Here is a 144,179-nt window from a genome sequence, read left to right as displayed (position 1 = left end):
CCTTTTCATTTCATTTCCCTCTTCTTCTTCCTGTTGCTCTCTCTCTCTATAACGGCTTGCCGTTACTCTCACAAGAGCAAGCATAGATCCCGCAAAATCATACGATTTTGCCTATGCTTGCAAGAGCAAAAGGAAAAAAAAAGGAGTACCGCAAAATCATACGATTCTGCCTGTACTTGCAAAAGCAAGCAAGGGTACCGCAAGATCATACGATCTTGACTGTACTTGCAAAAGCAAGCAATGGTACCGCAAAATCATACGATTTTGACTGTACTTGCAAAAGCAAGCAATGGTACCGCAAAATCATACGATTTTGACTGTACTTGCGAATAAGGAGATCAGACAAGAAAAAGAAAATAAAATAATAAACACATATACCGCAAGATCATGCGATTTACTAGCGGTACCACAAAATCGCATGATTTTGTCTAACGGCACGCCGTTATTGCTCCGCTTGCGGTTGACACAGACCGACAGACACCCTACCCAAGGTTTGTTCGCGGCCGTTACAATATGTATATTATCTTTAAGTAAAAATACGCGGTTGATTACTTTTAATATATGTTTATCCGCATAGATGTTCATAACCATGCTGGCGATCGTCAAAGGATTGAACTGGCTCGCAGGTCGGGTATGTTAATCTATAAAAAATTTAGTGCTATCGGTATATTAACTCATTAATTTAATAAATTGTTTTTATTCACAAAGACAATTTTTTGTAGAGTATTATGTATATATTAAAACCATTTGGAATGTATTGGCCTCAAACTTGGGAAAGGTATTGAAAATAAAAAAATTCTTTGCCGAAGAAGAATAAGATGGAAAGAAACCAATGAGATAAAATGCTACACCCTACAAAATAATAGACAAAGAATTAAATTATTTGTAATATCTGATTGAATAGTAAGGATGGTAAGGTTCTCTTGTCATGTTGCAATGAACTTGGAAAAACTGAACTATTTATCACAAAGACCCTACCGTATCGTTAACGATTTTATAAATGGTCAAATGGGAGATAGCCGCAGTTGGAACACAGTGAGACATCTAACAACTTTGTATCGGTTTTCCATCGCATTGGCTTTTCAATTATTAAATCACTTTTGTCGTGTGAGAAAGAAGCAAGGGGAGAGAGTACAAGTCTACCTAAGAAGCATTTTTTGTTTTGTTCATCGGATTCTTAAATATATTTTCGTTTAAGCGTGAGAGCGTTTGTGAAAACCCCTTTGCAATTATCGTCTAGTAGAATGCATCCATTCTTAAAACTTTGATGTTTAAATCTAATATTCTTTTTCCACATATATATGATATCTTTTCCCATAAAGACGATGCGTAGAGAAGATTATATCTATGGGTAAAACAATTGGCTTATCATGGTTAATAAGAAATGTCAATTATTTACTACACAATATACAAAGGATTAAAGGATTTTAATATTACGAATAATATTAAAATTTGCATTCTCATTTGTGTATAGAGGAAGGATACCAGTCAAATATGTGAAGAAGTCGCAAAATCAAGAACACAAACATTTAAAACGTTTCTTTCGTTTTATTTTATATTTTTTTATTACAAATCAAAATTAAATTATTTCAATTTACTTACATAAAATTTTACAGCAATATGCTTATCTGGCTTTGTACAATTAATTACCTTAACGAATTAAGTTTTTTTTTAATAAATAATATTTTGCAGCGCACATAATGTATACCTGATGTTCGTTGTAACAAACTCCTTCGCAGGGAAGTGTGTGACTGAGAGTTATTTAATATTAATTTCCTCTTTGGCAATTAATGCCAAGAGCAAATCGGTAACTATCGCTTATTTCAATTGAAATTCGTTATGGATAAACGAAACTAAGTTAACTAAGGAATTTTTGACAATAATAAGTCTCGTTTTTGCGCTCTGATAAATGATTTTATGATGAGGTTTCCTCTTGTGGATACACCGAACAAAAATTTCAAATAATGTTAAAAGTCTCTTTATAATTTTTGAAACTTAATTATATTCGTTTCCAATCTAATGGAAATCTACATCAATATAAAAAAATAGCTTACTTTTAGTTTAATGTAAAAAAAAACTTGCACTTACACTCATATGCACTTATATATATATGAATATACATATTCGTACAGGTTTTTTCTTTGCGAAGACTTCCTATCTTAACGTATGGACGATGTTTTAAAAATACCATTAGGTGAGTGCTCGCTAGTATTATCGTTATTATTAGAATTCTGTGGAGAAGATGAATCGCAACGTATAGCGGAATAAGTCCGTAAAGCCGGCAAAACTTGGGCAGCTGGTATTACGTTTTGTGGCTTCTTTAGTATTCTAATAGATGTAGGCAGGGAAGGTAAGTTAAGAGCCAACGCCAATTTCGAATCTGATAAGCCCTTAGCCGAACAGTACAATTGGCAGCTAGCTAAAATGTCTTTATGCCGTCTTTTTATGTGACTCAAAAAATTGCCCGTCGACTTCGTAGTACCCGAAATAATACCATAACAACTGGTACACGTCGCATGAATTCCGCCCGGAGTTTTCAGATTTTCCTGTATGTTGTTATAAAACTTGCCATCTAATATTTTTGGTAAATTGAAAGGTTTCCGAAAACATTCCAATTTTGGGTTTGCTACCGCTTTGTTCCTACCTAAAAAATAGAAAAAAACATTAATGTTAATAAAAATTATACAGAACAACTTTAGCGAAGCAATATAATAAATTGTTTATAAACACGTTGTAACGCTTATATGGGTTTATTTAATTTTTCATTAAACCATTAAATGGTTAAAAATCGTTTAACATTCAATTCAAAATTTCGATTAGCTAAAGAAAGATTATTTTTACAGTAATTAACAGATTTTCATGCTCAATAGGTTTCAATTAAGATATTCTGGTTTCATGTTATGGTCCGTTAAAAAACAGGCCATGGTACGAATTAAGCTATTTGGAGTCATATCCACTAAACTATCGGTTTTTAATTCAGGCTCATGAGTGTGCGGAGATCCAGCCACTCTAATAGACACATCGTCGTTAACTTTTGAAGTCACAACAGTAGCACGGCATCCATATTTAACATAACGCGAGCAACGCCAGAAGATATTTTTATGGCTTTGACGATTCTCTACATAACGATATCCGTTGTAGATAAGCATAACTCGACCCCGTTGTGTCGTCGAATATTGTATATAAGTGGTGGTGTTCTTGTCCTCAAATATGTACTTAATATCTGTAAAAAAAGTTTGAATAATGAAGAAAGAAAAAGATCAGTTAAAAAGCTTGATATTAGTTAATAAAGAAAGAAATAACTGAAATAAACATACATACACTATTTAAACATATAAGTAATAAATTCACAAATTTTATTTCTCTCTAGAAATAATATATAATGTTTCTCTTACACTCCTAACTTTAAATGATTATACAACAATCGATTTTAATATTCTTCACATAATTAAGACAAACACTTTATCATCATTTAAGCATCCGCACATCTTAATTCTGCTGACATATTAGAAATTTTTTGATGAATGTAACGCTTAACCACAGTCTCATTAATGTTTTCACCACGCATGGAAAACACTTGAACTACATGAGCTAAAAAGACAAATTATTAAAAGAGCATTTAAAAGTAACGATTCAAGAAATTTTATAAGGTTTATAATTTGATAATGTGTTACTGCTACGGTCTAGGTCCCAGCCCTACATTTTAGAATTTAGAAGCAGGATAAGTTGCAATTTTGAAAATACTCTTTCCAATCCATACATAATAATAATTTGTCGACCTTAGTAATGTGGTTTGTTAGTTAAAAATATCTTAGCATCATAATGATTATAGTTCTAAACACTTCATATGCGCATTTTATCTAAAGTTCTTATCCGTCTTATCAGTTGATGTCCAATAGAGCCTGTTATCATAAGACCATGAAATGCTTACTTATAATAGACTGCAACAAGTCACTATCCAATAGTTTTAGACGATCCTTATGAGCACAACGAGCGACTTTTTCTAAAATCTCCACTCCAAAAACTAACTCACTGAGACGCGAAGTGTAAATGCATGAATTTGGTATGAAAATCTTCATTAAATCACTTTTCGCGACATAAACTCGACTCCCGGCATATAGGGGTATCTTTTCATTTGCACGATGTTTCTTGGCCACCACATCTAAAAAACAAATCAATAAACAAAATTAGTATGTAAAAATAGTGAAAGAACGGGTATTCCAATTAAAATTAAAAGAATAAAAGGAGAAAATGAAAAGAAAACACGGTTTATATATATATACAAAGATAAGTATTGACTTTTTATTTATATTCATTAAAGCCCAACACAAGTCCAAAAAAAACTCCAAGGATTACATTTAAAGTTATTAAACACCAAAAATCTTGAAGCGATTTAGCTATCACGCTTTCCATAATTTTTAATGTAGTTTTTTAAGAGATTTGCTTAGAACACTTCAAAATATTCTTTTTACACACAATTTAGAGCAATCACAGAGACGCAAATAACAAGTTTATATGATAAAAACAGAAGCGCTCTACAGAGTGGCATTTTTACAAATTTTTATTAAACAAACATTGCAATAAAAAGTATTCTCTAATTAGTTACTATAGATGTTTGATATTACATATTTATACGGGTCAGTATATTTAATGATAATAAAGCAATGTAACATTTCATTTAATCCATAATTGTCGACTCGAGACGCAATCACGGAAGCATATGTTATTACCAGTCCAGGCAGAAGATAAATAGTTCCAACGCTACACCGACATCTTTAAAACTCAGTCTTGTGTTGTTGTAAACTTAAATAGTTACTGACTGACTTGACAAATTGATAAGTACTTTCTTTTAACATTTTAATTTATTAATAACATGTATGAATAAAAAAATGTTCCTTATATCGTTTCATTTTTTTGTATTAACATAGATTTTTGCGGACACTTACCAACACTGCACCTGAGACGCCTTATTGTTAACTGTCAAACAATGTTTTAGTGGTTAATTTTTTCCTTGACGTGCTTTTGGTGAAATTTCTCTTAAAAGAAAAAGTGCAAAAAATAAACAAATTCTCTACAAAAAAAGTGTTTTATTAGAAAAATTCAGGACAAAACAAAAATTGTTCGCAATAAAAAGTGCAAACAGTGAATAATTGTAAATATTTAGAAGCACTCTATCTTCGCGATGCAGGATTTTCCAATATTTATCTTTTTCCTCTTAACTTTGTCTAAAAATTATAGGAAAATTTTGTAAGTAACCAAAGATTCATCCTCTTACATTACGCTTATATAAATCTTTATAACTGGATTTGTGGGTTTGCAAGCCGTCAATCTAGAATATAAATTGTCTCCTGTAAAACTATCATACGAAGCCTGTCAAATAAATAATTTGTAAAACATCTTACTCACGCTGGTGTTTTATTGTATATCAACGTATTATCAAACTTCTCGTTAAATGAAAATATCTGTGCAAATCATATAAACGATGCAAATTATAATGGTTCGAAAAATTTCTAACTGAAAATTTTAAAATTATTGAATTAAAAAATGTGCTTAGCAATCCCGAATTAAAAGAGAGAAGTTTAAACATGTCTAAAACATACTGTCGCAAATGAACCTTTTCAGAATATGCTGGACATTGTCTAAGTCAGAGGCGACGTCCCAGAATATAGTTTCCTATCCATTTTGTCGCAGAAGTTCATTTTAACTTCGAAACTCCGCAGAACGTAAATTTTACCCGTATTCGTGTGTTCGTTCTCGGTAGTAGTAAACATATCTGTTCAACTGCTGGACGTGCCAACTTTCATGCAAAAGCGAATATGGATCGTCTACTCTATTCCTAAATAGTATATATTGTATATATATATATATGCTTGAAGGCGATGTAAATATTATCACAAATTAGACTCTAGCGAAACCGTATTACAAGCGCATTTTACCTTGTTAAACATTAACTATCATATTTTGAATTTCAGCCTTTTATCTCGCTTTCACTTTTACCCACAAAGCATATTCTTAGATGATTTGTATGAATTAGGGACCCCCATGATTAAATATTAGGCTTTCCAATGTTTAATACAAATATTAATACTCAAACTCCTGGGAGGAACAGATATATGCCAATAAACTGAAGCAGCCGAGAGAAATGGAGCATCATTGTCGTATGAAACGGATCGATGTTATGTTTAAAAGCAATCTGTATAAGCAATAAGACCGCGAACAAATGTTTCGGATTTTTCAATTTTCTAGATTTTCTTACTCCTTTTCCTACTCTATATGAATATCCACGTTACATGTAAAAACGTTTTCCCCTCTCAAAGTTTGTGAGTCCGGAAATATCAACAAGAAATAAATCTGATCAAGAATTTAAATATGTTGTACAGAGTATTTGATCCTTATTTTGAGTTTTGTTAAATAAAATTGCAAAAAATGAATATAATTTATTGATCATTAATGGTCTATAATATATGTTTGCCAAGACACAATGCATTTAAAATATAGTCGTAAAATACGCAATCTTTTCCATATCTTTTGCAACTTACTAAATCGATGATATTTTTGACTTTTAGATTTGATTAAAGTACAACCTATACGCTTACTGCAGAGAAAAGCAATATTCGAAAATCTCAACGTACATTTTACACGAAGCATTCGCGGCAATAATTTACTGACTATAAATGGTAAAAAATATACATTGAATCGCCGCATCAAAGATGCCTCCTATTGGGAATGCGTCAAAGTCCGCTGTAAATACACCAAATGTTCTGCCAGAGTAGTAACAAAATTTGATCAAATAACCTCACTACGGGGACACCATAATCATAATTAAAAATTGAAAAAAACCACTCCAGACTTGTTTTATTAATAAACTTCAAAATAAAATTAAATATTGTCAAAATTCGAGATTTTTTTCTGTTGTTTTTAATGTATTGGCTATCGCAACAACAATATTTAATTTCAATTTAAATTGTTAATTTACAGAATGTCACGCTGCAATATTACTGAAAACTGGAGCCTGGTTGGAGCATAGTCTTACATTCGTACCCAATCGTCGTGGAGGCTTAAATCTTATTTATAAAGGTTACCTCTACACTGCTGAACGCAGATACCATTCCACCATTAATTGGGTCTGCAATAAGAACAGCAATACAAGCATAAGATGTCCGGCTCGTTGCGTTACAGCTGGTGAGAATCTCATTAAGTTGGGACGACGTGAGCATAATCATGACAAAGTACTAATGAAAGCTCGGAAATCGTTCTAGTTTGTCTAATAAGTTGTAGTGTTTTTTTTTTTTTTATAGAAAAACAACAAGAATTTTTTAAAAACAATTTGTTGGTAAAGTTACTTCAAAGGCAGATACAAATATATTCACATATATCATAATTTATGTAATACATATTAATTACTTTCTTATTTATTTGTTTTTTTGTTTTTTTTTTTTGATTTTTATTACAGATTTCACAATAATCCGGAAACATCATCATAAAAGTTACACCATCATAAATAACTATCGTTACGTTATCAGTTCGCAATCAACAAATACCTATTACTTGAAATGCGCAAATTTTCGTAAATCCTGCCGAGCACGAGCTATAATACGTAAGGATACTATGAAATTGCAATTACGCGATGGAAAACATAACCATCCCTGACATATAATAAAATCCTAATTTAATAAGTAATGTGATTTATCCATATATAATTATTGTTGTTATTAATCGTTTATATTATATAGCTTTTATATAATATAAACCAGGCGTTACGGCCCTCGGAAAATATATACATAAAATGTTTCATTCATTTCCAATTTTGTATTTTTGTGATAGAAAAACTAATTGTTTCTCTCTTTAGTTGATCACTTAAAATTATTTTGTTTTAATTTATTTCAGATCGTACTAAATTTGCTCAATACATAACTTCGAGGCGTGGCACTCAGTTGGTGTTTTTCAAGCATAACACATATACTCCGAACTCTAAACTTAAGCCGTATACTCGAAGTCGCGATTGGAAATGCTCGATGTATCACAAAGCGAAGTGTAAAGCACGATTAGTAACCAAATTCACGACAATTGGTGACATTATACATGAAACGTCCACTTTCCACACTCATCAGCCAATGTACCCTGACACGAAACCTTTCCTTTAAGATGGCCGCGGCTGTTGTGTTGAAGAGCAAGTTGACCGACTTCGATTAATTATTTCTCACCTATATGTATGTGAGTGAGTGGTTCATTTAGTGAAATATTTTTATATAAATAATTGTAAATAACTTTATTCTTCTAACATGTTTCTCGATTAGGAGTTTTTTTCTTTTCTCCATTAAGAAATATCTTACCTTTAAATTGCGCTTTAGACTTTACGTGAAAAAGTTTTCTGTTACTAAAGTAGTTCTTAAGAGATAATCTCCTCTAGGAATTCATTTATTTATTTTTATTAACGAATGAATGTAAAAAAATCCTTAAAAGTATGCCGAGTTGTATTGTATTTTATTGGCCGATTCTCTATTGAGTCCCTCCTGTTTTTAGCACGAAGAGATGCTTTTACGGTTCTACGAAATTAGAGGTTGCTCTCGTTACTCTAAAGCATATCTTACAAAATGTTCACTTGTCTTTCAATTCGATATTAAATTGTGTATTCAAGCTAATCATCATTGCGGGCAGTTGGTTTTCATGATCACGATTTTCGAACAAATCATGAGTTCATCCAATTTTGAGTTCACTTAAAATTCGAATTACTATTGTACGGAAGCAGACTTGCTACTTTAGATCAGCTTTAAAAAACAAAATTAATCATCGAATCATTTAATACCGCATCTCCTAATTGGCCAATTGATAATGTCTAAAATTTTGTTAACCGTTCAAAACACTTTAGTGCCTTGAGAAAATATTCAATATGTTAGTCATAGATCGTTGTTTAGTGTCTATCATCTCCGCCTCAGTCAAGTTGGGCGGTGGCTGAAAGTTCTTTAGTCGTTTAAGGAAATATCAGGAATTATCTTCTACAAGGCTGTCCTTCTATTTCGGCAAATGCTTTTTCAAAATGATTTGTTTTTCAAATTTAAAAATAACATAATTGTGTTAAAATTAAAAGTACAAATTGCTCCTATCTATCAGCGCACTTTCTTAAGCTCCTTTTTCTTTTGTTATTTTGACCCCAGTCAAAACACATTTTATCTATATATATACATTTATATATATATTGTATATTAAATAAAAGAAAGATATTTTAAAAACTAATATGCGACACTTTTAATGAAAAACCAAAAGTTTTACGAACAATCTTTGAACAATCGCTATATCCTTCTTAGGCTGTATCGAAAATTTTTTATTAACTTATTTTTTCCCTTTTCTTTCGTTCTTTTAGAATTTCAACCATTTATCATCAACAAGTATAAGCGACGTAAGAGCACAAATACCGTTATTCTGCCTATGGTGGATATTGAAGGAGAAACGAAACGTCCGAAACCATGGGCGACACATCAATCAAAATGCAGCTTTGTGCCGGGACAGAGGGGCAAGCTGTTGTTATTATATCAGAATTTTACTTATTCGAAAAATAACGAGAACGGGAACACAACCTATTGGAAATGTCGAACAATTCATAATGGGAAGCCGTGCAACGCACGCATAACCACCTTCAAGCGTGTCAACGGCCTTTATAATGTATTTTTAACTAAAGCCGAACACAATCACCCGCCGTCGAAGCGTGCGATGAAAAAATTTAAAAGAATTGACTCTTAAATGAAATAAATAAATAAATGAATAAAATCTTTGTTTATTGTTTTCGATTTGCACTGAAGTTTTACTATTTCTAATAATTAATTCATTATTGTTAATATTGCGGTTTTTTATTAATTCAAATTTTTGTTTTATTTCTCGTTTTTCTCTTCCTTCTTTTTCTTATTTCATTTTACAGATGAGCCTATCGTGGCAGTCTACTCAGCCACTTCGAGGGGTAGAGTGCAATTGATCTACGGGGGACAACCGTTCATATTTGAAAAGAAAATTAAGCTGTCCACACTTGAGGAGAAGAAATACTGGCGCTGCAATCAATGGTGGAATCAGAAATGTCGTTCGCGTGTTTGTACCATAAATGATATGGTCATTCCATTGAATCGCTATCATACGCACGAAGAAATAGTGAAGCGGAAAAAACGTGTGCGTAAAAATTTAATACCACCGGCGACGGCTATTGCGAATGATAAACTTATCAAACCTGAGGACGGTTATAACGCTGGCCAAACAACGACGACAATAACATCTGCTGGTCTAGGCAGCATTGCTGGCACCGGACGAGGCAACTTGGTCGTATCCTCTCTGGGCATGCATTTGAAATATGAAGAAATTGTTGCCGATGTTACCGAAATTGTGGAACCTGCCGCGGTGGTCATGTCAAAAAAATAGAATTAAATTTAACTAAGATTTTCTCTAAATTAATCCCCTATGCCCGCTATATCTTGAATATATTCAGACATTCTTTATAAACTAAGCGATAAACAACTATATATAGAAATGTAGAAATAGCCCCGCCCTTTATTTCTTTTGAATTTCGAAATAATAAATTTAAAATTTTCGTCAAGTGCGTATAGAGAAACTTAATAATTTTTAATGTTTTACTTTACTCACTCACAGCAATTTTGTACAGTTTTGCTAATAATTTTATGATTTTTTTCTTCTCTTTTCAATGACTTTTGTATTTTAGCGAAATTAACCCGCAACTATCACTTTACCACCGGTCAACGGGATTCCGTAAAATTAGTTTATGGTGGCTATCATTTCGTTAAATTTATGCATAATTCAAGGGGCACTAAATGGATATGTGCGACGCGTTCTTCTACAAAATGCCGAGCTCGCGTCCGCACGACTTTGGATTCGCAGTTGGAAGTTTTATTTCCCGAACACAATCACATATCAGTTAAGGCCTTTCCAAAAATGGAGAAACTCAAGTTAGACAAGAAGTTAATAAATCGTAATTAGATATTTATACACACACATATATATATATATATATATATATATATATTTGAATATTTGTTCATGATTGGCTTTTTTTTGATTTCGAACGCTGTAATCAGCTTTTTTAATGTAAATAACGGATCAGAAATAGCTATAGATTGAGGACGATTAAAAAGTCGATCGCGAAAAAGAAACGGGTTTAGCGTAAATGTAAAATTTTACAAGTTCTCGATATATGTTGCGGTAGCTTAAAGACCTCAAATAAGTTGCGTTTTTCCCTAGATTATAGCGGTTTCCATTTTCCAGGCATCCGACAAATTTCCAACTTAGGATGTATAGTAGAGCTAAGGATCGACTTTCTATCTCAAATTTACGAATGTTAGCAAGGGGTAGGAGGAAATAAATTGCAATAGTAAAGTGATCGGAATGAAAAGTTCGTTTTATTTCGAAACCAATTATTTACATATCGACAATTATCATTTCAATATTAAGCGAAACATTAGCACATTCGGGATTTGAAATACTAGGGCTCTTCAAAAAAAAAAAAAGCTTGCTTCTCAAATTGGTTACATAATCGATATCTAATCTATTTTTGATTTATTTTAATGCGTATCGCATATGCATTGCCTTCCAAGATTACACAGATGAATGTTTCGTAATTAAATACAATTACATTTAATTATTTATAATTATTAATGACGTTCATCGAAGCATTGCTCGCAAGTCCAACAACCACCTGGGCATTGCGGGCAATAGGTGGTAATTTTTACTAATTTCTTTCGGTCAACATTCGGCTTTTTAAGGCAATAAACGCACCGGCCAAACCAACGGGGCCGATTAATAACGCTAAAGCTATGCTGATTTTTTGAAGTTTTAATTACTTCATCCGCATGATTAAGCTCTTTATGGAGAGTAACTTTAGCTGATGAAGTATATTGCGGACTATGTATTTGAACTATCGAATTCGAGGCCGAATAATGTGGATCATCACTTTCAAGAGGTTTAATTGCGTACACCTTCTTACCAGTGCTAGCTCTTTCAGTTTTCGAACATTCCTTGCCACCGAGCAGATTTTGCTTATGAACTGTAAAGGAAAGAGAAAATATTAATAGCAATTAGCGTGAGATGATAAAAAAAAAACGAAAAAAGAAGAAAATGCTTAAAAAAGAAAATGAATTAATGTTTTTCACTAACGTCTTTATTTATTTGAATATTTGTGGAATGAAAGTTTTTTGCTTTGTCGCTGGATGATTATGTATTCCCTTAACATTTACTAATTGTTTGCCTTTAGTGGTTAATATTGCTGAGCATTTGCTTTTGTAATAATAGCCACAACGCCAGTGAACTACGCAAGAACTGGAGGTTTTATTGTGTACCGAATAAGTGTAATCCTTGTAAACCAACTGTCCGCGATAGTTATAGGTAAAAACATAAGCATCTAAAACAAATTAAATTCAAATATTTTATTTTACACTTCCATTTAAGTTAATTGCTGTCGAGAAACCAAAATAAATAAATTTTTCTTTGCATATATAGATAGTACGGTTATTATTTATTATTACTCAATTCTTTAGCTAATTTTCTTTGCTCGTAAACGTATTTTAAGGAACCTTTCTTACGTCTCTCCTTTAAAATGGAGTGGTTGTGCCGCTCGTCGACAATCGAAACACAATCACCAGTCGGATTGGTCCGTACACGGGCTTTACAGCTAAAGTCAAAAATTCAAATCGTAATTATTCTTTACATACAAAAAAAAAATACACATATACGCATACACACATTCTTAGTATTTTGACTTACTTTAAAGGTCGGAATTGTACGCAACGCCAGTAAATTGTGTCCCCGCGACATCGATGTCGTGTGTAAGGAAAGCCATCTAATACCAGCTGATAAGAACCCTTTAGGCTGCTACGATATTTAACGCGATCATCATCTGTCACCAAGGACTCATAATCCTCCAACGAGTCATAATCTGCAATATATACATAGAGAATAGTTAAAGATTGATGGATGCCTAAAAAGCAAAACTAAAGCAAAAATTAAGGCAAATTTTCAATTCACCCGCAAACCAACTAACATAACAACTTAATTAAAAACTTACTCTTATTTGAACTGCATTTATATTTACAAGTTACCGTTTTTAATCTACTAATTCCTTACTTTCCTTACATAATAATGATTATTATTTTCTTTTTAATATTTATTCATGTATAAGCATTGCAGAATTATGTATAAGTTGTTGGCGTTCGGTAAGTTGATTGGTAGTTGCTCTTTGATTGGTGTATGATGTTTGCCGGCCAATTTTAATGCGTGATAAAAGCGAAACGGCAGCATTATTGCTGACCATACGCGAACGTTCCAACATTTTTTCAATTTTTTCAGTATGCGGGGCATGATTGTGGCCTCCACCAGATATGCTTTTCAATTTGCCATTTTCGATGACACAACGTATTCGGCAACGTTCCGAGTGTATCTTTTTCGAGTAGTTGTGACAACGCCAGTATTCCTTATTATTTTTACGCGAATGGCAATTGAACATAAAACCATAGAGAACCAAGCACGGTGTAGCCCAAGGGCTTTCGATGAATTGCAAGTCCTCTACTGTAAGAAAAAAGAGGAAAAAAAAAAGAAGCAATTAGTGTTTTGTACATAAAAACGGAATCTTTAAAACTTAAGTTAAATTCATATTTATATAATTGTAATTTGTCTAATAATTTTTAAAATTTTATTTACAATTCTTCGGCTTAAAATTACAACTGCATTTTATAAAATTAATCGCTTTTCAATGTTTTGCTTTTCATATCCATGCAGGCAGCCGGCACATATAGTTTATACTCTTTCCCATTCTTTTGTGGTAACATTTCTATATTTGTCACTGCTATAAATTCACTTAAATTCGCACTATCAGTTTTCAATTCAATATATTCTCCCAAATCCTCTTCCACTTTATATAAGGGTCTTTCCCCGATACGTGATAGATGATCATCGTGATTGTGCTCCCGACGAGCAGCGACTAATTTATTGTTTTTAGTAATAACCACGGCTTTACATCGCATCTTAAGCACGTCTATGCACCTCCAGGTAGTATTGTTATTGGCCTGGGTAAGCTTCTTATTGTATATATAACCATTGTAAACTAATTGGGCATTTTTCTTTTGGCTGCGTATGAACTTGACTACATCTAAAATCATAAGGAAAATAAAAGTGAAGATGTTACAAAAAAGTTTTGCAGATAACTGAGCAGCATATGAGCCTTAATATCTATAAATAATAATATTAAATAAAAACGCCACACCGGAGTTGTTTTAGAAGATTTATTCAAAAAATCGAACTACAACAAAACTACTTTTCTTTGGATCTCATAAATAGTCTTAAGCTATGACATCAGACTTCCAAATTATGTTTAAATGGAACAACACGTTCGCCTACGTAAACAAAGTCCTTTAAGGCTGTTACCAATATCTGGACGGACGTGCCTTTACGAATACATACCATGCTAAATGTTAACCTGCTTGTCTTCTTTTTTTGCATTTATTTATTCCACTTTTAGTAATAACAAAATATTATAAAAAAGGGAGCCTCTTCCACAAGTTACTTTGCCTTTGCACAATTTAACTTTGTTACTTTTAATTATACAAAAATAATTTTGGAATAACTTCAAAATATTACACAAATATATTTCCTTTCACTGTTAATATATTTTTTCAGGAATCGATATATATACAGTATACTTTGCGAAAGCAGTGTTAGTTAACGTAAAACAACTGTTAAAAAGTTGCATTTTGAGAAAAATCCAGTCAATGAAAAAAAAAAGATTAATTGTAAATGAACCATTAAACAAAACCCTATCTAGATCTTTGCTACGTGACGACAAACCCTTCCAAGCACAAAGATAGATAAATTTGTTTCCTGGACACATACTTTCAGTAAAAACTTCCCAATCGATTCTCACTCGCTCGCATGCATAAATACTAAGGTCGGCATTATGGTTATATCTATGGAAAGGAATTATCAACTTTATCAATCTTTATAATCATTGTGCAAACACAATGCAGAAAGAAATGATTAGAAACCAAAGTTACACATTACATCTTATTACTTCGGAATATTTCAACCAAAACACTTCCTAAAAACTTAATATTGTCATACTTCAACGAATCACTAAAAACCTGCACCTACCCTGCGACGAATCTTAGAAACAGAATATGATCATGTATTTTAAATACATATTTCCACGCATTACAATGTCCATCAGCATGCCTTTCAAATCTGAAAGTTTCTCCCGCACAGCAGAACTATTAATCCCATCAATTCCTCTTTTGGGAAAACAACAGAACTTCTGCGGAGCTTGATCTGTAATATTCAACACATTTATTGTAGAAACAAATTGCCACAAATTTTTATAAAATACCTACACACTAATCTTGCCCGGCAGTTACTGCCATTATTTTGCAATTTATGCAAAATAACATCTTAAATAATTGACCAAAACGACGATCCTCCCAAACAAGACTTAATATAAATATCGTTGAATGCTCATTTTGATATAAACTCAATCCCGTGCGTATGCAAACACACTCACAATACGACCTAGACCAATTCGAAGAAAACAATCTTTGAAATTTCTGAATACATTTATTTAAAAGCGCGACACAAAAAGTACACTCCTTAAAGGACCAGGTTCTAGTTAATCAGATTTTTCTTGTTAAACTATTAAAAGGTGGTAATTACAGATGTACATCAAACTAAAGGAAGAAATGCAGTATACCAGCAGCAATCACTGCATAAAGTACATATAAAAAAAAGGGAGTGAGAGCGGAACGCTTGAAAAACTTGGGCAGTGTACATTTTATGTAGTTTAAAATGAATAGATTGAAATCGAAATCATTGTACTTTCGGCGGCAGTCGCGCCAGAATTCTAGAGCTGCTATCACGTCGTATTTTTTAGAAAATCTAATAAATGAGCGAAATCGCATAGGCGAGATCTGTTACCTGGTTTTTATTTGCACCAAACACTCTTGCAATGAATTAACAGAAAGACTTATGATTTAATTGAAATATTAATTTAATAATTACTTTAAAAAATTTTTAGAGGAAACGTCAAAAACGTCATGTTGCCTATCATATATACCCAGCGTACATCAAATAATGCGAAAAAGCTGCATCTCGGCCCTAATCGTACCATCTCTTAAAGACACGATATCTTGCCCCATATATAAATTATCAAAAAGTTTATAAAGGTACTTACTCAGAGGATTATACGCGACTTTCTCGTTTGCACTGGGGATATTTCACATGGAGCACGTTTTTCTTATTTTTTTACTTTGCTGTATATTATTCACTATTGACTCCATCCTTAAATTTCTGTCTTTGCACATCACTTTTAAACACTCACGATATTTTCTTCAAAAATTTTCAACTTTAAATTGCATTTCAAAAATTGATTATTGACAAAAAGGACCATTTTGTTATAACAATTTTTGAAATAAAAATTGAAAATATATTTTCAAAGAAAATACTATTTTTACGAAGTAAACATGAAAATCAGTCTATTTCCGCAAGTTTTCCGACATTACAAAATTTTATAGCATTTTTTTTTTTTTTGCAATGCACAGAAGAAGCCTCCCTTCACAAGGAAAAAAACAATAAAAACTTTAAAATTTTTACAATTTTTCCTCAGTGAAAAGATTCATTGCGGCCAACGACTTTCAGACTTAACGCACGCGCGAGACTTTTTTCATAACGTACTTTCTTCTTACCGATTTCGTAAATAGTCTTCAAAGTGGCATAAGGAAGCTTGCCTTTTACTTAATCCTACTTATTGAGGAGGAATGAAGGCTTAAAATTCTTCCGCTGCTTTCTGAAGACTATCGACTTCCTTAAATAATAATGGCTTGATTATTTTAATTAAACTTAAACCAAAATGCCTTAATTTAAATTTAATTAAAATTGATCAAAGTCAACACAGTGGATCTAATGGATAAGTGGCGCAGATACAACTACTATCGACATTACGTATTTTAGGGATAATTGTTCTGTTTCTTTCAATTTTACAAGTAATTTTCCTTTGCCGGCAGATTCCATTTATCCACTGTGCTGATGACTTATTTACTAATTAGAATTTTCAAAAGTATAGAACCTTTACATAGCTGCCTTTTAATGAGTAAACACTGGCGGCTGGCGCCTCGCATTTATACCCGATTAATACAAATTTGTAAAGGCTCATACTTGCGTTTGTCAACTAACCTTGTGCATCATTGTTTGTTTGATCACCGGTATCAACGTACGATGTATCCGAAAACGAGGTGGTTTGTTGTTTCACAATAGCCTTGGAAGTGGTGGCGCCAACGGCGTTATTGCCACTACTTGTCGTCCCAGTTGGGGTATTGCTAACGCTAACATTAGTAGGTGCTGTTGGTGCCGCATCTTCGTTTTCTGTGAAATAGCTTTCATCATAACGCATGTCGCCATAAGATTCATCTTCTACATAGGCCGTGTCACCTTCCGCTTGATCGACTTCGCCCGTCTCGTCAGCATAATCTGGTTCAGATTTTGTCGGCAATTCGATTGGCAAGTCAATATATTCAGGTTCACTTTGTTGTTGCTGCTGCTGTTGTTGAACCTGTGCCTTCGATTCGGTTACAACGGCAGTTTGTACACTGATTTGTTGAGTTGTTGTAGTCGCGTCCGCACCTTCCAATGGATCTATTGTACTTTTAGTGCGTTTAACATGCGGCACGCTGCTAAGACTTGTACGTTGGGCGGGTCTTTTATGGGTGACCACAGTGGCTGTTGTAGCTGTTGGCATGCTAACGCTGGTTAACTGACTTTGGATGTGTTGTTGCTGCTGCTGCGTTTGCAGATGTGTTGGCTGAGCAGTTTGCGCTTGAGCCGTCATTGTAGCCTGTGGAGCTGCTGTCGCTGTTGTTTGTATGACTATTTGTGTGGTTTGTTTGCCGCTATCATCACCTCCATCATCAACAGTTTCAATTTTATAAGGACGAGTTGCCGCCGATGGGCGTTGTCGTACACGCGGAGATGTTTGAATTTGTTGCGGTAACTGCGGCGTAGGTGTTGAAGGTTCAGGCGGTGTTTGAGATGGCGGTGGATCACTCTACAAATACATATGAGCGCAAAATGTTACGTTTGCAGTTTGTTTGCTCTTTCTCTAAGTTTAAGCTCCTATCATCTTTTATAAATGTCTCTCTACAGATAAAATAATTGAAGAAGTTCGCAAATGCAGCAAATATAGTATTTACTGTTCCTTATAGCGCGATAGAAGGCAAGCTTCACCTTAATTTATTTTTTAAAGAAAACGGAATAGTAGTGTGGCAACTCTTACCAAACACACAGAGTCGTTTTTTATACTATATTATCATTATGAAAACATTCTTGGGATTGTCATAATTTCCCCTAACGTTCTCAGGGTACAGTTTGTACCAAATATGCAAACATTTATAAATACAAAAAATGCGAACTGATGTCACAACAAACTTCTAACAAAACATTATAAATGGATGACGCTAAACGCAGTAGGATAAATAATGATTTACTTACATCCGTCAGACCCTTGATTTGTAGAGCCTCTGCTGTACTTATAAATGCTGGTAGAGCTTCTTGCTTAACATTCACCTCACCGCAGTACATAAACTGAATGAGGTCCTTTAGGGCCGTATGACTAACATCTTTGAGAAAAACTAAAATAAAAATAATATATAAGAATTTTTTCTCTTCTTCGTTCTAAATTCGAAAGCTTACCAAAGGCGTGTTGATTTGCTGGCATTTGTGTGAACATTTTACGAAAATACGGTGAACATACAGATAGCACAAGGCGATGAGCCTTTACAAATTGTCCCTCTGCCGCTAATGTTACATCGACTAAATCGCCGCGGCATAATGATTCGTGGAAACCCGCAGAAAGATTACTATTAAAATTGTTCCAACACAATGAAAACTGTTCATCGTCCGCCATATTGGTTGGTAGTAACTATTTACATAGGAGAAATATGTAAAGCAGCAGATCGATAAAATTTTCTCTATATTAACACAAGTAGACAATCGCTGAAAATATGAAAAAAAAAAACGAATAAAAGTTTAATAATTGTAATAAAATATTGTAGAAAATTAAACAATTTTTATCTTTTTTATGTAAATGCATAAAAGGAGACACTATAAAAATGTGCAAAAGTTGAAAATTTGATTTCTTTCATTCTTTTTTTATTTAAGATTTATTAATTTTTGTTTAACAAATTCTAACTTATTTTTTTTAAAGCACTTACCCTTTTTTGATGAGATATTAATAATTATTTTATGGTAGAAAATCGATTATTTCCTTTCAGATTTTTTCCTTCTAAATTTTTCTCTAATTTTCCGACGCTTACGCTTTTATGTATTTCATTCACAAATGAGGAAATTTTCGATATTCATCGCGTCGATTTGTAAAAGTGTGTGTATCCGTAAGCGAACATTTTAGAAGCTTCATTTTCATTGGTTGTTGCTGAGGTGGTTGTTTAACGGTTGCATTTTTAGGCATGCACTGCAAATTCCGCCGATACCAGATTGTAAAAATAAATCTACGTCCCATTCGCATTATGCTTTATTCTAACTGTATGTATATCTCACTTGGCTTCACTGTCGCAAGATTTCATCTTTTATTTCAGAATAAAAATTATAAGAGTAAATAATTTTTGGTGAAATTGTTGTTGGCTGGAGCTGTCTTCGACCGTTAAACGAAGTTATTTGAATTTTTGAAGTTATGTATGCCTTCTACAGACAGTTTTCTTGCTGCCATGCATTCTAATACAAGTGTGGGTGGAGAAATTATGGAGAGAGATAGGCTTCGAGCACAGACGAAATGGAAGACAAATGATATCAGTCACCGTATTGCTAAGTTGACCTGGTATTATTATTAGTACGTCTTTTTCTATACTGTTCTTTTGATTAGAATCAAAAAATTGAAAGTATTGCTCGGTAAAATTTGCATTTCTTGCAAAAGCGATAGCCATACATAGTGCATATCTGCATTATTTTCTGATATAAAGGAAATCAATTTTTTTTTTTTGATATATTTAAGATAAGTTTGCATACATACATTGTTGACAATGCTTGCATTTAGAATCCAGAAACTTCGGAAGCGATAATCCACAAGCACCAATGGACGTTCAAAGTTTCGGATAGGTCGCACTAAAGCTGAAATGAGAAGCCTGTCAACGTAGGAGGCACTAGTTTTTTGGCGAAAGTGAACATATAGGCGCCCTAGAAAGTTTCGAAATAAGACCTCCAAGTCAATTCTCAGGGACTTTTGATGCTTCCGCTTTCATTTTTATACATATTCGCTTACCATAGGGAAAGTTCACTTAAAAACACACAATTTTGTATGCTTTGGCTTTTTAAACGTTCGGCAGAGTGTAATTTTGTGAATAGTGTAAATGAAAGAGCAATCTGTTAAATTGCTGCTATTTAACAGCGCTACTACTCTTATCAGTAACAGAAAGATCAACTGGCCTTTTTTCTCTGGTTCTTGTATTTGTAACATTTCTTGGCTGCTGTATATACTTTTATATACTTAGTGCTCTTTGGTACGATGTGCTCAAAAACCACTAAGAGAAACAAAAAAAAAAAACGAAGACTTCTGATTGGTTGTTGTAAGAACCATTTTTGGCTTGTTTTCTTTTTTTTCCTTGCATACACAATAAAATAGTCATGTGCGTGGATTTGTGTACGGGTTTAAATCCTTTCTATTGGCTGAGATTGAATGTATCTATATCTTAGGCTAAGTTTACAGTTAATTAAGTAAATATCTTTACTCCATGCAAAGGAATTTCAGTTGTTTTTTAGATGTTCGCTGACAAATTATACGCAGGCACGCGCTGTTATTGTTTTTTTATTTTGCATTTTTTTTTTCCATGAAATAAACGAATTATTCGCGATATGAAATATAATGATATGAAAGTTTGTGTCTATTAAAAAACTGTTAAAAATGATAACATGGTAACTAGTCATTGTGGCGACGATGTGTTTTGTGTAAATTTTTTCAATGTATTCGTAATTTTTTTTTTTTTTTATTTTCTGGCCTGAAGTCTTGGTTGATCAAGGCAATCACCAAAACAAGTAAATAAGGCTAAATGGAAATACATGAAAATGCTCCAACATCAACAACAGTCTGCGTCGGTATCACAAGGATACTATGATTACAATCAGCCAAGTCCAAGCGGCATCGCAAACACAGATTCATTGAACACTACGCCGTTTTCAGTTAAGGATATTTTAAATATGGTCAATCAAAATGAAGCGTACGACACAACTTACGGTCATATGGAGGGGTAAGTTTACCAAGCGTCTCTTATGAATTAACTGCAATCGTTTAACCAATGCAATTGCGGATATGGAAAATGCAAGGTTAACGGATGACGGATAAATAAATTTCGCAGGCGCTTTGCAGGCCAGAAACAAGGCTTTTCATCAGTAAATTAGCAACTTCAAGTGTTGATTGTGCAATATTTGCGCCGGATTGATACTTAACCATTAATGCATTAGCTTTTGCAAGATTGACTGGTAACGGTTAATTCCATTCACCCGGTTATTGAGTAGAATCGAGATAAGGGCTAAAACTCTTTTCTTTTCGATCCCAACAAGTGGGTGATCTTTATAACTTATTCTCGCTTTTCTTAGTACTCTTAATCTTTCGAAATTGGTAATAAACATATTAATTCATTCGGTTGACCAAATAGTATGTCATAGTTAGCATCATGATTACCGGTGTCCTTGTGCCTATAATCTTCTTGAGGTAGGTCCAGCGGCGAAAGAGTTAAATTAGTGCAATATTAGCTGAGACTAGAATGAAAAGTTCGGAAATCGAAGAGCGTCCGCTCCAAAAGCCAGCCAATGCGTATACGCAGTACATCTCGAATAGAAAAATTTGTCAAATTGCCTGTAGTCGATCCTTCGTTTAGTGTATTGCTTTTTCTAAAGTTAATGCTTATCCGATATACGAAAAACCACACATTTTATGCCTGATAATCTTGTTATTTTTATATTTACACAAATGCGTGTATTTTTTTTTTTGCTTTTAAAATATTCGAAAAAAAAGTAGCAAAGATTCCAACATATGAAATGGGTAAAAATTTCTTAAGAATAGTAATATTTACATAAATATCAGATGGAAGTAAGTTTTCATCTGAAGGGAAAATAGAAAAGACGGAGAATATCCTATAAAAACAGCATGACACGCACAAGGACGTCAGTTAAAAGAAAACGTTTGTGTGTTTACTTTGAATTTTTTGTCAAATCATTTTAAACGATTTATAAATTTTTTCATATGTGAGCGTGTATGTAGAATAAACATTTAATTAAATAGAAAAGTAGAAAATGCGACCAGTAAGGAATTTATTTTTTTTTGTAAAATTGGGAACAACATAACACGAACGAACGAATGCTTAGAAAAACAATAGACAGACGTCGTGGTAGATCTTTTTCAACGATCATTGATGACCAGTAAGTAAACGATGGTCGATCATATGCGTTTGCGTACACATATATTTAGATATATATATGTAAGTTAAAATTTCCTCCTGTTATTCCAATGTGTGTATATGTGCATGCATGTAATTGTTATGATGAGCCATGAAATGATGCCATTGAGAGCGATCAGATTTGCAAAACACATAGTTTTGGGTCAGTTTGCTACATATCGGTTACATGTGTTAATATATATTTCTTTTTTCTTTTTCATCGTGAACCCTCTCAGCAAGTGAACAACTATTTCTAATTATAGAAAATATGATTCTTCATTTCCTCTTTTTTCCTTGCTAGTCCTCTGCATACTTCCACATCAGCTTTTCCTACAGAATATGAAACACGTGTTTATGATGGACAGAACACATTGACATCAATAGCACCGCATGGCCATATATCGACTGCGGCGGCAGCATCTACATCATATTATTCAGCTTATCAAGACTACGCAGCCCCGGCTAGCCATCAAACTTATCAAGCCTACAATCCAAGTCATCATCAATATTATATGCCGCCCCCACCTACTGTAGCTACATATCAACCGCCAGGTTATAGTGCGTCAGCATCTCAATCGATGTTCAACTACAATTATCCAACGGATCCGTATATGGGGTCGAATATAGCGCAACATTGCATGGCGACGGTAAGCGCAACTCCTCCTACTACGCATGTTGATTTGGCTAACAACAGTTTGATTAAAAATGAATATGTGCCCACCTCGTACGTAACACCATCACCTACGTTGGACTTAAACAGTTCAATAGAAGTCGATGTCAATGTAACTAATAGTAACTCGTGTCAGAAGAAGGCAAACAACTCGTCATTGGCCACATCGACTTCCATACACAGTCTAATGGAAACTGCTAGTAATACAGCTTCTCTTCGACATATATCCAGCGGTCTTACGGACGCCGTATACGAGCAAACTAGCCTCTTATCGATTTCAAGTGATAGTAATAAGAAAAGTAAGGCACGTCTGCTAAAGGTTCCCTTCAATTTTGTCCTTAACTTTTACCTCATTTTCAGAGGACATTTCTCAGGTGACGTCTTCTAAATCGGAATTGCGTAAGAACGGTAAGCCTAGGTCGAAACGTAAGCCACGTGTACTCTTCTCGCAAGCTCAAGTATTAGAGTTGGAATGTCGTTTTCGCATGAAAAAGTATTTAAATGGCGCCGAACGTGAAGCTATTGCACAGAAATTAAATCTCTCACCGACTCAAGTGAAAATCTGGTTTCAAAATCGTCGCTACAAATCGAAAAGAGGTGAAATCGATAGTGAACCGGCTTCATTGAAAAGTAAAATTGAGCCGCCCCCACAAAACATTAATATATGGAGCCATACGCACACAGCACTTATGAATCAGCAAAATTTAGCGCATCATCATCATCTTCGCCATTCTTAACATCAATAACATCAATAACATCAATAACATCAATAACATTCATCGTAGACTCCTCTTCTATGCTAAGTAGTATTAATTGAACAATAAGATTTTATTTATTTCTTAAATAATTTCTTCCTTTTTTTTTTATTTTTATTTTTTATAACACTCTACACTCTACAGTTCTCTAAATCCAATTTTTCTTTGGCGCATGGTACCTAAAATCTATTAATAATGAAATGAAATGTTAACTTAAAGCGATCCTTAAACTTGCTGTACATGTATTTTCTTAAGGTTTTTGTAAATAAATTAACAACAACAAAAATGTACAAGTAAATATTATTTTGTTAAAGGAACACTTTATAGTCTTTTTGTAGGTAAAGCGGGACGATCCCGTTACGATCGAAAGTCTCGAAAGTGCAGTTAAACGAAAATCTCTTATACACACACCTTCGCTTAAAAGACCTAAAACAACATCTGCTATTAAATCTTGAAATTTTCCGAAAATATGTCATTTAATATATTTTGTCATTACTCTCCCGGCAGACGGAGAATGGACATTTACATTTTGGCAAGTGGAATAAGAGGTGGAATGAAGTCCTCTTGACAGTTGCAGTCATCCCCATCTAGGTGCTTATGCTTTTTACTCAATTTCTATTCGAAGTAGAAAAATCGCATTTCCTTAGGAACGTTCTGCTAATGTCCGTGACACTGAAGAGCTGAGTGTAACTCAGAGGGCTGTAAAACGAAATATAAAACAAATACTTGTTTGAGAAAGTACCCGCACATGTAGGCGAGCCTTACCTATCTTAGCATAAATGCAGTCTGCTTTTTATAGGAATCAAAATGATGTACAATTAATGCATTACTGGGTCACTTAGTAAAAGACGTAAGATAACAAGCACTACTGTGAATATAGCTACTTCACCGAGTGTAGTGTAAAAGTGCGTTTGAGGGAATCGATGAGCATGAGGGTATTTGTAATGTGTGTCCCGGCCACCTGGAATATCCTAACAACGAGAAGTTGTGTTCCGGGTATTAGCTACCAATGACGGTATAACGCACTAAGGCCCGCAAAAAGCAGAGCTGAAGGGGATGCTGAAGCTCCGCAATTGATTTGAAACTTCTCTGCAGTGATGTGAAGCCGTTTAATGCGAACAATAACTCAACAAGTAATTTAATAAATTGATATCCGTTTTAAATCCCCTAATGAGATTGCGGATGTATAGTTGAGCGCGATCCCAGTTATTCTTAATTCCCTGATTTGTTTTATTTATAATATTTAAATAGCTTATGCGCCTGTTTCATGCACGTACTCGTAGAATGCTTTCAAGCCCTAAATCATTGAAATTCGTTCTTAGCAAATGCATTTGATTATCTCAACATATTGCTGCTCGTCAAGGAGATTAGTTTGACTGCTCGGACCACTCAAAAGGATAAAAAGATAAGCAATTAAGTGGAGATTTAAAAAAAGAAGGAATGAATGAAGGAATGAATTATTCTATAGTATACTCATGTGAAAATATTGTATTTTCAAGTCTTGGAATGCTTTTAATCTATCGCTCTGATAAGTTTCAGAAACAAAGATTAAACGTCGTCGGGGCAGTGTTGTAGAAGGATGACTCCCGATGTGAATATTAATGTCGAGAGTAGTTGTGATGCTATGAATGTTTGTAGGAGTAATTCTCTTTTCATACCCATACACGTCTGTCCGGTTGTCTGTCTGTACAATGCCAACGGCAAGCTATCCTATGGCTTCAAAATGGTCAGAAACATTGGAATTTCTTGCATGCAGGTCGGTGTTGACATGCGATTAAAGTTTCCAGGTATATTCCACAAATATTGCTCGTCCACCCGATATTGTGGAGCATGAAGATTTCGTTTCTTTGTCAGTCGAATGTAATTTTCTTACTAGATATCTATGACATCACATCAATCACATCGATAATGCCTACATTGCGTTCATCTGCGGGGGTTTCGGCCGGCTTGCAATTAATTACTCAAGTGTTCTGCACGTGAATATGTCGAATGCGTTATACTTTATACTTTAGTATAAAAGACAATTTGTTCAGTCCTTAAGATAAGTCAAAAACGTTGATAGAACAACGTGTTCTCATAGTTAGTTAAACGCAGCAAAGGAATCTTGATATTTTTTGGTAAAATTAAATCAAGTTATATGCAGCATTAGCAAAAGGATTAATTTTTAAATACATATGTATGCGTATATATATATATATGTATGCGTGTGTTTGTATTTGACCGCGTGTATTCAATCAGATTGCATTATTAAAAATGCATAGGAAATTTTTGATTTTTTTCACATTTTTTTGAATATGTTAGCGATGCGACGATAATGTGCAACAAATTATTGGCCGTAAAAGCATTAATTGCAATTTCCAATACCTTATGTATGCGTGATGCGTGGTGTGTTCAATAGAAATTCGACAATTTATCTACGAGTTCAAGTAATATTATGCCTTGCCAGTCTATCACGTTTTAAATGTTATTTTCCCTTTCGTTTTGTTTGTTTTTGGTTGGCGCTGCATGCACCAACGTGTACGCGTATGCCAGATCTCGTCCATTAGCTGTCTCCCGACATATGCGATTAATTTCATGCATATAAAATGTTTGTTAATTCTCTTTTTCGATTTGCTGTTCATTTTATTTTCCGTTCTCGAGTCTAATTCAATTATAAATCAATATTATCAAAAGAAATGATCAATTTTTTATTTATTTTATTGTTTACCATTGAAATGATCTAAAAAAAAAAAAGAAAACGAAAAACACAAAAATGAAAATATATGTACAGCAAGGCATTTCCCCTTCTTTGCTACCGTAAACGTACGTACTGAGTTTGAAGGAAAGCGCCGTCTGGTCATAAGAAACTTTTTCCTTTACATTGCATTACATTTTTCGTTAGCTAACAATACATCCTTCGAACCGTTCGAATCTTGAGCATTTGCGTTCTTATTAACTCGTGATGGTCGTTCCTACGGCGTTGCGAGAAATAAATTCAAGGACTAGCATCATCTAAGGCCATCGGCTTCCCTGTAAATATTGACCGCACATTGAATTGTTAGTCGAGATCCTCTTGCCATTCGCCTAAAAGTTGTTTGCTTTAAGGTGAGTAGAATTTTTTGTTCTAGGATATCTACGCATAGGAAGCGGAACTCGTTTCGTTTCGATTACTTGTTCTTAGTTCCAACCATTTTCGTGATTTCCAAATTATAAAATAATAAGCTATTCAAGCTTCCTAAAAGAGGATCACAACAACGCCTAAAAGAACTACGACCAGCATGAGTCAACGTTATGTCGTATCATTTGTGCTGCAAAACTTATTTGTGTAACTAACTACGCTAAGGCTGCGATCCTTAGTGTATCTGTAAACTGACAGGAGAGTTAAACCACGTTAAGAGGTACGTGAACAGCTAAAGGGATTCGTTTAAATATACCCCGGTTTCTGGGCGTGGTTTCACTGTCAACATTCCTCGGAACTTCGAAACATTATTTTACAGCCTTCTACACTTTTGGGACCAGTATCTTTTCTCAGTTCAATACCTGATATCAATGGCAGATAATTGCTTAAGTTGTGTTCGTTGTATCTAACTGGTAGATAGAACAAATTAATGTCGTAATGTATCAGTAGCAGCTTCTTGGCTGAGTGAAACATGGCGTGCAGCTCTTCCATTTTTCACATATGCAGAGAAACGGCAGAATTTTTCGTCACATCTTTATATTAGAAGAATATACTGAATAAGCAACAAAGGTTGCCTTTCTCATTAAAATGTTTGTGGGTATGAGTGCAATTCATTTAGTAAAGATAAAGTGTTTTAATATCTGAAAATACACACAAGAAATGCAACTGTAACATAAATTTATTTAAATGCAAGTAAGAGAACTTCGTTCACGTACGCGTATCCAGAGCACTTTACTGCGGCCGACATTTCGACATTTATGACAGCTTACTACAGAAACATATCATATCATTGCGTACTGCATTTCGTACTTCTCTATACGTATGCACTGCACTACACATGGAAGGAATAGAATGATTTTGGGGGAAGAAATGGAAAAACAATTTCTTTCCATCTCTTCTTCCAAATGAATTATGCTTGGAAAGCAATAGTGTATCAATTACAAAATAAATAAAAACTCATCGGCAATATTTTTCGATTTTGATGGCAGGGGAGGGAAGGATAGGGGGAGGGGAGTCAGGAAACACTTGTTGTGGTTTCTTCACAGCCAATGTACATACAGCTGATTACACTTCAGGCATCAAATTTGTTTTTTCAATCTCTAAAATGATTTATACGATTTTATTATGTTAGCTGGGGTTACAAATCAATCAAGTGTTGTTGTTGTTGTTGTTGTTTTCTTAATATAGAGCCCAGTTCCGTAATAAGACTGACACGCATTAATGCCGGCTAAGGTCATCGCCATCTATCTAATTGCAGTGTTTAACATGAGCTGCGAACCGCCTTTGAATCACTTTTTCTGAATTCAAATAAAACGCCTCCACCTCGTTAGGCGTCGTACATATACATATGTATGTTCATATCTGTATTAATAAGTGTGTGTTCTTGGTCTCATATTTTTCTTGTATAATTTATGTTTTAAACAAATCGTTTCGGTTATGTTTTGTGCGCACATACGTTCATGCCCACCTCCGCTGACCACCACTGCGTGCGAGTGTCTCCTTTCTTCATATTACACATCTTAAGCATTAAATAGCATTGTTGGTGGAGGACTGATTTTTTTTTTCTATTTGAATAACTTCACTCTAACTACTCGACGACGACGACGCACTAACTGTCGCAGATCCCTGTAAAAAATATTTTATGAATTTTTTGCTTTTCAAATCTTTCGATTTTTTGTTTAGATTTTCGTCTAGACTTGCGTTTGGTGCCTTTTCCTAAGTTCGAAGAAGAATTTGGTCATCTATCATCATGAATGTTATATAATAGAGAAATTTATGTTTACATGTGGCATATGAGTTTTTGCATTGCAAGCATGCAACGGTTTTTATTTCGAAATTCCGAAGAAATTTCAAAGCAACGAAAACGAAAATGTGTTATCGCGTTGAAAGCCACGTCTAAACAAGCCCTGGTACATGAGTCCGGAATTGTATGTTGTTTGCGCAATTGTGCGATATTTCTTTCCTTTCTTAGGCTTCTTTCCCTTAGAAATCGGGAAAGGACAAATGATATTTTCTGTTCCATTTCCTTAGGGTTTGTTATATTGCGGCCAATTAATTCAGTTCTAACCAGTCTGCAGATGAAGATAGACAGATGTTATGAAAGTATTCGCGTAGGACGATGCGAGTAAGAGAACAGAAAAGCCTTGAAAATTGCATTTGCCAAGTTGTTATATGGGTCGTGGAACACGTTTCAAACGAAGTTGGATTTTATAGGCATAAGCGGATTACGATCCCGTACTTTTACTTTTGATAATCATTTGCTTAGTGCAATCTCCAAAGGATGCGTTTCATTTGAAGCATTCACACTTCTCGAACGCGGATATATTCAAAGCGAACGAGGAAAGCCCCTAGAGTGTCTCTTATCATACCTACCTGATGCAAGTCTATCCAAAGTTTGTTATATTTTATGTAAACAGCAAACGCTTCGACTACAGGGCATCAGATAAAGATGCCCAACTGGCTTCATGATAATAACTTCCCCTCCCAAATTAAAACATGTTTTTTCTTTACTTATTTTCAGCAAACTTTTACATTCGCTTATGTCAAGCCTCACAAATTAAATCAGTTATAGCGCTTGAAGCACGCACCCATCTAAGCTTGGTATTTTAGAGAGCTATCTTCACGGGCAGAGTACAAAAAAAAAATTGTTATTGCTAGCCGTTATAATTTAAGATTGAATATGGATTTCTCAGCAGTAGGCATCAAAACTAGGAATGGACAGACGCACATGTGGGCTCCAAGCTTCTTTCGAGGAGCAAGAAAAACTGAACCGTGATTGCTCCGGACTCGGTGCATATGCGATTCCTGTACACTCTTGAGCACTAACAAGTCCATCTGCACTTATTTTGATAATTGCGTATTTTGTGCACAATAAGCGTTGAGTAAAAAGCTGATCCACCCTTTAGAGTGCAGAATTGAAAAGCTAAATAAATCGTAAATTTTCATCACATTGATAGGCAAATGTGTTGTGACAAAAAAGCATGTGAAGCACTTAAGCAGAAACCTTCATAAAATGGAACGAAATTTTAAAGATTTGAAGATTTGAAGATTTGAAGATTTAACGATTTATGAATAATTCCCACGTCAAAGTTTTAGATGAGATACAATTGACAGGCGAGCAAGTAAGTTAATTTTGTGTGTTTGCTTGTGTGCAGCAAAAATATCGGATATGGATGTTGATGAAAACAATGAAAAATATGAAGGAAGCCGCATCAACATAGTTCACAGATAAAAAGTGAATTACTATGTTATGTGACGCAACGTACGTACTTGACATTTAATTAATTAAACGTAATTGAAAACCAAAATACATAAATAAAAAAAACAACATAATAGAAAATTTGTTATAAATTTTGTAATTAATATACAAACACTTTTGAAAGTTTGTTTGTTTATTGAAAAAAAAAAATAAAAAAAGAAAATAAGAAAATAAATCGTAATTTCGTTATTCACACAGAAGACCCAGTAGAGACTTCTTCTCCCAATGATATATTCAACAATTTCGTCCCAAATTTTCACTTTGGCGTTTCGAACCCGCCATCAACAAACAATTAGGGATAGATTTTAATGGCAACAATGAAGGCAATGACTATTGACAATTAAAAGGACAAGGCACATGACAAATATAGGGGAACGGCTTGTAGATCTTTGATCCTCTGGCGCAACAATAAAAATGCGTTCAATGTTATGGTTAGATATTAGACGACAACGCCTAATGGCGGTTGTGCAATGCCGCAACGAACATTACACAATCTGCGTGCTATGCACAATACAATGTTAGCAAAGAGAGGAAGTTAAGCGCCATTCGTTCTCGTATTTCGAAACTCTGCCATCAAGGCAACCAAAACAATTTTGAAACAATTACAAATGTACGATAAATACAACCTATGCACGTCCTACGTCCTACGATTGATGTTTGTGTTCGCCCGCGCGCGTGTGTGTGTGTTTGCGTGCGTAGAAACTTGAGTGTATTTTGTTAATAAAACCACTTGAGAGTTGTAAATATATACAAGAACACTGTCGATTACATATACCGGCGCTCAATAGCTCCGCATTTGTTTTGTGGTCTTATTGCAAGCCGAAAGGATTTTTCGATTTTTCACTTGGCTTTCAATGCTACTCCTGCTGCAAGTTGAGAGATTATGGTCTATGGTCACTATTCAATCAACAACAATTATACTGTGGCGCAATGAAAATTTTTAATATTCAGTTTTCGAACACAAAGCAAAAAGTTCCTCTTCTTCTTCTTCTTCTACGTAAATAACAAATAAATCTCTGGAGCTCTTGTTGTTTGTGTTATTAATAACAGTAGCAGCGCTGTTAAATAGTTAGTCGTTTGCTCTCTCTGTTAATGGTTTTTCGATATTACGCCATTGAGAATACCTCGTATATATATCAGAAAGAAATGGACGTACGTGGTCCAGAAGTAAATCCTTAATCCCTTTTCTGGATCATTTAGTATCGTAAAACTCTGCAAATATGTTGATCATGTTATGATGTGAAAGCTGCCTTTTTATAAGAAAGCTTATAAGGATCCGTTTAATTTAAAGCATCCACCTCATGTTTAGTAATCCGAAAACACTATTTTCTACTAACGTTCATTAAAAATATTTTAAATTGTAGTTCTTTTTTATTAGAAACATATTTTTCAGATGGATGGCTGACTAACTAAGAGTGGTCGTAAACATGATAATATCCAAACCTTTTTGATGAAAATCTCTCTTGGACGGAAAATTGTCTGTGTACCAATTTTCTTTACAATAACTTAAAAATTAAGACTTACAGGCTGAACACAAGAATACATCACTTAGACAGCCAGGCAAACTTAAATCATTCAGAAAATAATTCTTTAGTAAAAATATTTATGTACTTCTGTTCATACAAGGTGTGTTGCTATATATATATGTATGCTTATGGTTCAATATATTGAAAACGTTCTTAAACAAATATTATGAATGCAAACATTGTTAAAAACTTTTTTTACAGTTGCACCATCTAGAGGTGAGCAAAAGAAACAAGTGAAAAGCAAAGTTAGGACACGAATCATAAATGCGAGCTGAATGAAAAACCGGAAACGAGTGGACATATTAGAAGTGTAAAAAATTCCAAAATATTGAAAATTAACTTCCACATTTGGGAAAATTAAGAATGCTATCGACTTTTTGCCAACAACCTTAGAAAAATATATATGTTTTAATCTCATACAAAAGTATATGTTGCTCAAATGCCCTTATGTATATAAAATAGTTGTTGTTTTTCTTAATAAGAGGAGTTTCAGTGATCAGGTGATTCTGAATTCATTTATTTGTGATTGGCTAGAGCTTTTTCATGAAGTTAGTTACACCTTCGTTTTCATAAAGCCGCAGTTTTTTGGAGCCGTCGGAAGTGAGTGGGTAACTCGGTAAAATTAAGTGCGAAAATGTAGATAAATCATAAATCGAATGTGAGCAATATTATATAGAATACACATAAAAGAGCATATTTGTTTGTGTGTACAGTAAATATTCTAAATAACCGTTTTTTTACATTTGTGTGATTTACCTTATTTCACAATCGTTAATAGAAGGAATGTTTGGGGTGTTCGTGTGACTTTTGCAAAAACACAGCTTTCTCCGAGGATTAGTCGTTTTACATCGTCGCCACCATCTTTTTAATTTAGTTCGGTTTTGTAGTTGGGGATGAGTGGATGTTTCGTTAAAGCAATGTGTGAACATTTAAATAAGTTATTTATAAATCAAAATTCATTAATATAACTATATTATTTTAACTATATTATATTCATTGTATTTCAATGATATTTATTTGCTTTCGCGTTTTCATCTCGGCTTAAGAAAAAATGAAAGGAGAAGTAATCAGGTGTTTTGTTGTAGACGCACAAATTTGTAAACGATAAAACTCACTGAGAGTATGTGTTTCTTTCAATCGGATTTTTGACGAAACGAAATAGTTGTTGTTGCTGATTTATAAAAAAAGGGGCAAATAGTTGCGTTCATGTTGTATATGGATACTTGTTGATTAGTATTCCAATGTTGATATATACCTGCAGTGCTTTTACGTAAACAGGATTGTGTGAGTAACTCATGGCTAAAAAATGCTAAAAGGAAAAGCCTTTAGGACCAGCTCTGGATCCGAAAAGCCGTTATTTGCAGTGAAACACTAGTTTTTCCCCATTTAATTGAAAAATTATGATGAAGAACGGTTGGTTGGTTATTTATGTAAGTGCTGAGGTCAATCCTTCCTATCATATGAAGTCTTTTTAGCTGTTGTTCTTTAAAAGAAGTTCTGGTTTTTGTGGCATTAATATTGGAAGAAAAACAGTTCGTTCGTAAGGTTTACGGTTTACGAAAGTTCTAAATTTGTATTTTTTTATTGAATATGTTGCTGATAAATACTTCTATCAACGATGTTCCTTAATAGATGTATATAAGATTTCTGTTTCCATTCATACAGTTTAGTAGCAATTCTTCTATAAGTACTCCACCTAGAAGCGAGCAATTATAAAGTGAATGAAAAGTTAGGACATGAATCATAAATGCGACTTTAATGAAAAACCGGAAATATTTGAAAATGGAGGAATATAATAGATTTAACTCGCCGTCGTCTTCGTTTTTATATTCTGATTATAGTCGGAAGTAAGCGCGTGGTTCGAAAAGAAGTAAAAAAGTGCAAAGAAATTTAATTCAAAGTTCTCCTACATATCATTTTTAATTATATTGTGTTTACCGCATTTTAATAATTGTCTTTGAAAAAATCGCTGTAAGAAAAATAAAAAAAGGACGTGATTTTAAGGCCCACTTTGGTGTGGTATGTAATCGGATTTACTTTTCAAAAAAGAGACAAAAAGAGATAAATGTGCGCGAGTGAGTGTGTGATTAAATTTTGTGTTGTTTACCTTACAAGCAACGAGTTGCTACAATAGATTGAGCGTTTCAACAAAACCAGCGTAACGAGGAGTCCACAAGATTTCAAAAGTAAGTTTATATTTTAATGCTTCATATTTTGGCAATTGACATTAGTTATGTAGAAATAAATAGAATTTTGTACAAGAAGTTTCTTCCTTGGACCATTCATGCAGACAAATTTTATATACAGAAAATTTTTTATACTTAAAAATACGAGAAACGCGCTGACGTTTTAACTCTTTCAATGTTAACAGTCATTGACTGATTGCAGTTGCAAACAGGAAACGGGAAACGGAAATGCAATGGTGTACCTTGTTATACCACTCTGTCTGTGCTAAAGCTTGATTCGTTTTGAGCTGGCAATGACGCCTAATAAGGCATTCACAGTAAACTCAAGTTTATCGTAAAACGCCAACATCAAATACAAATTTTACTTTTTAAGAGTTAACGGTATTGTTCTCTGCGTTCCAAACTATGATCAGATTTTTAAATGAAAGCTTGAATTTTGTCGTGCAGTGTGGTGGAATCTTTTTACACATGTACACATATTCTTGTCCATCCAATTACTTATCATTCCATATATAACAACTATTTTTGACTGTGATATTATACGCATAATTCCGTTTATATATTTTGCAGTTGACATTAAAGATTTAAATGATAAAAAAATTAATAAAAAATAGTGTGAACTACTGATTCGGTGTACAAATGCTCACTTGTTTGTTAAAAGTTTAGATTTGAACTCAACATGAACTGTTTAACCCAAAAATGTAGTTGAGTTCTGCCAACTTTCGAAGGAAAAGATGTTCACTGCGTAAGCTCCAGTTATGGACAGTTTATGGCTTACAATATTTACAAGCTACTACATCTTTGAAAAAAATGTGAAAACTTATTTAGTGCTTGTTGCTTAATGTAAAAGTACTACTGATATCATGTTTACGCCTTTCAAAAAAAGAGAATCAATTCGGATGCCGTCAACAATTGTGCCAAGTACACTAACTTTCACTGTCTTAATTCAATTGCCCTACCTATCGTCTTTAGTTATTCATACAAAATAATTACGCCTTGGTTATTGTCATCTGGCTTGAATTTTCACGAATTCCTTGCATGAGAAAGTCTTTATTAGGTGACTGCGACAGCAGATCGCACTACTCCCTTATTATTCATATTCGGACTTTCATATAATAGCATCATTTTAAGTGCTGCCTACAACTTTGCTGGTTATTTTTGATTGAGGTGTAAAGCGGAGCAGTGATAGTCTCAATATTGCTTAAAGGTCAATTTTTATCGTCCTATGTTCCAAATAAAACATCGCTATGGTTGGTTTATTTGCAATATTAGTACTGCAATTAGATCTATTTGTTTTCTTCTCTCCTCTCTTTGGTGTAAGATTTAATAAACATTTATAAATTGAACAAGTTAAATGAAGGATAATAGTTTCTGTCTGTCTGTTCTAATACAAGCCTCATAGGCACCATGTGCAGTATTGCAAGTAATGTTTACTGTTTTGAGGAGCGGCAAGTGTAATGTTCCCTCTTGTTTGTATAATATAAAACATTGTATAAAACCACTTACGGGGTAATAAATTTAATAGGAGAAAAGAGAAAGTATGTTTGCATTTATTTACTATAAATGCGGTATAATGAGATAAAGTTTATTTAGTTGAGATATAAAAATACTTATTTATTTAATCTAGATTGAATACGCAGGAAAGTGAACTCTTATGAAAATTGATGAGTTGTTGGTTTCAATTTATTATACAAATATATTATATTTCTTATAAAAGCTACGAACATCACTATCCCTGTTTGTGCGCAAGCAAAAGACTGAACACTCGGAGTGGCTGTTAATAAATCATAGAAAATCAAACAAATGCTTTAAAGGGATTTAAAGTAAAAGGAAAAAAAACAATCTTAACGCAAAAAGAATCGAGGCCATTATAAAAAAGCTAAAAATCAATAGGAAGCATATTAAGACAAAAATGTGTGTAATCAACTTATTACAATCGCCTCTGACTAAAACCAGTAATCCTATCAAAGCACGTGATCACGCCAAAAGAAGCATTCAACATTTCCTGTTCAACTTAATTCGAGAGTCATCATCAAAAGTAGTCATAACAGAGCAACAACAATCACAAAAAAGTGGTTCCCTTCTTTTCATTTTATTCTCTGTTCGATATATGTGGTCCGCTAACGCGTTGACGTGTGTGCAAAACGCATGGGCTAATTATTCAAGTATTATTGAAACTCATTGAATTGTAACACAATTAACGAGTTACATATTATGAAATGAATACAAAAAAATCTCCGTTGAGGTGACCACAAAAAGAATAACAACCACTTTTTGCAGTTACGGTCGACTTCGATAGAGATTCGCATCACATAGTCCTTATATTGGCTTAAGGGCTCGATAAAAAACCATAAAATATGAAATCGTTCAATTGGCAATAAAATGCTTATTTAGCCCTCAAGGTGTAAAAGGTAGGTTGCGCGCACACTGAGTACTGTAGCAGTGCAGCATACCCTCGCATAACAATTCGTTCGTATGTATTGCGTTGTCAGCGAGATGTTATATTAATAAGACTTTTCTCGATGAGTGGCACTAATCGCCGAGAGCACTTGAGTGGTTTTCGCTTAAACTCAATTTAGTTATGTGCTTAAAACGACCATTTTTGTTTTTGCTTTGCTTATGCCCACCCAATCATAGCACAGTGAGCGTCTTTTCCGTTTCTATTTCTTTTCACAAAATCATTACCAATCGCATGCAAAATCCACACCGTTAAATGAATTGCTTTCGAGCTACTCAATTAGCCGAATTAGTGGATTTGTGCGATAGTTTGTCAAAGTTCAGTAAAAATATTTGCTTAGTTTAAGTTCGTTGCAGTAAGATAAATACGTAAAAAAAACATCATTGATTACATTGGTTTTAGTCCCAATCGTTATACTGGCTTAACTAACGGATTAATGTCTGTGTTGTTTTCAGAAACTAGGTAAGAGGGTTCAAAGGTGCAAATTTTTTCACCTCGTTCCCTAAACGTGGATCATAACGCCAGCGGAGGGTCAAGCAGAATCTGAGTGTAAATCGAAAGTTTACATCGCTCAAGACGTAATACGTTTTTGCAAATTTCAGATGAACAGATATAAATACTCAGTCTCGGCTTTTCTCCCATTTTTCTACGAGTACCGAAATTCATTAAAATTTTTTTTTGATTCGTCGAAAGATTGCTGGTAATCGGCCTGTTGACGAAAATGGTGACTTCCATTTTCATACCACTGCAGTAGGCAAAGCAGATAAAACCCATTTGCAGCATTGCTATTTGAATTGTGTGATTTTTCAAACGGGACGAGTTGCGTTCGGGCCGCACGCAGGCAGTTGCTCACATCTGGCCTGAACAGTTAATTCGAAACAATCAAAAAGTTTGCACAAAGTACTTCTTAAAAGGAATTTTTCACTTACTACCTGAAGCCTGAATACTTTTTAACGATCTGCTCAGCCAAGAAATGCTGTTTGTATATCAACCATTGAAGGATGAAGAATATGCTTGAAAACTCCCCTTATGCATTTATATATTCTTGATTAGCTCAACATTTAGAATCCACCCTTTGTTCGACATTCTGAAACGATGTAGACATTTCCGCTTTCCCCTTGTCCTCTGTTGAAATTCTCAAGCTGACGACATCAGAGATGGAAGAAAGAAACACTTGAAGTATGAACCGAGATTCTTGCTGTAATTTCCCACGTCAATATTGAAAGTTCAACTCGCAACAGCACTTGCCGTACCTAGGAAAGTGTAGCGGTCTAGGAAAACAAAAGAAAATGTCATAAAAAGCTTCTTCATCTAGCTGATAAAGATCTGAAATCTGAGACAAATGTTTTGTCAGGCCCACATACATTGCAAGAAACACGTCTCCACCTAACGACAAGTCGCCATTTTTACCTATATGTTATAGGTTGTTTCATAACAATGCGTTTTCTTCCTTCGTAAGTTCTTACCGCAAAAGTTTTACTTAAGGGTTTCTACCAGGAGTAACAGCAATATAAATATTTTTTATTTGAATTGTTTATTTATGTTTAATAGCTGGGAAAATTTAAACGTACGAAATTCCATTAAGGGAAGATATGATTTTAATTTTTTTGAATTGTTAAGTAGGAAATGTAAGGAAATGTAGTTAGAAAGAACCCCATCTTTACAGAAAACCAAAGCAAAGAAAAGAGAAAATATCTCGTAACATATACGAAAAACTCATCCAAAGTGTCTAACAACCAATCAGCTAATGATAATTTGTACTCATATTGAGCATATAAACAGTAGTATGGCTTTGGGTGGGAGAAAGTTATACGATTGACTAACATTGCGCAGACAAGTGAGTATAGCTGAGAGATGCTATTGTGGTTGAAGATTTGCTTCATAATATTTATCGTGACGATGTTTATAAATAGCAACATCCTCCCTCTGTGCTTGTAGGAAATAAAAAGTTATATTCAAAAATGTATTCATTGTACTCGAGAGCTATTGGAGTGAAACGCTATTTGCGTTCGAGAAGATCATTACGGTATTTAAGGAAAATATTTAGAGAGTTTGTCATATTCGTTGAGTGTTAAGCAAATAGATAAGACGTGTGAAAGGCTAATTGCTGAAGATTTAAAGTACTATTCCAAATAATGTTGACGAATATGGAAAAGAATACGAGTCCGACAATAGCTGGTATCGGCAAAATCTTTACAACACCGTTCTCAATAAATGATATACTTATGCGGGATCATTCCGAAAAACGGTGTCCGCATAGCGAATCTGATACGGAAGTGAGGATGGAAGAAACCCGTCTGAAGCATTTTACCCGTGATTTAAATTCGTTTACAAAATTTAATTTATCCCTGCCGTCGGATAATGCAGCCAATGCGAATATTAATGTGGAGATAAAAAATACAGCCGAACATCTTTGTTCAGCGAATTATTACAGACCGGATAGTAATAACGCTGGCAGTGATTATATGCAGCAGAAACTTGCCTTATTTGGGTCTTCAAATGCTTTAGGGGAGGGCAGTCGTCATGACTGCCCGTTGGACATGCGACGTAGTGTTAATAATGACACAGGTAAAGGTACTTTTTGATCGCCAAAAAGTCATGATATACAACTTTTTTCTGGAAAATGTTTCTTTTCCATCTGATAATCAATATTCATAAATGGTGTTTTGTTGTGCAGATTGCGATTCGCCTCCTCCCCCCGTTAGCAAAACTTCAGCAGCGTATGTAACGCATGCTAACGGCAGATCGTTTTCACCTTTAACTGATGACTTACAAGGCGGGCATTTAAATCGCAAGAAACGTTCTCGTGCGGCTTTTAGTCACGCCCAGGTTTTTGAGTTGGAACGACGCTTTGCTCAGCAACGTTACCTAAGCGGTCCGGAACGTTCGGAATTGGCAAAAACTTTGCGCCTGACTGAGACTCAAGTAAAGATCTGGTTCCAGAATCGTCGCTACAAAACGAAACGGAAGCAAATACAACAGCACGAAGCTGCTCTCATGTCGGCTGCCGCCGCCAGTAAACGGGTTCCAGTTCAAGTGCTTGTAAGAGAAGATGGTACTACCGCCTACGCTCACATGTTTCCGCCTGGTAGTTCTTACGGTGCTCATGGCTTAGATCCAGCCCTGCTCAGCATTTATCGACATCAACTACAAATGGCGTACGGTGTTCCATTTCCATATTTTTATTCCCATTCATCCAGCAATGTTAAAATTCCCCAACCTATACCACCACCACATCTTAATGGGCAAAACTCGACAGTTCCCGTCTCCAAAGGTAATTCGAGTTTAGCTTTCTTCAGCAATTCATCAGCATCCTCCTCGCCCAATTACTTGGACAATAACTGTTCGTCACCTAGCACCAGTCCCGCTAATATTATTACCTCAAACAATTTAGCTTCAGAACATGTCGAGCAGGAGAGCAAATCGATTCATCAGGAAAACGAAGAAAATGTGGAAATCGATTAATTGTCCTTTGAATCAATATCGTTGCAATTGCTTGGCAGCTTTGCGAGTCAAACTATGGTGTGATAGTTCAAATTTTAATTAACTTTTAAGATAACTTTTAAGATTCACTCGTGCATTTGTGCGTCATTAGTAGAACTTTTTGCGTAAGTCTAACTTTCCTGGAAGTATTTTTTGTTCGTTTATTTTGAAGAGTTACAATAAAAATTAAAAGCATATTACTCGGTGTAGAAGTGCTTATATCAATTAGCGAAAGTGTTTTAAATCGAAAGGCATGTGGCTCCCTTGGAAATTTGAAAATGACTGGACAAAAAAGGGTTCCAACAGAGTATAATAAAGAGCTTTATGTAAAGAAAAAAATTATGAAAAATTCACACATTTTTTAGTAGGCTCAGCGTTTTGCAAGCTATCAGAGAAACCATGTTAGGAAAATATTTCGAAAATGCCGTTTAGCGTAGTCTTAACGTAATGCTAAAAGGCTTATTTTTAATTGCTTAGCCCCGTCTTCCAAACTGTGCTTATGGTGCGTGTGAAAAACAATTGTCGTGAACTTGTAACTCCTTTCAATTTTGATAGATGAGATCTGTGCTGACATTAAAAAGTAAGAACTCATCGTGCAATAAAAGAAATACTTGTACTCAGCAGCAAAAACTCTTTTACATGTTGCTACGCTTTCATGCACGCTGAGGACAATTTCCTCTGCCCATTTTCCTAAGTATTCACATACGTCTAAAGTACAGATCTTGCGACTGCTTGGCTTGTTTTCTTCACCGTTACAAAACCAGAAGGGCATAGCGCGCCGATTGATCATAAGTTAGATATTCGTAGGTGTTCCATATACTGAAATTCATAAATTCACATTTACATTGTATTGGATGCCGCGTATCTTTTTCTTATTTACCAAAATCCTCTAAAACGATTGATGCGACATGCTCCGCATTTTCGAAATAATCGATGACTACTTGCTTTGTAGTACTTGAATGCTATTTGGAAATTATCCGCCCGATCATCATATGAAAACGTTACAACCATTTGCCAGTTACTGTCGGCGATTTTCTCAAAATTAATCTCAAGGGTAAAGCAATGGGACCATACATAGAATTTTCATTTCCCACTTCAGCTTTTTCAATTCTGAAGAGTCAATTATGGACTTAATGTTTACGCAAGTCTCACGCAAGGCGATCGGTACTGTGAAACGGGGCTTCTATGAATACTCTATGAACGTATAAGCATTTAACTGTTGAGATTTCAAGGCTTTCGTTGATCTTCATTCCCAAGCAAGCAGTTTTCAGCAGTAAAGGATTTCCTCTTAACAACTAAACAGTAAATATTTTCACGAAACAGTAAATATCACACTCCACGGGGTGTGCTCAAGAAGAGGGAGCACCTATTAAAACGAAACAAATTAAAAGCGGAATAAAAGTTGAATACAGTTAACCAGGAAAAACGGCAAATGGGAATTGAAAAAATGTCTATAGCCATTTTCTCCAGTCTTTAGCATTTTGGAGCTTTAGATCACGATGCCAACAAGATAATATTCACATGTGTAAAGACGTTTACGATTGACGACTTGTATCAATAAAAAATGTTGCAAGTTATTCTGAAATATTTATGAATTTTTTTTATTTTTTTAACTCATTGCGTGATTGATAATAATGATCGATTGATTGATTTATTTTTCTAAGCATGCTTTTCAAAACAATTCACCAATCATAACACGGCTTCCAGTACTAATAAACAAGCGTATTTCGTTAGCATTTATTACGTTTTCGGTAAGGAAAAATAAATACAACACCAAATTAATGAAAAAGGAAAAAAAAAAAAAAAATAGAAATGCAGCCACCGAGAATAGAAGCAAACATTGTAACAGCACATAAAATAAAAGAGAAAATAAGAAATGAAAAAACCTGGCACATGAACTGCACAGCGCATAGAAGCATCAATCAATGCAAATATCGTTGCAGATCTTCGACGATAAAATTAGGTGAAATTCAAATTCAAATATGCAACGAGTGTGGACAATGGAAAGACGCAGGCATTTAAACATTTATTGCAAATTCCCGGTATTAAAGCTGCATCGAAAGCCATTTCTGATTAACAATTTTTTTTTGGATTGCAAAACGCGTAGAAGAGGATGGAAATCGATTGCAAAATCGTTATTCATGCTAAGAGCTTGTAATGTGCCATGAGATGGTGTACGATTTGTGTTTTATATTCCATCATATATGGGTGAAAATATTTGTTTAGACAACCGATTATAATTTACGAGAGCGAAGCATTTCTATGCGCGTAGCACAGCGCGATTGCAAATGTAAACAAAAGTATCGCAGAGAAGCAGCTTTAACACGTTTTATTAACATCGAAATCGGAAATTATAGTAAAAGATTTTTAAGGATTTTGGAAACAAGAATTTATTTTTCATTTTTTTTTTTTTTTTTTTTTTTTTTTTTTTGAAATTGCATTCATCGGTAACGCGTTTTCGAGGGTTATCTGTTAATTTTTTAGAAAAGTTTTCAAGAATTTTTGCAAAGCCACTTAAAAGGCACAGGCGGCCACTTAAGACAACACTTAAAGCATGTTTATAGAACTTTAAGATCACTTTTATGTTTTTTTTTTTTTGTACTGAACGAGGCCAATTATGATGGTGCTTACGCAACCTTGACCCATCCGAAGCTCATAAGTGCCGTCATATTTATATAAAACTGCTTAATGCTTTCATAATTAATCATAATTTTTCCACTGACTGCAGTCTATACTTTGTAGATTACCTTATGCTCCGTACGGTTGAAGCTGTTGAGAGAGTGTATTTCGAATTTGCGTGAAGCGTTTTATTGAAATTTGCATATACCTATAATATACCCATATGTGGGAATATGTACATCAATCTGTTAAGTTCCGATACTGAAGTGTTTGGTCTAATTCAACAGCGTCATTGTTTTATATGTGCACGCCGAGGTCCGTTCATTTACAAAATCTCTAAAAATTATTTACATTCTTTTGCCTGCTTTTTGCCGGTAGAAGTGGGCTGTAGGCTTTTTCTCAGCACATGCCCTGAAAACTACATACGTATGCGTGTATGTGCATAGATTTTAAATTTATTCGAAGCACTTGTATTTGCAATTAATTGAAAATTAAAATTCATTTAAATTTCATATAATTGCAAATCAAAAAGAGTTGAAATCCCATAATAATGGAAATTCATACACAACGCCTTAGCAATATATATCAGTAAGTAATAAAAACAAAATTCAATTAGATAATTTTACAAAAGTGCATTCACGTATGGCATTTCGATTTTAAAACCATACGCAAAAACACATTTGCGCTCAAGAACTTACAAGTGGTTCGTAATGCAAAATATTATTATGATAGTTGCAACACAGAGGATAGATTTATGTCCTCATTCTTAGAACTCTTCGAAACTATTTCGAATAGTTTGCATCAGTTTTCGAAAGACGTCCCGTTTTCGTTCGTTTCTTCACACACTTTCCAAGTGTCCGAAAAGGGCTTAGTACTCTATAATAGCAGAACTTGAATGTGATAAATCAGTCCACGTATATGCAAATCTTTAGCCGAACTTCCTTTAACATCATTGCCCAGACAGGAGAAAGATACCCGGGGACGGGTAGGCAGTCGGTAGTCGGACAAATTGATATGTTTCAACTGATTCAGGTTGATCAACAATATATATATATATGTATGTACTTTATAGAGTCTATGAAAGTATTTTCAAGATGTTGCAAACGTTTTGAAGAAATGAACATACTCCCAAGCTTCGGTGGAGGGCAGAAAAGAGAAGATAGAATAGAAGAATAGAAAAAATGCACATTAGCAACATTAGCAACTTCTGTGAAAGGGCTTAAGGTGAACTGAGATTACCTAATGCAGATTTCCTATACTACTGACATGACTTGATCGATTTCGCTCTCCATCCCAACTTCGCATGTACTTCCATGCTCATTTTCCGCTAACATACCAAATTTCAAAAACATTGTTGGAAATAGTTCCCATAAGAAGAATTTGAATTTGTTTAGTTTGTTTTTAAAGGCATTTTCATATAGATTCACAAAATATGTTTCACAAAAATATTTTCCCTTTTTTCAATACGGACGGAGTAGGCTTTCAAATCCGATTATGTATTCATTTTAATTATTTAACAGAGCTCTGTGAAGGCATTAACAGAGTTTTCTTAACAGGTACAGTACGTGTCTTTGCTAATTAAATGCGAATTTATCTTCACGCCCTTTATCTTTTCTGTTTGTCGTATATGCCTTGAAGTTATTATCTACGATAACTATATTAAAGTAGTGTAAATAGAAATGTACATACCTTAGCCTGTCCCCAAGTCTATATATTCCAAAGAAATTTTCCCTTCTTTTTCAATTGTTTTAAGCCATTTTCTTACAACACTCTGTAGTGTTAGCTTGCTGTAGCGGATATGCTGATATGTGATCGTCAAAATATTTTGTAAAAAGAAATTATTTGCTATGAGTTAGGCGGCCAATAAAACTAAGATAACTGCAATTGCCAGTAGGGTACGAAGAATGCTTAGAAGAACTTCAGCTTTTTAAATTGCAGCAAAAATGATAATTATGAATGGATTTAATGCAGCACTTTCCGCTTCCGAAATCTATAATGCCGAGTGAAAGCATGAGGGCAAGACCTATTTACGAACTACAATAAATGTTTACAATTTGAGGCTACGTTTAAGCATTTTAGTACACAACTTAGTGCACGTCTGATTCTTGTGGTGAGAAAGGCACACACATACATAGCTTATAAAACAAATATTTACAAACTATAGCTACGACATGTTTTTCCTGCATATATAAAGTACAAGTTTTTATCAGAAGACCTCGTTCATTCAATAAAAGATAGATAGAGAGAGAGAGAGAGTGAGAGGGAGAAAGCGATTTAAACATTGTTTACAAATTTTTAATACAAAGGGAAAAGCAACTAAGCGTTTGTAGTAGACAAGTGACTGGAAGAAAAAAAAAGTAAATTACATCCCATCCGCCTTGCAGATGAATGGCATTAGGGCCTAGAGTTAAGAGAGCTCTGCTATATTGATTGTTGTTGTTGTTGTTGTTGTTGCTTGCTATGTTTTGCATACACGTTTCGGTAAATTTAAACAAAATATATGCAAAGTAGCAGAAATACACGCATTAAAAAAAGGATTGATACTCCTTTCGCAATATTAAGCATATTGCGGATAATAGACTCCTTCATATGGCGAGAGTATGCGTGCGTAAGTAAGTGCGTTTCATCTGCCATAGGAAGTTCATAATAGGCCACAAGAAAGGCGAACCGACAATCTGCAAGGATGACGATGTTGATGATAATGATGCCTTATTATTATCTTATATATATATGCTTTTTATATAAACAATGGCACTGATATTTATTTACTTCATTAAACGCACACACATGAATAAATGTTTGGTTAAAATTTCCATATTGCTATTGATATACGTACGTGTTTATTTGTTGGTGAGCTCTAGTGTGTTGCCACGGTTGTTATTGCCGCAGTTGATGTTATTGTTATTATTATTATTGTTGTTGTTGTTGTTGTTGTTGTTGTTACATATTTTAGTTGTTTAGCTACTTAAACAAATAATTCCCCATTTAGAATATTACGAGTGAATTTCATCGGTTGTTTAAAGTTATAGTTGTTGTTTTTATTGTCATGTATGTCTATCGGCACTACAATCATATAAAATAGAAGAGAATTGCTGTGATTCTTGTTTATTTGCTTTTATAGCTGCACAGACTGTTTGCTCAATTATAAACAATAAATTATTGTGTTACTATTCTAGAGGTCGTCTCCAGTTTTGCTTACAATTTCGTTTTATTTCAACCTGCTCATTAAAGCGTTTAAGAATGCGCATCAACTAAAGAAAAACAAAAACAACAAAATTTAGTGTTAATAATAGTACGTTTTAAACTGCACTAAGCGTTACAGTGTTACAGATACATTCGGTTTTTGATATCTAAAACTCATGTCGGATATCCCGCTATATATGCTTAAATAGCGAAAGGTGTTTCTAAAAGTGTCAAATAAATTTTCAAATCAATCGTGCTGCTCGCTTTGTCTGTCAGTCTGTCTTTAAGTTTGTCTTTCTGTTTGTTCCTCGTCCCATTTATGTATATGCGTGTAGTGTCTTCTCATTCTCTCTGTCTCTCATCTGGTCTAGCAGCTCATTTTGTAACTGACTATCCTGACCTGTCAGTTTACTCGCCGTCGATTTCGCTCTCTCTCTCTCTCTCTCTCTCTATTGCTATCTTCAACTGTACCATTCCGTATTACTTGATTACCTATCATCTGTTCACGACCTTTGAAATTGAGTTAAATTGAGTTTTCAACTGCCTCAAGAATTGTGAAATTAATCAAGATCACTAGGTTTGAAAAGAATTATCGCTCAAGACACCACAATATAAATATATTTTCATTCAACATGATATGCTGACCGGTTTCCTATCCACTAGGAGGAGAATTAAACCAACACATTCTTTAAAGGACATTAGTTCAATACTTAATACTTCATCACGGAAAAATGAAAAATCAACTAAAGTAATTTAAGCACTATGTCCTTTTGTTTTTGATTAACAACAAATGGATGGAATCTACTCCTTCTTGCTCTGTCTATCGCTGTAGCTGTGAACCAAAAAAAAATTGCTCTTTAGCTTATTTAATGAGCTAAGCATTATTGTTCAGTTCAGTCGGCTTACATAAGGTAGATATTGAAAATACTTTTCTCTGTATGCTTGCTAAACTTAAAGAAAACCTTCAGTAGGATAAGTTCACCATAATAGTCACTAAATTGTGTCCTTGTGAAAAATGCACAAGAGAAGAATAGTCGTCTTATAACGAATGCTGTGTACCCGTCATTTGCAGAGAATTTTCTGTTCCGTTCGGAAGCGTTGTTTGTTTGATGGGAACTATGTTTGGAAAATTTATCGAATCGACATCTGACCTCGGATGGCAGTCTACGGGTAGGATTTCGGTTTTATTTTTCAACTTTTGCGAGTATGAGCGCTTCAGCAGCTGATTGTAGGCCAATGTATAAAAAAGTATATGGACAGACAAAAGCATACGAAGATGGTACAGTCTCTTTGTGGTGAAAAAGAAAAATGTTTCGAATGTTACCGACACATTTCTAACTGCGCCACGCATATTCTCAACTAGAGGTTCCCTTTCTCCGACAGACATAGATGAGGAATTTTGTAATTTTCAACTGATAGGGAATAGCTTACGGTTCGATTAGCCTATATTTGCGTGGAGTGACAAACCGTGGGACAAGGTGAGAGTACCTTTGATTTTTTGATGTGCAAGTTTAATGAAAACTAGGAAATCGTTACCCTGAAAAGAAAAGCCAATCAAGAACGTGCGACATTCTTTTTTATCATTTTTCCCATTATCATTACGAATTCTTTATTCTCCTTCATTTTCTCAAGCTGCTCAGCTTGAAGACATATAATTTGCTCTTGTCATGTGCTTCATCAGAAAGGAAATTGGAAATTGCTGTTGTAACACGTAAAGGTGGAGAGACGACGTTACTTCTTCTTGTTAAATTATAATAAACGGACAAGTAACGTATCTAAGAGAAATCGAAGAAAACTGAAAACATGAATTAAAAAAATTGAGCAAAAAAGAAGGTGGAATTTATTCAACTTTTGTCAAGAAACTAAGAAATTGTATAGAGACTGGATGGAGGAATTATAGCAATTTTCAGTGAAATGAAAAAAGAAAATTGCTCTATAGAAATACGTGGAGATGATGTTAAGAAAATTCTTTACTATGTTTGCTTGAAAATGGAGAAAATTGTCTCTTTGTAAGAATTTCTGTTAAGTCGTCTTAACTAACACTTGAATAAATTGCTTGAATATAAGTCAAGGAGAAGTATATATCTGCTCGCAAGCACGTCTGTGTCACACTTGCATACTTATATCGGCTAAAATAAAATACATACTCGTAAGGAATTGTTTTAGGGAAAACGAAGAAAGAAAATTATGTAAATTCGTGAAGCGATGTCAATTACTGTTAAGACATTATTGGAATAAACGGTGGAATGCGGTGAAGGTGTCCTAAGGTTTGACCAAACAAAGACATGCGAAATTAACTTTGCTGAGAATGGTAGGTGTGGCGGCTGTAATCTAATTTCATTCATTTCAAAAGGTTTCTGACGCAGTCGCTTCTGATATATGCATGCAGGAAACGGAGAAGCAGCCGATGAGCCGGCCGACGACTATAATCACGTAGGCGCAGTAAAAATATTAACAGTGAATGGAGTTTTTTTTTTGAAACCTATATTAATGCGTACATTAAATGCTTTATGGCTTATATATGGCGTTTACTTAATTTACTCTCTCATGTGATTATTATGAAAAGTGCGATGGAATGTACACACATTTTGTATTCTATATATTATTTACTCATTAAAAAAAACACCTACTTTTCGAATTTTTGTTTATAATACTTTAACTTTTAAAATCAATTTACTTTACCTACAACGTTGCGATGAGCATAAGCAGTGGAAAGGGCGACGTGGGGCGGAATATCGTGCGAGAAATGTATTGGCTCCTTAGCAATTAGTGCCACAAGTCTAGAATAATAAACAAAACTAAAAAAAAAATTCCCAAAAATTCATTCATTAAACAAAGAAAAACATCAAATAAAACAACAACAAAATTGTTTACATTACAGATTGGGTCGCATGAGCGGGAACCGAAAGGAGAAGAAATTATATTGCACTCACTTTAGGTACATAGGACATCGCTTTAATCATACTATAAAAATATCATCCAATTCAGTAGATGAAGGAACAAAGGGACAAAATTCAGGTCGATTATAATTCAAAGGCAATTTCAAGATCCGTTTCCAGTTCACACATTTAATTAAGCCTTTCCTGCGTGAGTTTTGTAGGCGCGTATAGAAAACATGTGTGCAACAGATTTAATTTTGTTTATTATTTAAAAGTCAATTTGTGCTTAACTTAAGAAGAATAACATTAAGTACAGCTACAGCTAGAACGACAGCTACAGGAATTGTGTAAACAACACTGTGCACTGAGCAATTTCTATGAAACACTTTATAGAGTTTTTTCGATATTTCAAATTTCTGAGAATTTTAAGAAGAATTTATTTATACTCGCCATTTCCACCTTTTTTTATATTCCTTTTACAATACATATCCCATGTAGCACTAGGCCGCTCTCAGCATTCCGATTGTTCTTTCGAAGCCTTATAGTCAGCATGCTTAGTAGAAAGCTATCGCCGATGTTACAGAAGATTTTCGGCATACATCATTCGGCAATGAAAACGAAGCCAACGTTGGAAAAGTGTTGATTCCATATCCAACTTGGGTGATTCGAGGTCGCATGTAGCGAAGCATTTAAGCGACTTTGCCAATTTCCGGGATAAGCGATGATGAACTGAGAGTAAGACAAATCTTTTATATAGAAAAAGTACCGCGTCCTGGACTGCATACACTTTCTGGACAACACTTGTTTGGCCCGTTGCTTAGCGTGCATGTAGCATTTACCTTAGGTAGTGTGCAGAGAACACAAACAAATTCACTGTTCTTCGTTTTTTTCATTGTCTTTCTCTTGGTATGTTTGGTACCTTTGAATTTTACGCTTTCCGCTGATCGATTTAAGCAAAATAGATGTTTTTAAAATCAATATTTTGTAAAGTTTCTTAAGGGCTACCAGTTATGGGAGGTTGATGTAGCAAAGAATCATTACTTTGCCAATTCTTGCCAATTACTTGCCAGTTTCGTCAGTTGTCGACCATAAATAGCTAAAGCAGTGTAACATAGGGAAAGCCTTCCGAAAACTTTTGCCGTAAGGCCTTTAGGTTACGGCAATAAACGACGTATGGAGTCATTCATAATCTATCTGTTATCAAATGGCAGATGGCGAAGACGATAATATTAAGTAAAGCTCCTCGCCCTCCTTCCTTCTTCTTTATCAAGTCCGATGATTGTGAGGAGCCAAATAGACGCGTAGTCAGCTAAGCTTACACATGATGTATGTATAAAATGTGCCTTAAATTTCTTTTCCAATGTTTCGCGGCTTCACACTAGTATAGTTTAAGTTATTGTTATCTGCCTGGGAGTTCTCAATAAATAAATTAATTTTGTATTGAAAAGTTTGCATAAGAAGCCGTACGCAAAAAAACCAATGGCACCGTTGTTATGGCCACTTAAAGTAACCATAAGTCTAGACGAAAAAGGTTGACTGGAAACTGAAGGATAGACTGCTGTTAGTCAAGTGTTTTGTTTGAAAATTGTGACAAAATGAAATTAAGTGTTGATCAAACATTGATCAATTGTCGCCTTTAACAGAAGGAAACGGCATAGATTAGACCACCCAATATACATAGACATATTTTAAATGCACTTGTGTACGGAAAAACGCTTCTCGCTGTTTGCTTCCCTCAATTCAATTATATTGACCTGAATGTTACGTACATACATATATATATATATAGGCATTTGTATAAAAGATATTTAAATGGTTTTCCATCAAAATTTTAACAAGGAAGCCCACCCACATCTAATAAACGCATTTGGTTATATGTTTGATTGTGTGTCTTTAAAGACTATAATAATATAATGAGTCTGAACAATAAATTTGGAATCGTACATGTGTGTAGATAAGTAAACAATTCTCTGTAGATACGTATGCGATAAATGAAAAATTCAAGCAAAATTCAAGTTTCCCATTTTAACAGCGTAGTATAACACGGAACTGACGAATGCTTCACGAAGGAGAAGAATCTTTTAAAGTCAGTTTAGTTGTGCTAGGATTAGCATTCTTATGGAGCAATTCTAGCAGATTTTCGAGAAAGAGAATTTCCGCAAAATACAGTGAACATGAAAATGGAAGTTTGAATGTTTTTTTCGAAAGTATACCAGAAGTCCAAAAATGTGTTCAATATTTTATTCGCAAGCAGCGAATTGGATGGGTCTACACAGATGGCTGTAGAGACTAATGTATAGAGCAATGATTAAACTCGGTTCAGCATAGCGAAGGATACGATTCCATAGAGTTTCCGTCTCAATCGAAATTGTTAATCATGTAGCGCGCATATCCTATAATGAAATGCTTTAGCACGCGTATTAAATTATGCTTCGCAGATTGTTACGCATACATCTTGCAAAGAGTTCGAAAATTACTTGAATAATAAGAAAACTTTCTCTTTTTTTTTTTTTCAAAAATCATTGTTGCATTTGAAGTAAGATCACAACAATTTGCCAACAATAACACGTGCCGTCTTCAAGTTGTTTGATAAGATCACGATAACCCTATGAACAATAACTTTGCTTGTGTTTCCATTTACTGGTAAATTCAATTGAAAATTTTCATTAGACAAATGGCGATAATAAGTCTTTGTTTTTTTGTTTTGCGCGACGAAGATGTGGTTGCTTGTGTTCTTCATATCTGCGCGACCTTGTAGAAATGAGATAATATCTGTTATAATGTAGGTGTTCGCGGAGATCTTACGACATTTTGCGCCTTCCAATATGGCTCCTGCCGCTGCAGGAACAAAGGTCCGCAAAGCTTTAAAGTTGTTTTCTTCGCCAATCAAAATCTTATGAAAATTTTCATTAACTTACACTTAGAAGGCTTTGTCCCATATATAGATAATTGTCAGCTAAGTTCTTTCTATCTTTCGAGAAGTAAAATGTCATTCTAATTACTTACCTCGGAAGAGTACGAGTTTTAGAAAAGAGATGGCCTGTTGTTGGCTATTCAAAAGAAGACAGGGTTTGGTACCAAGTTTTGGGCGAATTACGCAATTATAGAGATAGAAGGCCCGACGAGAGACAAATATCTCTTTGGTTGTCCTCTTTCTCATCGAGAAAAGAATTTTAAAACAAAGTTTAAAGTTATTTCCAATCGAAATTGTGTTTGTATTCTAGTGTTTGTTCAATTCGAAGAACAAGACATACATACCAGGCCAATGTTTACGAGTGCGTAACTTTACTAACAATCGAACGGATAACCGAAAATTTGACCATCATGCAGGCACTTAGTGCGGTAGACGACACATTGTCAAGTGGTTATGGGTGTCTACGTAAGATGACTTGATGAATAGTTTTCCATCCTTATGACAATTTTATGGGAACTTTACCGTACACGGCAATGTTTTAAATTGCAGACGGAAGCCTTCGATCAGTGTTTACGTTGTTTGTTTGTAAACATATCATGCATGATAATTGCGGTTTTAAATTGCAACGGACACGCGTAAATTACATAGCGCCTGTTATTAAGAATCAAGTGGCCACAGATGTCAACACCACGTTTGGGAATAGGTTTGTAAATATATGTAAACCTTTTGCGTTCAAAGGTCCGGGCTTGTGTAAATAAATCCACATCGTAGTGTTGGTGGGAGATCTGCGCGCGATCACAAAGCGCAAGAACAACGCATTCTAATGCACATCCACAGTTGCACTGTTTATTCAAGTGCCAATAAATAACCAGAAGGAAAATGTTAGGAAAATATTTTATAAGCAACTCTTCTCCTTCCAATCTTTTCACAACTGTGTAAACATTGACACGAAATGCCATCAATTTTTTCTCCTTGTATTCATATTCGTTTTTTGCCAAGCAGACAGACGTGTCGTTAACTAATCGTAGATTTGTTTATGTTTAATGAAATAGTAAAATTTTTGTTTAGTGCATATAGTGTTACTACAACATTTTAAAGCATCTGTTTACTTGTCAAAGATTTCTCCTAAGCATTCCAAGGCATTAGCACTAATACTCGCGCCAGGCACAGCACTTTTTGTGCGCTTACTTACGCTTTAGCTATTTAAATAAATTTGGGGCGATCACAGTCTATCCATCAGACACTACTATTCAAAGATAAACAATACATTCAGTGGCGAATTAGTACATTTCAAGTAAAATAGCTAAGAGAAGACAGCCTTTGGCTGGGAGCGACCTTTGGGCGCCTAAGGTCATTTGAGCGCTTTCTCATAAACGCAAACACACTTCCCACAACCTTTCAGATCAGCATATTTGTTAGTGTTCTTAAGTTTATCTATATGGCGGGAACATTTCAGAAAGTTGTCTTTCTTTTCGAAAGTGCTTTAGTATCTTGATCCAGTTATCTATTTATTTTTTTTTTGCTCGAAACATAGATTGTCGCCATGGATGTTACAGGATTCGTTAGCTCTTCAGATTAGGTTCAGAAATGGACGGCGAATATTTTGCATTCTGCTTTGGTCTATATGCCTGCCGGTTGAAAGTTTATTGCAAAAATTAGCTAAACCGACACACTAAGGTTATATTGCGTTGTTTATGCAATAAACGATTTTTTGATTTTATGATGGAGGGAAGGTCTGCTATAGACATCTTATGCAGTGGCGTTTAGATTGCAGCAACAGCTTCAAGGCATTATTGTCCCGTTTGTTGTGTATGAATAATGGAACAGCATCCGTTATGGAGCTTCGGGTCAGTGGCAATTTAAAACTCGTTTTGAACTAATCGCAAACCTGCACATGCATGCATTGAAAGGCTTGAAGATCCTTCGAAAAGGGAACATGTTTTGTTGCAAATAAATCATTACCTCTTTCCAAGTAAGAAAACTGAATTACGACTATGTACTACGTCGATGATAATAGAAGTGGTTAACCCAATGCAAGGGGGAAAGGGGAAAGGGGAAAATGTTGAATTGGGAGCAATCGACTGAAAGTAATTTTTCAAGAGATTCATTTTAAGGCAATTCCAAGTATCTAAGCTTCATATTCGTTTAATAACTGAATACATTTGCGTTGTAGAAAGCGAAGATCGCTATTAACAATTATTCCAGAAAGTAAATTTCCCATGTCAACAGGCTCAAGTGCTGTAGGGTCGAAGCACTTAAGCATGATTTTTTTTTCTGTAGCTTTTCTTTATCGTTTTTGATGTGAAATGAAGTTGTTCGGTAGAAGAGCAATCCGCTGAAGAAGCTTCGTGATGGTGTTTCAACTTCTACCACTTGCCTTAAGAATCTTTCTCTAAGTTGCCCAACATGCAACGAATAACATCACAATTATGAGAATAATTAACTAAACATTATCTTCCTTATTACAATGAAGTTTGACGGAATACTATTAAAATTCCATTAAGTTCGTTAATTAGAACATTAAAGCATATCGTAGTATCTCTTATCGATGAAATAATTCACTCATGCGATCGTCAACTTGACTTCTCACAGTTTTATACAATGTCCCTGGACACGCTTTCTACATGCTTCTCTGGTGGTTGGTTGGTTGGTTGGTTCTATTATGTGCATAGCTACATAGGACTTGTTTAATAAGATTTAACAAGAGTTTGACAAAGAGATAGATTGTAATTCTTTACGTACTGCTACCGTATTATATGTACTACGTATTATGTATTTACACATGAATAACTTTGAAGAGGTAATCATTAGCCTAATAACAATTATAAGCGTACTCTGTTCAAATGACACAAATCCCCTAAAGTCTCACGTCATGTGAAGTCTATAGAAAAACTTGTCGAATCACAATAAAACTACAATTTACATAACAATGCTTGTAAGATTTTTGCAATTCTCTAAAATACAATATGGTAACGTTTTTCTTAACAGAATTTGTTGGAATTTAGAACAAAGCGGTATTTGAAGCAAGTCCCACACTCACGATGGAGCAAAATCTCTTTAATGTTTGATGTTGAAATGTGTGCATGTCGTTAGCATTCGTAGATACCTGAGCAACATAAGGCAATGAGGTGTTGTTTTACCGCAACTTCTCTCTCGAAGTTAGCAGTTAACGGGCTTGACTTGTGACATAAACAAATGTACCGCAATTGTTTTCTTTATTTTTTGTACCGTGCACGGCGATAGACTTCACGACGCTAAAACAATTTAATATAATTGAATTATTTGAATTTAAATACTTCGAGTCAAAGAATACTTTTTGAAAAAAGCTGAGCTAATTTTAGTTTAAGAAATGGGGGATTGTGGGATTGATTGCTGGACGCGCAAGTTTATTATAAATACTCTGTAGAGCAGTGCAAAGCCTTTTGGCGTCCGAGCTTGTAAGCCACTGTTACGCACTCTTAGTGCTCTCGAGCAACAGGTTCAATTTACTTTATCGCTCAGTATTCTGAAAATTTACATGTAAACTAAGATTATATGTAACTTGTAAAGTGGATGGAGTATTGGACTGAATACAATTCTCTGAATTTCTCCAACTTCCTTTTCATACGAATTTCAGATTATTCATTCATATTTATCTTGCAGACAGAGTTGAAAGAAAGAGAGGTAGCTGGGAGAAAGTTTTTAAATTCCCTATCACATGCATATAAATCCTTCCATTTATATTTTTGAATCCGAACTGGTGGTGGTCAAGAATTGTAATTTTATTTTTGGAAAAGTGCCGTTAACCTTCGTAAATGTATTCTTTCAAATATTGTGGAGGCTGCTACCAATACACTAATTGTTTCGTTTTTGCATATTAAAGTTAAAGAAGAAATGCTAAGAATGTGAATACTTGAAGTGGTGACGAGTTAACAGCTATTCCCCATAGGAAATCAAGGGCAGGAGATGTTCTGGTCTATAATATTGCAAGAGCTTTTTTTACCACAGCAGCAACGTATGCATCTGGTGGGCCAAAGGACATTGCCTGCCCAAGTAACTTAGTAAACTTAGTAAACTCCGTTTAAAGTCGACTTAAAAGTTTCTCTCCAATGAAGCTGGAAATTTTCAAGTTGAGGCATACATTTCTTCACCAATATCCAAACCTTCTTCTTATAAGAACGATTCGTTTCTTATTGGACATTTAAGATACTTGGCTGCTGCTCTTCATGAGCAGTGTCGATCGAATTGAATTTTTGAGAAGTTCGTCTCATATTTCGATGACACGTCGACGTAGACTTTTCGCAGCTCTCGTAAAAGTTGTTCTATTTGTAGAGCCTCTGCAGTTATGCCATTGTGTTCTTTATCTTGTTTTAGTTGAGATCATCTGCGTTACCGCTTATCATAATGATGCCCAGATCCTATCAAAGTTCTGGAACTGGGTATAAATCCAGTTTCGCGAATTGAATTTGTAAAACAATCAGTCCATTATATCGTTAATTGTTTGTGTGCTTTCAAGCCTCACACAAATTAATAAATAATTGTGAATTCAATCTCTGCCAAATCTTTAAATCATTTTTCTTTCTTTCCATTTTCGTTTACGCCCCTTTGTAGGTGATACTATTTTAACATATCTTAATTCTATGCACCGCTTTATAACACATCTTAACATCTTGTCATCGCTTGCTAACTGTGCTAATACGTTGTAAAATTTCTTTTTTCTTTTTTTTCTTTGTGAAAGAAGAGTTATTTCATTCATATCTTATCAAAGACAGCAATCACTATAAGTAGAGTGAGAACATTTTTTCAATATTTTGACCGACCAACAGATGGCAGCAAATAGAGGAGTGAAAAAAGTTTTTGTTTTGAGAACACTTTTCTATGTGGAAGCACATGCTTAAGCAATTCAAAGAAATTTTCTTTCAAGTAAAAGCATTGAGCAGATATATGCTTTAAGGTAGTTCTTTGTTATATAATGTTTTTAATATTTATAAAGAACTTTCCCTTGGATTGAATATATAATTGAGTTGGCGGTTATTGAAAGTGGTTAGAACAAAGCCACTTCGCAACCCAACAGCTAGCTATACAAGTGAAGTTTCTTTTTTACTTAGTGTGGGAGAAAAATTAAAGGAATAAAAAGAACAAAAAGATCGCTCGCGCGCATCGTACTCCTTATTAAGGATTAACACTATTTAGATTGTTGCCAATAAATGTGTTCACTGGCTTACTACATGTTTTGAAACTTTTGCAATTTACGTAACAAGTTCATCGTTTGCAAAATATATTTTTTCCTTGAAATTTCTGGCTTTTCCCAAACGTTATGCCAAATGAACGCCTGCTGCCCTAATATTTTGCCTGTTGGTTTCTATTTTCTCCAATACACTTAGAGAAGGTTTTGCGGTTCTCAAAAGAAAATATGCTAATGTCACTTCAACAAGGCGATCGTTATTGCATGTAAATATTTTCTTTCCCCTTTAGTGTTTTACTATCAAATTCTTAATGTACGTTGATACAAAGAGTTCACAAAATGTTGACTGTTAAGGGGGAGAGTTAATATATGCCTAACGACTAACGACTTGCATTTCGTAAGCGTAAATTTATTATCAAGAGGCAATTATTTGTTGTTTTCTATTAACAAAGCTAGAGGTGGGCTACTCCTTTATCAGACTTATTGAACAGAACTTGGGATTTAGAATCATTTATTCGAATAATTGGAAGCTGAAGGAAATGCTCTGACAGTACAAATGAAAACGTATGGTAGTAATATCTTAAATTAAGCCATTCCCGACGACGATTCAATAATTGAACACCACAGAGAAATTCTATAGATGAAGCCGGCTTACGGAACTTGCTAACCTAATGCAGAGATGCTAAAATTGAGACCTGCCGGGAGTTGTATTTTATTTATCACAAAATCTGCTTTGCGCGTCGAGGCAGGCGCACTATTTGCTGTTATCTACACAAAAATGTGGTATAATTTAGTTGAATTTCGAACAAGCCATCTTCAGGTAACATTAAAGAATCCTTCAATCTTTTTAGACTGTATGATAATCCCTTTGTTGTATTACGAAAACCAATCTCCCTTTTTAACAAACTATAGCTTTTCCTATACAGATTGTGCGGGTGCAACTCGGAGAAATACATGAGAAAGACCCGCCTTTTATTACCTGTTGAACCTGTACTTGTTCGTCCGTCTGTATTTAATCGATAGGCCGCAGTTTTTGGGATATTTTGATGATCGACGTGCTATGGTCCAAGGACAAACACTATTGAAAATGGCTCCGATCAGACCACATCCCGTTACAACGTGAAGACAAAAAATAAAATACAAACTTAAACGCATTAGCGGCGTCCATCGAACATTCCCAAAAAATATTTTTCTGCCATCGTTTGCCGAACGCCAAAGCTACTAAACTCAAAAGGCTACAAATTTACGACAAAGCGACAAAATGCCTGAATCAGAAACTCGCCTTCCGAGCGATGACCACTCTCGTAGTGTGGCCAATCGCTGAGACGTTCTAGTAACTTCCACAAGAATCCTAGTTTTTGACGGTTTTCAAGGACAAGAAGGAGGAACGAGATAAATGTACAATATATAATCCGCTAAGGTATGGGATCAACTAATGTTCAATTGCTTTTAATCAAAGCTATCTAAGAAAGGGAAATTAAACCCGTTCGCTAATGCGAAAGCATCCCGCAGCCATGGGTATTGCAGTTGAAATTAAAAGTTCAACAAACTCCTTGATATTAAAACTTATTATATTTCGATATACATTTATTTAACTAACATATTTGTAATAAATATCTGCGCTAGTAGACGTTACGTATGAAAACATATAGAAAATTAATATTTAAAACATTTGTTCTCTAGGGCGCGTATGTTTATTATCTATGAAATCACTTTCGCATATGTAGCTAACTACTTTCATATCATTATAATTTTTTATAAAATATTAAGAAATTTAATACAAAACATCATTAAAAAGAATGAGCAAATATATGCGCGTACCATACAGGATACATTTATTGGAGCATAAGGGTATACACTATAAGAGAGCTTCAGCGTAATTAAAGATAGATTTCTTTCTTACTCATACGATGGAAATTTGCATATTGAACGCGTGTGTGTATGGAGTTTTAGGAGATGACGGAAGATAAAGCAAAAAATTAGGTTAAGTAGTTAGTGCTGAAGTGAATCAAACCAAATGTGCGGTTTCAGTTATCAATGTGTGCGATGAGTTGATGTCTGACATTTCTCGCTTCGTGACTGTAATGCATTAGAGTTAACATTTTTAATAGCTTAAGGTTTTGCTTATCCTCGACTGCTGTTGATTTGCGGGCGGTTACGTGATGATGTGGGTGGTGGTGGTGGTGGTGTTGGTGGTGTTGGTGATGGTGTTGGTGGTGGTGGAGATTCCGCATCACTGGCTCTTGACAAGTTGTTGTCGTTGCTGGTGCTTCCTTCATTGGCATTGTTAGGCTTTTTATCTTCGCTGCACGTGTCTGCGGTCGGCCGCTGGTTGCGAGGATGCTGTTGCTGTTGCTGTTGATGTTGCTGTTGTTGTTTGTGTTTGTGTTCTTGGTGTCGTCGTTGTGATAGTCGAACTGGGTGAACTGGTTGTGTGTACAATGAAATGTGGCCATGAGCGACAATTGCTGCTGTCGTTGCTGTACCATGAATTTCCGTAAGCTGCTGCTGCTGCTGCTGCTGCTGCTGCTGCTGCTGTTGTTGTTGTTGATGCTGCTGGTTGCGGTCGTGGTGGTAGCGGCTGACTGGTCTTGTCTTTAAAATACTTAAATCATTAACATTTTCTAAAAAACTTTTATGAGCTGACAATTGTTTCACACTTTCAACATCCTTTTTGAGTTCCTCCATGTCACGCTTCAGTTTCGCCCGCCTGTTCTGGAACCATGTGATGACCTGTGTAACGCAAACATAAACAATATTTTTCCTCTTAGTCTTTTGTGTTTTGCATTTTAAATGAAAGCAATCAACGTTATGGACTAACCTGGGCGTTCGATAGGCCCAAACCGGCAGCGATCTCATCACGATCAGCTGGCGAGAGGTATTTTTGGTATAGAAAACGCTTCTCCAGTTCAAATATTTGATGATTTGTAAACGCTGTCCGCGATTTGCGTTTCTTTTTCGGATTGGGTCGCGCAGCGAATATACTTAAGGTGGCGGGATCTAAAAGAAAGCAAAAAAGAAGAATCAATCATCATTTGCGTCTTATTTACCGAACATAAATTTCTATTCAGTTGAACAAACTTTGTAAGAACGAAAATTTTTAATGATTTAAGTGTTGCGAGTGTTCGCTCACCTTTCATCTTTTGAAAGCCACCCGTTAATTGTATACAAAGTATGAGTTTTAACATTTCTTCCTTTCTCTATCTCTCTTACCTAAACATATCTTGTTTGCTTGCCTTTGATATTTTTATATGGATTTTGCTACAAAAATTTATGATCACTTGCTTCTTCCTGCATATATATGATTGATTGATCAGCATTTTATGTATGTGAATCGCATATGCATACCAAAATTGCAAAATTGCAATTGTTTACAACACTTTACAGTACTGTTTGGCTAACAAGCTCTGACTTCTTTGTTAGATGCGGGGGCTCACAGGAATTTTAATGGGATGCGAAGAGAGCAGAAGTATTTATCTCTTTGAAATCATGTTTTTTGTTTTATGTAAACGGATTGCTTTATATAACATATACGGATAAAGAATAAATAGTTTCTTGTGAACTGCTGGTGCAAACTCAACAGTCAATGTATATATATACAGTGTATATGGGGATTAACGCAACGTTCAGATGCGCTCGAACTAGAAATGGCAGTTGACAAGGAATGGGAACACAAAGAGGTGTAAAAAGGGATAGAAAATGTGAGTGAGTGTGTCTTCATAGTTTGCCATATGTTTAGTATTGAATTAGTTATAAAATTCACATTTTATTGTGTTTGTGTGTAAGCCTTTTACATTATGTAAATGACTGCGTGAGTAAATACTTATTCGTATGCAGGCACAGATAGGTAGTAGGTATAGGTGGATATGTGAGGACATTAAAACGAGAATTTATACTAAATCCCAACCTTGCACCAACCAATTTACTTAAATGTAATTAGTTGCTATAAAACATGCACATCACGCAAACGCGTGACGGAACGAATGAAATAAAAGAGAAAGAGGGCAAGCAAAACACATATACAGTATCCTACGGGCTTTATTTGTTTTCATTTTAGGTCAATTTTTAAAAAACATTTTTTTCTAATAAAAAATTATTACATTTTCTCACATCGTTTCTCTAAAGATTAGTGCCAATCTATTGATTTTAAAAATCGGAGCAAACTAAGTACTCTGGCTTGCGCCAGCTTCATATCCTTTCCAGAATAATTGTTCATTCTATTGAAACCAGCGACCAGCGATGTGAGTGGAAGAGTGGCTCTTCAAAATTAACTACGCAATAATTTGAATGAGATCTGCAAACTTTTTTCCTTTTTTTTAATATCGACGATGCGCTTGTTGACTGAATATGAATTTGCTCCATTCTACAGTAGTTCATGTTGGTTGTAAAGGATCTTTCGTCAAGAAAAAAAGCAGAGTTTTACGTTAATAATGCGATAGGTTTATTTTTTCACGAGCCATGTGGAGCCTCTGCCCTGCTGAAAACAAATATCGCTTACGTTCATAATATCAATTTCAGAACATCGTCCGGCAACACATCCATTCACCGTAATGATCGAACCTGTAGTACTTTCAAAACGTGCGTCGCCAGTCCACAAATGGCACGAAACTTGTACTCATTGTGATTGAAGGCATTTACGATTATTTCTCTTGTATTTACGGATCCCTAGATATCATAGTTTGGTTTGTTCCCTTACCAAGAGAGAGGAGATGAACTAACTAACACATTTGGGCCATTACTGTCAATTGTCAAGGTGAGGAAGTTAAATTGCAGTTTAACTTACTCCTAAACAATCCAAGTCCATCTAAAAAATGTTATGAAATGCGTGCGAATAGCGGTTTCGATGCAAAACAATATTTACTTCCGTCAATTCTTTTCATTTTTTTTTTTTTGAACAGAACGCAAATAGAAAAAGTGTTCACATGAGGTGTAACGAAGTTTTCTACTAAAAAATAAAAGTGAAAGTCACAGTTTCGTAATAAGAAAAAGTAATCTTTCAGAAATTCCGTAGCAGCTATAGCTATTAAAAAAGTCGTATACTTCGATTCTTTGGAGATTCTCGATGGTTGCCACATTATGCCTAGCAATGTTTATTCGAATGAAGTAAAATCTATTTACGTAACAATGCTGATGTCATTTTAATCACTATACTACTACTTACTACATGCTCTTCATGGAATAGCGGAAAAAGCTCAACTTTCTTACTATGAAGTCACGTGCCACAAGTTCCATTGACATGATTAGCAAATGTATTAACTGTTAGTTTGCATACATTCACATTTGGGCACAACACAAATAATGCCATCATTCGCATGCTTGGAAGGAGAGAATGAATTTCTTTTTATTTTATTTTATTACGTTACTAAAATGAATGATTATCCGTACAACTTTGACAATGAGGACACATTGTTCATTATAGTTTAATATGCATTTCGTTTCATATATAACCGTATACCTCGCAGGTTTGAACTGCCTGTCTTCTCACTTTACGAATTCGTGCACGTTAAGCTATAAGTAGTTTGTAGTTAAAGTTCATTTATTATTAGAGAGATATGTGTGGAATAGAAGGTACATTAAATTTATCCTTCAGCATAAGATACGTAGGAGTAGATTTAATCCCTTGTTTAACCCGTCCGTTAGCTATAATAACTGAGTGTGCCCTGAGTGTATTCTTGGAAGCTTCACCGTCACAAATTCATCTTGAAAATGCAGGCTCTCACATCCGCATGTGTATGCAATGTGTGTGTTAACTTAAAATATAGATAATTTGAATATTTACTGGCGATTTAAAATCTCACTACAAGCGTAGGCTACATCTGCCGAGTAAGAAGCGAACAATGCCTACAAGAAAGCCAACTTACGGCTCGTAAAAGATCTTGAAAAGGTTCTACTGTATTCTCTGTTGTCGCATACCTTGCATCGAAAGTAAGTAAGACAATCGAGATAAAAATTTATGACGAAATGTCCGTGTTTCGTTCCGTTTAAATAGAATTCATAAAGGACTTTTAACAAGCGACCACTCCACGGTGTGAACATGAATATATTGAGATGGCAACTTTGACTACCAAACAATAGGTGGTTGAGCGAAAACGCGGGTTTAACTCATGTTTTTGCGCTATTTGGTCACAAAATGCTGATGGTCACAAAATCCTTTATACCGCCTTGATGCCCTTTACACTCGTCATAATATGTACATCGCATATTTTAGTTCATCGATTCTATCAGTGAATGTTTTTTTGTCTCAATCTACGAAATTTTTTGCAAAACAAAGACTGTCTCCGTCTGTCCGTTGAAGATTTGTAAGTCGATTCCAAAAGTACTTCAACTCACTAATAAAGATTCTCTTTCTTGTCTGCTTAATGCTTTAGTACATGTATCCTTAAATGAAAATGTGTGTTGTTCGTTAGGGCAGTTAAATGATTTGCTTCCGCGAGTGCGGGACATTTTTTCAAATCGTGTTCAGCTAAAACTTTTTCCATCGTGCGTCATATCATACATTTAGTCAGAGAAATTCTAAGTTAGTCTTAAAGCACTAGCATCTAAGGCTATGGGCTGTATTGACGACTGCACTACTGCACTTGAGATTTGAGAACACGCTTATTGAATTGAGTCGGGATCCTTTGCCTCCTCAGCCATTCAGGCGGGTCATATATATGTATATATATAACTAAAAATGTATTAAAAATTAAATTTAATAAATTTTCGGTTGATATGTCTGGAGTTCAGTCATAGTTAACAGAGTTAATTCAATAGTTGTTAAGTGTAATGCTTTTCAGGAGCAATAAAAACAATATTTTGTACATAACGTAACATTGCACTTACTTCCATGAGAAGCCTATGTTTATTTCTTAATTGAGTTGGAAAAGAAAACTAAATTTTCGGTTTTCCTTTCATTTACCCCGAACAACGAGCGATATACTTTCAAACGTATGCACCTATTCAAGTGCGCAATCCTGTCGCCTAAGTTCTCTCTGACACCTTCTTTTAAGAGGTACATATACGGGCGGAAAACAACTTTCTTTTTAAATACTTGCCTTGTATCGGTACTGTTAGTTTTGAATCAACCGTCTAAAGGGTGATGATCGGTGGTGATCGCAAGATCGAGGAAACTTTAGGACCGTATTTGGGAAAATAGAAAGCACGCAATCAATGATACGATGTATTTGTCAAAGAAATGATGGAGATGTTGCAACAGCGGCAGATGTGAATGTAGAAATGCGCTTGGCAATCTTGCAACCGCTTTCAGTGATTGTTATCAGTAACTTTTCAAACTCTCTCACTTTTCAAATTTAATTAAAAAACATTTTCTTTCCGCACCAACATTAGTTTTAGTGCTAATGTGTCCGGTATGTGGACGTGTGAGGACTGACGGCCGGCTAGCTACTCGTTAATTTGATTTTTTTAATAACCATTTTATGTTTAGATTGCATGCCACACAATATCAGTACAGTTTTACAGTATGTAATGCCGTTGGTTATGTATGCACACATATATATGGACAGATTACTAGTGATCTTCTACTGGTACAAATCCAAGAAACAAAAAGAAAAAAAAAACAAAAACAAAAAAGACGGAAAACAAAACAAAAAACGGTTTCACACGCATTTGCAAGATTAAAAATCGTTTAAAAACATTTAATTCCCCACAAATTAAATACAAAACAATATTCGTATACATCATTTAACTAAATGAGATTTCATCAAATGATTTTCGATAATATATAGGCGCTCTTACGTGTATATGTGCCTGTATACGAACAGTCTCCATGTGTTTGTATTTATATAGAAGACATTCGATTGTGTTTATGAACGAACGGTTTAGTGAAAAAAAAAAAATAAACCGAAATAGTTTCAGCAATAGAGACAAGAAAACGTATTAAAGCGAAAATTTTTATAGTTTTTCTTGATAACTACCGTTTATGATGCCGCGCCTAATGATTTCTATATATATTTATATATATATATATATATATATATGTTTTTGCTATGATTTAAAGTTGCTTTTTATTGTTTGGTAATTAATAAACATCAAAAAATATTTTCGGGGAAATTGAATTAAAAAATCTTACAATATATAATAAAAATGTTTTTTTTTTGTATTTTGAAATTTATCTTGTTCCGCGTCATTCTTCCGAGAAAGCTTCTCTTTTGGCTAAAAGGAAAAAGCAACAACAACAACAACAACATTTATATACAATAACAATGCATTTCCATACCATATTTAAGCATAACAATAATGGCGTAAGTTCTTTTAAGCATGTACAGCTGCATTATAAATAAATTCACTAAGCCGCCACATTTTCATGATCATCGCATACACAAAGGCACACGCACACACATGTTATTTCTCCCTTCCGAAATAAATTGTTTGATTCAACATTTAATTTTCACGCGCTTTATTTGTTATTCTTGTGCTGATGATAAAAAGTATAATGCAATGATAAGATGGATATTCGCTTACACATGCGATAGGGTTCAATAATAATAATAATAATAATAATAATAATGACTACTTTATGTATGAAAATTGCTCATGAAGCATATGTGCATGAGTGTTGAGCATTCCCTTCAAACATAATTATGTAAAACGAGCCCTAAAAAACAAAAAAAACAAAAAAAACGCTTCTATAAACATGTTTAACGAACGATGGTTGGCTTTTCCTGTTTTGCGCCTTAATGATCGGGGTTTAATTAATACGCATATACAGACGTACGGAGAGGTAATTCGCAAACATTAAAAGATAAATTAATGCATTGTGGTAAGGAAATGACGAGACAAAAGCCATTTTATTAAAAAAGTACACACGAAGACAATCTGTATGTAAATCAGTTCAAAACGTAGACATATCGGCGAGCTTACTATTAATTTGTGCCTGTGTGTGTCTGTGGATATATTTCGAATCTTTAAAATGACATCAAAAGATTGATGACCTTGAAAATAAAACAAGTTATTATGTAAAGTAACCATTAAAGTACGTAAAATGTAATCCAGGGTCCAGGGCATCTTATATAAAACTTTTACTCATTGTATGTAGATTTTAACCAACAATAACTTTAGGTAACTGGGGCTGGTTGGCATCACAAAGAGAAAACTATTGTATCATTAGTTAGGGACATAAACAGACTGAGAAAACAATAAACTTATGGGGTTTGTTTCCTATAGTGCAAGTTAATTAATTATAGCTTTACACGATGCCATAACGAAATTTAAACAGATGCCGTTGACACTTGTTTTTCGCTTAACTACGGAGTGTCGCACATCAGTTGAGAGCTGAAATTTACGCCTTCTGTCTAGAAACTACTCATCTGATTGGCTAGGGAAAGTAAATGTAAGAAACTGTGACTTGTGAAATTTTCTTGCGGAGATTTTGAAATGTAGTCACCAGTGATCCTAATCAAATTAATGGTCTGGTCTGCACCTCCAATGCTGCACGATATACGAAATGAGACGCAACCTCAACGTCAGCGACCGGTTTCAAGAGAACTTTCAGAAAAACTCAAAACCATGGCTTAGGAAACCACGGAAGATCTGCATCAAGTTAGTGTAGAATATATTATGAAATTAAATTTGGAGGACAATATATACTGACTTACTTTATTAAATGCTGTAAAGCCGTAGGTAACAATTAGACGTTCACTTTAACCTAACTTGCTTTGCTTCTCTTATTGGCGCACGCACTTCGCAATATTCCAGCTTCGAGAATCGTAGATTCTGCCCAAGACTCCACCAACGAAAACTTAACGTTGCTTTATAGGAGTGAATATGCTTTATAGGAGTGAATATACACACTCCACAATATATGTGCGTTGCGCCATTTTTGCGGTCGGGAAACATCGGCGACAATCAAAATTGCTTGAAATGAACAGACATGAAACAGACATGTGAAAAAATTTAATTTTCCCCCTACATTTTTGTAGTTCGATGGAGCGAGGCGAACGTATGCGCTGCCCGCCAAATAGAATGAACTATCTAACAACTGACCTGTAATTAACCAGATATGATACATCCGAGCACATGTTTAATAAATTAACAAAGTTTTTGTACATAACAGTCTTTTCAATAATCAAATATTGAAGCTATGCGTACCAAAATATTTTAGCGAAGTCCTATTTTTTAGTGATAACTTTCAACACCAGAGACGTCGCTTATGCCCTCTAGTTCAATTACGAGTTCCTTGGTGCTGTAATTACAAAAAAAAGAAGACTTCTTGCAGTGGATCGTCGTAGCCTCTTTATGCTGAACACGTTACTAAGGGTCTGATTAACAAAACTGGTATGACCTACCCAGCCATTTATGTTGTGTATAAAAATATATGCGGGAACGAATGAAATAAGCATTAAGCAAACTTTTTTGTTTTGCCGGTGTGCTGGCCGTAGCTACTGATTCACTATTAAGCAGGGAGAGAGATATAGAGAGAGAGAGAGAGAGAGAGAGAGAGAGAGAGATAGAGAAATAGAGACGAATGTGTGCCTACGAAAATATCTCAATGACTAAACACCCGAAATGAAGCGCAGAACTCTTTCGCTTATGTTTCAAATTGTTTCTCATGCGATGAGATATTGTGTCTATAGAAGTTTGCTGAGATACTGTATCTGTAGAAGTTTGCCAAATTCAAAGTGGTAAGAAATTTGTTTTTGTGATCGATCGTCGTGAATGCGGCAACAATAGGATTAAAATTAGTTTTTGATTATGCTTTAGAGCTTCTGGAAAACGCAATTTGCGTTCCGTGCGGCATTTATATAATAAGCGGAGAACGAGTGTCTTAAGCGATCTTTTTGCCGAAGTACTCAAGTACGGTTCGTGGTCGGCCTTTGTATTTTCTTCCTACCTTCTTTATTATTTTATTCATGTCCATTTTTTCTATCAAATATTCTTACATGTTCGTTCATAAACGCATATGCATGCGTGGCTGAAAGCAGCGAGCAGCAGTATGGCCGCGGTATCCTTTGGTGTTGTGTAATTAACGCTTTTAGCAAATTTTATTGTGTTGTGGTCCGATTATTCTGCCGCTAACCACATTTTCGTTCGCTTACTCATTTGCCTTTGCTTCGTCTTTGGCTGGGCTTTACAGAAAATGGTCGTTTCGTTTCGACCAAAAGAAGGTCATTCATGCTTTTCGAGAGTTTCAAGGGTAAGCAAAAAAAAAAAAAAAAAAATAAAAAAAAAAAATGAAAAAAAAAGAAATTAAAAAGCAATGCGAAAAGAAATGTATAAGAAAATTTTATTTGCCTTGGGACGAACCTCTTGCACTCATCATCCTAGAAGGAAACACAATACAAAAATTAGAAATTAGTGTATTTTTGTGGGCGTGTCGATCCAGTTGGAAAATATTTCTATCCATTATATACTAAGGATGAATCTTTGGATCTTTGGCCGTAGATTTTCCCCTCAAAAAAAAAAAAACGGTAGACAGATAGGTGGACGAGTGAACGAATATAGACTTGACTTCTTAATCATCTTCTCTGGCTAATTATGTATATATAATATATATATATATACATATATAGTAACGAAGAAAAGGAAAAATGTAGTGTGCTCGCATTTCTCGATGCTGGATGTAAAAGAATGAAAATTGAAATGAAATAAATTTTATTCGAGATTCCTTGTGCAAGTTACCGTAACACTTTTAAATATTTTTCGTGTGTTTTGCTGGCTAATACTTTTTAATTTATTCCTCTCGTTTTTCAAATGATTATAAGAGATTTCTTAAAGCATTTTAATATGGGATTGTTCTTAAAATGCTAACTTGTCTTTCTCTATCGTAAGGCACAAGGTGAGATGATGACGCGAACAATACCATTCGGACCAACAATGAACAGTAATCACTAGCTTGTGAAGATGGTTATCTTAAACATCATCAAATTTATTGTGTGAACCTTTTGCTTCGATCAATAATAAATTCCGGCACCAGTAAATCTTTCGACTTTTCATTCAATATGTTTGTGCATTTGATCAATCAGCTTGAATGGCGCGTACTTACATGTTTGCATGTGCGTATGCATGTACCTATTTGTATATGCATACATGTGTGTGTGTGTGTGTGTGTGTGTGTGTGTAGAAAAGAATTAGTAACGTTTCTTTATGATTCGTATTTTGACGTTGTCTTCTTTTAAAAAACTTTTTACTTAAGAGTTTTTAAACAAAAAAGAAAAGGAAGAAGCAAAAAACACGAAGAACAAAAAAAAAAAAAAACCCGAATCAAATGTAGCAGCAGCCATTATCGTTAAGAATCAACACTTCGGTTGATCGTATATAAAAAAAAAAATTTCTTTGTACGGTTTTAATTGAATTGTTTTTTAATAGCCATTATACTTAACAATCAAACTGGCACAATCTGTGATCATTGATCATTCTCGGCTTAATTAACATAATTGACTTCTGTTTTCTCTCAATTCCAACGAATATAAAAACACACTTTTCGATACGCGTTTACAGCTCTCTATGAATCACTTCTATTCAAGAGTGAATCAGGCAAGAGCATGTTTTCTTTACACTTAACTTGATCAGCTAATAGATTTTAATTGATTGTTTGCATTAAAAATTACACAAAATAGCGGAGCAAATACGCGGAATTGTTGCGGACAACAATTTTTCTCAATATAAAAACTATAGTTAGAATGAAGTCGCTTAACTTGGGCTCGAACTCGAACATACGTTAAATAATAAACTCTTTTCCCCTACACACAAAATAGATAGATAGATATTGTCAATAATTAGCTGAAGAGGAATATGTTTAAGGGTTGTCATCATATGCAAAATAATTTTTGAGGTTTTATAGAACGAGGCAGATCGGTGTCCTGCTCCGCGCCATTGCAATGCAATGCTTCACTAAAAGTGCCGGCAAGCAAGACTGAAATGAAAAATCATATAATCGAACATAACACAATACACAATACAATAAACTACAACAAGATTCAAAAATTGCTATGCTTTGTAATTTTTATGACTTATAAGCACACAAAGCCCTGTTACACATGCAACATGTGCGCGCGCGCGCGCCTGTATGTGTATGTGTGTGTGTGCCAACGCACACATAAGTGGTACCCGCGCAGTGCTATTATTCATTCGGATGTTATTGTTATTGCGCTTTGTGAATTATTCTTAATTCCTTTAACAAATGAGCTTGAGTTGAAAGTTGTGTGGCATGCCGCAGCAGCTGCGAAATCAGGCAGCGACTGAGCAAAGTTAAAAGTCAAAAATCCCAAGTATAACTTGTGGTGAGCGCCATCTCGTTTAATCTACCTTTCGATGGGCGTGGTTATAGCATTTTATGTACGGTGATCAAAGCAAGCCGGCGCTTTGAAGTTCCGCGCCGTTTCGCACTCTGCAACACTATAATGTTAATATAAATGCAACTACATCTTCAGCAACAACTTATATCAAATGAAAAAAAAAACGAGAAAAAATCGGAGTCCAAAACAATAAATTTCAAGTTGTATAAAGCAAAACGTAAGTTAACATGTAAGAAAGAGGAGGACGTGGGGAGACCACATGCCCTAGCCTCACAAAGATTGCTATTAATATGAATTGAATATGCTGATGTCTTTTGAATAAACAGGTAATGTAACAATGAAGTGAATTTGCAAAAGGACTCTGGCACTCATGAGCACTTTGAAAACATATTCATTAAATTGTTTCCTGAGCACAATAACAGACAAGGAGCCAAAAAAAAAAAAAAAAAATTGAATGCGTTCTGGCTCCGAGGATAGTAGAGAGGCAAACTTTCACTTTCGAAGAGAAAGAAAAAACATTATCATCTTTGATAATCGTAGTATTCTGTTTTTGGACACCGAAGCATTTCGGAAATTTCATCTTATTTAATAAAGCAAATAAGAAAGTTATTCTCACTTCGGGGCGCCCTATGCCTGAGTTAGCCGTCTCATCCGTTCCACCGATGATCTCTAGATAGCCCTGAGAAATAGATCAGCAATAAGAGTAACGCTATGAGCCACATGCTTACGAACATAAACTTTGCTGACCGCAGGCGTCTAAGTCGACTTGGAATCTTACATTAGTCAAGGATGAGTAAATTAGATATTTCAAGTGGAATGAAAAACCTAGCATTCGTGCAATCGTTTGGTCTAGCTTTACCTATCCATTTGTCCTATTCCTTCTTGGTTTTTCATATGTCCGTCTGTCATATGATGTCGAATTTCTTGAAATGGCAATAATAAAAAGAAAGATAGAGAAGAGCAAGTGTCCTGCCTGCTTTTCTATTTTGAAGGCGAAAAAAACTGAGGCAACTTTAAAAGGAAGTAGAAAACCGGAAAGTGCTTGCACTGCATAGGGGAAAAACAGTTTAAATGCAAACCGGGTCCCTAAAATTCCTAGAATTTGCGAAAAGTGGAGCTAGGATTCTCCGTATTTAGCGGATACTGAACCGCCTTCTGTCTTTGCTTTTTTGCTAAGTTCTTATCTGCGCGTAAAATAAAGAGAGAGAGAAAAAAGTGGGTTTACTTTCCTAACAGCTTACAAAAGGTGTTCATTTGGCCAAAAAAAAAAAAAAACACAACTTACAAGAATAGTCGCAATGTTATCTCGCGAACCGGTCATTACATCAGGAGCCGTTAGTTACTTGTACTGCTCGCTATTATCTCACACTGATCGTAATGGCTTCGAAACTATCATACCTTTCGTATACTGTCGTCGTTTATATGATTACTTGAAACAAAAATAAAAGTGTTTAACATTTCTTGTCTTGTTAACTGACACTTCTGAGTAGCAATTAAATATTTATTAACACAATGTTTTATGCATATGTGTACACGTGAGTAAATGCATACACTTAGAAGAAGACGTCCAACTAATGCTAAAAGAATCTTCAGTTTTAGGAAAGTATGTAAGTATGATGACAACTTTATGGTGACACGATATGAAACTTTAAAGTCAGCTCTGTCTGGTAATTGAATGATGAACTGAAACCTTGACAATCTGTTCACAATTAGTTGTCCGCATTGCCGTTTAGCTAATCTAAACTTTCCAATAAGAATTTATGGAAAATACGCATTGAATGCATTGTCAGGCTTTGGCAAAAGCGCCAGGTTAGTGGCGCATGTCTCCAAATAAATTTATTACGGTCACATTTTTTTTGAGTGTATTCATTTTGTCCTTTATGAGTTGTTCTTCATTTATCAGGTGTTAAAGATCAATGTCCAAGAATCTTGTTTTGTCTTCGCTCAGCACGCATTTGAATGCCGGTATGTACTTGCAAGCGCATTGGCATGCTTAAAGCGGGAGAGGTGTCAAAAGACATAACAGTTAATAGCTGACAAGAAAGGCTGTAAATTAGTTGAACAACATCATACACAAGCAAACAAACAAGAAAAACGAACATAACTAATATGATAAATGAAATGTGTAGGCAAAAAAGGTGAAACGTATAAGAGGAGCGAACTGCGCGTACACATAAAGACGGGGCTTTGCAAAATTATGGCGAATAAATGGTTCAGAAAATAGAAATGGTGAGCCGGACCGGGCGAGCGGCCGGGAGGCACACTTTGTTTATAAAATAACATGAAAACATATTTTAAATTGATGTAAATGAGTTTTGGTTCAAAGGACTGAAGTGGTTGTTTGCCAATGGCACAAATTCATATCAATAAAGAAAAGTTTACAGCACGTGGAAACGTGAAACACTTTAGGACTATGCACATTATAGTAGCAGTGAAAGTGAACCAAAAAGGAAGAAAATATATTCGCCTGCATGGAGTCTTTTTCGATGCATTTTGTTCAGCACTCTAAAGGTATGACTAAAAGCATCCTTTTCCCTATTCTATATTTAGCCGTATATATCTATATACTCAACCACTGTAATAAAACATGTGCCAGACAACAACAATATAATATGGGGTATGATGTGAAAAGCAAAAAGCTACAATTTTAGTGTGCCTGCGAAGTGATGCGAGTTATCTATGTATTTCGTTCGTTTAAAGTGAGCCATATTGATGAATTGAAAAGCGCGTTTGATCTTCTAAACATCATTTTTGGGTCATTGCGACTTTCTTAACATACAGCCAGGGGGATAGACGTATGTTAGATGAAGACTAAATCTACGCTTCTGCTTACGCAGAGCGTTAATGTAAGTAACACAACAAAGTAATTGTTTGCTCGATCTTACTTGATGTTCTAGGAATAGATTTCATTATTTGAAAACCACATTGACAATTCTTGGCATGCCATTTCGGTAGATGCCATCGTCCTCATCGTAGTTGTTTACTAACACAGGCACAGGCAATATTAGTGTCAAACCTGTTATAAGTAACATTCTTTCTATACATTGCGTTACTATCGCGTTTGCATTGAAATTTTACCTAACGCTTCTACTGAGAGTTTATATCAAGTTTTAGTAGTTAGTACCTAAACTTGCAAACCAAAGATATTTTGCTGAAGTCACTAAATTTTTCAGCTCCTCAAATCTATGCCGAATTTTATCTCTTTGTTCTTCGGATCTTAGGGAGGTGTAGATTATCTATCTAACCATGGAATGGAATGGAATTTTACTCTGACGAAGTAAAGAGTCGATCTGCACGGAATCTTCTATGGGTGTTTCTAGGTATTTCGCGCGTGCCGTTGTTCTTCTATTGCGAATATAAGCATTTTATGTACACCGAAATCCATAGTGGTTCAGCTAGTTTCGTATATAAACAGGGCTAAAGGGTTCATTGTTGTTTTTTAAATTACGTTGCGACTATGCCGTAACTTTCAACTATGCTATATATTCATTCTGAAACTCATTTCAAGCGAGAGGGGATTAGGGTTGAACCCAAAATCTTAACCGTGATTTTAGTTAAATGTGATTTTTCATGAATGTTTGAAGCTTTTTTTGTGTAATCTTTGTGTGCGGTGTACCCTCCACATTTCCGATTCTAAAAATATTTTAACCGTATTACATTATCTTGAAAAACCAGTGGCAGAGCAACCATAGCTAAATAGATCCCAGTTTTACACCTTAAGAAGTTGATTTCTATTTGCCACCACATTGATTTGCTCTTTCGTGTTCGTTTTTTTTTCTTTCTCATATTTTTCCTTACACCTAAACGATTCAAGATCAAAGTAACATATGCCGACCTAATATTATAAATTAATACCCGCAACGAGTGTGTACGAAAGGGAAAGAGAGGAATTAAATAAATGCTTTTAGGCGTAAAGGCATCTACGGCATGAATTGAGAAAATCGTAGACTATTGATGTGAGCGGAATTTCAAACGCGTTGTATAGAATGTGTTTTTCAAAGACCGCTTTTTTCCTAAACTGAGCTAACATTTTTACACACAGAAAACTTGGCCTGATATTGTAGCAATAACAACAAATTTTTAAGCTGTCCAAAGCTAGTTAGTCATATAACGATATTTATATGTGTATGAATATGTGTGCGTTAGGGTAGCACTTGAATATTTCTGGTGGTACATTGTATTTTATATATATATATATAAAAAAATAAAAAAAACAAATTAAAATAAAACAAGAGGAATTTTGAAAAGTCTTGGCTTTTCTCTAAATTTTCTTAATTATATTACATAAGATCACTTTCCAAGATTGGTTGACTTACGAAGAAGGAAAGCCTTTTAAAAAATTCAAAATTGTTGCAGTTTTCTTCAATCATCGCTTATCAATTTCCAGACTACCTCCGAGTTTGAGCGATAATCATACGCAACCAAGCAATTCAGAGTACAAAAGCTAAAAAAAAAGTTCATTTTTCTATCGTATAGACAATGACAAAGGGACGGACAATTTCAAGTTAATTTAACCTCTTCCGGTAATCGAACGTTATACACAGTGAAAGGTATTTTGTGAAGCGATATTATTCTTAAGTCTTGTTAAGTACCACGCGATTTTATACTTCAACGTTTATCATAACAGTGATTCATTGTCAGCTACTTAATTAGATTTGATCCCATTATAATTTAGATGATTTTTTCTCTTCGCATTTTATAAGCCGATACGCGTTAAGCTCGAAAACAGTATAAGGCAGCAAAGAGGCATCCAAAAGATCAAAGCCACAACACCGATCCATTAAGCTCAATATAAAAAAGATATTGATAGCTTAGAAGTAGTTATGAATGAACGAATGAATGAATGACTAAGTAATGTTTGAGTAATTTTTTTCAATTCTCCTATAGCTCTAATACTAAGAAAACATGCAATATTTTAGCTTTTTTAATCTACTAATACGGTCTCATATACCGTGAAAAAGGAGACTTTATTTTTGTATAAATTTTAGTTAGGTTAGTGGCTCGCAAACTTGTACGGAAGAAGACGAATTGATTCTTGAATATTTTTATTTGGCAAAGTCTCAAAGTAATTAGAGAAAAATTTTGTCCTGTCTTGCGATGATAGCTATATAGAAGTAGATAAATAACACATACTCTCTATAATCAAAGAGTAAAGTTGGAAAGCGTAGACGACATCGTTGAGATATTAACAAGTAGTGGATTAACAATTTGGAATAAAAACACTCTCACTCAAGCCGATGACTGCAAAGGCGGAATTGCATGAATTAGAAATCGAATTTTTGGACAACATGTAAGAAAAGTGTTGGAAAAGCTTCTATGGGACCTGAACCTTTCTCAAATTGTGCAAAGAAAGTTTTTTCCTCATTTTGCGCTCGGAATTATATAGTGTTGTAGAAAACGTATTGTGACACAGAATAAATGAATAAGTAATGCCGTGTCAGTCCTTACCTATTGCTAAAAACGAACTTATCCTCTTGACTATGTTTAGAAAATCGTGTTCTACAATGACATCACAGGTCCAGGGCATCAAGTTGTGCGTACTCTCAGTGCGGGGCAAGTATCACGAAATATTCGGTAGAATTTTATAAAAAATATTTTATAGATGTAGAATTGTAGCCATTGTCAACAAAACGGGTTGGCCCTGGTCTGGTACACATTTTTTGTTACTTGGACTTTCTTCCAGTGTGTGTTCGTTTTCGTGCGCAATGCTAGCAATGGAAACTTGGTGCCGGCTTTGGGAGAGCATTCTTCTCAAAGCAAACGATTTAAAGCGAATTCTGTTTTATAAACAAATTAATTTCGTTCACTTTTGCCCATAAACCAAACAATTTATGATATTTAAGTAAATTATTGAACAAGTTTTTAATATTATTTTTAGAATTAAAGTAATACGTAAAGCGTAAACCAGCCACTGGAAGTAGCGGCGGTTGTCGTCGCAGTTTTAGTTAATCATAAATTTATAACAAAATTGTGCCATATTTTTTGGTCTTTAATTTTCTTTACATTTCATTGGCGGCATTGTCGCCAATTGTATTGTAGCCTTAATTTAATTGGATATAATCTTACGAGTCAGTGTGCGTGGATGCGAGCGAGCAACTGGCAACTTTCGGCTTGCAATTAAATAAATCTGTAGGTATTTAAAGTAGAGAAAAAAAAAAAGGAAAATGGAAAGCACAAAAAAAAAAAGTCCACAACTTGCATATGGGTGAAGCAAATGTAGATGTGTCAACCATGTAGCATGTCGTGAGAACACTATAATTAAGTTTATTTATCTAAAAATTTAAACTAGTTAAGTTATAGCGGTGCAGCAAAGTTGCACGCAACAGATATATTAGCTGCAGCCGCAAAAATGAATGGAGTGAGTGCACAAAGTCTCCTAGACATGGAAAACCTACTTATGGAATATGCTTAATATTAAATCTCGTTGCTGGCAAATCGTAAATTATGGTCTCAGAAATGAAAAGATTGTTGATGACTTTGGCTGCGATACGTATTTAAATAAGATTTTGTCGTTAGTAACTTATCTTGCGCGTTTACAAAGCACTTCACATTCACAAAACAACAAATTAATGCAAATTTATGTGAGTTTTGATATGTAAAGTATTATAATACAATTTTAACCACTCACTACACAATCGATAGTCTATTTTACTCGTATGTATTTAAATATGAAATAGTTTTTTGTTCTTTTTTTTTTTTGTTTTTTTTTTTGCTAATCAAATATGAAGAAAGAAAGAACTCTGGCTGTTTTCGATTTACACGAAACGACAGAAAATGGATAGTAAGAGGCATCGAGGGTCGCTAACGCCGTCATGGAATGGCCAAATTTATGAAACAAACACAGCTTGAAACAATGACAAGTTTTAGTTATTATTTTTTAAACGATCGACCGCAGTACCGCAATTATCATTTCGGTCGTGGTATACTGTATGCGAAGATCTTTAAACTTTCAAACTATATCTTTGTCTCTTTACTTATCGTGTTATAAATATCGATAAACATAAATTTTTTACAAATATTGTCAATCGTATAATTTTTGCATATTAGTGCCCCATTCACATATACGCTCATGCGCCCGTACGCGTTTAGTGCATTAGTATATTAAGAATGTTGATATGCCTCCTGCTGGCGGTTGTCTTACAACAATAAAACTAATAAAAATTAGTTGTTTTCCGTTTTATATCCGCTTGCTTGTGTTCTTGCTCGCATGCAACACCTGACATCATCAACATTTAACATCGTGATCATCACGATAGCATTGATAATATCAGTTAATGAAATAACGATAACGATCATTAAACAACAAATCGTCAACATCATCATTAAGGCGAGCAACAACAAATTCAGATTTTTTTTTATTTTTTTTCATTTTCTCAATTTTCGTTTGCCACGCAGTGCAATGTAACGCCACACATAAAAGTGAAAAGACAAGTGTGTGTACGGTTTTAAGTTCTTAGTGTGCTTAGTGCTCTCGATCTTGTTTGGTTATCATATCCCGCAGAGCAACTATCGAGATCCGTTTTACCACTGATGAAAACCTATAAAATGTTCGTTTTTATAACGAGGCGGCATACGATTATGAATTAAAATACATGACTTATGGCTTGTAAGGCTCACGCTTAGACCATCTTGTTAGGCTGCTGGCCATAAATTCAATTAAATTGCGTACACTCTAGGGTTGCTGGTTGTAGTTGATGTCCTTCTCTCCGCTCGGCTGCCATTATATCTGTTGTCTTTTTTACATACTGACTATTATTATTCTGCATCATTCAGCTGATTTGAGTCATATACGGTTTGCGTATAATAAATATACAAAGAATATTTGCAAATTTCCGAACTTCCTTAATACGTCAGTATCCTTAATTATTAAAATCTTATGAAAAGTCTTAATTAATTTCTTTTTAAAAATTGAAAGCATTATAAACCTACTACTTGGACAGCGCAGCGCATTCTCATAATAGAGAAAAACATAGTGAGAAGACGATTGGAATAAATAATTGAGTGAATTTTGCTATCTTAGAGGTTCAATATTTTTTACAATGCATTGTAAACCTAATAAGCAATCGAGGGCAGGGAAGACAAGTAAAAGAAAATGTAAGCATACTTTTCAACTGATTTAAGTCTGTGGAAACTGTTCTAGCGAAACTGTGGAAAGGTTTTCCTACTTCTAAGTAGTGGAATTTATTCAGTTAGCGTCTGGACGGCAAATGTGGGAAAGCATGGAATATCGGTGATGTCAGCTCTATTATTTTAACTCATCCGGTCATTTGTTCGGACAATGATAAAAATAAAATTAATCGAATCTACTGCAAGCGGAAATGTCCAAATGTTAGAACAGGACCACAAAAAAGCAACAAAGGTTATCTGATATCATCATATTGTTGAATAGACCTATTCTATTGGAGACTCTCGATTGGCTGCACCCAAAATGTTTACATAAGAAAAATGTGTCATATTCTCCAAACCAGCTAGCAATTGTGTAGGTAACAGAGTTCGAGTACGAGTTCGAGTAAACGTACAATCTAATCGCTTTTGCTTACCTAAGAGCAGTATGTAGGTTAGAAACCAATGTACATCACAACTAAACTTTTGCACTTAATTACATATTACTGTGCTGCTAATTGCAATAAAGGACACAAGGAGGTAGGTTGGCGAATATAGTTTCAGTGGTTCATCCTTTTGTCAACAATATTCATTGCAAAGATAGGAATGCGCTAAGACACAGAAAAACATAACCTTCGTTTAAGGTTAAAAAGAAAAGAAATCATAAACTCTACTTAAGTAAGCTACGAACTGTTATTGCCTATAAACTTATGTATGCGACTGTGCATTTAGATACATCTCTATAGGTATATATTGAGAGAAGTTAATGTGTGTGGGTTTTCTATTTTACTTAAACGGTTTATTTAGGCAAAGCGAATCTTGTTGAAATCCGCATACAACTCTAAAACGATGCAATGAGAAAAGAACTATTTTACTGCTGAAGAATAGGATCTAAAGAAAACAAGAGGTTAAGACCCTTATTTAGTTAACCATTGTTAGCATAAACAGTTCATATTGTTCGTAGTTTCGAAGTATGCACGAGTGTGTTTAGCATAAAGTATAATAGCAGATATGAAAAAGAATAAATATTGCTACGGTTTTTCTATATATAATGCAGAAGTGATGAAAAGACATCGTTAACATAAAAAACAAAAAAAAAAAAAAATAAATAAATAAATAAATAAAAACAAGTAGGTATAGAACGACTACTTTTATAAATAGCAAAACGAATATCAAAAAATATATGATTTCTGCCGTTTAAGTATTTGTCTTCGGAAGGACTTAAGACACTTGGGGGAATATGTTAAGAGTTCAATTGGAAGATAACTTCCGTCTATGTTCAAGTGCAATATTCAGCTCGGTCGTATCAAAATATTGTTCATTGTTTTAAAAACAAATTTTTAACGTTTAACGAAAACACAAAAAAATAAAGAGTCTTTAAAGAGTCCTGTTGTCGTAGGTTTCCCGAGCGGTAGGCGAAAACACTTAAGGTTTACAATTTCTCTAATTATGAATACATTAATTATGTTTTTGTTTAATTAATAATATCTTATCGGGCTGCAGACGATTACAACAAATTACGTAAATGATAACTGCTTCGGCAAGTAAATAAACGAACATCGAGTAGCTCTGGTACTTGAGGTTGGCGTCGTTACAGGCATCAATTCACATTTGTTACATGGATCGCAGTCGTTGCCAGAATTTGTTTATTATTTCTTTTTCCTCTTTCTTTCACTACAAGTGCAAAGAAAATGTTCTGCATAGTGAACGCATTTGAACGAACAATGCTCGAACAATGCTTTTCAATATTTTAGTATTTAGTGGATTATAATTGATGTTATATTAGTCGAGATGCAAAACTATTATAAATGAGCAGTCGACCAACCAGCCACAAATAGCAACCTCTTGACTTCACTAGTTATCCATGTGCTCCGTTTTGTCGTTGTCCTTCCTCCCTTCCTGTCTAATGGGACTGGGGAGCTGACTTAATTTACTGCTAGCTACTAGTAGACAACATTGAAATTTATGAGTTTTTTTATATGAAAATATTTTAAGTTTTTCATTTGTGTTTTATTGAAAGTGATTACACATCGCCAAGTTTAATTAGTTGAAGATTTTGTTGTTATTGTCTAAGCCCCAACCTAAATTACTGCTACATTTTGCTTGCTTTGCTTTATTGTTATGGCATATTCAGCGCGTACATCTACTTTACAACCGCTTCAGGTGAAAGCTTAATCAACTATTTGAGAAAATGAACTGATTTAAATTTTAATTATCATTGTACAAAAAAGCAAAAGAAACCGCAATAAGAACACGGTTTACGAATGATTCATTGAATGAGACAACCATCGGAAGCCATACTTGACGAAACAGGAAAACAATTTTGTTGTTGTTTTACTGTTAAAGCATTTTTTCTACACCGATTTGCCATTAAAACGAAATTCACGTCAATCATTCTCTTCGGACAACAATTGGGATTTCAAAGTTAGGAAAAACAAACTAAGTTTCTTCTATTCATCGCCACGAGACATCTTAAGTGAAAAGTTTACTAACTCCTTAGTCCGCTAAATATATTTTGTATGCTTATATTTATGTATGCTTATGCATATATGTTAAATATATCATCCCATTTACATCGCTAATTTGATTCTAAGATGAATCCGATCCAATTTCCTTACAACTTACCTTACTTATATATATATATATTATTTATGAAGGCGAAATAAAATAGAGCAGTTGGGGGCACAAATATTTTGCGCTGTCAACACCTTAAACCATTGATGTACAGCCATCTTATATGAACATCCATTGCCTCGCACCACTAACTGCGCGTGGAGTGACTAAACCTTCAAAAATAAGATCATATTGTAAAAGCGAATCGTTTGGTCCAATATTTAATTTTTGGTTAAACCGGTCCACAATTTCCCAGTTTTGGAGAGAAAAAATTTGCACATAGCTGTCCTCGCCTTCAAGTGCATTTTTGGTTGTCTTCTATTAGCACTACTATCAAGCAATTTCGTTTTGGCTTGTGGTGTTCAGTCACTTTTCTCTGAACCTCTACATAACCAATAGACTCTGTGCAATCTTGGATATTGTGATTAGCAGTGAGAGTGTAGGTTTACGAAGATGTAGATATAAAATTTAGACTTTCCGGAATTCGTGAACGTACTTAACCTGGAACTCCATTAATGTCAGCAAGACTATGATCTTAGGCATATCAAGATCTAATCCTGTATCCTTAATACTCCGTATCACATAGAGCTATGTTAAAAGATTTCTTGCAGTTGTTTCCTCTACAAGCAAATGTCCAAAGTACACTATGTATTCGTTCCGAAATCTATGGTATACTCACATAAAGACTAGAAGCACAAAAATGATAGGCTTTTCGAGGAATGTTATCCATAAGTGATGCTATGAATTTTCTGAACACTCTCAACCATACTTGTTTCATAGCTAAAACTTTTTCAATTTATTTAACTACTCAGCGTCTCTGTTACTTACGATTTAGTGCAAATCCGAATCCATTTTAAAAAGTTCATCCATATGAGACTAACGTGTAACGCTTATCACAAAATTGTAATTCTCAAGGTCAGGAATTTTCATTAATTCTATACCAAGTATAAGTTATGGGTGTGTAACGAAGCGTTCATTGTTCACCTATCGCGCAATGCGTCTGCATTAATCGCGTACGTCTTCCTTTTCCGTGGTGCCCGATATCGTTTCAAAATCAGAGATTTTAAAATTCACATGGAAAGGATATTTTAGTGGACGATAGCGGCTCATAGCCGAAGGATAGAAGCCGTCTAATTCTGATAAAGATGGATAAGGTATGAACGGATTCGTTCCAAGTCGACATTTTTGTCTTGCAGTTTAAGTGTTTGTTATAGGACACGGTTCTAGAGCAAAAATTTGTTTTCTTCGTGACTTTTGTTTTCGATTGTTTTCCAAGCCAATGAATTTGTTTACACATTAACTACAAATTAAATTGAATTCGTTACACTAGCGTTCCGAACAAAGTTATTTTGTTAATCATGACTTCTTTTTACATTTTTTGCCAAAGTAAAATTAATGACTTCTAGTATTACTTAATTTTTTTCCAATTGTTTTGGTCTTTTTTTTTTTTGGTTTTTACGTTCTTCGTCTTTTTCTCTCTCTCTCTGAGGCCTTAATTGCATTTTGTCGCACATTTTTTTGTTAGTTTAAACAATTAAATTAATAGCTATTGGTTTAACATTATCAGTTAGCAAAGGAAGGTAAGCCAAAATATAATAAAACAAAATTTAATTTATTTTTCGTTTCTCGCGTGTAATGTGACTTTATATTTATTGCTAACAATAAATTATCACATTTATAGTCAATTGACAGTCATGACATTAATTAAAAAGCTCATCGATGGTAATTCGTCTGGCAAACGTATCTTAATATACGTACCTATTTCAATACATACTTTACTTACAAACAAACATACAATTCCATGTATGCTGTGTAGTGTCATCGTTACCAGTTATAGCAGTTAGCATTCATTGTATACGGAGTCAATTATTGCTTAAAATATTACTTAAATCTTTATATAAACCAGTTGTAAAATACGTTTACGACTATTTTCCGAATGAATAGTCAGTCGCTTAGCAGCTGACATACGCTATAATAGTTACTAACTGTTGTTTCGTTTGTTTAATTAAATTTTTACATTTAGTTAAGGAAATTGTTTCTCCTTGTTTCCTCCTGTTTTCTTCAATTGTATTTGTATTTTCCCCAAGCTTTGCGTGCGTGTGTGTTTGTGTGTGTGTGCATGCAGAATAGATACAATATAGTAAAAGTATTTGAAAAGTATACCTAATAAAATGCATTCACATTTGAGCTCATCAGCGAAGTTTGTACACGTCCTTGATGCCTCATTTCACTTGTAGAAGCTTTTCATACGCATCAGTGCCATCATATAGAAAATATATATTCTTAATAAGTGAAAGTTTCCAAGTGAAAGTAGTCGGGTATGTCCTTTGTTTAAGACAATAAGCTGAATCTAAAATTTTCCTTTTAGTGCTACCAGAAAAAATGTAAAACAAAACCTGGTTAAGGAATCAATTAAGTCCTTTACGCTTTGCTATTAGGAAAATTTTCAAGTTGAAAGGATTTTTGATTCAATAATTTCATTCCGTAGGGAAAAAAACCCAAGCCTACTCTTGGTTGAATGTGTCTAGTGTTCGACTTAATTGAAAATACAACTTCAAATCGCTTGTTAAGGATCAGAGCAGTGATATGAAAAGTGCGTTGATGCAGCAAGGTCCTCGTGGGGCCTATAGCGCGATTCAAATAGGTTTGGCTGCCGTACATTAAGTCAATATATTTAACAATGCACAAGTGACTAGCTACACAACAGCTGTTTGTGTGCGATATAATTCAAAAGGAGTTTTGATGGCGAAACTTTGCTTTATGCTATAGTTATGAGTCCAGTAGTAATGTTAATTGTTTTTTACGATATATCGAACCCGATAAGGACAGTCTGGACATGGTGGATGATTATCAAAAAAAAAAAAAAAAAAAAACCCGGATTTCCTAGTCTTTTTAAGTGGCGTTGTGAACTGTAGAGGAGCTGGAGCATTCAACAGAAGATTCACAAAAAACGCTAACTAAGTGTGTGTCATTTAGTTCAGCGAAGCTATTTGGATACTAAACTTTTAAATCAGTTTTCGAAATATTTCATAATTAGTTTTTAAACTCTTTCGTAACGTCTCTCGTGAATACTTTTGGATGCTACACATAATATGTCGATCAATGGCTTAAAATTGATTTTAAACAGTTGACTAGCAATTTTGTGTAATTTAAAAAATAAACACCCTTGGCCAAGGTTCACATCTACAAACTTACTTACTTTTTATTTGCACTGTTGATTTCAATCAGAACGCGGTAAATATAACAATGACTGAATGTATCATATCAACTAACTTTCCCTTAATGTCAACGATTGTATGTTTAGAATTAGTTAGCTAACGTGAACGCCGAAGTGATCCATAACAAGGAAAACCGGAAAACTGCACATAGGCTTTCACCTGTACTGAAACTAATTATTAATGCTTAAGGTCATGTTGCGATAGTAGAAGTGAAAAATTCTGCACAGACGGTGCTAGATCTACACACGACAACTTGATGCGTTGTAAGACATAAACTCTTAACTGAAAGGAGGAAGGTAGTATCAGCCTCTTAATAATAAAAGCATGTGTAAGGCCTTTTTAAAAGCGTAGCCGTGAATAATTTTCTTTATATCATTTTTTCTTTTTTTTTTTCTTTATTAAATATTTTCAGTAGATTGTCTGTGTTTACGAAAGTTTGCTTCATCAATCGCCTGAGCATAATTTTCTTTTTCTTTTTTCTTTCATGGAAAATAATTGATAAATAAACGGGAAAACTATATTGGCGTTTAGACGAATTCTGAGTACGCGCTACAAAGTAGAGTATAATCGTCATTTTAGATATATATACAGTCAATGCATCCTTGTTTAGTTTCAACTATCAGAGTGTGGGTGAACGCAATGTACGCATTTATTTCGAATCTCAAGCGTTTTCAAAATTCGCTTATATAATTTCATGGACGGGGTTTTTCAATTTGTGATCGGGCATTTTAGGGATTTGCATTAACCGCGATTGCAACTTTAACTTATGTTTATTAAAGACGCATACTACTCGTCCGATATTTGTACGGATATTTACAAACCTAATGACAACACTTGCATACCCCTGGTAATTAGTGATGGGTGCAAAAATAACAAAAAAAATAACAAAAAAAAAAAAAAAAAAAAACAAAAAAAAATACTTAAACATCAAATGATTATAATGGTGATGTTTTTAACGACATTAACTGTAGCTGAGTGAATGACTTGTCTGGGTTGCCTGATAGTTAACTGACTGACTGAATGACTGAATCTTGTTCGTTGAGATTTCTCTCAAGCAATGTTGCTGTTTGATCTCTCGTTTGTTAAGCATCGTTGCTAACGATATAAATGCCGCTTTAATTCATATTTTCTCTGCTTAAGACATTTATCAAATGAAGCATTAAAGAAAGAAACAGAAATAAAAATGAAAATAAATATAAAAGTAAAACTAAAAGAAAAATAAAAATGAAAAGAAACACCACTGCCTTACGTTCCCTGTATGTGTTTCGCATTCATTTGTTCTATTTGCCCACAAAACGGATTTCGGATGCAAGACGTGCTATGTTCTGTTCTCATTGCGGTCCAACTCAACTTATGATTATATGCATGTGTACAAGTTGTTGTTAATGCAGTTACACGGGGTGATAAATTTTGTAAAAATATCGCATTAATTTAAAACAAATTTAAGTTAATTCTTTTTGTCGGCTGCTTAACTTTCTCAAAAGTGCTGCAGTTGTCCAAGTTGAAACTTAAAAGCCACACCGTAACAAATTTAATTGCCATTGCAGTGTATGCAGAAAAAGCGAAAATGATTACACAAACCAATAGAGTAATTTGTTGTTGGTGCTTTTTCCGTTTCTTTTTTGTTATTTGCCATTATTTCAAAGCATTTTGCGGGGTCGAACAGGTTCCCCATTGTTTGTGGCGCTTAAACGCTGTGCTTTGTAATGAAGATATCAAATATCTCTCGGCAGAGGGGTTGTAGACGTCTCGCTAGGACTAGTCACAGATACATGAGCAATTTTTTTTTTTGTTTATATATCCACCAACTGATGTCTAATGCGATTTACGTTATTGACTGGTTTGCCTTTTTTTTTTTGCCAATTTATACAAATTCAGGTCATTGGCCCTGCCCCCATTAGAATTCTTTTGCCTAACTTTTATTTTTATTTACTTTTGTTTATTACGTTCTTTACAAGTTAAGTGCGTTTTCTATTGCGTGTGATTGCTGCGTGTGATAACTTTGCAACACAAGTTGGAATTGTTTGAATATATTCTCATCTCTCGCACTGATAGTATTATTGCCTTCGAGCGTTCTTTATGGGTTGACCTATTTGTAAGCAGAACAACAAACTATTTGCGTAGGCAAATGTGCTGAGTTTTGTGGCAAAAACCATTTGCTTTCTTTTTTGTCGGGCGAAAAACTTTTTTTGCTTTTTTTGGCACAATATATTCTAAATACCTTGACGATTTGAAGGGGCTTTCGAAGTCTTAGAGCGAGCGTCAACTTTTACCCCTGAGATTTTCCCGTGTTGCAAGATTCATAGAAACGAGTCGCTTCACACGTCTCGTTATTAATTTGCTGAAACTCTCTCTTGTCACTTGATTTTAAAAATGGCTTGGCTCTTACGAGGTTTCAAAGTCGACCTTAACTTTTTTTTTGTTTTTGCAGTAATTTTTGCATTTTATTGTTGCGGTAGTCAGTTGGTAGGTGTCTGTGGTATTCCCAAAAACGTGAAAAAACAGGGGGAAAACGCTATATGGACAACCACGTGGAATAACCATATAGAAATGCAATTTTCAGATTTCACTGCTTGGAAGCGAGCTCACGTCAGCTTTAGCGAATTTTTAAAATGAGTCTGGTAAGGAACTGAGAAAGAATTAAACGATGCTTTTGTGAATCTGATTAATACTTAAATGAAATGATTAGCTATAAAATAGGCGGAGTAATTCGAGACAATTATGTAAATGGCGCGTAAAACATTACACAAACTCAATGTATCTGTTTTGCGGGCTTTCAATAGGGGTTCATTCAAAATATATCTCCGAAATTCCCTTATAGTACGGTAAGTTACTAAGCTTTATGAGCCACTTTGTGGTAGACAGAGACACACACATCGTGATAGGCGGCACCAAGGCATTCTTTAAAATGAAGTAAGTAAATTGTCTTTAATACAGGGGTCGATTAATATCCACAGTATGCTACTGAGCTTCGTTGTAAACTTGAATAGCGTCATTTTCCAATTTGATCGCCTTACGTTAAGAAATTGCATAACAATTAAACAGTTCTCTTTGAACGTAATCATACTCGTGGGTCGTTGTCGAAACTAGTTCACCTTTTTCCGTGTACTGCTTTAAATAGCCTAGTATTAGGTAAATGTAAGACACGTAAGTAAATGCTGCCAAGTTCTTCATACATATACAAAATTATTTGGCTGAACTAATTAGATCTGATAAATGTATGGATTTTAATGGGTGCGTGTGGGTGAATGCTTGCACATCTATGTAGGTGCATACGTGATTGGTAAAGTATGTGCCTACGTATACATGCACATATATATCTGTAATTATAATTATGTACAAATAATGAAGATCTTTATTTAGATAAGTAGCTGTTTAAATGATTGACAAGCTTAACTAATAACAAAAACACTGTACGTTTTGTTTGTTAAACACAATTTTATTACTTAATTTCACCGTTTGTATGAAGAAAACATGAACATGTTTTTGTTGCTTCCGTAGCAGTTTTCTTTTTCTCATATGGTAATTAAATTGTAATTAGGAATGCATCCGTTTACGTATATTTGAGTTCATCTTATTGTATTGTTGCAGATTCCTTTTTTTTCGCAAGTGAACCTATGTCGCTTATGGAGTGCTTTTGCTGTTTTTGTGTTCCATATTTATCGCAAGGCGATGGAGGCGTAATAACAAACACGTCGATGCCTATTCATTTCTTTTGGGCCGTCTTCTCATCGATCCCATCGTTTTTCTATTTTTCTCCTCGTAATTCGATGAATTTTGAATATTGCTCAGTACCGGCACTGAAGCACTTGATGCATCCTATTGTCAATCTGTCCCGTTTTAACTCCATATACAATTGGAGTACGCAAACTTGAAATTAATAAAAACGCGAAAAGAGTCTATTGAAGGTGGCCGGGTCAGTCTTGATTCGAGTTAGGTTGCAACCTACTGCCACGTAAAAAGTAATTTGTTATCTACACACAAAAGCCAAAAGACATTGCAATGAAATATCGAGTCTATCAATAATGTAAATAAATTAAACTGGCGCGGTCGATATGATTCGTTTAATTTGAAAGGCAAATGTTAAAAACTAAATTAGTCATTAAAGTTTAACTAATATTTTAATAAGTGAATACGAAGATGTACAGTGCACTAAATGCAGCGGTTCCTGTTGTGACAATTTATTTTAATTAAAAGTTATTGTCACGTTATATTTCATGTTCTGTTCTTGTTATCTAGTCGTTGCATTTGTAGCATGTTCTATTTAAACTCCTACATGTATGTCTCTCTCTACCTGTGCACGAAAATACACATATATGGCAAGTGTATGTATGTATGTATGTATGTAAAAAAGTTGCTTAGCCATGTCACCTGAAATACATTAAACATGGCGTGTCTAATTATTATTGGATGTTATTGTTGTTGTTTTATTTTTTTATTTATTTTTATTTTTTAATAGTTTAGGACAATATCGTTCAGATTTCATTCTACTTCTTACGATAGCAAATTGCATTGTGGGATTGAAGTGAAAAAATAAATAAATAAACAAGCCAGTAATTGCTAGGACTGATCTCCGCCCATTGCAGTAAGCTAATTGCATTTGAATTCTTCCTACTATTTATTTAGGTTTTAAGTTTTGTTAGCAAACGAGTTAAATGTTATGAAAAGAATAAATATTCGCTTTCGGCCCAATATTCAGGTCGGCCATTTGCATATTGGGTTTGAATTAGAAAAATGCCTTTTTGCCTTTTTCAGCCAGCTCTGAACCAAACGAAAATTCATTATTTGACCATTTTGCATTGTGGATACTATTGGCTTAACCATCAACGGCCGTCATCTCTTAATTGTTTTCATTTGACGTCCCAGCTAAAGACTAACCGCTACTAACAGTTACAGCAAATACTCAAGCAATAGAAAACTAACAAGTAAGAATTTCCTGTGTTGTCTTTGGACTTTCCTTGTCGTTTTGAATCATTGTTGGGCTTTTTGATTTCTTTGTGCTTGTTTGACTTTGGCTGTTTGTTGGATGTTTTCTTCGTGCTGGGTTTTTGGCAACAATATGTGTATAATAATTAATTCTTATACGTTTTTGCCTACGGGTGTAAATAATTAAAATTAATTTTTAGATAGGTTTCCTTGTCTATAAATTAAATAAATGATTAAAATTGTGAAAAACGCAACTCGTCTAAGTTGTGCAAATTTATGCCTACAACAAAATCTCACACAACAAATTTTTATGTTTCTTACATGTTTTCATTAAATAAAATTCATGAGGCAGCCCAACGAGACTTATTTATGTACGAGCTTATTGGCTTTAACGCATATCTTTATACACAAAGCATATGTTCATAAAGAGAGCTTTAGTTGTTAGTGCATTGAAATTTGTATAAGCATTTAATTGCAACCAGAAGTTCCCACTCTTTTTTCGGGCGACAACCTTTTATATATTAAAGAGCAGTTTACTCACACATAGTAATCATTGATATAAGAGTTAATGTGAATGTCTTAATATGTGTACATATGTGTTTTCTCATTATGCACTACATCGCTTATGCGACGCAGGGGACGGAGTATATCACGCTTGTTCGAATGTATGTCACGCCCAAATTGGCTCGATTTTTATATGTGCGAGTGTACGTTGTGCACCCACAAGGACTGAGAATAAATCCCATGTTATTGTACAGATTTTTGGAAAGCTTGTCCATCTGTCGCTCCGTCTAGTCGCTATCCACATATAGTTTTACTCATTTTAATAAAATTTGGTACGTTGACATGGACAGATCGAAGCATGAAAGTTTGGAAATATTGGAAATGACATTTTGAAAATATCTCGAGAGAAGTCATTGAGCAATAGCATACCCACACATTAAGTACTTAATGAAAATTTTCAAAATAACGTAACATTAGGCAAATTGCAATCATCTTAGCTTATGTTGGGCCGGTTTATATTTGCTATTTAAGGCTGTTACATGCAAACAAATATTGACACTAAGGAGAAAGTGAATTGATTTCTTCCTAACTGTAGCTAGAGTCGATAGCAGTGTTTTACATGATCAATTCGTTCAGGCCGTAACAGAAAAAGTTACCTAATAAAATCTAATATTAATTTTTCCGATATTTTGCGTCATTTCTCTTTAGAATTCGATATAAATAATTAATAGTTTACTTGAACAATAAAAACTGAAAATTTTAGAAAGCAATTATGAGTTATGATATACCAGCAGTATTGAGAGATCAAAGTCTATGATCTAAAAATATTTCATTTATTATTAAATTTTAGTACAATTAAATAACCATAAAATTGTTAATTTTAATTGTATTCCTCATGTATTATTCATGCACACATAGACATATGTTTATAATTTTGCTAAATATTTATGCAGCAAGTCGAGCGATTCTGTACGGAAATTTAGCCAACTATTAAATTTTAATCAACCGTAATACATATTACGTTTAATGGTATAATAATTTTAGAGATCTTTTTATATTTAATTTCTTCTTATTAGAATATTGGCGGCCAAAATTCTTTGATCAAAAATCATATCATCAATAAATGGGAACGTAATACGTAAGTTAGGTCAATTTCAACATTGAATACACGCTATATATGGTTTCTGAAAGTTATTACGCTATGTATGCTATAAGAAGTAAAGCTTTGGAGTAAGTATTCTTACCCTCAAACAACTATATATATAAATCTCTTAGTCGTGGGTGTTTGTAGTACGGAGTAGTTGTTAGTACAGTGCTGATAATTACTTTTACAAAATTGTGTTTTACATCGCAAATTCCATTCAAAAGGCGATGATGAACGAATGGGAGACTAGAAAATAAAATCGATTCAACCCAAGAATATTGCTGTCAGTTGTCAAAGATGAACGTTTCCTACTCTCTAGTTGAGTGTAACATATTTTACATATTTTATATATAATTAACGGCGATAATTTAATTTACCATTTTATGAACATAATACAAAAGGTAACTTGCTTCACATGTTTGTTGCATAATATTATTTGATTTTTGTAATTATTTTGTCGGTCAGTTTGCGTTCGCAGATATTTTAGCAAAGGCTTGAAAAATACACACACACCCTACGCATTTTGTGGGTAAAAATTTCAATAATGACTACTTAAGACAATATCCACCAGAGTGGCGGATGAAAGCATACAACAATTCCAATTAGAACACGAAGATCAAGATTATTCAATTCTTATAAGATATATGCAATTAATTAATTCGCAGATTATTAATTTAGAAAGTTGCCTTCAACTACCCGTCTACCCGTCGTTTTCCGATGTGTCAACACTCTCAGTGTCAAAAAGTCGAAAAGAAAAGTATAAGTTCACGCTCGCATTATGTTCTTGTAGCTAGGACAAGTCTACAAACACCCTTGCAGACACGAAAATCAATTTTTAAGGGAAAAGAACGGCAAATTTAAACGTCGTAGTCTGGACGGATGGACATACTTGCAACTAGTAAAATAAGTTTGGAAATGAAGTCGTTACTCTATGGAGAGTAGTAGCCGCTACGCTTATCGCATAAAATTTACTAAAAAATTCTAATTTTTTCAAAATCTCTCCGCAAACTAATTTTGCAGTGCAAAAATTTTAATTATTTCCTCCTTTCAATTTCGAACATTTTCAATTTTGTCCTCCGTAAACACAAAAGTTTCCTCTCTGCGATTGCGTATGCCTAGATGGGCCAGTAAGGACAGCTGCACCTTCAGAAATGTATCGTACGCAATGCATTGTTGCGTGTCACGATAATCAGATATTTTGAAATCTTATAACAGAAATAGTTTTCTAATTATAATTTCTCTAATTATAATTGCAATTAATATGAAGTGAAAGAAAAATTAACCCGATTATAAGCTACGTAGCCAGCCGAGCATATGGAAATTATTTGGAATTACAAGTCGGTCTTCACCGTAGAAATTGTTGCCTTTCCGTCAGCTGTGTTTTCTCTTTGCTAAGTGTCATCGCTTTGCTGAACTTGCAGCAATCATGAAACTTTAACTGATATTCACTGATTAAAGCTTGTTTCAGTATCCAATTAACCTTTTGCCAGTAATTTAAGCACGATATCTCTCAGTGGATGGATGCAAATGAATTTTTCTTTTTCATATCATTTCTTGCGTGTATCATATATTATGCGTTCATTATTTGATCGTATGTATTCAATAATTGATCATCATCATCATTTTGAGGGGCTGATCGCTAAGCAGCCATTGTCATACGGCACGTACACAACGTATAGCTCTGTCTGCTGATGAGTTTCTGGTTAAAGCGTAACAGAAGTAGTGAGGTCAGTTGTTCGTGGTGAGAATTTTAATAAATTTCCATATCATTAGCGCAGTGCAAGCCTAATCAGTACACAAGCTCTCGCAACGAACAATCAATCTTACAATTGCGACATGAACGCTTTAGTACCAAATGAACATGCATACAATCAAACATGTACATAAGGCTTGTGTATTGAATTTAATCACAGAAAACGGTAACGGTTGTAGACAATAACACAATAATACAATAACAACATTAGCTAGCCAGTAAACGTGGAAATTATGTGAAACGAAAAATATGATTGAATGTGCTTTGAGGTTTGTTGTCGGCCGTGTTATGTTGTATATATATATATGACTATAGCTGTTTATCTGGTCAGCGCAGTTGTTGGCGCATTTTCGTCAGAGTGTGGCTTGTTAAGATTTACCTGAATAGTAGATATATTGATTATGATCGTTAATGTTAGTTAGTTGGCTACTGTTTGGTTGGGTGGTGTAAATGCAAAGCAAAAAAGAAGGAAAAAAAAAAAAAAAAGAACTGAAAGAAAGGAAAAAGATATCGTTGCTTTCAGACAAATTGGATTTGCGCAAAGCACGTACGTGTGCAAATCGGTTTATAATCATTCAAGGACAGACAGACCGAGCAGCATATACCAGAAAATTATTTTATTTTGCATATAAATCAAGAAAGAAATACAAAGTTACCGAAACGAACTAAAGTTGCCTTTCTTAACTTCTGGTCTTGTCGCGGTTTCTTGTTGCTTATGCGCATAAGAAATTATTAACGTAATGCAATCGCAACATAAAGTAGATTCCAATTCATAATTTGATGGTTGCTACTGGGATTGAAATTTCGTTATTATGGTCATTTTATTGCGATGCTTGCCGGCTTGGCAATGTCTGTCGTTGCATGTTGCTTGTTTTACATTTTACGTTTACCGATACCTTGGAGACTTATTTACAATGCACTTAGGGCGGCTCTTGTTGATTTGTTTGGCAGTGTTTTAGCGCCACACAATTTACGAAATTAAAGTTAATTTTAAAAAATTTCTTATTCTTATGAATTATATTCGGCCAAAGTGAAAGCATTCGACTCTTTTGAGGTTTGTGTTTTTGCTAAAGCAAGATTTAATTTCTCCACAATTTCTGCCTGTTCGCGCATACATAAAATATATGGAAGCGAATTTAAATACAGCAAGAAAATCTCCGTATAATATGCTTCTGTATTGGTTTAAAGGAATTTTAATGATCGTAAGGCTTGTTTGTAATTTTTATGTAAACTATAGAGGGGAGTCTTGAAGGTTAAAAATTATTCGTAGCTGATTTTTCCCTTACATTTATAAGAAACATTAGATGGAAGACTAATCGAATAAGTCCAATAAGTCCAAATATTTACTAAAACCCATTCTCGCATTATAGTAGAAAACTATATGATTTTCATGTAGCTTTCGCTAATTGTCCAAAATGCTTACAATATTCTTGATTAAGCGTTCTTCCAGTCTAAGTTCAATTTTCGGAAATACATATCATGTCTCTTCGATACAACTAACAGTGCGGCGTTCGTTAAGAATTATCATAAGGACGGTATTGTGTTATTGCTTTCGTTATCGGAGAACACGTTCCGGGAACACGTCTTCAAAATTCTCATTCATTCGCAAACTTAAGAATACCTTACCTTGATCTTCATCGAAATTTTTGGTCGAAAGTTGAAATAACGCATCTAAGGGCGTGTCATTTGGTGTATTTGAATTCTTGTTCCTTTTCTTCGCGTCACTATCCTTCACTGTGTTATCACACTTTTCACTTTTATCAAAAGACTCTTTGTGATTAACACTGTCCGCGTCATCATTTTCATCGCCAGCAACGTTAACCTCTGGCGAACAGGAATGACTGGCAGGTGAACTGGAACGCGATCTTTCCGAGCCATCTTCAGACGGTATAATGTTGGGATCCATGCTCATTTGTCGTAAGAGTTGTGCCTGCGCTTGGAAGTGTTCTTGTAATTGCCTTTGATAATCCCAAGCTAATCGCTGTTCGTAGTGTAACAATGCCGGAGAAAGGAACGGATGTAAAGCTAAAGGTGAATGGGCATTCGGATGATTGTTTGGCAAAATTGTATGGTCCCAAGGTGTTGGCACCGCTTTATTTACACCTGGAAGATCTAGCATTGCTAAAGGTGACGATCCTGACGGCGGTTGCAGACGTTCCGCTATCAGCTGGACAGGTAAGAATGTTGCTTGTGGAATATCTGATCGCGAGACCAGTGCAGGTGATAAGGATCTAGAGATCGATTTAGAAGACGAAGTTTCTGGATGTTCTTCTTTTTTGCCAAGAATATCGGCTATAGAAAAACTCTTTACACGCTCAATAGTTGACTTCCTACGTGCTGGAAAATTTCCATGAGCGGAAGTTGGCGAATTTATTACGGCGCTGCCACTCGGACGTAGTCTTTTCATATGTAGAGGGTGCAAACTGGGCAAAGGAAGGGGCGGCGGGCTAGGCGAGCCTACGGATATCTCCGATATAGCTGGACTGTTAGAACGCATCATGTTCTTCGCCAATGAGTAAACGAACAAATACCGGTTAACACAAATGCATCGAATTCATTAGATTTGCTTTTGCTTGCATTAATAATTTGCGTTTCAGTTCAAGTTTAGTTCACATTCTTTTTTCGTAACGCGTTTATTATCACTCATGTTTGTGCAATGAGACACTTGAATACACGTGTACATGCATACGTATGTATAAATAAAAATATGTTAATACTATTTAAATTATCGCTTCACTTATCGCAATATGGCGAGTCTCCTCAATGGCCTATTTTAACCGGTTAACAATATTTGTAAACGAATTGCAACAGCAGCAACAATATGTTTTTATCTAAAATAAGGTATTGCGTCGGCAAAATGTATTCATAGCACAAACAAAACGCAAATATATGGCTCGTGGCGCCCGTACTACTCGCGAGAGAACAACTGTAGTCGAACATTTAAGAAAACAATGTGTTGTATGTTGGTCCGACCACTTTACGGGCATGTGTATGGGTATACAAGAAACGGGTTTTACGGTGCGAGTGAATGCGTTTGTATATATCGTTCACCACTACTGATGACGTCATAGAGTCATAAAAAAAAAAAAAAAAAATTGTATATCTTATTGGATTTTTATTTTTGTTATTGTTTTTAATTTTCTTTCGAAGCATGCAGACGTAGAGAAAACCGGATTATTTACTTTGAACAATACAAACGTCGGGATAGAGTGAGTACACTAGTGCGAACAGCCAATCAAAAGACTTCCTTCTTTTCAGAAAAATGAATCTCTTCCTTTTCTTGCGAAAGAGGGAGTAAGCAAAACAATCACAAATCAAGCAAAACTATCTGCAAATAAGGATTGGATTGTGTGTTGGGACTGTCAGCAAAGTGTCATTAATTTGTTTCCATTTGACGTTGACATGTTCTCCTTCTTTACCTCTATGCAGTGCTCTCTTTTTTACTATTTTCCACTTTTAAAAGATGAGCTCGCTCTTATAACTGAGCGTACACACAATCGCGCAAATCCATAGATATGCACCACATACGTGCTCTGCAAATATTTAATGGATACCCTTGGTATGAGTGAGGTGGTGTTTACATTTTGTACTTTCTACTTGGTTGCATGCGTTAATTGTTGTAATTGTGCCGCCGTCGCTTGCATGCTTCTATAATTTTTGCTTTGCCGTATCTTCCCCGTTTCTTCCATTTCCACGTTCACGTTCATCAACTTGTTATTTGTTTTATCTCGCTCTAACTGAAAGCAAAGAGTATATAGGTTATCTCTGTCATTGATGTGCGCTAGTCATTTATATTCATTGTTGGCGTTGGTTCAATTGTCACTGTGGGTAACAACGTCTAGTTGTGCTAGTTGTGTCGTTGCTTTGGCGGCTATTTGTGTCTTGATGTATTTGCTGACTGCAGCAATTTGCAAAACTGTTTAATTTCATAGGTGTTGTTACATCAGCAAACTTCGTCGTCTGTCGTTGCATGCCGTAGTACTTCTTCCTCTCCCACAAGCGTCACTGTGTGCGTCTTTGAGTATGTCTGACTAAATCTAGCGTGCTAAGAATGCAGTTGTGCTCCTAAATTGATTGCAGTAAATCACATTTGTTTAAATAATCTTTTAAAGCCAAGCGTACACAAATAGTTTTTTTTTTTTGTACCGCTTTTACACCCGTTCCTTCCACTTCTGGCATCACTACAATATTCTTTTACAATTGTGTCGGTTTCTTTTTATCCCTTAGTAGGTATCATTTAGACTTGTCGAAATTTATGCATAGCATGCAAATGTCGACTTAATTTACTGTCTAACATGACATATATATATATATATACCTATGCCACACGGAGTATTCTAGCGCTTGTTACAACATTAAATAAAATTATGTAATGACGTAGATTTGGACATACATGAGGTTATATCCAAGCAATTGCAGGCACATATACATAGATATATATATCGATTAAGAGTTTTCCTAAGTATAGATATTAAGTATCATATACATGTTCGTTGGTTGATTTCTTATGTTAGTTCGACAAAAAAATTGTTCCTTTTTCACAAACTTAATCAAGACAGGCCGATAACAATGGCAGGAAATGTCTGGTGCTTGTTCGTATGATTTTAGCTAGTTTTTGTTCATCTGTTTGCTTTTTAAAAGGATCTAATTGCCTCTGCTTCTCTGCCTATGTAATTATTTGTCAAATGCACTTTAGTTGTCTTAATTTGCATTTTAAATGCCCTGCTGTTTATATGACAACATAATTGGTTTGGCAAAGAATATAGCGCAAATTAGTTACCGTATACCATATCATTATATATAATGACAATTTTATCTAAGTTATGTGCAATAATTATATTTACTTTTCTTATATGCGATTACTATCATTCTTTCATTTTCTTATTAATAACGACATTTGCATCAGTTTGTAGAGTATGAACAAGAATTACAATTTTAGACGATACCAATTTTGTATCTGATGCACGCTACATATTTTTTTGCAAGTCAAAAACAAAACAAAAAACGAAAAGCACGTTCCTTCAATCTAAATAGTCGCTCCTTTGAAAAGATATAAAGGAAAGTAAACAAATATTAATAAACACAAGGGAGAGACATATGCCGCAACCAAGACTGAATTGATTGACTGGTGCGCAAGAGTATGTCCTGGTCTTTATTTTAGGCATTAAACTAATAAGTATAATGATTTAATTTTTTTTTCGTTATGAGAAAGTTCAAAGGTTGATTTAGCTTTTCATGTAAATGTAAAATTTATTGGTCGTAACGTCTCTTTTAAGCAAAGTGATCGGCCCAACCTTTGACAGTTTGGTGAAATCGGGCTGTTCTGATAACTTTTAACGTTTCTTAAAGACTTATCAAATATATGGAATGGGCTCACACATTCCATATTTATCGTTTCATACTGTATGTATCTTAATTTTACTCTAATTATGCACACCTTCCCACGCAATGAAGTAAGGAAAAAATAAATAAATAAAGACATGACATAGGATATCTAGTCTTGTGTGCGCCTTTGTCTTTATGTGTCTCTATTATTAGTTTTGTAACCAGTTTCTATAACTATTTTGTTGACTTTTTGAAGCGGTACAATTTGAGTTTAAGCATGATTAACAAGAGAGATGACTACTAAGGAGTGCACAACACTTTTGGCGAATTTAAAATTTGAATTTAACTCGATATGTTGGTTCCCGAGATTTAACAATTGTTTTTGTTGTGGTAGTAGTAACTTTTGTCGAGCAGTTCACGGTCGCTTGAGGAAGTTTTTTGTTTATGACTGACTTACTTTGCCATTGTGTATCGTATGTAGCGAATACACTGATATGTCGTAGCAAACTTATGGACCGGCGTGCGAACGGTTTATATTTTTGATCTCTGTTGTAAAAACTTGGCCGGCAAATGGTGACGGAACTTTGCGTCAAAGTGATAGCTCCTAACAATATTTTTAATATAATTTATGTAAACTTGTTGCCAACTTATAAATAGGCTATGAAGGGGTCTGCAGTCCGCAGTAATAGAAGTTTCAATAGATTCGCGTTTTGCGTTGAATATAAATTTTCTTGCGATGTTTACCACATCCACATAGGATACCTATTTTTGTTATTGAATTAATTTATTTCAATCCAACGTACCGAATTTGAAAATGGGCGTGATCGTTCGTGATCGAGTGCACTTAGAACACGCGAATAATTTCCACTTGCACTTGAACGAAAAGAGCAACTCGTTTACTAATGACTTCTTAACTATAGCAAATGTCAATTCGAATGGCCCCGTATTTATAAGACGTACTTTAAACTCCAGTTAAGAAAATATGATTTAATCGATAGTCGGTACGTAAGACTCGTTACAAAGCGAATCTTAATCAATCTTCAATAATTATGCATATTCTTTTCAAACTATAATAATAATAAGAATAATAATACATTGATCCCGTATTCAATTGTCAATCATAATTAACTTCACCTCAGACATATTTCAACATATTCTTGTTTCAATCAGTCATGCTAAATGATTTTTGCGGATTCATACAATGAATAATGAATGAGAAAAAACATGTTTTGTTTCCGAATATTCGCTGTGCTTCTTTCTCTCTCCTCCCTCTGCTGTTTCTTCTTGGGACCGCGATAAATATTTGACAGCTTTATGCTTATGATTTATCGTTGACGTCTCTTTTTCGGGGTTGTTGCATTGCATTTTATTAAATTGTCATAAATAGCGAAAAGCAATGTACATACTAAGCAAAATTGAAACGTATGCAGCTGGCTGAACCAGTTTCTAAAGCCAGGGTTGATTTTATGACAATTTCGAGCTAGAAAGCCATTTATAGATTGGCACTTCATTATTTTGTAATGAAGCTATTTATATATATCTGTGTATCTGTACAATAGAAATTGGTCACGCCCCTCAAGGGTTTGTTTGTTTGTTTTGCCCAATAACGGTTGTCGCTTATTTCCGTTGCGTAAGGGCAAAATCAGCACAAGAAGTAGTTGTCTATTAGCTTTTGAGATTATCATAGTCCTTATAAGAAAGCTCGATTGTATCGATATTCTTGATCTTGTCGCTATTTTCTCATCAATCGGCCAGACCATGTCGTGGTCGTTTGTATAATTAACAGTTTTATTGTTTACAAGCGATGTGTAACAAATGGTTGAAATTGTTCGTATTCTTAATGTATTATGAACAGCTATCCACGCCAGCGTCCTTCAGCTGCTTTATTGTGTGACGAATGTGTGTTTCTGTCATATTGACGAATGTAATTATGAATCTGTCAGTGCTGAACGTAAGCAAGTTCGGAATAAGGCGATCATTATATATCGGCGCATTTACTGATCGCAAAATGTCTGCAGATGTTGTTTATGTATTCTCTTTACATACGCACATTAATATAGTGTTAAATGTTATAAACTAAATATTAACATTATGATAACCGATTACAGATCTAGCACGCACCTGTAAGATGTGACTGAACGTGTGAATGGCAGACATAAAAATTTTGTGCATATTATTGTTGCCCTTGCTCGCATGACGGTTACCATTTATTGCGGTGATCTAGGCGCATTGAAATGCTTTCCTCTCTTCCTGCTTGTAGCGTATCGCTGTCTTTTGCTTATTCTTTTAGTATTATTAGAGTCAGATAACTTTGGTTAACTAATTTAAAGTAGTTTCCTTACGATCCTAGTTAAGAATATTTTTTTTTTTTGTTTTCCCTTTTTTTTTCTTAACTGTTGGTCTTCATATCACTTCTTCTACTTTGGCGGTAAACGAGATCACACGCAATTTAAAAAAAAGAAAAAAAAAAAAACAACAACAACATCGCCGCCAGCAACATGCAAACTAAAACCACACATGCGCAAACGTATGTAAGAAACCTTTATGTATGTTCGTACTTGCTTAAGCACACGTATGCTATCGCTTTTTGTAGATCTGTGTAAGTCATGCTCGTCAAGTCATTTATTAGAGTGCGAGTGCGGTCTGTGGTCGATTCGATGCTCCGTGTTACCAGTGTGCCTCATATTGTATGCAAAAATGTTATTCTTATGTTTTTATGATTTGGTTGCATTATGCATTTACTTAATGATCGTTGCTTGACATGCCGTTAAGGTGGCAAATGACATTTTTTTTGCTGATTTTTTCACCTTTTTCTTTCTCTTCTTATGATATTCTTTAAGAACAAAAAAAATTAAATAGCATCAAGATTTAACACAATTATGTGACTGTTCCTCGTCTCTCATGCATGCATATAGTGTCCCATCATTTTATATGTACACGTTTCGAAAGACATATATTTAATAGCATTGGACAGATTTGTTTATGATACCGTTTGTTTGGAAGGTAGCAATTTGTGAAACTTGTCTTTTTTTGCGTTTATGACATGTTGACGGTATGCTAGCTGATGTCAATCAATATCATTATTATCCTAAGATTTGCATCAAAACATTTGCAACTTTGAGAACATGTTGGTACCGTAACATTCGGGGGAAGCAATTCCCCCGTAGATATGTGATGCACGTTAATTTATCCCACTTTTTACCATACGCCTAGTCTGACAGGACCTCTTAACCTTACATAACAAAACTGTCCTTGTTTTCAATTCCGCTCATTGCAGCTTACTGCCGTATTCACTAAGACGTCAGAAGGGAGATATTATTAATGTTTACATCTTTCAAATTTTTAAAATTCTGCAGTAAAGGTCTCAATAAAACCGATAGCCTAAGACTTTAGTCTTAGAATTTATTCTCTGGGTAAGTCAATAATAATAATAACTTCTCAAGTAATTTCTCTAAAGAAATTATATCAATGAATCGAAAAAAGTACTTGGCAGCAATTCCTTTAAAGCGTTCTCTTACAGAAAGACGTCTTTAAAACCCTCAAAGCATGAATAAATCGTACGATTGATATACAAATAATTTCGATATATTTATATATCTTTATGATAAATCAGAGAAGATTATCAGTAACCAAACCAGTAGCTGTTATGTTTGCAGCCGTTGGCCATTCTTTGAGGTTTTTTCCTTATATGATATTTTATGCAAATTTGAAGATTTTTTTTTGATGGAAGTAATTGACAATCAATAGTCATTTTAGATATGCTTACAAACAAGCAAGAAACATAAATATTCAGTAGCGAGACGTGTAATGTCGTTTCAGATGTGGTATAAGGTAAGACATGTCTTTTGTGTCGTACAAATGTTATGCGGCTTTTTCAAATTACATCTGCAGAAGTAACTGTTATTATGATTTTGTAAAGTTCAGGTCTTTAGAAAACTGTTGGGTTCTGCCTAAAATGTTTTTGCGTCATATTTAGTTCCGAAGCAGAGATGCTTACATAGGCGGCCGAAGATTAAGTGATTGTGAATACACAAAGTTAACTTGTTTTTTTTTTTTTTTTGTATATTCATTTGCATTATGGTGAGAAATCAGATCGAGCATAATTTTCATATAATCCTCACTTCAGTTCGATTCGGCTTTTTGTCATTTCTAATGAACAAAAGTCCGTTTGAGTTATTGGGTATCCAAGACTCGCATCAAAGTGGGTATGCTTTCCATACTTTTTTTTTTTTACCTTACTTGTGAAAAAAAGAAAATGAGTAAATGTATTTACCTTAATACTAAGCATAAAGAAATTAACCACAACATCGTGTGTGTTCATCGCTGAAAAAAGTTTGAGCTGAGAAAAGAAAAAAAAAGAAGAAAACAGTTGAAGAAAAAAGTTGAAACTCATTGCAAACATCATTTTTATATGCGCAGCAATGCCATTTCCTTCAGCAATTAAGATACTGAAAAGCCACCAGCCAACACTTAACGATTAGCATCATTATGAGAAGACAGCGGCAAACAATCAAAGCAGAAAAGGAAAGAGAAAAGAAGAACAAGAAAAGCACGAAAGAGAGGAGTAAACGCATGTAGTCTCCTGTGTTATTATCATAAGAAAATAATGTTGCCAAGGAATCATTATGCAGTTTTGTTTGCTTTGGTTCCGCCTTATAAATGTGATTTGAGTAAGTAAACCCAAATTGATTACGTTTATGACATTAAAGAAATTACTCGGTTTTGTTAATTGAAGAAACCAATCGGCTTCGACCGAACTTTTTAGTACCCCTCTCCGGGGATGTATGTATAGCTTTGGTTCATTTATCTACTTATCTATTTATTTATATATAATATACTTATGTATATTAGCAAGATTTGTTTGTTCCATTCATTCTCTCGATATATGTATAGTATGCCGTATTGTATATGTTGTACGTCATATATACTTCTAAATAGAGAACGAGATAATTTCTAAGACTAAGGTCTTAAAGCGAGCATCTCTATTGAAAACTCTACCGTACATTCGAGATTTGAACACACGACTATTGAATTGTTAGTCGAGAACGTTTGCCTACTTGACCAATTAGACGGATATTTGAAACCATATTTCTATATAACTAATTACAATTCATAGGTAAATGTAGATAGTATACACCATGAACCGGAAAGGAGAGCACTACTTGGTCCACCGTTACTAATTCCACTGGAGTTTACCATGGCGCTAGTGAAGCGTTAAATTGTGCGAAATTATCATCGCATCATTCATTTCTTTATACCTAAACCAATCTTTTTGATCGTCAGGGGCGTTAGTAACGCTGCATGTTCCTAATGTGAAGACTTCGTCTTTTCGTCTACTGACAATACCTCTTCCTTCATGTCTGTGGCTCCTGGCAACTTCGGTTCGCTGTGATTAACTTTGCCATTTTTTGCATGTTTAAAGAGACTAAAAGATAAAAAGAGACAAAAGGGACAGCATATCTCATATCATCTGGGAGATTGCATGAAAATTGTGTGTGTTAAACTTATCTACTGCCTACCCGTTTCTTTTAAGTATGTATAGTTATTAAAAATTGGGAGGAATCACGCTTATTACAATACAATGATCATCGGATAGTACTTCCTTTTGATTTGATGTATCGATGATGGCTCATACAAAACTCATTCAATTCAACAAGTTATACGATTTCGTTACAATCTATAGATATGTATATGTATGCGTTGAAAGAGGCATGTTTTTGAAATTTTCAAAGGTCAAGAATTATTTCTTTCTGCAACATATTTCCCGCATTTATCAATAATTTTGCCTCCTCTATAGCTACCTCGTTTCGGCGTGATAGGTCCCTCAAAGACTTCTTTAAAGGTTTTTACCTTGGTCATAAATAATTTGAGTGCTGCCAGCATTCCGATTTTTGCAGTTCGATCCAACCTGCGACGACTTGATACCGTTGCTAGTGGAACATCATTTGTATACGCATTTCTGAAGAAAACAAACGAAACTTTGCAGAGCAATTCGAAAGTTTTGCAATAATTTTAATAATTTGCACAAATCTCTTCTCTCGTCTATTAATGGCTACTTACAATTTTCCTCCAAACATAATTAAAAAAAAAAAGCGATCTTGTGAAAATCACTCTTAAAGGATGGGTATATATTTACAACAGCCAGAGGGCAGCTTCAGCTACCGTCAAGTAGGTATATTTTTGAATTAGTATTCAAAATCAATTGATCTCTGAATTTAGACCTAGAAGGCTTTAAGAAATTGTCTGGGTTAGTGAGCGATCAGCTTTGGAATGAACACTGAACCGGGTGAAAATTGTGAAAGAGAGTGTTAAAATATCTTGTTGTACTTTTATTACATAACTAATGATCATTTAAGAGCACAGAGCTAAAGTTAATATATGAGTTATTCTGAGATGACCTTGCAATATGTAGTGTTCAAAATCCCATAATCGTGATCATTAACTTGTATGCATGTACGTATGTTTGTTCGTGCGTATGCTAAGTTCGGTGTGGTCCAAGGGTGATCAGCAAAACTAAGTGAGTTTTGCTTATATGTGTATATACATTTATACATATCATTATATACATATATGTATATACATAGTAACATATATCATACGTAAAGAATCAATGGGTATTGTTAATTTTCCTACTTTTTGCTGGCAACATCAAAACACATACCAAATGAGTTGTTATATGAATGATCACATGGATCATAAGCTTTAGTATATGTTGGCTTTAAATATATGTTAGTAGTGGTCCCGTAGTACTGGAAGTAGAGTTTGTGTGTTTCTTTATGCGAATACTATAAAGAAGAGAATGAATGAGAGAGTAAGAAAGATCGGGAGAGGGTAATCGAGAGTATATGAAAAGAAATGTATGAATAAAAGACATAATGACGATGCAGTGCATCGATCAAGCCGGTTATTGCGGTTGTGAAAGAGTAAAATGAAGAAAGTTCAAAGATGTGTGAGTAGAGTGCAAAACATGAAACACATTTATTTATTGTGTGGCAAGGTATAATGCTGTATACACGTATGTGTGCGCGTGAGTAGCATCAAAGTTATGCCAAACACTCAAGCCTTAGGTGTCGGCTATAAGCTAATTGGAAGTATGTTCAAAGGTACCGCAAAGAAATTAAGAATGAGTTACCAATTTAACGTTTATATCTCTATTGCATATAAAAGGCAACTCTCGCGGTATTTGTAGATGGATGCGTGTATGTGTCCGCGCGTGTATATTAAAGTAAAATGACTGACTACCAACTTTATATATATATCTGACCAACTGACTTATTCCCTAATAACAAAGGATCGTCAGTTCAAAGCACAAAGAATCCAAATAGTTTAAGTGCACATATATATATATATATATATATGTGCACATATGTTCACATATGTGATGTATGTACGTACATATCGATATTAACATCGATTGCAATGCTTTTTGAAACATACCATGCCAATGCTTGGGGATGATGATAATGATGATAGTGTCGATTATGTATCTTCTTTGACGTTAGGTATAGCTGATGAAGCAGCAAAGACTTATTCATATACACATAGAGAGTGTGTGCCCAACATGTATATAATTATTCACTTAATCATCATTGCGTGGAACGCAAAGTTCTTTAAAAAACCGTTTTACTATGAGAACTACTTAGTTCTTATTTGATCTAAATGTTGAGCTGAATAAATTTGTTCGTGTAGCTGTGGGAGGGCAGCAAATCGTCTCAGTGCTTAGAACCGGTTTTGCTGACCAGAGAAGCTTTGCGTTACTGAATACGATTTGTCATTGCAATCTAATGAGCTTATGATTTAATTATGCGGTATGTACGTGTCTTGATTTATTAAAAAACATCAATTATTCACAACGCAAACCTCCTAAGCATACGCGAGTACTAATTGTCATCTTTAATAAAAATTGTTTTACGGATGTTCACCGTGTCGTGAGTTTTTATATCTTGCAACATTCGTACTATAAAGTACATTAAGTTTGTGTGAATGTTTGTAACGCCCAGAATGATCTGAGATAGATCGACATTCTGTCATCACGATCGATGCGGAATCATTTTCCGCGTACATTTGACCATGTTTGTCTCTCCAATTCTCTGGCTGTCTGCCTGTCCTCCTAACATCTGTCTACGTATTTCATTGGCCAATTCTTTCAGTCTACTCCTCTATAATTATTCCTGCGAAACTAGACGTTCTTAGGACATAGAGTCCACTCTTTAATATTGTATGACGAAAACAAGCCCATAATAATAATCTGACATAAGGATTGATTGTATTAAATTTGGACCACATATGGCTTCACTGGAAAGTGCGATGTTACTTGTAAAAGGTGTACTGTATTCTATCGGGAAAATAAATAAAGAATTGTAACGGGGAAGAAGGTAGCAGGTATTAAATAGTCGGCATTGCCCGACTATTAAGTTTTTACATGTTTTTTTGCTTTTGTTTGACTACTGGGTGCGCAACGCTCGTAATGTCTGTGTGCATTGTGAGCATCAAATATGTGAAAATCGTTTGCCAATTTCTCAAGACGGGTATATGTTTTCTTAAGTGCTTCTCATGATTTTGGTTTCCTGCCTTCAATTAACCATTTCCCCTATTTTGCTTTTCGCTGAGGTAATTACATGACTCAAGCGACAAAAAAACATTCTTTTTATATTATTTTTCGAAAACTTTAATTGCTGTAATTTTCGATTTAAATACTGATAGGTAGTAGGATTTGCATACTTTCCACAAAAAAAGTCTCCTGACTATCGTTTAGAGGTCAACTCGTTTCTGTTGTAAATGCCTTTCGCAAGTGCTGCTTCTTTCGGCTCCTGCTAACTTACTGAACGAACTTTCAATATTTGTGACTTTGTTGGAATAAGTTACAAGTTTTAAACTTTTAGTCAACTCCATCTCTTCCTGAATTGAAATTCAATTCAGTGATTGCGATTTTAAAAATATGATTGCATTCTGTTATGCGCTATTAGAAAAGCTCTGGTTTTAGATGAGCATAAACATTGCGCGATTGTGAACGATATTGTTTTCAAATATCAGAAAACATCACTTCAGACTTTACCAAATCGCCTTGCAGAGATTAGAATGGGAAAGTTCATTGATCTGCAGATTCACACCTCGTAAACTTATTGTATTTCATCAGAAGCACAGGTGAAGCGTGATAAGAGTGTAATCTCGAATTTCAGAATTCATTTCATGGCACGAAGACTTGCTTTTCTCTATGGAAATAGGACGGGTTGTGTTCAGAGGCATTCGACGAAAAGCATAGTGATACAACAGAAACCAATTGAGAATAGATGCGGATAAGAAAGTTGAAAAAAGATGTTAATACATATATTCATACGTGTTCGTACATTTTTGGCTAATTATGTTAAAATTTATGTTTGTTAGAAACGTAATAAATTATATACAGATATAAAACTGGTGCCATCGATATTTAAATATATATTTGAACGTTAATGCAAAGAAATTTATTCATATATTCATTTGTATTTATAAACAAGTAGTGGCTATGCAAGTAAGAATTAGTCGAAATTTTATAACCACCGGCTTATTTATGGCTGCCACGCAGAGAGTATAAATAAACTATAAAAACTCTTCTTAATATTATAACAAACAATAAGACCAAATAATATAAAGTCGGTTTTGCCAGTCACTAGATTTGAAAAATTAATCACTCATTACAATGACGAAAAATATATAGTCACTAAAGTGAAGTGGAAAGGAAGGATCAAAGTCAAATAAGAGAAATACTGTGCCCTGGTGACGACCGCTATCGCTTATCGCTAGAGCAAAGCATAAGGATGGAACGATTAGTGGACGTGGCAGTCGTAGCTGCCGGCGTCAGGTATTTTAATGGACAGCTTAGCCACTGTTTTGCCCCTTTAGAAAAATGTCCAAAATTTCTTTCCTGCTAGAAGACGGTTCTCTATTTAGTACAACAACTTTATGAAGCAAATTGTCAAAATTGTATTTTTGAAACTCACTCATGTTTATATCTACGAGTTTTTGTTTGTAAATTTTATTTTACATTCCATTAAGTGCTATTAGTTTAGTTTAGAACACACTATAACTAGTGAAGAAGAAAATTAAAGTTCAACCAAAATTGCTTCATTCTACTTAGCTTGGAACACAGTAGTAGTAGTAGTAGTAGTAGTAGTAGTAGTACGCCGCCAATGCGAAATATGAATGTTGTTTGTGCGCGCACATATTCATTCATATTATAAATCATTTAAATAAGCAAGATGAACACACAGACGCAAGTAATAAGCGGTAGACACAGCGGTGTTTGACGGTGTTCGTTGAATTTGATGAATTAAACTTAGAACGTAGCTCTTGGCTAGGCAACCAAGCTGACCAACAACACAGTTAAAGGTGAGCGAGCTTTAGCTGCTACCGTAATCGTTGTCGGTCGGTGAAACATCAAAGTGTTGAGTTAGTAGTTAACCAAGACCCTCTGGCAGCGTTGTTATTGTTATTACAAGTTTTATGTTATTTTATTAGTGCTTGTTGTTGCCAATATTAGTCGTTTCTACTGCATATATTAATCGTACTTAAATTCCAGTTTTTCACTTAATCGTTACACTTTAAATTGTGTTATTTATTAACGCACGCATCTCTATCTCTCTCTCTCTCTGCCTTTTTCTTACATCATCTACGTAGAGCGATCGGTCTGGAATTTGTTCAACAGCATTTTATATGACATTACGTAGAAAGAAGACGTTTTCAATGTAATTAAAAAGAAAATCAATGATTAGGAGAATAGAGGCTGAAGTGGAGAAGAAGAGCTATTGGATTAAATAAAATTGGAACAAACTACGAATAGCTGTTAAGTCGTTAAAAATATTATAATTAGCATTGTGTTCCGGATGTTTGTGTGCGTATATATATACAGCTTATTGGTAATGGAATAATAGTTGGAAACCTTTTCTTCTTTAATTACAGACGGGACCTCAAATTTTTTCAATTAGTAAAGATAACAAAATTACTGCTCCCCATGCATTTTGGTTTCGCTTCAAAAGGTTTCCTATTATCAGCAGCACGACTTACTATTATTTTGCCTTTTCGTTACACTTAACACAATGATAAACTTATTTTTTATGAACAATAAAAAAGCGGCTTAAAAAATCTTTTGAAACTTAAACACCGCCTTGATCAACACTCTTTCTCACCTAATCACTGCTTTTCTTTCTCTTTTTTTTTTTTTTTTTTTTTTTTTTTTTATAACGACATTAGCATTGTTTATCATTAATCTTTGATATAATTTCCTTCTATTCCTTTTCTGGCACTTCTGGATTGATTTTTATTGTATGGCTTTGTCGATGAAGTGACTTTTTGCTTTCTTTTGTTGAATCGAATTATTTATCTCAAATTTATTTTAATCAATTCGTTCCTGCCGTTACTTTATAGCTTTGATGTTCACCGTCAACCTAGATTTATTTTCTACGGCTTTCATTATGTTTTATTAAGCTTGGTTTAAAACGCGAAGAGGAAAGAAAGATGTAAACGACCAGTAAACGTCGATCATTTGGTCAGTGATTTATGTAAATAAATTAGAAGAATAAAAAGGAAACGGTGAAATAATTTAGGACCCAGCAGGTTTGTCAGTTTTGCAAATGCCTATGCTTAACGCGGATGTTCGATGCACATGTACAAATTTCACGTTCGACATGGAGTTCATTTATAAATTACAGAATGCAAGCGAGTTGCAATTAATGTAACATAAGTGGAACGACCGTGCAATGCTTGTCGACCTTCTCTTGATCGACTGGACAGCCAGCCAATTTTTGAGCTTTTATTCTTGATTCCGGCATTGAAAGACATCGTTAATGTTCCAGTATGCTTGGCTGTTGTCCATTTCTGAACAAAAACCGTCCACTCGTATTCATTTTCGTTTGGGACCAGCTCTTCCACCGTGTTTAAATGGGCTATGAACAGGCTGTGGTAACACTGCTAGTTCATTGTTTGCATTATGGCTGCCGATGAAAAAGGGTTAACAACACACATCGCTATTTTGGGAAAATTTTTCATTGCACACAACAAAAGTGTTCATTATATATCTACATATACATATATATATATATATATATATATGTACATCGTGTTTAATGTAATTAATTAATTCAATTTTTATTTTTTTTTCATATTTACAGTTAGATAAATAATTTTCTTAGATTGCTTCCTTTAGCTGCTAATGTAGTTAGTTATTCATAATTAATGCTTAAATTTTTCTAAAAATTAATTTGACTAAACGTAAAATGCAAAAAGAAAAAATAATTTCCGTTTATACATCAATTTCATTATTATTATTATTATATACATTTATCGTTTTTTCCTTTTTATGCTCTCAACTTTTCTGATAATTATATTTTCAATTAGAAATTTAACAGATATCTATCTATCTATCTATCTATCTATATACATTCAAAATGATGAGTTGGCATTCCTTTTGTCACCTCACGTAAGATATGCGCACTCCTTTGCGATCAGAACCATTCTTCTAGGATGTTAGTTAGTTTGCGTTTGCCTTAACTGCTTTGCTGTAACTTTTTGTCACATATCTGCTACGACGCGCTGTGTGTGTTTTTGTCTCTAAGTTTGAAACTTTTACAGATCATTGATGCAATAGAGACATTGGCAACAACGTTCTTTGGTATTTTTTGCGGTGATCGAGACCATTGGAATGTAGTGACTACTGATCGAACTTTTTTGCTTTAACCGTATGTTTGTGTGCATATTGACTGAGCAAGCAAATCTCCGGTGCGCGTTAACTTAATGCTTATTGCCGTTGACGCTGCAAAGCCAGCGTAGAGTGTAGGCCAAATTGTTCACTTGTGAATCAATGTCTTTGAAAAACACGCACGTAATTTCGAAATATTTAGGAATAGTTTTGAAACTGTTCTCAGAGTTTTGCTCATTTCCTGGATCTCAACTAACTGAACTTAAATCTCAGTTGATATGCGGGAGACGTTTATAGGCACGTATTCATTTCTGCGGGCTAAGGTTTGACAGGGGCGGTGGGGGAGGTGGAGGAGCAGTTACCACGGGCATCATACCTGCGGCGGCTGCCGCCGCCAGACCTCCCATTACCGCTGCGTCGGGATGTAGGGGCTTCTTCTTTAGAATGCTTAAGTCGTTAACATTCTCTAAGAATGATTTATGGCCGGAAAAAACTTTAACGCTCTCGAAGTCTTTTTTTAATTCTTCAATATCACGTTTCTGCTTCGCTCGTCTGTTTTGAAACCACGTAATCACTTGGGCATTAGAAAGACCCAAAGATGCGGCAATTTCATCACGATCAGCAGGCGATAGATACTTTTGATAAAGAAAACGTTTTTCCAATTCGAAAATCTGATGATTGGTGAATGCAGTCCGCGATTTTCGCTTCTTTTTTGGCTGCGGCCGATTCGAGAATATATCCAAATGCGACTTATCTGTAACAAAGTAAACAAGCACGATTTCAATTAGTGAACTGGGTGGGTGACGACATGAATATAAAAAGTTGCTCTCCCTTTATATCTCTTTTGTAGATAATTACATACAAACACTAAAATTATATGTTTGCGTTGCATAAATAATATTATAATAATGTATAAATGTTATGATTAATTCGTTTGCTAGTAAATTAATTGCATACAAATACTTTGCATTGCATACGGTGAAGAGGCGTTGCTCGTTAACAGATAGAGAAGAAAAGCAAATTTACTTTTGCTTAAGCAGCTTGCATAGTGGGCGTGTGTGTGTTGGTGTATTATTTGTACTTGAAATTCTATTTGAATTACGGAATACCTGATTTACTCCATAGATCTGTACAAAGATACATGTATGCAACAATTAAATATTTAGAATAACTCAGGTGTCTGACTGCCTTTGTATTAAACGCTCGAGTATACTTGACTTTCATTCCATTTAACATTCAATCTTAATTGAGTATTGATTAATTAGCTTGTTAATACTTGTGTATTACACCCAACTATTAACGCCGTTGCCATACAAGAATCATAAAAACATATATTTTTACATAACTCATTGAAGTATGATTTAATGTCATTGTGGAGAGTGCTCGCTCATGTTTTTGTGTATGCTTAAACCGCGTAAGGTTGCTTCTAAGCAGTCAAACATTGATTGCCGCAAGCTTGAGATTCTCTAGCCACCTTAAGTCAATATTAAATATGTACAAATCTGTGAGTTTATCTCTTTTTAATAGGTTTCTAATGTCTTATCTCATAATGAGATTTTAATTAAAAACGCTTTGTACATATTTTTATTTTATTTAGTCTTAGCTAATTTAACATCTTCAAGTTTAATTTTTACACCACTACTGTTCACTTTGTAAAACGTGCCACACAGATCGTTGACGCTGAACATACATAGTTCTAATCAGCGTGGAATTAAAAGTCAGTTCAATCATGTCTATGCGTCCGTTCGTCCGTTTGTCTGCTTGCTTTCGGCTTTCGGCCTTGCTTATGATTGTGATTAGATTTAAGTTAGCACTAATTACGAACAAAAATAGATGACAAATAATGATTTCTATTGAATGCACTTATAATTCCAAATACACAGAAATGATTACCCGTAGGAAAGAGCGATCTTGGTTTCGTCTTCGTATCTATGGTCCACGTTTTTTACAATATTTAAGTTTTTGTGATTATCTTTCGCTAAACTTTAATTAGCCTTATCGTAAAGTGACACTAACATCCCTTGGTCGTAGCTATAGGGAATAGGGAGTCCGCTAAAGATGTAACACCTACCTATTGGGCCCACACTCTCTAGTTGCGATCTCCCCCTGCCCTTTTCATTTCTCTTGGACCGCCACCGTGTTACACCTACAGGGGGCATCATCGGCTAAGTAATTGGTCATATCAAAAAAAAAAAAATATCTATAGTGATTGCAAAAAGGTGCTCGATCGATAACATACACGGTATCTAAAGGATTGAACGTTATTCCGCTATTTCAAAATCGTGGGAAATTAATATTATTATGAAATGTAGTAATAGAATGACGATAAGTGACTAGCTTTGCACATTGTTGCGTGCGCGGTTAGTGATTTTCAAAATTCGACCCCATTCGCATTACTTTTAAACGTAATATATATATCACTTGGGGAGATTTTAGTAAACTCTTTGTGTTGGATTATATGCTTAGAGTTAAGTGAAAATTTGCTTCATTTTGTAGAAATTACTTTTACAAACAAAACCTTTTAAATTTCATTGTTTCTTCTATTTCAGATTTCCGTCCTTCAGAATCATGTAAGTACCCGTCACTTCCCCATTGTAATTTGCTTTTTGTGAGCCTATAAACGTTCACAGTGTATTGGAGATGATAATACGGGACCTCGGTGTAAGTATTTTGAATCGCGTCATGAGAACTGGATATATGGCGGCGCGGAATTATAAGGTGACCTCATTAAAAAAATTTACTACCCTTGACATTTCATTCAAAGTTATTTACGGAAAGAGCCTATCGTAAAATGTTTGGAAGATCATTGTTTTTTTTTTATTCACTCAAAGAAAGGCATCACTTCCCTACGGTTTTACTATCTGCCTGTGAAATTAAAAATGCTTGATGAGATTTTCATGTTAGTTATGAACGTTAGTCAGCTACGGGTTTGTAAATTTTTTGCCGTATTCTCCGTAAACATACGACTGTGGTAAAGAAGACGGGGATTTGGCATTTTTATGGTTCGGATATTGCAGACTAATGGGAAAGCTTAGTGAAAGACCCCTTTTCCCCCCTTATTGTTGATAATGCAAAGTTTCTCTTTAATTTCTAATGCCTTAGTGTTCACATTGTTATGAAATAGTTGCGTCGTTTTAATCTATACCTACGAAGTTATTTGCTGCAATTTGTTTTGGCAAATTATTGGAAAGCACTTCTCTCCTACTTCACTAGTGCTTCCATTGTAAAGCAATAGATTAACTGACTTAACTGAGCATATCTTTTTAAGTAATAATTAGGTTAGATTATATATGCTTGGGTAATAATAGTAATTTTAGACCTTTCCATAATAACTTAAACCAAATGTCTTCGTATTTCCAAAACTCTAATCAGAGTTATTAACTAATTTATGGACGCTTGTCGACCATCTGGATTATTTGTATTAAGTGTGTGAGTTTGCTTTGGTGTTTACGTTGCTTAAAAAAGGAGTTTTGTTTTAGTAACAAATTGTCAAGTGTCTTTATGGACATTAACAAAATTCGAACGGTGCAATTTGAGTATCTTGAAGAATACTCCGTATATTACCAAATGGATTTTTATTTTATTCTTTCTTTGTTTGTTTTCCTCTTAGTCATAAACTATGATAATTGACTACTTTGATGATTAATAATGCTTTGGTTTTTCTTTCAAGATAAGATAGCTACGTACGAGTAAAAAAACTTCACACACTTGTAAACATTTGCCGTAGAATGCAGTATCAATTTCATATTTCCCTTGAAAATATTTACAGACGGAATCAGGATAGCACGATATTCTTAGCGTCATAATGTCTGCTAAATGGGTAGAAGAAAATATTAAAGACCTTTTTTACATCGAAAATGAGTTTTTTTCTTTCTTTCGAGAGGCAAGTCAAGAGATAAGATACGAGGACCTACGCTAATGTGTTTCAATTACAGATTTTAAAACAAACTATGAAATTCGTAACAATGATCGTTTTAAAATATAATTGATACGAATTTTTAATACTTCTTAATATGGGTTAAAGTATTAGGTTGTTCGAAAAGCAAAACCTTAAATTGTTCGAATATTTTGTACAAGTATTTTTACTTTTTTTTTCTTATTTTTTCAAGCAAAATAATTCTTGTTATATTTTTTAGTAAAATCGTATGGGACATAATGTCTTACATAAAGCCGTTTCTACTGCTTGTTGTTTTAGGCGAATGTCTTCTAAAAAATACGTGTAAAATTGTCCAAAATATTTCCCCTGGCTGATGTTTGCATATCGCACGAACACTCCTTTATCAAACGACCTGTAAAATCCAGTTGCTTTACTTATAATGGTGGGTCGGTATTTATTTCTTAGCCACGAAAACTCTAATCAGACACAATTAGCTATTTAGCAGTGTTTTTATATATTGTGCGATTGAAATATGTGAGATGACCTTGTTCACAAGAACAAGAAGCATAATATGTTTTACTTTTGAAAATACAAACGATGTTTGCGGAGCTTAGAAGACTGCTTGTAGTTATACATCGATTTCGATGCATTTAGTCAATTTTTGAAAACTTTCCCTGACAAAAATTTCACTCTTCGTCGTCTACGAAGCTCTCATAGATGCTTGAGAATTTTTAATATTGGATCTCGAAGAATTTCTACAATATATCTTAGGATCTGGTGTCGTGTAGTGGATTACGTGAGAACAAAGCCACTCACCGAATTGTGAGGAAAATTGCAATCTCAGCAAAAGCAAAACCTTAGTAATTTCAGAAGACACTTTTCCTTTGTATTAGGAAAGATGCAGGTTTGAAAAATCAGTTGCCCAATTCTAAGCTAATTGTTAGAAATCACCCCTGGCGAGGCCTAGAATTTAATTTTAACTTTCGCTTTTATCTACTAGCGATTCTTAAAGCTACTTCTTTGATCTGATTTCTTCCACATCTAATTATTGCTATTAATGTTAAGCATAGAGTGTTCAAAATTCGTTTTCAATTAACAGTTTGGCTTTTGTTATTATATATCTTTTTTTGCTTTCATAAATCGTCAGTATTAATTATGGTCAACTAATTAGATAAAATTAATATATATTGCGGTTGTTCGAAACAGTGGGCGCTCATTTACATTTGTTTTAATCTTTTGGTTGCTTTTTTGCATTGTGAGAGACAATTCAATTAAAACTCTTGTTGAAAGGAACGTTTAATGATTATCTTTAGTTATTTATTAGTTGTGATGTTGTCGTTGTTTTAAATGAGCAGTGTCAAGAATTTGTTACAAAATGAGTCATGCTTGATGTAGTTATGTACCAACGAGTCGTTTTCCGACATATCCAATTAATATATGAAATGTCGTCATTATTTGAATGCCAAATAGTGTTTTGTTGCTTTTAATTAATTCTAAATAAGCTGAACACAATCCGTGAAGCTCGCTGGATTCTTGCGATATTTGTTTTATTTTCACCTTACCTTGGGATTCATCGAAATCTTTGGTTGTCATTTGAAATAGAGCATCCAATGGTGTACCGTTTGCTTTCGTTTTACCGCTACCACCTTGATTGCTGTTGTTTGATGTTTGGGTACTCGTAGTGTTATTTGAGTTTAAATTACTCGCGTGTGATCGTTCACTACTGGTCTGAGCTGTATGTTTGGCGTGGGTTTCGTTAGAAGCGCGAAGTATTTCTGGAGAACAGCAGTCACTGGCCGCAGAGCTAGATCTTTCACTACCACTTTCTGATGGTATTATATCCATCCCATTCATATGTCGTAGAAGTTGAGCTTGAGCGTTGAAATGTTCTTGCAATTGGCGGTGATAATCTAAAGCTAAACGTTGTTCGTAATGCAACAAGGCAGACGGAATAAATGGTCGCACTGGCATGGGACCTAATAAATGATCCCAAGGTCTTACCACGTGTGGAGAGCCAGGTATAAGCATGGCAGCAGCAGCGGCAGGATGTGGAACAGTTGCGCTAACTATATCTAATGGTTCCGTTCGTGGCTGCAATAAGCCTGAACTGTGCGTTACGGGTGGTGGAGAGCTTGGTATAGAATCTCGTTTCTCATGGCCTAATATGTCTGCTATGGAAAAACTTTTCACTCCCTCGATATTAGCCTTTGTGCTGGCGTTTGTTGCTGTTGCTAAAGCGTTGATAGAATGGGTGGATCGCATGGGGCTGGGGGATCTTTCTTTAAGCTCACCAGAATCAGCGGATATACGTAAACGTTTTAGAGGTTGGAAATATTCTTCAGGCACAGTACCGACGGCAGCAGCACGTGTAAAGCCGGCAGCCGCCGCCGCTGCTACAGCATGTTGATGCATAAGTAATTGTTGTTGATGCAGTAAATCAATAGCACTGCGATTCTGATTCTGTGGTAAGGGGCTAGGTGCACCTCCTACTGAAATTTCCGATTCGGCTGGGCTTGCTGGACGCATCGTTGGTGGACAAAGCATACTAAAATCCCAAAAACTGATAATTAAAATTTTTACACGCCGCCTTATGCGAAGACAACAAGTGAAAAAGTCGCACTAATAGTTTTCCAATATCTTTTTTGTTGCTGTTGTGTTTTGAAATCACTGATTAGGATTTATGTTAAGTAACATCAATTAAAATTTATTTGCTCAATCACTGCACTATTATGTCTAAAGTCAGAATAACGCGTATTGACATGTCTATCCTTATTTAGAGTCCACGGCATACTAAAATCAATCACAACACCATCATTACTCAGTTAAGTTTGAGTCACTTATGATACGATTTATACACTGCGTGTTAGCGACGCTCTCTTTCTCTCTGATTTCTTCTGCCACAGTGTGCATATTATTAATAAACCGATATAGAAAGAAGTGTTGTACACATATTTATGTTGTATTTTATAATTATTATGATCTTATTTTCTTGTTAGCAATAGGCAGAGCTGTATGCACTTTTCACTCTATTCCTCTTTCTCTCTATTTACATTGTTTTACTATTCAAAAAATAAAAAATAAAAAAAATAAATAAAAAGAATCTCTTGCGGTAATGAGCTGCTATACAAAAGGTTCATTTGCTACACGTTTGCTTTGTACACTTAATCAATCAGTTAATGTAGTCAGTCAGTCAAACAGGAATAGTTTAAGACCTTTCCATTCGACGTTTCACACACAACTGTTTCGGAACTAGATTGAAGATTGCTAACTAGACAAGTTGATTTTCTTGTTTTCCATACTTTTTTACCGTGTGGTAAAACTTATTATTGTGTGCACTACCGTGGTGTTGGTTGGTGGTGGTGGCATTGTGTGCGTTTCAAGTTTTTGCTGCTTTTGCTTGCGGCAAAAAGGTTTGTTATTTTTTATTACGCTTTCGTATCTTGTTTGTTGGTGGTTAAACTCAATCAAATCATAAATGAACAATCTGAAGTAGCGTAAAACAGCAACAAACAAGCATTGTGGAAAAAACAATAATGATAACATACTATTTTTATGCTCTCTCTCTCTCTCTCTCTCTCTCTTCATCTCTTTCTTTCTCTCTCTATTTCTCTCCCTATCTATCTCACTATCTCAGTATATATTTTGTTTAGGGAGCGCAAAGAGTTGCAACCGAAAACAAGTTTTCATTTTTTCATTAGAGCGAGCAGTACAAATATTTTGGATATTTTTATTGTAACCTACGTACGTTTGCTATCTCTCTTATTTGAATTCTTGATCTCATTCACTCTCATCGAGACGACCTTAATGGGTGAAAAGGCGTTAAAAGCCCACCAATCGTTTGCTTTGTCCTCTCATCATAAAGCAATGGTGGTTTATCTAACGGTAATTATGGCGTTCATCACTAAAATAAAACTTACTCGCCTGTCTTACATATAATAAGAGTTTATTATTGTATCAATACCTCCTGAACTTTGTAGTAACACATCGCATACATCAACTTAAGTATGCGGGCAAGAGCGAGATAACCAAAGACCACCTTTAAAAGCTTTTGTTATTATAATTAGTAGTTTTTGCTTATTTCGTTGCATTTGCGTGTAGTTCTCATGTGTGGTAACGAGACTGTATTTAGGCAAATTCACTTCATGTAGTTTAGAGAAATCGTCACGTTATTCGTCATTTAAATTTATTTTATCGGTTCACTTTTTACGGTTATTATTGTTGCAGTTACCAGCTAGCTAATCGTTACCAGCCAGTCATGTTTATCCACTTGCTATCAATCATAATGTCAAAAAATTAATTTATTTTGTGTCTTTGTCAACTCTTCTTATACACAGCTATAGGAAGGCTAGAAAGTGAAGAGATTGCATTTCTCATATTCACGTTATATTAACGGCTTTTCGCAATGTTTAATACCTCCTCTCCTTTCAGCAATATACATTTATTTATCGATGTAAATAGATGTTATTAAACACTATATATATATATATTTGGGGGTTTTTTCGCTGCACTCCCTGGCTTAGACATTCACACTTCCCATAACTGCAATGTGCTTTAGTTTATTAAATTTTTAAGTTATGATGAAACAAGTGAAAAATTTAAATCGATGTTTGTCTAGTATTAGCATATATATGCTATTTGGAAAATGTCATAGTTCAATTCCGTTTTAGCTAAATAGTTTTTTTTTTTTTCGCTTCGAACTAGATTCATGTCCCCGTTGTCTCATTTAATACAATTTAGTTGGATGGATATTTTTTGAAAAGAAGATTATCGAAGAATATGTTAACAGTAAATGTGGTTACATATCGAAAACATAATCGCAGGGCTGATATTTCGGTATGGATTTGCTCTTGCATTCCACCACTTTTCGAGAAACCGAGAAGTTTGGCTTGAAAATTTGTTTCTGATCTGTATTTAAGCAAATAATTTTTAAAATGTTCTGCGAAACAAAAAAGGGAAGCAAGTGAATTTACTTGCCCCAAAAAAGAACAATTTTTTAAATATATATATGGAAGCATTTTAGTAAATCGACCGGCGCTATTTCCACTCTGAACCTTGCCATGACATCTTATTAACGGCAATTTGGAAACGTGAACTGAGTATTAAAAAACGGGAGAAAAAAATGTTATTCGGTGTGTACCACACGTTACTTACCTAATAAATTTACACAAGCGGAGAGTGTTTATTTAATTAGAAATCTATCAAAACGGCTACTTAAGAACGTTTTGGCACTGAATTTTTTTGGCCTTCACGAATCTTCTATCAAACCTTAATTTATTGTTCGCGGTAAATTAAAATTTGCAATATTTGTCTGTTACTGGTTGATCGCTTCCACTTCCGAACTTAATGTGCGTCAGCGCGTACGGAGTGATTTTCATGTCGGCAGAACAAGAGATGGATATGCTTAAATGGACTTTTCTGCCGATAAAGAATTTATATATATATGTATACTTGTTGCTGGGCAAAGAAAAGAGTAAACTTGGTGTAAAGTTATCCGTCCTTGGCGTTGTTAAGAAAATGATAACAGCCTTGAATGCTAATTGTATAAAAAAACTTTCTGTAAGCAATTAACTTGCGGCAGCAGTAGGCGAAACAAGACTCGTCTTTATTGAATATTAACATAAAAACAAGCAAATGTGGCTGCTGCCGCATAATTTGTTTTTTGCACACTAAGACTGGAAGTTGTCTTATATAGTTCTTGTAAAGCATCTTATTATTACATCACGCACCAACTGAATGTTATCTTCGGCTAGGAGAGACTACAGCCTCTCTTTACAAAATGATGCAAGGCGCCATAGTCGTTTATAAATTTTCTCCCAACAATATTGACATTAAATTAATAAATTTTTAAGTTAATCACTTAAATTCTAGATTTGCTTGAGATAGCCGGCAATTAAAGCATTGGCGGCAAGGAAATTTGTCTTTGACAGACGCACTTTACGTACATATATACTTACGTATTCTTAGTTTAAAAATTGGCACTCTGTACACCGCATATCTTTAATTCCACTTTATGAGTTAATTCACACAGCCTTTATAGTGTACCCTTGTAATGCTCCAAGCATTCGTAAGGGATAAGCTAATGACGAGAAATAAAAGAAGGATTGTAAAAGGAGATTTATTTGTTTGTTACTGCATTAAAAATTTTTTACTATTCTCTGATAATTATTTTTTTTAAGTAAAATTATCTTCTTTAACCTGATGAGCAAAATTTTTTTTAAATAAAGCCATTTAAAGGTACAGCAGCGCATCGCACTTCTACTTCAAGCTAGCGCGTTGGTAATTTAGATTGTTTACAATATGTAGCAGCATATGTGCCAAACTTGGAGTTATATAACATTTATGTTAATTGCCTGCACTCTACTTGAGCCAATTATAATAACAATTGCGGTTCTCGCGAGATGACTGGCAATCCAAGTTTTAAATGCCATATTTTATGTGCTTAATAATTCTATTGCGGTTATCGGCTGTAAAGGTTTACATACGAATTCAGATCGTGTGTATGTAGAATGTGACCACACCTTAAGCCATAAGTAAATCTTTAACTTTTTAAATTATTCGCAAATATCATTAATGAGAATGCATTTGAGGAAAAAATTTTAGTAACAATAACTACATAAGTGATTCCTAATTGCGCGTCAGTACTTTTTCCTTCTTCTGGCTACTGATATACCTAAGGGGTTCAATTGTAAGGGCTTGTAAGGTATTGCAGCAATTATATTATGAAAACGTTTATAAAATTTTGAAAAATAAGTGCTACTTATGTAATTAAAGTCTACGTAAAATCGACTTTAAGCAAATCTAGGTGTGTCTGACAGGCTAAGTGTGCCTAAGAAAAAAAAAAAAAAAAGAAAATTTAATTAAAAACATAATCCACAACTTGGAGGTAGCCCGCGTTAAAGCCAAATAATTGGTATAAAAAGTTTTCATATCTTTTGGTTTGGAGACGGACAAAAAACATCATGAAAACCCACAAAACACTCTAGACACAAACATATATAAACACATATATTTGTACTTATATGCAAGCAAATGTGGAAATGTCTAACTAACATTTTCCTAAAATATATCAAAATCGATAAGAAACTACATAAAGAAATTTATATTTTAGAAAAGACTTGTTGGAAACGGTAGTTGTTAGAGCTACTGAATAGGGCAAGGAAAAAATTTTATATTTTATTAGGGATAACGAAAATTTCTATTTTTACTTAATTGATAAAGATTAAATCACCCCAAATATTTGTGAGCATGTTTTGATTTGACGAAAACACAAAAGGTTCAAAAGAGCAAGCCGCTAATAAACAATTTAGATTTGTCGTTACCGCTGCTGTCCGGCTTCACGATAAGCGGACCAATTATTGGGATGTAAAGTAAAAAGGAATTAGTTTCTATAAAAGTATTAAGAAGAATGTGTGGGAATTACGTAGTGAGAAAAAAAAGTGTTAATTATTTATCCACTTTTTCAAATATGCTATCCATCCGCTTAAAAGCATAACACACCTGCTTATCTTTGCCTTTCATCCAGCGTCTTCGTGTGTGTCTCTTATAATAAAAAAGCAGATTTTCATACAAATTTAAATTTAAATAGGATTTTGAATAATGCAACGAGCATATGAGCAACCCACACACATGCACGATATAAACTGGAGATTGCATGTACGTGTGCATGCTAATGAGTTTCCTTGTGAAACAAGCGCCTTCTTTATAAGGTGTAAATGTGAATTTGTTGTAAACTAGTTAAAAAGACGGTTTCGATCGTGGTTTCTATTATGTAAATTTAATTATCATACTGCAACGACTATCCGTATAGTACAATAAAATTGAGCCGGTACAGGTAAGTCAGGTGGATTCACTAAAGTTTATCCAGTCTCAATTAAAGACTGTCAGCGATTTACTTCTACCTGCTCTTCTCTAGATTTACCATTGGGGAAAAGAAAATAATTTCTTAGAGACTTTAGAGTTTACGAAAGCGTTTGAGAAGCTCGATATTTTAAGTAGAAAGAATTGTAGATAAAGTTTGCAAGCAACTTGTAAGATAAAGTGTCTACTCGACTAATTCGGCAAGGGAACCTAGAATCGTTCAACGCTCAACGGTTTACTACGACGTCTCCTTATTGAAGTTTTCTTCACCCGCTTAGTTTTAGATTAGAGTAAAGGAGACTTGGAAGTCATACACATAATGACGGCATTTGGGTCGAACGTGAAACCGCTCGCGCTTTATATAAGGTAATAATACCGACTGTTTGGACTGCTGTTAGTCTTTCATTTATCGTGTCTACAGCTAGCGTTGACTTAACTCTGAAAATAAAAGCTATGACTTACAGTGGAAATAACTCCGATCAAAAATCTAATCAGTTATACTCCGCATTTCGCTGTATTCTGCTTTGGTTTTTGAACTTCTATGTACTGCCCTTTTAACACGGTAAGAAGGGGACTACGCGGGATAAAAGCAAAAAAAAATATCATATCCTGCATCAGCTTATGTACGATATTTGGTTGTAAAGTTTAGAGCTTTTCACACCTTTTGCAAAATGTTGCAAAAAGAAGCGAAAAAATGAACGGCACAATTAGACTTTCCAACCAGAGTGTAAGGTAGGGACTTGTCGAGTTGAAGTACAATTTTAATGAAATTCAACGTTTTAGATTTCTTTCAAGTTGTCTTTGATTTTCATTTTCATTTCGCATTAACGGTTGCATTTAATTTAATTCTATTATACCGATATTCGATTAAGAATGGGCTCCCTGATGCGTATGTGTTGGAGGTTAATCGGGCAAGTGTATTATATAGTATACAGCCGGAGGTACTTCAAGTGACTTAGGACGCAAGGTTCGGAAACATAACGTCGGGTGAAAAATTGCTTTCAAGCAAAGAAGATTGCATTTGGTTATGAAAGATTAGGAAATAAGGCTACCTTTAGGGAAATATAGATCAATGTTTTGTCTTTGGGGCCGTTGACTAGATGTAAGAGTAAACAGTAAGGCTTTTGGGCATAGGTTTTGTGACTTTCTAGCAATTTTGGCATTCTGTGGTAACAGACATAATAAAACTCCCCAATGGCAATCTAGTTATAACTGAAAGATTTTAAGTGACGAGAAGCACAAAACAAAGCACCTATGGCTCCGTTGTGGCTTTTAACGTCTTTGCGATGTTACTCAGCTCGTAAATTCGTAAGAAACATAACTTTTCCTCAACGATATTGATTACATGCTGAAACTATAGTTCAGAGTTTTATTGCACTGCATAGGAAATGCTAGTTAGATTAGTTTCGATAGCTTGGCACAAATGTATTCAATCTTGATTCGCTGCTAAAAAGATGCATTCATAAATATAGACAACATTCTCGTCATGAAAAGACTAATAGATAATTTTATTTTATTCATTTATTGGGAAGAAGAGAATCAGTTGCTAAGTATTTTGTTTATATCAATATATTATAATGTTAAGCTCAAACATCACTTCTTCAAGTGAAAGGTGTAAAAACCCTTCTTTGAAACGAACCGCTAATTAATGCAATATTCAAAAGTTTTTCAGCTTGACTTTGAAAGAGAAAAAGCCGCTAAAAAAGGTATCGCAATCATCGCAATAAACTTAATTCTTAAACAAATAAAGTGGCTTGTGTTATAAAGCGTTTGTTTTTAAAAAACTGTACGCTTGCGTGGTTTACTGATTGGGAGAATGACTTTATTAAGCATTTTGTACATTTTTAAATATTTTTCCTCAAAGATTACAAATAGGTAAGGGAAGGTAAAAATAAATTCTTTAGGCCTTAATATGCCCTTCAGGGCTCAATTGTTTAATATCTCAGGGATAAGTTTCTTCCACGGGTAATTCTTGCAAGAGGCCATTCCTATGTGCCATGTTTTGCCCAGCTCTGTCAAATTTTGCGTTTCTAAGAAATCGAATATTAAACGAATAAATGGAAAGAGAGAGAAACATAAAGAGCGCGCAGAATGATTTTAAATTTTATTAGAAGACTTTATTAGAAAGAAAGCAAAAGTTTACATTTATTCGAAAATGTTTTTAATCGTTTTTCAAAGTGGATTGAAAGAATTGCAAGATGTCCGTAAAACTGAAAAATATAATTACAAAAGCACGAAAATTTATTGAACACAGAGATGCCACAAGACAAGTAAGAAATTTATGTTCAGTCTTGGCCGAATGTTTCATATCACGTAAGCTTATCTTAAAAAAAGAAGAAACTTTTATTCCGATGTTGTCGAATCTTTTATACATTCATCTGGGAAAAAGATGAAAATGGACTTTATATACCCTACGATACTGGATGGGCGTGGCAAGTTCTTTCCCTTATGGTAGAGGTACTGTAAGGTTTGCCGTGGATTAGTGTCGAAGTAAATCCGCATGAATAGGGAAAGGATATCGCGACTAACAATCAAATGAATATATATGCGGAAGAATTAACCGTTTCGTGTGTTATTGTGGCGTATAACTATTAGCCAAGAAAAGACAGATTTTCGTTCCTTTCAGTTTGTTTATCGCAGATCGACATACAAGAGGGCATGTATTGGACAAACAGTCAAGCAGGAGTCTTTAAAGCTTTGCCCTGAGAGGTGCAAACGTTTAGACCATACGAAAACACTCCTATCAGTGGGTGCAAGATATAGACCCAGCTTTCAGGAAAGGCATTCTTCGGGTTTGACTGTTTTGCGTGCTAAGAGCAATTAGTAGTTCTGTTAAAGGTATAGGTGGAGGTCTCCGTTAGGACTATTGAATCAGTTAGAAGTACAAATTAATTAATTTTTAACTGTTACTGCTTGCCTCAGTACAATGTTAACCAGTATTATAAGAAATGAGACTGTTTATAGTGGAGCACTTTTGGACGCGATGACAAGGCAACGAAATATGATCACACACACTTTAATAACAAACAATGGCAACAGTATTAAAGTGATCAAGTTTTTATGTGCGCGCTTTTATACAGAGTGGGTTAAGCCTCTAGTGCTTAGTTGAAAATTAATTGAACAAACACATACACGCATCTGTAAATATTTGATGCTTAGCTGACCGAGTCAGGGAGGAATGAGGTCTTCGTAAGAGCCTGTATACTTGGCTTAGTATGCAAACGAGCTAACGATCTGAGTGGTACTTTGTTCAATTACAACTTGGTGTTAGTAATTTTTCTTTTATTTTGGTTATTTTTTTTTCTTAAATTTTTCCTTCGGCCAAAAAATGTTTGTCTTTAAGAAACGTTTGCTTATACGAATACAGATAATTTTCGTTACTTTCGTTGTTAAAAGAGTTCGAGCGCCATCTCGTTTAATGCCTTTAAGGCGTGACCATGGTATTTTATAATGTGAATTGATCAAAGGATGCCGACACTTTTCAAGTCGACCGCCACCGATGAGTCAAATACATATTCTTTCTACACATTCAAAGAATTATTCGCTTATGGTAGTTATAGTTGCCTGAATAAAAAATGTTAAAGCTCTCTTATTCTTGAGCTTTAAATCTGACCAGACCAGTTTGTTGAATGGATGCACCAATACACGTACACGAGCGCGGAATTTTCAGTCAATAACCATAGAATTTGTTATGCCAAAAAACAGCCTTTGTTTTGTTCCTTTCAACCACTTTTTTTGTTTATTGGACGCTCACTTGCACTCAAACATTAATGTATTGACAACAAAAGGTCGTTCAACAAGAAAATCGAACACCATCCGAATGCAATTTTCGAACTAATACACGTTTTACATATAAGAGATGAAGAACGATGTAATAGTAAGAGTACGTATCTTTAGTTTACCTTTTTCCAAAGCTTATTAATCGATTTTCGTTTCATTTACTAAAAAAGCAAGCAATTAGTTTCAGAATTTCGCATAGAAATGTGAAAAGCCTTCTATTGATTACGTTGAGGAGCAACATAATTATTAGTCATGACTATAAACTCGCATCTTTCATCCCAGGATACAATTTACAATTTAATAGTACGAGTCGCTTAATTAACACTTCATTATTCTCTCTTCGTTTTAATAAATGATTTCATTTCTAATAAATTTTCAAAATAGAAAAACAAAAAAAAAAAAAAGAAAACAAATTTTAATAATAAAACAGGAATTTGTCACGCCTTTTGTGAAAATCACGTCAATGTCCATACATGAGCAATAGCGCACACAGAACTCACTTTGATACAACAATGTTTCCGTGTCATGGAGATTGTGTTGTGAACGTACATATGTATGTGCATGCATTTTTCAAAACATCCGTAAATCTTTTCGTAGAGCCCTTGATTGTGCGTAAAACAAAACATCAACAGAGCAAATTTAAATACATCGAGAATACCTTTTTTTGAATATATTTCTCTCTCCTTCTCTCCTTTCCGTACGTGAATAACTTACATGATAGTAAAATTGTAATTTTTCATTGTCACCCCAAAAACTAATAAAATCTGAACAATATATTTGTAAAGAATTTTGTGAAAAGAAAAAAAAGACATATCCCCCTCCCTAGCTCTTGTCAACTTTGGCTGAACAAATACATGCGGAACGGATGTCAAAGCTGTAAACTCATAATCACTTCACACTTGACGATTTTAATAGCAACCGTGCAGAGGATCGAGATTCAAGCATCTGTTCTCAATCGATTTTACGCTTACACTCATCAGCAATCGATAATTTCAAATGATATCTTCTTCCTTCTTGTCTCAATTCCGAAATTCACCAAACTAATAATACATTTGCAATTAAATTGACACGAAATTCGTCGCGTCTCTTCTTTTAAACAATTAGAAAATCAGGGTAACTTCAACAAATGACCTTTGAATATTATTGCTGTTTGTTTTCAATTTTGTAGCTTATATCAGAAGATCGCCCATATCGGAGAACGAAATGCCAGAGCATTTGTGGCGGTATACTCTCATTAGGCTTAAACTTTTGCTCACCATTTCTAAACTGACATCGTCAACTTCTGTTGTTCTTAAAGTGTTTGTGTGATATAACTCCATTTGCAGAAATCATCGATAGAGATCAGATGGAGTTTCCCTTCCATTGCGCATTTCTTCAATAACACGAGATTGCTTCATTAACTTATCTGTAGCTCTTGATTTGTATTATGAGGCAAGTGCTGATATCGCTTTGGGGTAATTGGTAGGCTCTGATAGCTAAAGTTTGTCCTGTTCCTGTAAACCAGAGCCACATTGTTGTCTCGCATAGAGTGAGGTAAACACTGACAGTACACGGTTCTCTTGATCGAATCCCATTTCATTTGATATTCAGCCGCCAACATATTACGTGCAGCCATTGTAAGCATATGCCTGTGTAATGACCCTTTTTTGAAAATAATTGAATAAAATCTGTAGATCGCGTGAATGCATGATACCCAACACCGTCGGTGACAAAGATGCATTAGGGTCAGAACCGTTTCCTACATTACAGGCTTAAATCATCCCATATCTATGTCTGTCCCTCTGATATATGTCCACGAATTCTTGTTTTGAAACCGGGAGTATTTTTTTTTAGATATCATCCCCCACTTCATGAGCATTCTTATCAAAATAGATCTTGATGGCAATATGATCCTAGATAATAATTTGACGGGATCAAATCACAAGCACAAATTTATGCGACGATCGTTGTTGTTGACGTATAGCATATGCAGGCGAACTTTGTATAAAATGGATTTTGTGTAGAATTTCTGACGGTTTGCAGCACTTTGAAGGAGATATTTTATATAAAAAATAAGTTTCACTGTGCGGGAACAAAAATTCGGCATCCAATGAAGAGTTGAATGTTCTGGCTGCACCGCATAGCAGCATGTATCTACATAATTGTGAAGTTCGTCACATAAATTTGAAGTTAATATGCGAGCGGGAGAATAGGGCACGCGGACAGATAAACGGACAAGCAGACGCACAGATGGATAGACGAGCAGACGGCCATGCCGCACTGTTTTGGGCTTTTAAGGATTGTTTCTGCGCGTTATAAAGACACTAAAAAAAATTAAATTTTGTTACGCTATGATCAATTTTTTCCATTTACCTACAGGTTCTCTAAGGGCATCGCCCATAGAATATGCGTTCAAACTTTTGTACTTTTACCTGCTGTAGTTTACGGGTAACGAGCACACAAAAAAATTCTTTAATCCTTTTGAAAAACAGATGTGCCCTCAGTTCACGTGGTTACTGTGGGCGTGTCCTTCGACAAGAGCTTGGCAGGAGAAAGTTTAGAAGCGACATTACAAAGTGACGAGTGACGAACAGACGCACACACTAAAATCGATTCAGAATTTGATGCAGACCAAGAATGTGTATACATTGTGGGTTTTCTGAAGCTTTCTTCTGGGCGTTGCAAACGTTTTGACAAATGGAATGTACCACTCACCCTTCGGTGATGGCTATAAAAACGGAATGAATTGCTTTCAAAGGAAATAAAGTAAATGCTTTTATGAGACGACAGATATGTAAAGGCACATCCGCTTAGAGTTCAATATGTTGTGTAGGAGATAAGGAGCACCTGTCGAAATACATGTATGGTGTAGGAGCATTTTGATAAATTTTTTTTTTTATAAAAATCAAATCTATTGCTGTTGATTATTCGCATGTATATCATTAAAATGTTTTTTACTCATTTGAACCGTAACATTATATTCAGAGCTGATTCATACCTACAGCAGGCAGTTTCTCTAGAAAAAAAAAAACAAAATTAATTTTCCTTCGATCTCGAATAAAAAGAACAAAATACTTGCCTTGCAGACCACATCTGATGACTGTGATTTAAACGCCTCAAAAGCACAAATTTCAACGCGTTAATAGTGCTGTGAATTTCTCATTAGTCTATGTAATAAACCTACAAGAAAAACAAACGCCAAACGAAAAACAAATGTAAACATATATAACGCTATTTATATGTACAGTGTTGCGTGAGTGTTGTATGAAAAGCTTAATTGCAATAATTGTTGCTCATTTTGTGATTGCAGCGTGAATTTTTTGCAGAAAATTTAACGTGACGTTTCGGCTTGCAACGGTTTGGAATTACAACAACAACAACGACAACAACAACATGAATAATAGCAACATAAACTAATGGCCAGTGATGGCGGTGGCAACATAAAATAAAATAGTGCGCCTACACATACCACATAAAAGGTACACTTGTGTTACCAGCACACTTATGCACACATTTTTATGCGAATTATTTTTTACGAATGTTAAGTATGACAAACACTCGATATTTCGGGTGGACGGGTGGGGACAAATTTGCATGGCTGCGCATATGTACATGATGTGAGTGTGCTTATGTGCATTAGCAGTTTAGATGTCAGTTGTTGCCTGCCTTTACGATTGGGTTGGGCTATATAATGCTATAGTGTTGCGTCGCCTTGTATACCATATTGTTTTGCTGTTGCTCTTGTTGCTATTGCCGATCGTTTCTCTTTATTTGTTTGTTTGTTTGTTTGTTTGTTTGGCATTTTCATGCTGTTTGCATTTATTAATTGGCTGACATGACCATTAATTTAAATCAATGATTTAACTGAAAATCTTAGCTATTGCAACTGTTTAGACGGCAATTAACATAATTTCGTACATACATGTGGGCTTCGACCGGGCCCCAGTAACAACAAACACGAAAATGTTGTTTAATTTCGCGTATGAGTGATGTGGCCGCCAATAATTAATCTTTGGCTGCTAAACTGAATTTTGAACTGATAATTAAAGAGAATTTGTGTAATTTGTTTTAAATGAATATAAATTTCTAATAGGTTTAACCACACACACACACACACACACACACACACACATACGCATAATGACTCATTTGATGGCAGCATAATCTCACATGCAATTATAAGCACATAACGGTTGGCCGGTTCAGAGATGAAATATTTTCCTTCAAAATCTTATAAAATAAATGTTTTGTTAAATATGTTAACACATTGTACAACCAACTGCCTTAATTTGTTACAAAAATAATGTACTTAACTTGTGAATGCATGTGAACCGTCTGTGCGTTTTAGAGCAAATAATCATTAATTATATTTATATAGCAAAGAAATCATTTATGGGGGGGATGTCGTCTCAACCAATTCACTTGTTTAGCGGTTCCTTGTCTTAATCGTTGATATAGTATTTTGTTCGTCACTTATCTGCATATTAATGCTTTCGCTGCAGCACTTATTGTTTGATATGTTACGTTCACGTTGTATGACAGCATACTACGTCTCATCATATAATTTGCAACAAACTAGTTGATCAAGATTTCTAACGTTTACTGACAACTTTCTTATTTCTTGCAACAGAGATTAACCTAAAACTTGTTAGAAATTAGTTTTAAACCTTAGTATAGCAATGGGACGCAAGAGTTAGAGATATTGTAACGTAGAGGCTCGAGCAAATGTTGATTTAAAATTTTAAACAGAAAGGTCGCGTAAAAGGGGCGGAAGTATTCGCTACTCAACTAGCTGGGACTCCTGCGGATTTGAGATGACGTTAGAAACTCTTTCGTGGTTTCGTGGAAACACATACGCCAGTTAGTCAGCCATCCAATGGTTATTACAAATCTGCCAAAACAGCGAACATCAGAATCCATTATAACTTGACTTGGTTGAATTTGAAATTCATTACGCGATCACTTATTAAAAATTCTGATATAAAAATTCAGAAACAAGTCGCTTTCAAGTAAATCACAAAATTATTTATATGAATTCAAATCTTAATTAAGACCTTTCTACAGTAGTTTTTAGTTACGAAAGGGATTCGTGAAGGAAGAAGAAGCCACTGCCCAGCAATCATATCAGACGACTTCTCACCGATATTTAAGAGGAAAAATTTTAATAGTTTGGCTATATACATTCACATCATTCGTCAGTCCATAGGCGATATGTTGATGCCCATTGGGAAGTGTTTCAATACCCTGTTGCAGTGATTTATTGTGAAAAGTACGAGAAAATTTGGAAATATTCAGTCCTGTCAGTCGGTTAATAATATTATAAAAGGCATTTGTTGTTGCATTAGCGGTACACAGTTGAGTTCTGCTTGCAGCTTGTGTTTGGCAAAAAAGTATTTGCTTTCGAAATTTTTACCTGAGTGATGCATATCTGCAACCAGATTTTCATCTAAAATATCGGATCTTTTTCTCTCCACCCCAACGCTTGACGATTGAATGGAGATTGTCATGCTACTATTGCTTTCTTCGCTACTTCAGGACTCCTGAATGCTAAAATTCATGTTTTTCGAAATGGTAATCAGAAGCAACACTAATTGCTTATGCTTATCCATATCTTTTGCTTTGAACTCCTGGGATTTAGCATCTGATACGATTTAAAGAACAGTGGTGTCGATGAAATTTTCGTTTTGTTTTTCAATTTAACATAGGCAAGATTATCATATATGAATTCCATAAGGAAATTGCAAACATGATTTCATGCACATTTACATAGGCAGGAGTATATTTATACAAATGGGCAAGTGAGTGTGCATGCGTGTGTTTGTGTGCAATAATGATACGCCAAGTAATTGATATCAAACTCATATTGAAAATGTTGCAACATTAAGTTAATTGACCATTAGGAATTGAAACATGCATACATACAAGCGAAAATGTAATTTACCCAAAAAGAAAAAATCAAATAAATATTAACTTTTCTGACGCAAACCTTTACATATGTTACTCTATGCAGGCAAATTTATTCTTTATTGTGGTATAAAATGGAAGCCATTATAGAAGATAAAAATATTTCTTTAAAAGAAGGAAAAATAAAAAAAAAAACAAAAGAGGAAAAGAAAACGTAAAAAAGGCTAAGCTTTCTAACTTTCCAAATGAGTTAAGTACTTTAGATGCGCTTTAACCAATCAGGCAATTGCGCTAAACTTCAAAGCTAATGAGATCAGCCACACAGCAGCAATCTGCTGAAGCGGCTAAACAGTAAAGATAAAGAAAAATATGAAAAATACAAAAACAAAAAAAAAAAAAAAAAAAAAAAAGCAGAGATATTAAAAAGCACACTCACACATATTTAACTTTAACTAATATGGTTGCCCAGCTATAGCCGAATGGACCACCACACACTCTTAAACATGATAAATGACCCAAAAGGTAAAAAAGTAATAAGAAGGAAAAGAAAAAAAAAGCAGCCTCTAACGAGGAAATGTTGTTGTTGCGTTAATGTTGTTGCAAGTTCTCAGAGTTGAGAGTTTGAGTATAAGAACGAGTGAGTTTTTTCTTTTTGGCTTTTTTTTTTTGTTCCTTTTAAAGCTTAATCACATCGCTCATATGTTGGAAGAAGGTATGTTCGGTTACCAACTTTAAAACATTAAATAGCGGCAAAACATCAAACGGCATAACTTACACTAAAAAAAAGTCAGGTGAGTCATTGTCTTGAAGAACGTCGAGGTAGGTCCGTCAAGAATCACACAAAAAATATAAAAAGCAACATAAATACTGAAGGAGAGAGAGAGAAAATTGAGAGACGAAGAACACAAAAAGGAATTGTAATTACACTGAAAGAAAAGTTGGCTTGAAATCTTCAATAAACCGGATGGATGCTCTTTCTTTTCATTTCGTTCTATTTTTTTTGCATTTTCTTTTCCTATATCTTCGGTAAATAAAAAACGGGGACTTTTTTTCTTTTTTTAAATAAGAGCGCCAGCGGAAGTTTTAAATAAGCGGCGTTCGCAATTGCCTTTCCAGGCATTTTAATGATAAAAATTAATCAGAAAACCTACTCCATGCAAAGCACATACGAAATTTGCGAAAAGAGAGAAAAAGGCACAAAATGTCAAGTCAGTGAAACGCTTAAATGACTAAATGATATGCAAAAATATGTCAAATTAGTGTCATCGTTATTGTTTTTATAATATTTATAACCTAAAACTGAGATGTATGATAAAAATATTATTGCATTTGTAACCTAAAAAGGCGTCACTACATACAGCACATGGTGGCAAGATTGCCGTATAAAGTTGTCCAAGTTGCTCGACTGAACTCATATTAGAAGCATTTGATATAACGGGGGCAAATTCTCTTCAACTCTGAACATGCTTTGAAGAGCATTCACTAGTCGGTCTGCACTCTCCTTTCACTAATCACTTTTTTAACAGATGTCATTAGCATGTCGCTTCATATGATCCACGAAAATGATATGCGATGCTTTGTACGAAACCAACAAGCAATCGGGCTACGGCTCATAAGAAGTTTTGAATTTTTTTTCTAAATAACATACAAGTATTAAAAACAATGTTTATTAACAAATGCTAAGAAGTAGTTTAATCGAAATAAAAAAAATATTCCGTTTTATGAATTCAATGAAAGCAGTTAAGATGACAAGGTGTTAACGACATGTTCCCATAGGACCACCAAAGTGCTATCCGAAGGAAATCGATATCACTTGTTACCGAATCAAGCACTTTGCCGGGACAATCTGAGTATTAGATAAGTTTACATATTATATTTACAATCAAGGCGAGAGAAAAATGCAGAACGAGGGAGCTCATATATCATAGCTTAAAACAACACATAAAACACTTAATGTGCGGCGAGTACAGCATCCTCTTTATACGTATTTTTCATATCTTTTACGAAAGTAGGCATTTGTCCATCAGCAGTGAAGAAGGACACAAAACTACTTCTAAAAATGAGAGGAAACAATAACAACATTCACACTGCTTATGGGTCTAACTAGTCTTCTGACATATATTAATGTCAAGAAACTAAATGTTGGGATACGTAATTACACTCGCCCGCACTCGCCCTCGCCCACGATCTTGCAACTGATATTATATTATATGTTGTGTATCGTTGTTGGTATCTTATCTTTGTGTGTGTGTGTGTGTGTGTGCGTGTGTTTGTGATCCAAAAAATATCGCAATAAAAATTGAACAACTTAATCTTTTCATACGAAATGAGGGCGTAGGCATCTATATGCAAGCATGATACAGATCGCATTGATGGTATACATGGTACACATGGCATAGGCACGATATAAAATTAAAGTCATAAATGTAGTAAAATCAACCGCTGTGAGTGTGAGTTTTAGGTGCCATAAAATTTAAACAGTAGCTAGTTAATCAAGCAAAAGTTGAGATTCTGCTAATGCGGTCCCTTTAATGTGGCCATTTAATGTTGTTGTTGTTGTTGTTGTTGTTATTATTAAACAAACACACGAAACAAACATAAAATTCATTAGAACTCATACGGCGATTGTATTTCTTGATTAACACCATTACTCAACTTGGACGCTCTTTTAATTGCATATAAATCGTAACGGTGTGAACTCCTTTGACGGAAGAAGAGATGATACATTTTATAACTTTGAAAAACACAAATATAAACAAAAATTAAAGAATTTCTTTAGAATATATTTGAATTTCTTCGATTTATCGATGCGCTAAAAATCCATGTTTAACTGAGAAGAAATGAAAATATTGAAGCAAAAAATCTTTGATTGGTTCGTAAAACAATTTGTCCTCAGTAAATGTAACGAATTCATTTTACAATAGGCGTAAAGAAAGTCCACTGCAACGATGATTACTAAAATATTCTGCCGAAGATTTGGACGTTTCGTCGGGTAACGCTGCTTAGACTATTGATACAATACAACTCACGAAACTTACGATTCAAGAATCAACGGAATGATTCTCTCTCTCTCTCTCTCTCTCTCCCTTTCTCTAAAATCTTCTAATCCTTATATGAATCAGAAGATTTTTCTGTATAGAAAGGGTAATCGTAATCAATTGCAGTTCAGTATATTCTAGAATTCGTAAACTGTTGGCACAGTTAGGATATCATAAGGAAATTTCCTATTTCACACGAAGCACATCGGACCTGTTTGTGAAAGCATTTTGCAACAATCGATTGAAACTATGCCACAAGAAGTTCTATTCCATATATTGCACTAATATCAAGCAGATAGGTGACTAGTGAGAGATGCTGAGTATTACCTATCGTGGGTCTTGTAGGCACTGGTTCATTGCCTTTGAAGCAAGATTATACAAGAATCCCAATAACGTGCGAATAACGAACCACATGAACCAGATGATCTTATAAAATTTTTAGGAAGGGACAGATAGAGATGGCGTAGTTTTCTTCTCTTCTTAAATTGCTAAGAATACAGTCTTTCGCACATAAATAGTGCAAATGATATTCGCAAAGTACGGAATTTTTGGACTCGTCATATGTAGCGCTAAGGTAAGTCGGTGTGTAGAAGTCTGTAAAGTTGTAAGTAGGTCGTTGATCGCAAACTTTGAAATGTTATTAAGTACTGAGCTCTGTTGACGGTGTCAACAAGTGAGTGGGCGCGACGTAATAAAACATTTCTATTAATCTTAGATTAAAAATCTTTTACGACAGTTTAAAAAGAAGTTTGGAAATTTTTCCTTTCCTCTTATTTGCCCTTTCGATGACTTTAGTGAATGCTTCTCATTTCTAATAATTTTCGTATATCGTTCGACGATTCTAAGTTAAGCATCTATTGGTGTTTACATGAGATTTCGCAATTTCGTAAGCTTGTCAGCTTACCATTTATTTATTTATTAGATGGTTACGTTATTAATAAAAAATCGCATTGAACATCAAAGCTCATGTAGGCAATAAATTATTGTCAGATATAATGAGACAAAATTGTTTTTCTTTTTTCTTCTTACCAAATGAGATGAGGCTTTTTTGCTTTCTCTGCTTGTTTTTCTTTTTTTTTTCGTTTTTTTGTTGTTTTCTAAGCCTTAGAGTGAATGGCTATAAGAGTCTATTGCAAAAAATATCAGTTTCTGCAGTGACAGAAATGTTCCCCAGCGTTTATGATGTGATAATAGAAAGAGAAAAAGAGAAACAGAGACCAAGAGTAGAAGAGTATTAGTTTGAAAGAATGGGAAATGAAAAGAAACGAATAAGTGGTAAACTAATGGATTGATTTATAAGTTATCACCTGGAGTGAAGAAAATTTATGTGTGTTAATGTAATAAATCACAGATATACAAACAAACATTTACATTAGAAAGAAAAAGCATCTTATAAGGATATGGAAAGAATTTATTTGCAAAAGAAATAAGTGAAGAGAATCGACAGTGTAGAGTGTAATGAGATGTGTGCTCGGATATGTTTGTGACAAAGTATATGTTTGTATGGATATGCGGTATCAAGTTGCAGTAAACGTTTGTTTTGTCTTCTGTAAACAAATTTGTTATATTAAACGATTAACTGACTGGTTGGCCGACCGGCCGGCCTGGCCGGCTAACTAACTTTGTAAAGGAAGCTTTAATGCAGAAAATCAAGTTGACTTGAATGAATAATGTCTCCGTGTGCTAAAGCTAAAGTGATAATGATTGCCTGTAATTTGTTTTAGTTAGACTAAATGACTAAATGAATTGTTATTGTTGTACAGATTACAAATTAATCGTTCCCCCGAGCCCCGAGGAGATATACTCGTTCACATCGTTTGTGCACGTTAGGCTGACTACTGCTGGCTTAATGGAGGAAAGCATGCTGAATGGAGAAAGACGACAAATGCCTACGATACGTAAACGAATAAGAAAAACGATTGATTGAGGGGAGTTTAGCAAAGCAATTAAAACAATTTGTACTTTGTGTGAGAAAAGACGCAGAGAAATGAGTAAATTTATAATTAATGACTGCAATTAGCGGTCCGAAGAATTAAGAAAATTGATTTTGCGTTTAATTTTTAAGAAATTAACTCTGCAGACGTGAAGACAATATCAACGCAGCAGTCTTCTGTGAACTAATGAAAAGAAATATACATTAATTAAAAAAATATTCTCAAACCCCATACTCAATTTGTCGAGATAAACCGAACTCTCTCTCTCTCTCTCTCTCTCTCTCTCTCTCTCACTCTCTCTCTCACTCTCTGTGCATGTGTTTTAATCTTTTTAATAAGTATTTCTGTAATTATACCGCAACTTATTTCATTTGATATAAAACATAATCCAATATGAAATGTTTGAAGAAACTCACAGACACACACACACACACACACACACACACACACACACACACAATATGTACAAACGTTAACATTGAGGGAGATATCCTTTTGGGAATTAAACTAATTGAGTCATGGTTTATTAGCCGCTTTACGACAGCATACGTTTGGATCCACATTTACACAATTGCTGGAAAAGATTTCTCAAATTTTCAATACAAATATATTTGAAGGGAGAGAAAATTAATTTTTAATATTATGTGTAGGACTTAGACACCTGTAAGCGGCCAACATCAAAAGCAATTTTCGTGCGTGTATTACATTGAAATCTCATTTGTAGCATTCTCAACGCTTTTCACTGATTCAATGCAGACAGCGTACCGGCAATATCTTCTACTCCTATTCATAGTTTTAGGTGTGAAAGATTGGCCAAAAATTTCTATACGCACACACAAACACGCATATACCTTAATTTCTCATTTACCTTAAGCCACCAAAGAGGGCAAGATTTCTGCTTGCGACCATTAGAACTAAGCAGTTTACAAATGTTTTTAAACTCCCTTTTACACCTATAGAATTACGCACGTCGGTGATTAACACAAATTTATTTGTACTTAGAGAGGCAGGTAAAATTTGAAAGCCAAGCGCCTATTACAAAGATCTTCCTCTTCGACGCTCTTATTCAAACAATAGCTCATACAGCTCTTAACAATGTGTAGCGAATTCTTTTGAAACAATTTTGATTCATCATCGTATGTGGGACTACATTTTTAAAATGCCTGCAGTGTTGCATTTAAAAATGCGTCAAATGTTTTTTTCTCAATATTTTGTAATTAAAACAACCAAAAATGCCTTGCGTGAACCTCGACTAGCCATCATTTAAGGCAAAAGGAAAGTGCTTTCATCTCATTTTTATCTTTATTAGATATCAATATCGAAATTTTCTGGATTTATTTCCGTCATCGACAATATAGAAACACGTTTTCCGCTTGCAACTGAAAACCTCATCAGCATTCATTCAAATATTGCAATGCTACGTACTGTGTCTTGATTGTCATATCAAGTTAGCCTATCAATCCACCTCCTCGACATATCGACCACAAAACTTTGAAGATGAAGTTGAAGCGAATTTTGCTATTATTAAACAGCAGTGCATTACAGGAATTCGCCTACGTTGTCGTCTAAAAGTCCAATGAAGGAGTGAGTGGTCCGTCTGTGGAGGAATTAAAAAATTCGTATCCGTATGCTGAAATGATTACGACCCTAACTTCAGCCCGCACACTATGTCAGCATATTTCAGATCAATTTCTATGGAATTTCTACTTAAACGGAGCATATATTAACTGAAGGATAATTTGTTTATGTATTATATAGTTCTTAATTCTACCTTTAGAAAATTCTGTTCAAAGTAGATAATTTCCGTCTATGGGATTTACGGCTTCCTAGTTTTGATGTCCTCTATTTTTCTGCTAATTATGTTCCTTGCACATATAATAGAAGTCGCTACAGCAAAAAAACAAGCACAATTGCTATAAAGCATGGCAGAGATGTGCAAAGTGCTGGGGAGAAAACACACATATCAGTAGAGTCGATTCAAAAGTTTGCAAGGAAACTACTTTATCGACTGTCGAACTTGTTTTCGTGTATGCGGAGCCAAATGCAGCGAAACATGAAAAGGAGAATTGGCCATCAATGTATAGTCGACTCTTTTTCCTTGCTCTTAAGGGAATTAAGGGCATTTCATCGCAGCTTTAATGATGACGTCATTGTTTTGTATAACCAATCACAAACTGAATTAAGAAATGTCTGCCTGTGTTCGTTATCAAGCGTAGCATGCCTGTAATAAATTTTCTGTATTCTCTCACCAACACGAACTTTCTGGTGAGTGCTATTGAAGGTTGTTTATACGTATAACGTTTTTTTTTTTCTTCTCTATCAACATATTCAATATTTAACGTTGGGCGACTGCCCTGATGTCCTTTTGTAAGAATTAATTTCCTTCATTATATGACCTTTTTGGTGTTGTCATTTTATGCTACAATTTTTATTTTAATTGACTTTTTTTTTTTACATCTACTTGTAACTGGAGGTACTTCAAAATAAATTTTTAAAAATAATTATTGCTGTAATTTACTTATATACATGTGCAAGTGTTTATATGAGCTCATAACCAGCGAATAGAGTCAAGAGCAAGATGAGTTCTGCAATTGTATACGGGTGCTGAGTGAGGGAAAGCACGTCTTTTAAATAAATTAATAAATTATATGTGTCGGTTGACGGTTGTCGGTATTTGTTGTTGTGTTGTCATCCCGTGCTATTTTTTTTTTTTTTATTTTGTTCTCTTGCGTTTGTTATGTTAAAATTAAAATGGTAGTTGGGCTAGGAGCAATTGTCTGCATTATGTTTGTCCGGATTGCCATTGCCATCGTAACCAATTATTTAATACTTTAATTAGTATACATTGCATTTGTGAGTGTATATGTACACTTTTCATGAAATACTAATCACTCGTTACGATGCCGATTTCACTAGGAGTTAGTCGATTATGTGAAGAGCTCGATTGCAACGAGTTATACAAAGAAAAATCGGACGAGATGTTTTCGCACTATCGTTACATAAAAATTCTTTTGAATATATATTTAACTCATGAGTAGCTTGAGTACTTGACCTGCTCTGAAAGTTACGAAAAACAAGAACAAAAGTTTCAATATGTTTAATAAACTTTGAGTATATCAGTTGCGTGAACGCGACTTTTCACTTTTCATCATATCTTGGCAAATAGTTATGCAAAGTCTGAAACTAATGCCTGCTGCAGGCTGAAAATTATTGCACGCGTGCTTCTAGTCCAATTGCACTTATAATACTTTTGAAATGAAATCTCAAACTTTCCTGTAGAACTGTTTTTACAAAGCCTACTACCTTGGGTGTGAGTTTCGCTACATTATGTAGCCCTTAGCATCTAGTAACAGTAATAGTGTATGCGCCGAGTTTTAACTTTCCATCTCAATTTTTCGAATTAGGAGAGAATAGACTCAGAATGTTATGCCGGTCAGGCATCTATATTTATGCTTTACATATAGTTTTTGCAAAAGCGTTGCGGTGTCTTAAACAGTTACGTTGTGCGATGAAACCAGTTTTCCAGCTTACGAATCTATATTCATATTCATACTCGTTATCGCCGCAGATTACTCTTCAGATGTTAGATTCCAATCACAATGTCCTATAAATTCGATATTATAACTTCAAGGTTAAAAAGTACTTTACCTGGTATATATGTTTAAGATTTTTCTGGGTTCTCGATATAGGTATTTAAGCAGATTTGGTTAAATTCATCCGGCAGAAGGTGGTGATTAAATTCATTAGACTAAAGTAGTTGTGTGTATGCGCAATTAATTTAAGTATAGTTAAGTAATACACTTTCCCTTTAAGCCCACGAATCTCCTGTGCATTTGCGTACACTATTTTGTCACTTTTATTGCACCTATGAACGATGGATGCACTTACGAGATCCAGTTGTTTAATATCAAGTTATTATGGATAAGCGATGATATTAACTTTTGTTACGTCTGTGAGTGTGCATCTTTTGAAAATAATTGTAACGTTGCATTGCATAGTTGGCGCATGCGCAAAACTAGGTGTATTAGGCAAAAAAGAGATTTAACAATAACACGTTGCAAGTATACGCAATCTACACGAAAACTATTATTTAATCTCTTTTATTTATTGTAATTTAATATTTGAGTATCGTTGTGTTATTCTGTTAAAATAATAATAATGTGATACAAATGTATACAGAACTATATGTACATTATTAAGTGATATTAGTTCTTCTGCCTAAGGGTTTTTATAAATTGCTTTAAGAAAATGATACAGTGTTTTTACTATGGCTAAAATGTGCACAGAATTGCGTGCTTAACAAGTTGACACTCGTTTTAAAATCACTGAGTGCGTCCAAAAACACTCTTGTATTTTGTTTTATAATACGAAGATTACAGGACTGGTAAAGATGTCGTGTGTATCTGCAAGCACACGCAATGGACGTCTGTGGAAATCATTTACGTCAACGGGTCAATAATCCTTTCAGAATAGAAGATTTTCCGCTAATTTGCTGTTAGGCACAAAGCGCTGAAAGTATGATAAATAAAGGCTGACAAAGATGGCAGTATAAAACTAGGGTTTAAGTTAGAGGACGTCTGTAAGTTCGTAATTATACTGCATTGCATCGGACCTCTGTAGCAATAGAGAAAAACAAATAAATCCATTGCATAAGACAAAAAAATTAGGAGAATAGAGAAAAAATAGTTGTATGCAAAAAGTTAAGTCACAATTGTAGTCACTTCTTTACATGGCTTCTGTCTCAATCTCCTTAGTCACTGTCTTATATAACAAATTGTATTATTTTCCAAGGTGTCACCCTTCTGCCCTCATAAAAGTATTAAAAAGTGAAACTGCTGAACAATTTTCCGCAAATATTCTTAACATTAAATCATTAGTGAACGACGGCATCATGAATTAGTCACCACCAGCGGGGAGAGGTGTTTTTAAGATGCGGACTTTTAATTGCTACAGTCTAGGCAAACCAATTGAACTATTTTCTTTACTCTCTTCGGAATGCTTGCTTGCAGGGCATTTATATATATGTGTACTCCTTGGGGGAGTTCGCAAGATTGCTTTATGTTTCATTTTTTTTAGAGTAAATTTTACTTTTTAAGCATTTTTTTACAGCATTGAAAACACTGTAATTATTGAGCGTTTTACTCATTACTTACCTCAGAACCATTAATGTCAGTTTCGCGTTAAAAATCGATGGATTGGACTTGTATACAAGTATACCAACCGGCATCTCTGCCCATGCGTGTTGTTTGTTGTTGTTATTTATCTACTTTGACTGCTGTTGTTGGTGCAATAGCTTTGCAATCCGGTAATCAATGCATGCGCTTACATATGCATTCAATTCGCTTGCAAGCATATGAGAGTATCAGAATATAAAATATACATTACACACAGGCCTGCACTTATAAACATATACATATTTTCTTATTGCGCATATCTTTTAAGTTATATGGACGGTAAAAGATCAAAGAACGCGAAAAACCACAATCATCTTCTTTAAGGTGGTAATTATGTCTTGTAGACGTCGTCGTTCGTCGTTCGTCGTCATCGCTATCGTTGTTTTGTTAGTTTTAGTGATCATCTTAGCTTGTTCGCGCAAAAAGAGCCATGCTTTTGGCCGATTCGGACTGCGGCGTTAAAGTGTATTAGGTGTTACTTCGCCGTTGCTGCAGCGACGCGACCTCAGAACCACCAGGAAGGCGAAGCTCTTACTCATAAATGCCCGCAAAGTTGATTAAGCAATGAGAAGAGGAGAAGAGACCATTCCTTTTATATATACTTTGCTTATTTTCCTCACTTTTCTACTTGTGATAGTCATTTGTAGTTAATAGGATTGTGAGGTTTTTTGCTTACCCTGTACTGTTGTCTTAGTTCAAGTATTCTGGTCAAGTTATGGTTACTTTTTACTTCTAGCTAAAATTTGTTGATTCAAAAATGAAAAACACTTTTTTGAAGTTTTTTGAACACACCTAAGTAAGAGAAGAGTAAAAACATTTTTTTCTTTGACCAATTAAATAGAAGTTTAGGCAGTTTGTAGCATTTGTTGTTCCGCTCAAGTGAATTAAAAATTAATCAAACCTATCAATAATGTTTGCTCAATTTTATTTTCATTTCATTTACTGATAGCAATAAGCCTAAGAAGATTCTGCCCTTTAAGCTAAATTAAGCTTAGCTAAAGCTACTATATAACACAATTTAATTAGCGTTCATTGCGTTGATCGTATTCGACTGTCTGCCATTGGTTATCCATTGGAAAGTTGTTCTATCTGCAAATCTAGTCAAAGATTGATTACATAACATTTTAAGAATGGAATCGACATTCAAATCTAATCATAAAGTGAAGACTCCTGCCATTCATTCGCCCCCCTTTTCAAATAAATTGTATTTGTCAATTACAAAGTATGCGGGATTGCAAAAAATATTTCTCGCAATCACGCGGTCATATTAGTATTATTAGAACACAAAAATAGTTAAAAATAAAAACAGCAAGGGATCCATGTCCTTGAATACGAAACTAATCGTTCATTGTTGAAACGCATCTAGGAGAAAAAACAGATTTTGGATTCTATGAAAAAAAGCTATAATCATCTGCTCTACTTAAGGAATATTCAATCTTCGCTCGGAATAGCTTATACTAGTCCTAGAGAATCGGGGAAAATGTACACCACTTCATTTTAAAACGTTCGCTATAAAAAAAAAGGAAATTAAAGTATTCGATAATAATCGAATTTGATTTTTTTTCTGCTTAACTGAATGTTTGCTACCCTAGCTGGACGTAACCGTGCTAAATATAGAAGAAATAAGAAATTATACCCATCTTGGATCGAATAATTTCAAGCCTTTTTATAGGAAAGCATTGAAACGCAGGTTTGTCTCTCCGTGGACAACAGCATTAAGGGCACGTTGGAGACTTTGGAAGATGCATGTATTCCTGACCAGTGTAAGAATCTGAAAATATTTAATTCCCTCCTTTCGAAAGCTCAGACGTTTTCTGCAAAATCCGAAAATAGAAACAAAGCGTTGGAACTTAAAGGATGGTCGCAGATCGAATGACAATCTGAACTACGGATGGTGTTTTGAAGTCTTACTCGCAATTTTAAGAGGTCAACAGACAGGGCAGGCGTGTCCTAACCGGCTCTGTTTTGGATATTCGATGCATGGCGAGATTAAAAATTAGTTCGTAATATTCTTCTCTGTCTTATTGAATATTTCCAAACATTTCCAATGCTACGTGTTTGAGATTATGAACCCAATTTTGGGACAGTAAAAATCGCGAAATGTATACCCAACTATCCAGAATGCAATCTATCCATCAAAACTTAACAGTGAAAGGTGCATCGCTTATCAATCAAAGAAATTAATAAAGTAAAGTAACACACTCACACCGTATCAGCGTTCACCATATTAAGCTTTGTTCATCGGTATTTTATTCGTTGATTAAAATTTTATATTTTTAGTATTAGCAAGATAATCACAAGTACATATGAAGTGTTAAAAGTTGTAGCTCGTGTTAATATCGTGTAATCATAAATTTTTACAATCTGTCACAAAAGTTAATTGAAAATTCGAGGGCAAGGGAAACAACGAAACGTGTAATATCAAAAAA

At 34.6% G+C, this 144,179-nt stretch overlaps 7 protein-coding genes and 1 long non-coding RNA gene across 37 annotated transcripts in view; 5 read left to right on the top strand and 3 right to left on the bottom strand.

The window, feature by feature from the left end:
• The window catches only part of LOC119635056, a 3,315-nt gene extending 1,804 nt beyond the window's left edge, over positions 1 to 1,511 (top strand). The window contains exon 2 of the mRNA XM_038029599.1: positions 578 to 1,511. Coding sequence (XP_037885527.1) covers positions 578 to 681 — 104 coding nt within the window. The 3' untranslated portion in view covers positions 682 to 1,511. The remainder of the gene's footprint in view (positions 1 to 577) is intronic.
• Positions 1 to 19,417, bottom strand: part of LOC119635054 (modifier of mdg4-like) — a 38,910-nt gene extending 19,493 nt beyond the window's left edge. For 6 of the 27 annotated variants that reach the window (XR_005247010.1, XM_038029585.1, XM_038029579.1 and 3 more), the window contains exons 1-4: positions 19,233 to 19,413; positions 18,712 to 19,014; positions 18,511 to 18,650; positions 17,200 to 18,067 (exon numbers count right to left, since the gene is read on the bottom strand). Coding sequence is in view for 24 of the 27 variants with exons in the window: in XM_038029585.1 (XP_037885513.1) it covers positions 17,200 to 18,067; positions 18,511 to 18,650; positions 18,712 to 18,925 (1,222 nt within the window). In the remaining 3 variants the exon portion in view is untranslated. The other 21 variants (XM_038029595.1, XM_038029594.1, XM_038029591.1 and 18 more) reach the window with 16 other exon arrangements.
• LOC119635060 lies at positions 5,092 to 7,070 on the top strand. Its single transcript, XR_005247013.1, has 3 exons — positions 5,092 to 5,247; positions 6,567 to 6,743; positions 6,979 to 7,070. It is a non-coding gene; the product is annotated as an uncharacterized LOC119635060 (long non-coding RNA).
• On the top strand, positions 8,136 to 10,519 carry LOC119635058. The gene is made up of 3 exons (XM_038029601.1): positions 8,136 to 8,218; positions 9,362 to 9,642; positions 9,919 to 10,519. Exons 1-3 carry the CDS (start codon positions 8,209 to 8,211, stop codon positions 10,399 to 10,401), a joined length of 774 nt encoding a protein of 257 aa, XP_037885529.1. The 5' UTR covers positions 8,136 to 8,208; the 3' UTR covers positions 10,402 to 10,519.
• Positions 19,418 to 21,093: 1,676 nt separating the features above from the next.
• LOC119634595 (muscle-specific homeobox protein tinman) lies at positions 21,094 to 23,870 on the top strand. The gene is made up of 3 exons (XM_038028844.1): positions 21,094 to 21,275; positions 22,765 to 23,432; positions 23,494 to 23,870. The coding sequence occupies exons 1-3, from the start codon at positions 21,094 to 21,096 to the stop codon at positions 23,868 to 23,870; spliced, it is 1,227 nt and encodes a 408-aa protein (XP_037884772.1).
• Positions 23,871 to 38,560: 14,690 nt separating this feature from the next.
• Positions 38,561 to 39,939, top strand: LOC119634594 (homeobox protein bagpipe). Its single transcript, XM_038028843.1, has 2 exons — positions 38,561 to 39,042; positions 39,152 to 39,939. Exons 1-2 carry the CDS (start codon positions 38,610 to 38,612, stop codon positions 39,937 to 39,939), a joined length of 1,221 nt encoding a protein of 406 aa, XP_037884771.1. The 5' UTR covers positions 38,561 to 38,609.
• An 18,635-nt stretch (positions 39,940 to 58,574) lies between these two features.
• On the bottom strand, positions 58,575 to 95,172 carry LOC119634731 (homeobox protein Nkx-2.3). Of its 3 annotated transcripts, none has more exons than XM_038029064.1 (4): positions 93,836 to 95,172; positions 59,538 to 59,716; positions 59,364 to 59,449; positions 58,575 to 59,311 (listed from the first exon to the last, which is right to left on the bottom strand). In XM_038029064.1, the coding sequence occupies exons 1-4, from the start codon at positions 94,707 to 94,709 to the stop codon at positions 58,744 to 58,746; spliced, it is 1,707 nt and encodes a 568-aa protein (XP_037884992.1). In that variant the 5' UTR covers positions 94,710 to 95,172; the 3' UTR covers positions 58,575 to 58,743. The 3 variants fall into 3 exon arrangements, with proteins under 3 accessions (XP_037884992.1, XP_037884993.1, XP_037884994.1); XM_038029066.1 differs by having other exon boundaries at positions 58,927 to 59,311; positions 59,377 to 59,449; positions 93,836 to 95,170; XM_038029065.1 differs by having other exon boundaries at positions 58,770 to 59,449.
• A 14,730-nt stretch (positions 95,173 to 109,902) lies between these two features.
• LOC119634913 (homeobox protein B-H1) lies at positions 109,903 to 117,314 on the bottom strand. 2 transcript variants are annotated; one of them, XM_038029344.1, is made up of 3 exons: positions 117,244 to 117,314; positions 115,647 to 117,143; positions 109,903 to 110,961 (listed from the first exon to the last, which is right to left on the bottom strand). In XM_038029344.1, the coding sequence occupies exons 2-3, from the start codon at positions 116,626 to 116,628 to the stop codon at positions 110,513 to 110,515; spliced, it is 1,431 nt and encodes a 476-aa protein (XP_037885272.1). In that variant the 5' UTR covers positions 116,629 to 117,143; positions 117,244 to 117,314; the 3' UTR covers positions 109,903 to 110,512. The 2 variants fall into 2 exon arrangements, with proteins under 2 accessions (XP_037885272.1, XP_037885273.1); XM_038029345.1 differs by having other exon boundaries at positions 117,297 to 117,313.
• Positions 117,315 to 144,179: the final 26,865 nt, after the last annotated feature.

The sequence above is a fragment of the Glossina fuscipes genome, unplaced genomic scaffold (assembly GCF_014805625.2).
Source record: "Glossina fuscipes isolate IAEA_lab_2018 unplaced genomic scaffold, Yale_Gfus_2 3, whole genome shotgun sequence".
NCBI classification, from domain to species: Eukaryota; Metazoa; Arthropoda; class Insecta; order Diptera; family Glossinidae; genus Glossina; species Glossina fuscipes.
The sequence above is the reverse complement of the archived record's forward strand: the minus strand, read 5'-3'. Positions and strand labels throughout refer to the sequence as shown.

Excerpts from the sequence above, each read along its gene's own strand:
- LOC119634913 (XM_038029344.1), bottom strand. The coding sequence starts at position 116,628 with ATGCTTTGTCCACCAACGATGCGTCCAGCAAGCCCAGCCGAATCGGAA. Across the intron at positions 110,962-115,646 it reads AGATTTCGATGAATCCCAAG|ATAAGTCGCATTTGGATATA; the intron begins GTAAGGTGAAAA and ends ACTTTGTTACAG.
- LOC119634594 (XM_038028843.1), top strand. The coding sequence starts at position 38,610 with ATGTTGACGAATATGGAAAAGAATACGAGTCCGACAATAGCTGGTATC. Across the intron at positions 39,043-39,151 it reads TAGTGTTAATAATGACACAG|ATTGCGATTCGCCTCCTCCC; the intron begins GTAAAGGTACTT and ends TTTGTTGTGCAG.
- LOC119634595 (XM_038028844.1), top strand. The coding sequence starts at position 21,094 with ATGCTCCAACATCAACAACAGTCTGCGTCGGTATCACAAGGATACTAT. Across the intron at positions 21,276-22,764 it reads ACTTACGGTCATATGGAGGG|TCCTCTGCATACTTCCACAT; the intron begins GTAAGTTTACCA and ends TTTCCTTGCTAG. Across the intron at positions 23,433-23,493 it reads AAGTGATAGTAATAAGAAAA|AGGACATTTCTCAGGTGACG; the intron begins GTAAGGCACGTC and ends CCTCATTTTCAG.
- LOC119634731 (XM_038029064.1), bottom strand. The coding sequence starts at position 94,709 with ATGATGCGTTCTAACAGTCCAGCTATATCGGAGATATCCGTAGGCTCG. Across the intron at positions 59,717-93,835 it reads AAATTTCGATGAAGATCAAG|ATCCCGCCACCTTAAGTATA; the intron begins GTAAGGTATTCT and ends GCTTTCTTTTAG. Across the intron at positions 59,450-59,537 it reads TGGGCCTATCGAACGCCCAG|GTCATCACATGGTTCCAGAA; the intron begins GTTAGTCCATAA and ends TGCGTTACACAG.
- LOC119635058 (XM_038029601.1), top strand. Across the intron at positions 9,643-9,918 it reads GCATAACCACCTTCAAGCGT|CCTATCGTGGCAGTCTACTC; the intron begins GTCAACGGCCTT and ends TTTACAGATGAG.